This window comes from Saccostrea cucullata, unplaced genomic scaffold (assembly GCF_032062105.1).
Source record: "Saccostrea cucullata isolate Sc308-1 unplaced genomic scaffold, CSIRO_AGI_Scuc_v1 ctg725, whole genome shotgun sequence".
NCBI classification, from domain to species: Eukaryota; Metazoa; Mollusca; class Bivalvia; order Ostreida; family Ostreidae; genus Saccostrea; species Saccostrea cuccullata.
Genome location: NW_026918555.1, coordinates 10,489 through 144,156, shown reverse-complemented (window position 1 = coordinate 144,156; position 133,668 = coordinate 10,489). Strand labels below are relative to the sequence as shown.

The following is a 133,668-nucleotide window of genomic DNA, read 5'->3' as shown; positions in this document are numbered from 1 at the left end:
AAAAAAATTCAGGTAAACACACCTTGATGGTGTTTTTCTCGCTTCGGTGCCGCCACCCCGAGTCACGCCCCACCGCCACCCCGAATGCGCCGTTCTATCCGGTGTGCTTAGGATGCTTGATACAACACATCTTTTTCACATAATGGACCAAGTTACAGTTTTGGATGCAGGTGTATTACCAAGAAACTATAAGGCCCATCTGAATCAAATTTGCAAGGATGATGCATCAAGGGATGAATACTCTCAAACTTGCTTCAAATGCTAGATTCAAATAACAATTTCTGGATGGGTGACTAGTTTGAGGTTTTTGGATTGAATTCCTAAGTAACTGCAAGCCCTATCAGATCAAAATTGCATTAATGTTGCATCTTGGGATGTACACTATCTGGATTTTTAGCTCTTCTGAGCCAAAGGCTCAAAGAGCTAATGCTTTGGCCATTTGTGCGGTGTGCGTCGTGCGGTGTGCGGTGTGTGTTAACTTTTTAGAATATGGGCCATAACTCAAGAACCCCCTGGCCAATCAGTGTCAAATTTGTCACAGGGTATCCTTGGCCCAAGGGCTACCATTTATACTAAAACTAGGGGGTGGGACCTTAAAACAAGTGGAGATAATCAGGAAAATTAAATCAAAAGTACTGGTTGCTAAAAAATCTTTTTCTCCAGAACCACGAGGCAGATTTTCACCAAACTTACATACAAGGGTCGGGATATGTTGAAGATTAAAAATTGTTCAAGGCATGACCCTGGGGCAAAGGGCGTGGTCTCAAGGTCACTTCAAAGTTGACCAAAATTTACACTTAATATAAATGTTGATATTTTGCTTACTATAAAGACTAGGATCATCAAATCTTATAAATTGATGCATCTCAGGACTTCACATCATGTTAACACAAAAGTAGGTCACGGTGACCTACTTTTTAAATTTTACGGGCTTTTGTTTTTAAATTGATTTGGAGGCATACTTTGGACACTTTAAGGCCTATGATCATAAAACTTTGTCAGTTGGTGCACCTTGGGTCCTCAAACAACATTAATTTAAAAGTAGGTCATCGTGACCTACTTTTGAATTTTATGGCCAATCTTTTCTAAAATATTTAATCTCATTCTTTCTGACACCGAAAGGTTTAGAATCACCAAATCTTGTAAGTTGATGCATCTTGGGGCCTTAAAACATATTTATTAAAAAGTAGGTCATTGTGACCTACTTTTTGAACTTTGCAGGCATTTGTTTTCAAATTGTTTTAAAGGCATATTTTGAATACTATTAGACCTATGATCATCAAATTTTGTCAGTTGATGCATCTTTGGTCTTCAGAAAATGTCGACCAAAAAGTAGGTCACAGTGACCTACTTTTGACATTTTATGGCTAGATTGAAGTATTTCGGGTACTTATTGACTTAGAATCATCAAACTTTCTCATTTGAAGCATCTTGGGTTCTCAGAGATCATTGACCAAAAAGTAGGTCACAGTGACCTACTTTTGACATTTTATGGCTATATATAAGTGTCTCAGGTACTTATTGGTTTAGAATCATTTAACTTTGTCATTTGATGCATCTTTGGTTTTCGAAGCATGTTGACCTAAAAGTAGGTCACAGTGACCTAATTTTGAATATCTCAGGTACTGATTGGCTTAGAATCATCAAACTTTGTCAGTTGATGTATCTTTGGTTTTTAGAGATCACTGACCAAAAAGTAGGTCACGGTGACCTATTTTTGACATTTTATAGCTAGATTACTTATTGGCTTAGAATTATTAAACTTTGTCATTTGATGCATCTTTGGTTTTTGAAGCATGTCGACCAAAAAGTAGGTCACAGTGACCTACTTTTAAATATCTCAGGTACTGATTGGCTTAGAATCATCAAACTTTGTCAGTAGAAGCATCTTGGGTTTTTGGAGAATGTCGACCAAAAAGTAGGTCACACTTTTGACATTTTGTAGCTATTTTTTAGGTATCTTGGGTACTTATTGTTTTAGAACCATCAAACTTTGTCAATTGAAGCATCTTGGGTTTTCCAAGAATGATGATCGAAAAATAGGTCACAGTGACCTACTTGTGACATTTATGGCTATATTTAAGTATTCAAGGGTATTTATTGGCTTAGAATTGTCAAACTTTGTCAGTTGATGCACTTTGGGTTTTTGGAGAATGTTGACCAATAAGTAGGTCACTGTGACCCACTTTTGAATATCTAAAGTACTTATTGGCTTAGAATCATCAATATTTTTCAATTAATGCATCTTGTGTCCTCAGAAAATTTCTATCAAAAAGTAGGTCACCATGACCTACTTATAGTATTTTATAGTTACATTTAAATATCTTCAATCCTAACTGGCTAAGAATCATCAAACTTTGTCAGTTGATGCATCTTGGGTCTTAAGATAGATTGTATAATTTATCGGAAGAGCGATTCAAGGCCCTTGGGCCTCTTGTTAGTTTAATGTGGGACTTTGCCTTACTTAAAGACAAACATTCATTGAGGTGAGCTCTGTAGTTTTACTATTATAGGATGCTGACTTCAAGGAGCCTGTTAGAAAGTTCACTCAGGAAGAAATGATCAAACTAAAACTACAGTACTACAATGCAGATGTCCATAGGAGTGCCTTTGTTCTACCCCAGTTTGCCAGAAAGGTACAGTCCACTGAATCTGTACAACTGCAGTAAATTACCTGTATGATTTTAAAGAAACTGCATCAATTTATACTGAATAGCTGCAAGCCAAAAATATGTAACAGAATGCATTGTCTCTTTTTTCTTCCTTTTAGTAAATCTTACAAACATAATCCAGCTAACAAATCTGAGTTTCTGTTTTGTAGGTTTTAAAAGGAGAAAGTATAGAAAATGGACCAAGTAACAACCAGTAACCATGACATATATGAAAATAATAGATTCCATTACTCATGTCATAAAATTATATATTTGTAGATCTCAGGTAGAAAATAAATCTCAATGTACATAAATGCTAATGGTAATATTCATAGTTTATGGTGTCCAAGCAACATCATACTATCAGCAAACTGTGTAATGTGCCCAAGCATTCATTGAAATTAAGTTTTTATTATCAATAACAATGATATTCCAAAGTTATTGATACTATGTCATTGCCACTTTATCATTTGAAATTCAAATACATATCTGAAGAAAACAGAAAATTCTCATATTTTATTTTTTACAGGACATTTTATAAAGTCTGTAAGATGTTATGTTAAATATTGCTTTGTGTCAGGGATTACAGTTGTTTCCTGGTTTTCCAACTAGAGTACACCCCCCCCCTTCACAAAAAACCCCAAAAGCAGTATCAATAGAAAAGTTTAAACACCATAAAATGATGCAGAAAGTAATGGAAGCTTGAAACTCTAAAAAAAAATAATTGGTTACAGGAGAGGCCGATCTATTTGTGGTTGAAATCGAAAGTGAACATTGAGAGATGAGCCATTATTTTTAGCTCACCTGAGCCGAAGGCTCAAGTGAGCTTTTCTGATCACATTTTGTCCGTCGTCCGTCCGTCCGTCTGTCTGTCTAGCTGTCTGTCTGTCCGTCCGTCCGTCCGTCTGTAAACTTTTCACATTTTCGACTTCTTCTCAAGAACCGATGAGCCAATTTTAACCAAACTTGGTTCAAAGCATCCTTGGGTGAAGGGGAGTTTAAATTGTTAAAATGAAGGGCAAAGTCCCCTTACAAGGGGAGATAATCAAGAAAAGACAAAAATAGGGTGGGGTCATTAAAAAATCTTCTTCTCAAGAACCACTGGGCCAGGAAAGCTGAAACTTATGTGGAAGCATCTTGGGGTAGTGTAGATATTAAATTGTTAAAATCATGACCCCCGGAGGTAGGGCGGGGCCACAATAGGCAATCCAAGTTTTACATAGAAATATATAGAACAAATCTTTAAAAATCTTCTTCTCAAGAACCACTGGGCCAGGAAAGCTGTAACTTATGTGGAAGCATCCTTGGGTAGTGTAGATATTAAGTTGTTAAAATAGTGACCCCCGGGGGTAGGGTGGGGCCACAATAGGGAATCCAAGTTTTACATAGAAATATATAGAACAAATCTTTAAAAATCTTCTTCTCATGAACCACTGGGCCAGGAAAGCTGAAACTTATGTGGAAGCATCCTTGGGTAGTGTAGATATTAAATTGTTAAAATCATGACCCCAGGGGATAGGGCAGGGCCACAATAGGCAATCCAAGTTTAACATAGAAATATATAGAACAAATATTTAAAAATTTTCTTCTCAAGAACCACTGGGCCAGGAAAGCTGAAACTTATGTGGAAGCATCTTGGGGTAGTGTAGATTCTAAAGTTTTAAAATCATGACCCCTGGGGGTAGGGCGGGGCCACAATAGGCAATCCAAGTTTTACATAGAAATATATAGAACAAATCTTTAAAAATCTTCTTCTCAAGAACCACTGGGCCAGGAAAGCTGAAACTTATCATATATGGAAGCATCTTGGGGTAGTGTAGATTATAAAGTTTTAAAATCATTAAAGGGAAGGGGGTAGTGGGGCACGATAGGTATAGCAAGAGGGGGAATCTGGTAAAGAATTGCATCACCCAAATTACTCAGGTGAGTGATGTGGCCCATGGGCCTCTTGTTTATTAATTAGTTCAGTTAAATAATTCTCTGATGATTACAGGTATAAAATTATGGGAAAAATATTTTTTTAAACTTTCAACTTAGTCTTAATGGTATATCTGATTTTATTTTAATTTTCTGGATTTATAGTTTTTAATTTGTGAAATAATAAAAAAAAAGATTTACAACATGGGTGTGTGTAAGATATAAACACATATTTTTAGATTTTCAGGATACAAACATTACAATGTAAAAAAAAAAATAGTTTATTTCTTTGTTGTTTAAGGTCTCTCGAGAGAATTTTTCACTTATATAGAGACGTGACCACTTGCTGGTGGAGAGCTGCAAATATATTGATTTATACCTATACTCGGCAGTCAGGATCATTGAGCAGTGAGGGATCTTTTTCATGCCAACAATTAATACTGCGACACGGGACCTTGGCTTATATGGGTTCATCCGAAGGACCGGTCCCCAGGCCACGTCCTGCAGTGGACTTGAACCTGTGACGTGAGGATTAGCTCCTTACTCCGTGACTCTTGACTGAGCAGACGGTCTAACCACTGCACCATGCAAGCTACTAGTACAAATTGAACCGAGTGAAGAATAAGCAAACATTTTTTCATTGAAAATGCTACTGCTGCAAATGATCCGACGATACTTTATTGTGTTGTCCATTACCGCTGCAAAAATCATGATATTAAAATCCTCACAGGAGGCAATGCAAAGTTAATTCCTTGGTTCTCAGGCCTTTTTTCAAGAAATGATGAAGGAGGTGATTTGTTGTTTTTATTTTATTGATTTAGCAACAAAAAGAGTCAATAAGGCACCCTTGGAAGAGATGAGGGAGGGCCTGAAAACCAAAAAATTAATTTTTTATGGCCTGACACATTCTAGGTTATCAGCATGTGGAAATTCGTCAATTATCAGGATTATAACAATAAATTCCTATCATTTTTTACTGATGAATCAATTAGATTTATTAACGCACTAAAAGTACTTGCAGTTTTATGTCTTGAAAATTATCAGTTCACCAGAGCCAAAGGCTCAAGTGAGCTTTTCTGATCACATTTCGTCCGGCTGTCTGTCTGTCTAGCTGTCTGTCTGTCCGTCTGTAAACTTTTCACATTTTCGACTTCTTCTCAAGAACCACTGGACCAATTTCAACCAAACTTGCCACAAAGGGGTGAAGGGGATTCAAGTTTCTTCAAATGAAGGACCAAGCTCCATTCCAAGGGGAGATAATTAATAATTACTGAAAAATTATTGGCAATTTTCAAAAATCTTCTTCTCAAGAACCACTGGGCCAGGAAAGATGAAACTTATGTGGAAACATCCTCAGGTAGTGTAGATTCAAGTTTGTTCAATTCATGACCCCTGGTAGGGCGGGGCCACAATGGCTGATCAAAGTTATACATAGAAATATATAGGAAAATTATTTAAAATTCTTCTTCTCAAGAACAGGAAAGCCATAATTGATCATATTTATGTGGAAGCATCCTCATGTAGTGTAGATTCAATTTTCTTCAAATCATGACCCCTGGGGGTAGGGCGGGGCCACAGTGGGCGATCAATGTTTACATAGACATGTATAGGAAAATTCTTTAAAAGTCATCTTCTCAAGAATAGCAAAGCCATAATTGATCATATTCATATGGAAGCATCCTCAGGTTGTGTAGATTCAAGTTAAATAAAAAATTATGACCCCCGGGGGTAAGGCGGGGCCAAAATGGCCGATCAAAATTTTACATAGAAATATATAGAAATTTTTTTTATAAATCTTCTCAAGAACGATCATATTTTTATGGAAGCATTCTCAGGTAGTGGACATACAAATTTGTTCAAATCATGACCCCTGGGGGAAGGGCGGGGCCACAACATGGAATCCAAGTTTTAAATAGAAACATGTAGAAAAAATCTTTAAAAATCTTCTTTTCAAGAATAGCAAAGCCATGATTAGTCCTATTCATATGGAGGCATCCTCAGGTATAGCTGCAGAACTGTAGTTCTCTGCTTGAGAAAATTCGGACAGATAAAGCAAAGAACTATAGATCCATGCGTTGTAAAAACCTTCGATTTACGTGACGATTTTTATGTCACCTGGGTCACTCAGGTGACCTATTGCTATCCGTTTTCGTCCGTCGTCATGCGACGTCCGTCGTCCATCGTGTGTTAACATTTGAACATTCTCAGCTTCTTCTCTGAAACCACTGAACCAATTTCAACCAAATTTGGTATACAGCATCTATGGGTGAAGGGGAACAAAAATTGTGAATTTAATGGTCCCTGCCCCCCTGGGGCTTGAGGGATGGGGCCAAAACCCCTAAAATTAATGAAATCTTTAAAAATCTTCTTCTTTACTCCTGGACATCAAGCAGTCAAACTCTTTGCATGATTGTAATCCACATTGAGTCCTCTACCAAAATTGTGAAATTCATGGCCCTGGGGTCAGGGGTTCTAGTGCTAGGGTGGGACTAAATAAGTATATAGTGAAAATGCATTATTTCTTTGAAAATCTTCTTCTCTGCTCCTGGATTTTAAATAAACTAACTAAGTACATATTTATGATGAGTAAGAGTACCTCTACCAAAATTGTGAAGTTCATGGCCCCAGGGTCAGGGGTTCTGGTGTTAGGGTGGGGCTCTGTTGATTATATAGTGTGAAAATACATGAATTCTTTGAAAATCTTCTTCTCTGCTCCCAGGTATTAAATAAACTAACTAAGTGTATAGTGATGATGAGCAAGAGTGCCTCTACCAAAATTGTGAATTTTATGGCCCCAGGGTCAGGGGTTCTGGTGTTAGGGTGGGGCTCTATTGATTAAATAGTGATAAAATACATGTACATGAATTCTTTGAAAATCTTCTTCTCTGCTCCTAGGTAATAATTAAACTAACTTAGTGCATATTTATGATGAGCAAGAGTGCCTCTACCAAAATTTTGAATTTTATGGCCCCAGGGTCAGGGGGTTCTGGTGTTAGGGTGGGGCTCTATTGATTATATTGTGTGCAAATACTTCTCTGCTCCTAGGTATTAAATTAAGAAACTAAATGCACAGTTATGATGAGCAAGAGTGCCTCTACCAAAATTGTGAATTTTATGGCCCCAGGGTCAGGGGTTCTGGTGTAAGGGCGGGGGTCTATTGATTATATAGTGAAAATACATGAATTCTTTGAAAATCTTCTTCTCTGCTCTTAGGTATGAAATAAACTAACTAAGTTCATAGTGATGATGAGCAAGAGTGTCTCTACCAAAATTGTGAATTTTATGGCCCCAGGGTCAGGGGTTCTGGTGTTAGGGCGGGGCTCTATTGATTATATAGTGAAAATACATGAATTCTTTGAAAATCTTCTTCTCTGCTCTTAGGTATGAAATAAACTAACTAAGTTCATAGTGATGATGAGCAAGAGTGTCTCTACCAAAATTGTGAATTTTATGGCCCCAGGGTCAGGGTTTCTGGTGTTAGGGCGGGGCTCTATTGATTATATAGTGAAAATACATGAATTCTTTGAAAATCTTCTTCTCTGCTCCTAGGTAATAATTAAACTAACTTAGTGCATATTTATGATGAGCAAGAGTGCCTCTACCAAAATTTTGAATTTTATGGCCCCAGGGTCAGGGGTTCTGGTCTTAGGTCGGAGCTCTATTGAGCATATATTGAAAATGCATTAATTCTTTGAAAATCTTCTTCTCTGCTTCTGGGTATTAGATAAACTAACTAAGCACATTGTTATGATGAGCAAGAGTGCCTCTTCTAAAATTGTGAATTTTATGGCCCCAGGGTCAGGGGTTCTGGCATTAGGGTGGGGCTCTATTGATTATATAGTGAAAATGCATTATTCTTTGAAAATCTTCTTCTCTGCTTCTGGGTATCAAATAAACTAACTAAGCACATAGTTATGATGAGCAAGAGTGCCTTTTCAAAAATTGTGAATTTTATGGCCCCAGTGTCAGGGGTTCTGGTGTTAGGGTGGGGCTCTATTGATTATATAGTAAAAATACATTAATTCTTTGAAAATATTTTCCTTTGCTTCTGGGTTTTATGCCAATGATCCAAGTATATATATTTATGATAAAGAAAGGTGCATCTAGCAGAGTGGGTTTTTTTTATGCCCCCTGGGTCAGAAGGGGGGGGGGGGGGTTACATAGTCTGAAAATAAATTAATGCTTTGAAATCTGCTCTTTTGTATTAATCAACCATTTTATGATAAAATTTGCAAAATTTCGAAATATATGGCCCCTGGGTCAGTGGTTCCTTTGGGGTGAGGTGCACAACTGGGTATAAAGTGGAAGTGCATTTTCTCTTTGTTACTCTGGTCTACCTGTGGGTATTAAGTAAATAGAGTAAGCATGTTCAGTTAATAATTATGATAAGCAATGGTGCCTCTTTCAAAATTGTGAATTGTGAATTTCATGGCCTAAACACGAACCAAATTTAATTGTTTGAAAGTTGTAACACAATACTCAGGTGACCTATAAGGCCCGTGGGCCTCTTGTTAATAATAAACTGATTTATGCTTTTTATACCCCCCGCAAACGAAGTTTAGGGGGGGTATATTGGAATCACCATGTCCGTCTGTCCGTCTGTCTGTCCGTCTGTCTGCCTGTCTGTCTGTAGACGAGATTTTGTCCGGACCATTACTCAGAAACTATTGGAAGGATTTGTCTGAAAATTTGTACACATATTATTCACCATATGAAGTTGTGCACCTGATATTTTCATCTTGATTCGATTATTATTTTGAATTTTACAAGTGTTTTTTCATTTTTATTTTGTGGTTTTGTCCGGACCGTTTCTCAGAAACTATTGCAAGGATTAATCTGAAAATTTGTACACTTATTATTCACCAGATGAAGGTGTGTACCTGAAATTTTCAACTCTTTTTGTTAATTTTTTTGCATTTTACAGGTTTTATTTTTTATTTTAATTGACTTGTTCATTTTGGGCTCATGTATAAGGTTTGAGATATAGAATCTAGAATATCTGTTCAAAAATACTACAGCTTAAAACTACTCATAAAAACTTTAAAAAAAGAAACATCATCAAGTGTTAAAAACAGTTTTTACATTGCACAGAAGATAATGTAATTTCATTTGTCTCTTGGGAATAATGACTGGACATGCATCCAGTTAAAGATAAATTAATGAGTTTTGTGTTGGAAGTTGTTAAGGCATATCTCTTATCAAGCGTGTGTGTGTGTTATCTAATCTCCAGGGAATAAGGCACAAGAATTAAAGATCTCTCTTCTCTTATTCTCTTAATTGTAATTTATTGTCTGTCAAAGCACTTCATTACTGGATGACCAGCTCTTTATTTTCAAAATGCATTTCAATTTGATGTATCAAGATTAATTTGATTTTGTATTATGGTTTTTTTTAAACAATCAGTTTGCAGAGTGACACAACACATAATTGCAATATATTTTTTTTTATGCAGAAATAAAAAAAAAAATAAAATGAAAAAATAAAAAAAAAATGTTACAATGGAATTACAATGTATTAGTATTGATGTTTCATTTGGTTGCACTTTTGTTTCATTCATTAAGAAACATGATGAGCAATTATATTTCACTGCAAATTTTTGTAAGTAAATTGTGAACACCTCTAGGTCCATGAAGTATTTTTGAATTGGCACCTTCTCTGAAAACCCCAGCGGGGGGTATTTGTCCCTATTGGACAGTTCTAGTTTTCCCTAGCCACATTGCTCAGGTGAGCAATGTGGCCCATGGGCCTCTTGTTTTTTTATTCTTTTGCTTTGCTGAGTTATATCCCTCTTGGGAAATATTTCACTTATATGGATCGGCCACCACTATTTGCCTGTTTAGGGCTGCAAAGAACTGCAAACGATAGAATTGTTGTCCTGCCTACCTCTAATTCAGTTTTCAGTTTGGGATAGGAAAGATGAAACTCAAGTGGAAGCATCCTCAGGTAGTGTAGATTCTATTTTTTTCAAATCATGAACCCCTGGGGTAGGGCAAGGCCACAATGGCAGATCAAAGGTTTACATAGGTATATATTGGAAAAATCTTTTAAAATCTTCTTCTCCAGAACCACTGGGCCAGGAAAGACGAAACTCATGTGGAAGCATCCTCAGGTAGTGAAGATTTAGATTTGTTCAAATCATGACTTCTGGAGGTAGGGCGGGGCCACAATGGCTGATCAAGGTTTAACATAAGAATATTTAGGAAATTTTTTTTAAAAATCTTCTTCTCCAGAACTATTGGACCAGGAAAGATGAAACTCATGTAGAAGCATCCTCAGGTAGTGTAGATTCAGATTTATTCAAATCATGACCCCCTTGTGTAGGGCGGGGCCACAATGGCTGATCAAAGTTTTACATAGGAATACATAGGAAAATTCTTTTAAAAATCTTATCGAGATCAACAAAGCTATGATTGGTGATATTAATATTGAAACATCCTCAGTTGAAGTTAATTCAAGTTTGTTCATATCATGACCCCTGGGAGTAAGGTGGGGCCAAAATGGGCAATCAAATCTTTACATAGAAATATACAGGAAAAATCTTTAAAACTCTTCCTCTCAAGTATGGCAGTATGCATGTATACTTTATTGATATAGTGACATTCTCAAGTAATATAAAATCCCCCCCTGAAGAAGTAAACTTTTCAATTCTGAACTGATTTGTGTGTTTTAACTACCCCAGGTGAGCGATGTGAGGGGAGGGCATATGTTTAAAGACAAAAAAAAAAAACGACAAAAATGCTTATTTTTTCACCAATTTCTAAGCGGTTTACAACTAAAACAGTGTATTTTATTAATATATATGTGTTTAATTTATTGGCATAAAACATAAGAAAAGATATAAGGAACATTTAATAACATTCGATCCTATTTCAAAATATGCTTATGCTTGAAAATCCGATTTCAATGGAAAATATCGCCTCTCCCCTTTTTTTTTCAAGAGCTGGAATTAGGGACAATTTACTATTAAGCACTGATATTAAGTAAATTAATCAATTACCAAGGAACTGTTCTTTGTTTTAAACAAAGATTTTATGACCAAATTGCTATTAGTGTTGAATTAATTGGGTCCAAAATGTAGGCGGGAATCGAGAGTTAGCGTTCGTAGTTCTTTAAACCTTTACTCGGTAACGTTTTTCTGGCATGTAAAATATCAAAAGCCTGGAAAACGCCAGATATATCGGCCTAGGGGCCAGTGAGCAATGAGGGATCTTTTTCGTGCGATCATCAACAGTACCTATACGGTCTCATTCTGAAGGACCAGTTCCCACGTCCCACTAGTTAGTTGAATGATGGTAAAAATATTGTCCATAACTTTAATACTAATAAATCTTCACATCGCAGGTCCCATTTGTGTGCGTGATTGGTTCCGTGCTGTTATTTGAAGTCCATCCTTACGTCACGGATTCGACTCCCACTGCGGGATATGGAGATCAGCCATTAATTCAGACTGAGATCCCGTGTCGCAATAATTGCTAGCTAGAAAAATATCCCTCGCTGCTCAAAATTTTATTCTCGAAAGGGACTTTAAACAAAAATCATTCATGCCAATGTCTTTGAGTACTCACAGTACTTTGATTTAAAGAACGTTATGGTCCAGCTTTTCTGAGGTAATGTCTTTATAAAATGAGTATATTTAGTAACACGTATTTTAATATTTCAAAGTACGGTGTACAATTGCTGTCATAATAGTTTGTCCGTAAAATAGCAATTCGCAATATTATATAAGACAAATCAATACCTGTATATAGTGGTCAATCACAATTTTACGTAAAATTGTGATTGACCACTACATGTGTACAGGTATTGATTTGTCTTCTTCAAGTGTCGAATTATTTTGTTTTAATTCTAAACATCAGCAATTCTTTGAAGATATTGTGTGTATTGTAAATAATGTTCTTATACAGTATATTTGTATTTTACTACTATACCTATTAGTAAAGAATATTGGATAAATAATAGATGTGGAAAATTTTACGAAAAATCATCCGAGTAACCGGGTACTCGATCACAAGATTAAGCGAGTAACCGGTTACTAAAAATCTTTCGATTTGACAACACTAAATTATTTGGAAATCACCCCCCCCCCAACGCACACACATGCATACCAATACACCTACACTTCGTTCTCACGTCTTCACTACATATACATAAATACTATATACATGAATATATGATGTCAGGCATAGCTGCTCTCGTGCTGTGTGGATATCTTATAACAACAATGATTGGATTCCTTACTGTGGGTATGAAATTTTTATCACGGTTTCAGAAAGTTCTTTGTTTCCGACAGTATGGTCTCTTAAAATGCCATTTATTACAACCTTTTTCTCAATGACAATGCAATAAATGCAATAGTTTGCCTACTTAATTGAACTTCATGTTTTCTTCATATCATTTTTTTTTTTTTTTGCATAGATATATTTCGTATGTGCTGGAATTTCACTTAAATCCAACCGTCCGCTATCTATTTGTGCAAGTGAATTTATCATACAGAGAATGCACATGTGTACCTGTGTGTGTGTGTGAGAGAGAGAGAGAGAGAGAGAGAGAGAGAGAGAGAGAGAGAGAGAGAGAGAGAGAGAGAGAGATTACTCAAAATGTTCACCGATAATTTGATAACATAATTCATAATTTCATCTCAAACTATTGCTATCCGTTGTGTGTTAACTTTTGAACATTTTCAGCTTCTTCTCTGAAATCACTGAACCAGTTTCAACCAAATTTTGCATACAGCGTCTATGGGTGAAGGGGAACAAAAATTTTGAATTTCATGGTCCCCGCCCCCCTGGGGCCTGAGGGTTGGGGCTAAAACCACTAAAATTAATGAAATCTTTTAAAATCTTCTTTTTTACTCCTGGACATCAAGCAGTCAAACTGTTGGTATGAATGTAATGAGCATTGAGTCCTCTACTCAAATTGTGAAATTCACGGCCCCAGAGTCAGGGGTTCTAGTGCCAGGGCGGGGCTTTATAGATCATATAGTGAAAATGTATTTATTCTTTGAAAATCTTCTTCTCCGCTCCTGGGTATTAAATAAACTAACTAAGTACATAGTTATGATGAGCAAGAGTGCCTCTTTCAAACTTGTGAATTTTATGGCCCCAGGGTCAGGGTTTCTAGTGATAGGGCGGGGCTTTATTGATTATATAGTGAAAATGCATTATTTCTTTGAAAATCTTCTTCTCTGCTCCTGGATATTAAATAAACTAACTAAGTACATAGTTATGATGAGCAAGAGTGCCTCTTTCAAACTTGTGAATTTCATGGCCCCTGTGTCAGGGGTTTTGCCATTTGGTGTAAGGGAGGGGGACTCTTTTGATTATATTGTGAAAACAAATTAATTCTTTGAAAATCTTTTCCTTTGCTCCAAGGTATATTATGCCAATGATCTAAATATATATAATTATGATGGAAAGAACGTGCATCTAGCAAAATGGTTAATTTCATACCCCCTGGGTCAGGGGTATAGTGGGGGTGTACATAGTTTGAAAATAAATGAAATCTGCTCTTTGGTATTAAATAACCATTTATGATGAAATAAAATTTATGATAAAATTTCGAAAATTTTAAAATAAGTGGGGTGGGGTCACTGGGGTGCATAACTGGTTATAAAGTGGAAGTGCATTTTCTTTATTACTCTGATCTACCTCTGGTTATTATATAAGTAACTAGAGTAAGCATGCAATGTGTATAACTATGATAAGCAATGGCGCATCTTTCAAAATTGTGAGTTTCATGGCCTCTGGTTTAAAACACGAACCAAATTCAATTGTTCGAAAGTTGTTGCATGATACTCAGGTGACCTATAAGGCCCGTGGGCCTCTTGTTTTTTTTTTTTTAAAGGATTTCCTAAAATGGCAATCATATAAATGTCAATCTTGCAGATAAAAATGAATTTGAAGTTTCTCAAATACAAGTCAAACTCCAAAGTCTTGGTCCAAACTGCAAAGGTCAAAATTGTCAGTATCTAAAGGGTTTTTTTTTCACAAGGAATACACCTGTGAAATATGAAGGCCGTTGTACTAACTGTTCAGAAGTTATGGCCAAGGTTAAAGTTTCCTAAGGTCAAAAGGTCAAATATTTAAATACCCAATAACGCCCTTCATACAATGACTTTTCGGACATAGCCCCCCCCCCCCTTAATTGAGATGTTTTGTTGTGTAGAGAATACATATATGAAATATGAAAGCCCCAGCACCAACTATTCAAAAGTTATGTCCAAGGTGAAAAAAGAATGGTGATTTGTTTTAATTTGTAAAAGTGAGTCAAACTCCAAGGTCACGAGGTCAAATTTGGTGGTACCCCAAAAAGGTCTTGTCGCAAGGAATACACTTGTGAAATTTGACAACTAAATCTTCGATTATGGGGGCTTAAAAATAATTACCAAATATTACTTATCTATAGAAATGATATTTGGAGCCGGAACCTTTTAACTTGGGCTTAAATTCAGTTGCCACCTGCTAACTAAGTGGTAAGTTTCTGTTTTACGTTAAACTTGTCGTCTGCACTAGGCCTAGGCCAAAGTCAAATCATAGATCTTCCTTAAGGTATGAATTTTGTATAACATATTGCTTTCTTTCTTTTTTAACTAACTCAGCGATTTTGCCCTTGATTTGCGACGATGATATATAAAAGGAAGTAGATTGGCTAAGTTCCAAATCCACTGAACTAACCCCCCCCCCTTTTTTTTCAGTTTCTGACTGGTCATAATCGTTTCATATGCAAATTAGTATTCATTTCATTGAAGCAGGTGCATAGACTGAGATTTGAAGTTAATATTTTTTGTTATTTTATTGAAACTTCAAATTTTGGATGGGTATGATTGACACATCCTTGCACTTTCACAAATTTTAATTTTATTCTTAACACTTAGGAAAAGTGGCAATCTTAATTGTTGTGTATTAATGAAAAATATTAAAACTATAATCCAGAAAAATTATTATATTCAGAGTAGAAATGTTCGAAAGCAAAACCCCTTCACGAATCATTAGTATCGTTTATGTTCTTATTCGTTTCACTCAAACGAACATAAAACATATATGAAATAAACACAAACTCGTGAAATAGGATATGAAGCGCTCTGAAAGTGCAGTTTAATTATTTCACACAATACATATAATATCTCTTTGTCCTCATCAATGTCAGAATTCTACAAAATAGAAAATAAATATTTTCAACAAGGTATAACTCTAGTTTAACATTCAAAACTAAGCAATGGGCGGGTGGGTGGGACTAATAAGACTGCACGAAATAGAGCCTTCGAATGGCTTTCCCTATACAGAATTTCTTTCACGGTCAGTAATAGCCCGTGCTATGAATATTTATGTCACCTGACTAGGTGACCATTCTAACAGCCAATAGATGACAAGAATAAACAAACACAAACACGTGTTTGCGTAACATTAATAAATACGTTTATGTTCTTATTCGTTTCACTCAAACGAACATAAAACATTTATGAAATAAACACAAACTCGTGAAATAGGATATGAAGCGCTCTGAAAGTGCAGTTTAATTATTTCGAAGATAAAGAAGATTAGAACTGAAACGAATACCCTAAATGCCCAAATTCTTAGTAACTGAAAGTTTTTCAATCTGGTTTTCTTTAACATAACCATCTTTAGAATTTTCCGACCTCCACCGCCCATGCTTTTTAAACAGTCTGTCGCTAACACCTGCGGCGGCTGCGGAGGTAGCGCCACCTGATCTCAGACTATGGACACCAAATTTACACTTGTCTAAACCAATCTTTTCAAGTGAATCCAATATGATTTCTCTTGCTCTTGTATAAGAAATTGGACGATTATCCGATCTCAGTTTATAAGTTTGGGATTTTTTACAAAATGACAGAGATCTAAACAAGAACAGAGGAGAATGCATGTCAGCGTTTGACAATTTTAAAAACTTTTCCAACATATTTACAGGACAGGTATCACAAAATGTTCTAGCAATACAAACTTTATGACCAGTTTTATAAACATCTGTTTTACTTTTAACAATGTTAATTTCTACACAATTAGTCTGTATACAGATATCTGAGTAACGAATGTTAACTATTTCTGAAAATCTCAAAAATCCTGCAAAACCTAATAAGCACATACACAATGTTCTTAAATTGTATAAATTTCCATCCTCTCCAAATGTAGAAACCAGAGTTTTCAAATGTTCAGGCGTTATAGGCTCTTTTTTAATCACTGGTTTTGATGTCTCTCTAACTGCCCCTTCCTTAACATTTTTTACCAAAGCTGAGTCACAAGGATCTATATAACCTGCTAGGCTATGTGCCCAACTGATGGCATGTATAGCTGAATGTATTGTGCCAGACGATTTACATTGTTTTGCTAAATGTATAATATATAGTGCAACGTTGTTTTCCGAAGCAGGAAGTGATTGAATCCCAGGGTTAAAGCTGCTACGTCACTTACAAAAGGTATTAAAAGCGTACCTGTACTGTTTTGCTGTATTTTCGGCCTTAGATGTTACACAATATCTGGGTAGTTCAGAAGCAAGTTCCGCTAGACGATGATCCTGTAATCCACAATTAATTCCCGTCCATCTGCCCACTTTAAATATATCTGAAAAATGTGTTTATTAAAGCAAAAAATTAGCATCTTCTAACTTTAACATATTATATGGTGTATCAGGACCTTCATCATCTGCAATACACCCTCTCTGATGTACCAGGACCACTTGTCATCTGCAATACATCATCTATACCTTTGCCCAGCTCGGCAAAAATCTTGTTTAAAGTGTACCAGGGCCTAAACCATCTGCAATACACCATCATAAACTACAAATTTGTAGCGTCTAAACGTACCACAAGTATTCCAGAGCCAAAATATATAGAACCAAATAGACAGTTCTTGTTCTGACCTTGACTGATTATCTCACTTGTATCTTTAAACAGTAACACATCTTTCACATACGCCTTATAAGACAGTTCTAAATCGAATAACATTGGCCAAAAAACAGCTGAGGGCCAGTTAGGTACAATCAAAATACCATATGCTTTGCAATCTAATAAATGTTTTATAGTAGAAACTATCAAATGAATGGGAGGAACTAGCCAGTTGTTTTCGCCCACCCAATTCTGTGTAAAACAATCTACAGCCTCTGACTCAGGATTCCAAATTTTGAGTTGTATCTAACAAGTTTACGATTGTTAAAGTTTGCGAATCTATCTACAGAGAAAGGACCAAACATAGAACTAATAAATTCAAAAAATTCATTAGTAACTTCCCAATCATCGTGATCAATAATTTTACTGAAAAAATCTGCCTTTTCATTTTCTGATCTCGGAACCCATTGAACATCGAGGGAAATTTTGTTTTCGGCACACATTTTGAAAATATTATATGCTAAAACTTGTAAGTGATGCTTCATGCTACCAGAGTGTACTATTTTCGCACAACTTTGATTATCTGTAAACCACTTTACTGTCATATTTTGTAGTTCTTTCTTAAAAGAAGCCAGCGCCAATTCTATGGCCTTCAACTCTCTCCATGTAGAACTCATAGTTTTCTCATGTTCTTTCCACATCAAATGGAACACCTTAGAATTAACTTCAACAGTATATGCACTAGATGCTGAATTACTTGCATCTGAATAAATGATTACGTTTTTTCTTTTAACAGAATGTAAAAATCTTGTACTGTCACAACGCATACATTCTACCCAAAATTTTAGTTCTTCAAACACTTGATCTTTATGCTTGAAAAATAGCTTAGAATCCCATGATTCTTTCAAAGCAATTTCCATAGAAGAAAACCTTGTCATAATATTGCAAATGTTACCCATTACTGGAGTCATAGAAATGATCTTCCCCACTACTCTTGCAAGTTCCCTCGCTGTTACATCGGGAAAATGAGTGATAGTTTTCTGTAGACAACAGATAGCATCATCGATTCGTCTGTCCGGAACTGAAATAGAGAATAGATTTGAATTCCATGTTAAACCTAACCATTCAATGACTTGTGTTGGTATAAAATGTGATTTCTCAACATTAACCACCAGACCAACTTCTGACAACGTTTTCTGAATAAATTGAGAATCTAAAAGACATTGGTCCTCAGTAGAAGCGAACGCCAAACCATCATCTAAATATAATACAATCATAATGCCATTTTTTCTCAAGTATTTCACGATGGGTCTTAAGCATTTAGTAAAAATGAATGGAGCTGACGATAGACCAAAAGGGAGAACCGTATAGCAGTAATACTTGTTTTCCCACTGGAATCCTAAATAAGTTTGATAATTCTCAGCTATATCTATGTGATGATATCCTGATTTCAGATCAAATTTAATACAGTAAAAACCCTTTTCAAAATAATCTAATGCCGTCTTCCAGTCTTCAAATTTTATTTTATCATACTTGACATATTTATTTAGCCTACTTAGATCAAGGATCAATCTCTTTTTATTTTTGTTTTCGGCGACACTCAGTGGACTACACACAAATGGCTGAAAAGGAACTTCTAAAATACGTTTGTTTTCCATCAAATCTGAAATTTCTGAAGTAACAAATTCAAAATTGTTAATAGCAGACTTGTTATTTTGAAAACACATAGAAGGAGGATTTGAAACGAAAGGAATTTCATATCCAGATTCAATAACTTTCAAAATAAAAGGATTTGTGCCAATTTCTCTCCATTTACTAACATTTCTTTTCAAATTGTACTTTATCAATGACATTTGTTTTGAATTATTTTTCTGAAGGCATTTCACCTGGCCAGCAAGAGTAGAATAGCTTGTATAACCTGTATACTTATCATTGACTTTGTGACTTGTTTTTGGGGCAGTTGGTTTTCCAGTGTCCAGTGGAAAAACAGTTGAAGCATACGTCGCTGGGCTGTGGTTGACGCCTTGTGAGTTTGCCACGAAAGGGCTGCTGCTGATATGTATATGGCTGAGATGTAGCAGTAGAGGAAGAACCAGAAGTAAGCTGGGCTGCCGAGCCTGCCGCTGCTGACGCTGTAGAAGCTCTGTAGGAGCCATACGGGTGGAAACGCTTGTTCTGAGCTTGCCTTTGCTGCCTAAGGGCTCGGTTTTCAGCGCTTCCAATTTTCTTCTCATCGTCAGAGTTCTCTGGACTGATACTCGTTTACTGTCATCCACCCTGCAGGAGATGAATCCGCAATACGACTGTATTTCTGGCGCGTTTTCATTTTTTTCCCGCAATTCGCCTATTATTGACACTGATTCACTGTCTTTATTTTCAAAAGCTCTTATCTCTAGTTTTTTCTAGACCCTCAAGAATTTAAGCATTAAAATCGTACTGAGCGCGATTCCCTTCAGATTTAATCTTAAGAGTAGAGTTTTCTTTAAGTTTCTTAGCAATAGACTCCGACTGTTCTGCTTTAAGCTGACCTGAAAGGTTTTGAAACTGTGACTGCAAAACTCCTGTAACAAGCTTCACCACGTCCGAAATATCCAACGGAGGATTACTACCAGTAGTTTCCTTTGTAACTTTCTTATTATCATTAGTCTCTAGCAAAATTTCGTCTCCAGAATCGCCCATGACAGAATATGATGAATGACGAAAACGTGTAGACTGCACGAAATAGAGCCTTCGAATGGCTTTCCCTATACAGAATTTCTTTCACGGTCAGTAATAGCCCGTGCTATGAATATTTATGTCACCTGACTAGGTGACCATTCTAACAGCCAATAGATGACAAGAATAAACAAACACAAACACGTGTTTGCGTAACATTAATAAATACGTCAATCCGCGCTTAGTGTTGTGTACAGAGTTTAGCAAATTGAACACACTCGTGAAACGTATGTGCAATTTTTGCAATTGTTAAAAAGCCTGCTTACCACAACTGCATGGACTGACAATATACTGTGTTTATGTTTTGCTTTCGAGCATTTTTACTATGAGTTAAGAATTATTAGAATTTGTGAAAGTGCAAAGATGTGTCGATCAATCCAACCCATCCAAAAAATTGATGTTTCAATCTAACTTTTAGATGGAATCATCGTCTCAAGCCACTGTCCGGAGTCCGCATATATAGCTCTCTTCTAATGGAATGCTTCTTTACTAAAGAATGGGATGGGGCCCCGTGGGGATCCGGGTTAGAATAGGTCCTCAGTACCCCCTTGCTTGTCGTAAAAGGCGACTAAATGGGGCGGTCCTTCGGATGAGACCGCATAAACCGAGGCCCCGTGTCACAAAAGGTGTGGCACGATAAAGATCCCTTCCTGCTCAAAGGCCGTAAGTGCCGAGCATAGGCCTAAATTTGCAGCCCTTCACCGGCAATGGTGACGTCTCCATATAAGTGAAATATTCTGGAGAGGGACGTTAAACAGTATACAATCAATCATCTAATGGAATGGGAAAGATCGTATATTTTGGCCGTGGTTTGCGACGATGAGGTGGAATAAGATTTTTAATTAATCTTGTGAAATCGTGTGAAGTGCTAAATTGCAATGTACAAATCGTGATATTATACAGAAAATTTGAGAAAATATTAACTTCAAATCTGTTCTATGCATCTTTAAATTAATACCAGAACACAGACAACCTCCCAGCAGGCACACAACATTGAATAAACTTTGAATCAACGTTGTTTCTCTATGTTGATTCAACATTGCTTTTATGTTAGATTTTGAAAATTTGTATCAACGTTGAAGTCTTAACATTGAATCAACATTGAGAATCAACGATGATTATATGTTGAAAAACAATTGATTCAACATTTATTCAATTATTTGTTTTGGATGTCATATAGTAATAATATACTTACTTAAAGCTGACATGAATTCTTAAAAACGCAACATTTTCATCTATGTACGACTTGATTCATACAAACTATAGCCGTATTCCGCCATGTTTCTTTCAGATACCTTGTCTCATTGTAACGATGTATACCCCAATGCGCTCGTTACACTTGAATGATTTTTTGGATTGGGTATCGACTTGTGCACATCTCCGATGGTAAAGCATATGAGAACACATGAGGTGATCAAGACATTTCAAAAACAAAATAAACAACATAATAATCATATTTTTGAATGATTATTGATTTGAATCAAAAGAAAAAAATGCAAGTTTGGATGAGAAATTTAGATGCAAGCCTACGTATTTTTACAGTGCGCCAATTTATGCAGAATAAACTTGAAATAAAAAGCAGTAAAATTTGCAAACACATTTTGAAATTATATCATTTGAATGGAACAAAACAACCAACGCCTTTGATTTGCAGATCCTTATGCAGTTGATGCATATCGAGAAAACGCCACGAACGCTGTAAACGTACCCATACCTGGTAATAAGGTTACTGCATCGGTTCGAAGATGTGCACAAGTCAAGTGATATACACCCTGAATTCCATTTATTGAAATATGCATCACAAAAAAGAAATAAACTCCATAAAAGCTCAATAGTAAACACACTGTCATTACTCCGTACACACTAGCACGTCCATACACTTAGTCCGTGCTGATCAGATTTTGGTCAGGGAAAATATCAAAAGTGGAAAGATAAGTTATTTGGTATTTGCGCGGCTGAAAGGGGGGGGGGGGTATTATAACTGATGTTCATAAGCTCTAATTGTGAATTGTTTATCTACATGTAGTTCTAATATACATTTTATACAAAGTCATGTATATAGTCTGCAGTTGGTTTGCGTCGCAAAATTCATTTGTCAATTATAACTGATTATTAATGTTGTTACTAATCTCAAATCTAAACCAAGTAATTTGATGTACGGCAATAATTTACTTCAAATCTTACAAGCTAATTCAGAGAATTCGTGTCCCCCGCTTAGGGAAAAAGTCGGCTCCCCCTGACTGAATTTGTAGAATTATTAAATGTATACATGTATACTGAAGGAAATAAAATACATGTATGTCAATATTCATACAAAGATTTGATTGCTTATTCTTTATTATGTGTATAGAAGATTTTTTTATATGGAATATTTATCACACTGTAATGATGATTTTATAACCTCATAAATTTTTCATTTCACATGCTGAATACTATCATTTAGTAAAAAAAAAAGTATTTAAAAAAAAAAAAAAAATGAAAGGTTCGACCAAGATTCGATCCCGGGACCTCTCAAATTAAAGCGAGAGACATAACCACTAGACCACGGAGTCGCTTTAGTATATACAGAACTGAAGTTACATACATGTATATATTCATGTTTTCATGTTCGGTTTTCTCAAAATTTTACAAATCCATGGTGTTTGATTTATTTAGCCTTTATTAAACAGTTCTAATAGATGTAATAAGAACATAAAGTCCGCCGAGAACCTGTTTTATACGCAATAACTCTCCTCATGCCCCTGCGCTAAAAATAGCGCCATGTAATACTATAAATACTAATAAAACAAACGGGGCGGGGCACTTTGAGAGGGGCGAGAGACGTCCTAGGGAGTTTTGGTATAAAATTACATTGCATAAGCTCAAAATCTTCTTGAAATATCGCCTGGAAATGATAGTATTACATACAGACAGAATGTATAAATTTACGACCTTGAACTTTGACCTTTTGACCTCAAAATCAATAGGGGTCTTCATTAGGCCACAGGGAGTTGTTATATAAAATTTCATTGTAATAGCTCAAATGGTTCTCGAGATATCGTGTGGAAACGGAAGTGTTTTAACAGAGAGAATTTGCTTATTTATGACCTTGACCATTGACCATTTGACCTCAAAATCAATAGGGGTCTTCTTTAGTCCATAGGGAGTTGCTATGCTAAATTTCATTGCAAAAGCTCAAAGGGTTCTCGAGATATCGTGTGGAAACGAAAGCGTTACAGACAGACAGAAAGACGGACGGACGGACGGACGGACGGACAGACGGACGGACGGACAAACCCAAATTAATATCCCCCACTTTTCAAGCGGGGGACAAAAAGCAATTAACCAGAATACAAATTTCTATGTGTACATCTATACATTCTTTAACACATACACACACGGAGAAAGGCCATCCCCTGTTCAGATTGACATTTAGGTATTTGATTTTTTGGGACGGGGGGGGGGGGGATACAAAAATAATTGACATTACCGTTATTTTTAAAATTCTTGGAAGACAGACATTTCTGCCGAATTCAGTTTTGAGATTTTTTTTAAAATGTGTCACTTCGACCACAAAGTATGTGCATTTGAGGAATATAACTGTTTTATAATTATGTTGTTACAGGAAGTATTTCGAGATTTCAGTATCCCTGCCTGATAGTCTAGGTAAAAGGTATTTTTGTCCCCCGCTTGAAAAGTGGGGGATATTAATTTGGGTTTGTCCGTCCGTCCGTCCGTCCGTCTTTCTGTCTGTCTGTAACGCTTTCGTTTCCACACGATATCTCGAGAACCCTTTGAGCTTTTGCAATGAAATTTAGCATAGCAACTCCCTATGGACTAAAGAAGACCCCTATTGATTTTGAGGTCAAAAGGTCAAAGGTCAAGGTCATAAATAAGCAAATTCTCTCTGTTAAAACACTTTCGTTTCCACACGATATCTCTAGAACCATTTGAGCTATTGCAATGAAATTTTACATAACAACTCCCTGTGGCCTAAAGAAGACCCCTATTGATTTTGAGGTCAAAAGGTCAAAGTTCAAGGTCGTAAATTTATACATTCTGTCTGTGTGTAACACTATCATTTCCGGGCGATATTTCAAGAAGATTTTGAGCTTATGCAATGTAATTTTATAACAAAACTCCCTAGGACGTCTTTCGCCACTCTCAAAGTGCCCCGTCCCGTTTGTTTTATTAGTATTTATAGTATTACATGTCGCTATTTTTAGCGCAGGGGCATGAGGAGAGTTATTGCGTATAAAACAGGTTCTCGGCGGACTTTATGTTCTTATTACATCTATTAGAACTGTTTAATAAAGGCTAAATAAATCAAACACCATGGATTGTGTAAAATTTTGAGAATACCGAACATGAAAACATGAATATACACATGTATGTGACTTCAGTTCTGCATATACTTCACTCCGAGTACAGCGACTCCGTGGTCTAGTGGTTATGTTTCTCGCTTGAAATGTGAGAGGTCCCGGGATCGAATCTCGGATGAACCGTTCTTTTTTTTTTTTAAATACTTTTTTTTTTTTACTAAATGATAGTATTCAGCATGTGAAATGAAAAATTTATGAGGTTATAAAATCATCATTACAGTGTGATAAATATTCCATATGAAAAAATCTTCTATACACATAATAAAGAATAAGCAATCAAATCTTTATATGCATATTGACATACATGTATTTTATTTCCTTCAGTATACATGTATACATTTAATAATTCTACAAATTCAGTCAGGGGGAGCCGACTTTTTCCCTAAGTTGGGGACACGAATTCTCTGAATTAGCTTGTTTTTTATATACTAGTATATATAAATAATTTCTGTAGGTGAATTTGGGAGATAATTTTAAAAGCTAGGGTAGGGATACTTGACATTGGTTGAATACGGATAATTATTATTTATTCTTTTGTATATTGAACTCTCTCTCTCTCTCTCTCTTTTTCTGTCTGTAACCACCCGTTGGGGCAATGATAGGTATAAAATCCTACACACTTTGTGCTGTACCATTTATTATGCCTTAGGACAGATCAAGGATTTTTTTTTCAGGCGGGATGTCGAAACTTCATAAATTGAATAATGATTTTACTTTGGACAGGAAATTAACCCAAACGCCCAAATTGAAAGAGAAACTAGACGTACATGTATTATGAGCCAGGGTGTTGCTAAAACGCGGAACGGAAAACGGAACGGAAAGCGGAACGGAACGGAAAACGGAATATATTATTTTGGATTAAATCACTTAAAATACACAGATTTTATCATAAACGATATATCTTGTACACATTCAACCCCCACTATTAAATACAAGTTGATTTTGTCATGCTCAGTCTCTTACAAAAGTCGCTAACATAGCAGTCACATAGAATCGAATTTAAAAGAGAGAGAGAGAGGGGGGGGGGGTAAACGAACTTGAAAAGTATTTGACAAGCAAAAAATACAAAAAGAAGACAATTGTTTGATTCGGGAGGGGAGATAAAACACAAAAAGAAAACAATTGTTTGATTCGGGAGGGGGGATAACTTCCAACTCCCAACATCTTTCAGTACTATTTTTTTACACTAACTTACTACATTTATCATATTCACAAAAAAGGTGAGAATGTGAACTTGAACGAACATTTCCGTAGTAAAAAGGTTATGAACGGGGGGGGGGGGCAAATATTTGATATCTAAATGAACCATGGAAAGAGAAAAAAAAATGTTTAAAAAATTATTAATAGGGCAAACTTTTACGGCAAGCTCGAATCAACGTCTCTATACACTGGTTGTTAAAATTTTATTCAAAAATAGAGTACTTTTGTGGATAGACAAAGTTGTGGTAGATATAATGCAGACTGCAGAATCTTTGTATTCATTGAAATTAAATTTTGTTTGTATGCGGCACATCCTTTGCCCAAACACGAAAATCCTATTTCGTGTGTGTGGGGGGGGGGGGGGGGGATTTCTTTCAATAGCATTTTTTCCACGGAGGGTGTGTATGACTCACGAATATATAATAGTTTACAATTAATTTTTATTAGAAATGACTTTTACAACAATAATATTGCTCTTTTATCTGATTTATATTGAATCTATGTTATTTGTTTGACAAAAGATTTTCCGTTTTCCGTTCCGTTCCGTTTTCCGTTCCGCGTTTTAGCAACACCCTTATGAGCCATGAGCTCACTAAATGATACCCCCTGCCTCCCATATAGTTATAATGGCAAAGTCCATATTTCGCTAAACCCATACGTGTCGGATCAAAAAGTAAAATAGGAGGTGCATAATGGTAATATGTAATAAACTTAAGATTCTTTGAAAGTTTCATTAAATTTCTCTAAGTGGTATAAGAGGATTTGCGGATAAGAGATGGGTACCGCAAAGCGTAACAGACAGACGGACGGACATAACGATTACTATATAACCTTTCAGGCGGGGGATATAATAAACGTGAAATATACAATTACAGGAATGGGAACATTGGGAACTTTCTCGAATACCTTCTCAAACGTATGTGTCGAACTTGGACAACAGACAAGATAATTTTTAAAAAGCTAGTTTTAGGTAGAATGTGGAATTCTCACGAGGAGCTTAAACTCTCTTCCTATATGCTTTTTCTAATAATCATCAATTATTTATGTCTAGAAATTTAATTCACATTCAATTCTATTTTCATTATCATTGTACCAAAGATTATACCCCACGCGTGAGGTATAATGGTTTTGACCCGTCAGTCAGTCTTTTTTTTTTGGTCAGCGCAACTTCTCATAAACCACTGTACAGAGTTTTGTCGAACTTTGCAGATATTTATAGGAGACAATGTGTGTGTAGATTTGCACATCACCTGGAAATTCCGAATTCTTTATTTTTCGGGAATTTCCGCACTTTTACATTTAGATTTTGGCCATATCTTGAATATAGAGGTGAGCAGTTTGTCAGCGCAACTCCACATAAACCGCTGCACACAATTTCGTCAAACTTTGCAGATATTTAGGACACAGTATGTATAGATGTGCATATTACAAGGAAATTACGATTCCTTTTTTTTCTGGGAATTTCAGCACTTCGACTTGTGGGGGAGCGTGGGGTATGTGAACGTGCTCGCTTTTTCTTTCACAGTGCATAAAATTATAGATAACTTTAAATCAAATTATATTAGGTCTAATAAAGCCAATACACAGTATTTATTTAATAATAATTTATCATAAAGAAATCCAATCTGTTTCAGACGTTTTTCTTACATTATTTTTATGAGAGTGTTATGCATGTTTTATTACATCCCCCCCTCATATCACGATAAAATATCTTCAAAAGGTGAATGATTCGTAATAATGCCTGCTTTTTTTAAATGAAACTAATGAAGTTAAACCATGTACTTAATCGTAAATTTTATTTACAACATGTACAGACAAGAGTAATGTTTATTTTTGAAAAAATTACTTGCATTTTTTTTTTCAATCAACCCCACTGAGCTTTCAACCTTTGATATTTTCCCTGACCAAATAAAATGATCGGCATGGGCCACGTGTGTCCAAGCATCTTTTACTGTTGAGTTAGCAATGGATTACATGACTTCTGAGATGCATTTTTCAATAAAAGTAAAATAGGATAATTCTTTCGACATGTGCACATCCCTGATACGATAGCAGTAGTCAGGTAAATGTTTTTATCACTGCGTTTGACGCGTTTTCTCGACCTGCATGCGTGTTTGGTGTAGATGTATGTATTCCGTGTTAGTTTATTTTCTATATTGCTGCAAATGCATTCAAAAATAATTTAATTCTCGGTATAGTTCTATTTTTTGTTGAATGTTTACTTTTCAAACATGTATTTGGTCAGTTTATGGACTTCTAAAAACTCTGTTATCGGAGATGTGTACATGTCGACAGTCAAGCTAGAAAATCACTCAAGTGAAGCAATCGTACAAGGCTATATATAGCAGGTACAGGTGACCAAAAATTTTCAATTAAATATGGCGGAATCGAAGAAATATGGCGGACAAAGGCGTACAGGAATGTAGTAAGTCGTACAAAGATGAAAAATAATGGCTTTTTAAGAGTTCATGTCAGCTTTAGAACATAACCTACTTATTCAGCCAATCAAATGCTTCCATTTCTCGCGAAGAATTGATTCTTCATGGTGAAGAATTCTTCTATTTCTGAAAAATTCAACGTTATCTGATTGGTTCACTTGACAGTTATATGGGTGTGTCTTCATTGGTCTTTGTTCAGCACACAAAAAGAAACTATTCAAAACCCACGTGCTGTTTACAATGATATTTAAACTTTCTAGGCCTTGCTACACTTTTTTTCCCACTGTAATCTTTTGTCGCCTTTTTGAATATTATTTTTTTCACATTTTGGTACATTCAGAAAATACAACCATCGTCATGTATATCAGAGACGAACCTTGTCTTTGAAGACAGATTTAATCACAATTTTTATCTAATTTTTATTTGATATTAGACAGCGATACACTCCTGCTGACTAGGGCCTTGTCATCTTAACACAATCATTTTTTTTAAATATAGATATTTCGATTCTTGTTACATGGGTATTCATTAGTTCAGTAACTTAAATATTTTCACCATACCATTTCCCCCAGAAAATCAAGCTATTTCATTTAATCCCGTGCTAACCTGAATGGGTTGGGAGTCAATTCTAAAACCGCGTGTGTTCGATATTGGTTGCGTGCTCGATATGTACAACGATCGGTCAAGTTGAGCCTTATATATGACACAGTCGTGGGAGGAGTTTATATTTTAATCCATTCATTTGATTGGCTGAGGTTCTGTTCTAAGTCAGTAAGGTCATATGAAGAGAAATCTTCGTCACGAAGAATGGGCTCCGCTTCGCTCCGCCCATTCTTCATGACGAAGATATGAAGAGAAATCTTCGTCACGAAGAATGGGCTCCGCTTCGCTCCGCCCATTCTTCATGACGAAGATTTCTCTTCATATGATCTTACTATTACTTAAAATTTCAACCTTTTCATTGCACGGTTCCTAAGATGCCTTCGTAATTGTTGAAGGGATAGCGACTCTCTGATAAGACAGATAACTTTCAAAGTACTAAATAGTAATACTACTCACAGTTTTCTTACTCAGTTTTCTGAGACCTCTGAGTAGTCACTTTGATGAGATCAAACATAGGATGGAAACATTACTTTCTATTTCTTTTGCAAATTTCTTTGTAATTGTTTTATTATATTTAACAATAAAACATTTAAATCCAACATCAAATGCCTTATGAATTGAATAAGTTGTATCTTTTTAAATACTATTTTAAAAATGGTTTAATATTTCAAGTACTTAATACAGTATTTTAATTAGAATGACTTTTTTTTCACATGAAGAAATATTTAGAAGAAAGATAACTCCTCATCACAGATATATATTTTTTTTTCCTTACAACCACATACAACATTGTGATTTTCCGACTTAGGAAACATCGCTCCATGATGTTTTCTAACATGATTTAAATAGATATAATAGTAAGTATTATTTTCATCTGCACCTCATATATCATATTTAATGTTGTGGTAATAAATCGTTGCTCTTTCTATTCTCCGTGTTCAATTTCCTTATTTCATGATCTGCACATAAAAATCATTTCTGAAAAAATAAGCAGCGCTTTATACTTCAGACCATTTTCCATGTGGTTCTAATGTTATTGTTGTTTATGAAAATCAATATTACAAATTTAAAACTTTCTAAGGTGAAATTTATATGTATTGTAAACAGTAAGTTGCTATCAGCAAAGATCCGACGTTGAATCAATGTTGGCAATTCAACTCAATTTGAATTCAATGTTGATTCAACGTTAAATTTTCAACGTTGAAAAGTCAGCGTTGAATCAATATTGTATCTAGATTTATCAACGTCTAAACCCAACTTCAACTAATATTCAACGTTTAAACAACGTTGTGTGCCTGCTGGGCTGTTCCACTCGAGCTCCACTCTTGAAATAACTTTATTCTATAAATAATAATTCGATTCTAAATATTGTAATGGACTGGGGTATAGGGGTTACCTGAACTCAAATCACCATTTGATTCGAGGTCACCTGCGCATGGACCTAATAAGAAAAAAAAAACGAGCCCACAAGTAGGGACCCTAGTGAGTACTGTTAAGGTAGGAATCTTCCCTGATTTCTGACTAGATGAAACATTCATAGTATATTTGCTTATATGTCTTATATATTGAGGTGTAAGTAATTTAAAAGACCATATTTTTCTTTCCTCATCACAATTGTACCACTCATTGAAATGGTAAACTGCGTTTCAAAACCAGCAGGCCAGGGACTATATTTTTGGCGGAATGGTGGCGTATGAAAATATCTTCTTTTCTGCCTCTCAAGATTATTATAGAACAATGAATTTAGTTATAATTTTTACACAATCGAAGACTTGGAGAAATTTTCAAAGGTAAATTAAATTAATAATGAGGGACTAAACTTTCAAAATATATCAAATAAAAATGATTTTTCAAACAAACTAGAACTTTGTTAGCTTTTAAACGCTTCCTATCAAACAAAGTGCAGATTTGAGCCAAAATCCATAAAAAGTATTTTTTTCTCTCTTAGTAAACGATCAAAACTTTTTGTTTTTGTAACATTTTGTACACTTATAAGACTACTATATTATATGTGAAAATAAGAAAAAGTTAATAATAGGAAACATATGAAAATAACTAATATATCCTTAAAAAAATAAGAAAAACAGAGAAAATTCGGATTAGCCAATATCCAGTTAAGTTAAATTATTTATGTAAATTTGGTAATATGGTGCTATAGACACGATATAGTAATATGTTTTTATGCAAAAAGAATAATCTTTAAACTTTTGAAATAGAAGTAGGTATCACATGATTGGCAACAGTATTTTTTTATTCTTAATGTCAACAGGTCAAGGAAAAAGATAATTACCTTGACCTGACCTTGCCTCTAATATAAAACGGTCAAATTTAATTTCACTGATACTATCACTTACTGATATTGTCTTCTTGATTCTGTGAAAATTTCATTAATTTAAAAGTTTAAATATTAGAAATATATGAGAAGAATCCTAGCTACCTTAATGTTGATGTTTACATCTGTCATCTGTATGTAGGTATGTTCCAAATGTATAAGACTTCTGAGCTACAATAAAATGGTGAGTTTGGCCCATTGGATGTCCATCCTGGTGATTTATAAGACAGCTTTGTGTATTGAGCAACCATACAGACTTGTTGTGAATACCATGTGTTTGGAGATGAATAATCAAGATCGTCTGTCGTGTGGAAGCAATGGAGATTATCACTGCCTCCTTGATGAGCATTACTCTGATGAGTATGAAGTATGCAGGGGATGGAAGTGGATTCCAACAGGTGAGAGAATATTCTTGAGTGTCAATCAGTGAAAAGGTCTTAATTAAATTATTGAACAGCTGTTAAATGTCAGTAAGAGTAACTGTCTCCTGATCAGTTGACAGTGATACGGGTACTCACACAAACATGTATAATTTATTTTCAAACACTCTCTTTTTATACCTTAGTGTGTACTACAGTACACGATCAATATAAAGCTGCACTGTAGCAACCTCTAATGATATATCAACGCTTAATGTCATAAATTATTGCATTAATGATTGACCTTTTCAACCGCTAATGCAAAATCGCCACTCATTAGAGGTTGCTACATAGAATAGAATTTAGGACATTTCACTTTAAACACACACACAGACACATAAAATTAATATAATAAAATTCATGGATACTGGGATGGTTGCTAAAAGTACAGATACAATGTTTTGCGAAGGAATACTCCAATGTCTTTTAAAAATACATTTTTTTTAATTTGAAAATTGTAGGCAAATGCGCATATTTTAATACATATGGAAGAGGAAATGTAGATGAGAGAGATTGTAATTTCGCACCAGGATTGACATGTCCATCAGGACAGTACAAGTCAACAGATAGTACTCATTGTAAGTTCAGCATATATTATATTATGATGTATAAAAATATGTATTGTCGTTTTCAGCTCATCTGATTGAACGAGACTGAGTTCTGTCTGTGGTTGCCCGTCCACATACATTTTGTAGAAATTTCCATTTCGATCCTTTTTCCAAAACTACAGTTCAGACGTCATGCAGACTCGTCTCCAAGTATTCCTAGAAAAGAAGAACCAACTTTGAAAACAATTAGGGTCTCAGTAGGGGATGACCATTTGATTGCGAGGGGAAGGGGGCGGATGCTGGCAGATTTTGGAAATAATACGTTGTCTGTCGTTGAAAATGTTGAAAATCTGTCCTCGACTGGCAAAAAATGAATAATTTTTCCCTGACTAGTGCTATTAACTTTGGGCTTTGACGTTTTCCTTTTTAGCTCACCCGCGCTGAAGGCTCAAGTGAGCTTTTCTGATAAAAATTTTTCCGTTGTACTTTCACAATTTCATCTTCTCCAGAAACACTGCAAAAATTTCAACCAAACTTGGTACAGGGTATTCTTAGGTAACAGGGACACAAGTTTGTTCAAATGAAGAGTCCTCCTCCAAAGGGAGATAATTACGAAATAGCGAAAAATTAATGGCATCATTAAAAATTCTTCTTCTCAAGAACCAAAGGGACAGAAACGATGAAATTCATGTAGAATCATAGTCAGGCAGTGTAAATTTAAATTTGTGCAAACCATGACCCCCGTGGTGAGTTGGGCCACAATTGATGATCAAAATTTACAATGAAATATATATATAGGGAAAATCTTTAAAAAATCTTCTTCTAGAGAACAGCAAGGTAATGATTGGTCATTTTATGTAAAAGCATCCTCAGGTGGTGTAGATTCAAGTTTGTTCAAATCATTGCCTCCCAGGGGTAGAGTGGAACCACAAAGGACTATCAAAGTTGCACATAGGAATATATAGGAACATATAGGATGGACCACATCGCTCACCTGAGTAACTTTGACTATACTGTTCTTTACCAGATTCCCCCTTTTGTAATACCTATTGTGATTTTAAAAGATTTTTCCAATATATTTCATGATATCAAGAACTTTGACCCTTTGACCTTGACCATGGAGTTTGACCCACTTTTACTAAAAAATTCCAATTTTTAGCTCTACAAAAAAGAGCTTATGCGATAGTAATGCGTCCGGCGTCCGTCCGTCTGTCCGTCTGTCTGTCCGTCTGTCTGTAAACAATTTTTTAAAATGCTACTCCTCCTACAGTTTTGGTCTAATTTCAATATAACTTGGCACACAAGTAGACTACACTAAGATATATAATTCTGTGTATCAGTTTTTGATTTCGATGAACGGTGTTGCCGTGGTTACTAAAAATAGAAATTTCTGTGAAATTCTTTCAAAACGCTACTCCTCCTACAGTTTTGGTCTGATTTCAGTATAACTTGGCACACAAGTAGACTACACTAAGATACATAATTCTGTGTATCGGTTTTTGATTTTGATGAACGGTGTTGCCGTGGTTACTAAAAATAGAAATTTCTGTGAAATTCTTTCAAAATGCTACTCCTCCTACAGTTTTGGTTTGATTTCATTATAACTTGGCACACAAGTAGACTACACTAAGATACATAATTCTGTGTATTGGTTTTTCATTTCGATGAACGGTGTTGCCGTGGTTACTAAAAATAGAAATTTCTGTGAAATTCTTTCAAAATGCTACTCCTCCTACAGTTTTGGTCTGATTTCAGTATTACTTGGCAAACAAGTAGAATACACTAAGATACATAATTCTGTATATCGGTTTTTGATTTTGATGAACGGTGTTGCCGTGGTTACTAAAAATAGAAATTTCTGTGAAATTCTTTCAAAATGCTACTCCTCCTACAGTTTTGGTTTGATTCCATTATAACTTGGCACACAAGTAGAATACACTAAGATACATAATTCTGTGTATCGGTTTTTGATTTCGATGAACGGTGTTGCCGTGGTTACTAAAAATAGAAATATCTGTAAAATTGTTTCAAAATGCTACTCCTCCTACAGTTTTGGTCTGATTTCAGTATAACTTGGCACATAAGTAGAATACACTAAGATACATAATTCTGTGTATCGAATTTTAATTTTGATGAACGGTGTTGCCGTGGTTACTAAAAATAGAAATGTCTGTAAAATTGTTTCAAAATGCTACTCCTCCTACAGTTTTGGTCTGGTTTCAGTATAACTTGGCACACAAGTAGACTACACTAAGAACATAAAGAGACTTTATCAACGATCATTATTCTATTTAGTTTCAAATCCCAGCTGCTTAAGTACTTTTCTCTTCCTTTGCTATAAGTTCAAACCAGTAGAGCTTCAGTCTCGACAGAGACTTCTGGTTTTTACCTTGGCCCTAATTTTTAAACGATAGATACTAGGAATTTCGTAATTCAGGTATCAATTCTTTTTGGCAAGACCTTTCATTTGAAATGACCTTTGACCTTTTTACCTTGACCTTGGAGATTTTTGTACTTACGAAAAAACTTTTACCTTGGCCATAACTTTTGAACAGTAAGGGCCAGGGCTTTCATACTTCAAATGTGTAGTCCTTTTGAGAAGACCTTTCACTGGATATCAACAACTTTCACCCTTTGACCTTGACCTTGGAGTTTGACCTACTTTTTACAAACTTAAACCTTAGCCATAACTTTTGAAAACTAAGGGTTAGAGCTTTCATGTTTCACATATGTAATCCTGGTGACAAGACCTTTCATGGGATATCAAGAACCTTGATCTTTTGACCTTGGCCTCGGAGTTTGACCTAATTTTTACAAACTTTAACCTTGGTCATAACTTTTGAACGGTATAAGGACCAGCGCTTTCATACTTCCCATATATAATCTTTGAGACAAAGGCATTTCTTTAGAAACCAACAATCTTGACCCTTTGACCTTGATCCCGTAGTATGTCCTACCTTTAAAATGTTAACCTTGGTCATAACCCTTGAACAGGTGGTGCTAGGGTTTTATATTTCACACTTGCATTTCTTGTGAAAAGGTCTTACTTTAGGTATAAACATATTTGATCTGCATTTGAGAAAGGTTAACCTTCGCTATGTTGCCATACGGGGGCATCAGTGTTTCACAAACACATCTTGTTTGTCTGTAGAAGTAATAATTATTTAAAGCGCTTGCCAGCTCATCCTTTATTTATTCAATTTATTTTTAAATTTTAGATAGTGCTTGTTACGTAAAGAAAGAAACCACAACACAATTAAATACAAAGTATGATTTTTTAAAAAGCATAACAGGATCAGTTCATGATAATGTGTTTGAGTTTTACTTTTAATCTATTAATTTACCATAACAGAATTACTTACAATGCATGTGATTTAAAAATATATATATATTGACCATGTAAGATTGTTGAAATTTATTGAGTTACCCTAACACAATTACTCAATTTGTTTTCAGATGCATTTGTTAGTTACTTCAGACTGTAACTCCCCAGACAAAATAGTTTCTCAAGCTTAATTTTTCTCGAGAGGTACAATTCTTTAATGCACTTTCACATGCATGGCATCATTTTCAGAAACTACGGGAAGTGACAAACTCAGAATCAGTTAAAAGCAAATATATGCATGTATAATCCCAGAATATGGTGCATTTTCATATTTTGAGTTGTTCTATTTTTTTGTTTCTTAATTTAGAAAATTAAACTTGATGGACAGAAAAGAATAGCATATGAAAGTATAAAAGTAATTGAATTGAAAAACCACAAGAGAAAGGGCTCTGCATACATGTATCACTATGATTACATTGCTGTGATTAACTGATTATATCCATAAAAGTAATATATAATTACAAGAAAATAAACATTTTGACGGAGGAACGGCCAAAATAAAATAAAATTTATTTATAGACTACACATTATTAACTACCCATTATTAAATATCTTTCTTGCTTAAAAAACGTATTATTTTTAGTTCTACTGGTCAGAGACCAGGATAATCCAGAGAGTAATCTATGTAAAGGGAATCCAGAGAGTAAGTAAAGGAAATCCAGAGAGTATGTAAAGGGAATCTTGGGAGTATGTAAAGGGAATCCTGGGAGTATGTAAAGGAAATCCAGAGATTGTGTAAAGGGAATCCAATAGGTGTGTAAAGGAAATCCAGAGAGTATGTAAAGGGAATCCTGAGAGTAAGTAAAGGGAATCCAAAAAGTGTGTAAAGGAAATCCAGAGAGTATGTAAAGGAAATCCAGAGAGTATGTAAAGGGAATCCTGGGAGTATGTAAAGGAAATCCTGGGAGTATGTAAAGGGAATCCTGGGAGTATGTAAAGGAAATCCAGAGATTGTGTAAAGGGAATCCAAAAGGTGTGTAAAGGAAATCCAGAGAGTATGTAAAGGGAATCCTGGGAGTATGTAAAGGAAATCCAGAGATTGTGTAAAGGGAATCCAAAAGGTGTGTAAAGGAAATCCAGAGAGTATGTAAAGGGAATCCTGAGAGTAAGTAAAGGGAATCCAAAAGGTGTGTAAAGGAAATCCAGAGAGTATGTAAAGGAAATCCAGAGAGTATGTAAAGGAAATCCAGAGAGAATGTAAAAGGAATCCTGAGAGTAAGTAAAGGGAATCCAGAGGGTACAAGGGGTGATCAAAAAGTTTGCGAACTATATATCTACAAATAAGGCATCAGTTTTTTATTCCGATGAACGGTGTACAAATGTAATCATGGTTACTAAAAATAGAAATTTCTGTGAAAATCCTTTAAAATGCTACTCCTCCTACAGTTTTGGTCTGATTCCAATATAACTTGGCACACAAGTACATGAAACTAAGATACATAATATGGTGCATCGGTTTTTGATTTCAATGAACGGTGTTGCCGTGGTTACTAAAAATAGAAATTTCTGTTAAATTCCTGTTAAACACTACTCCTTCTACAATTTTGGTCTGATTTCAATACAACTTGGCACATAAGTAGACTACACTAAGATACATAGTATAGTATATTGGTTTTTGATTCGGATGAATGGTGTTGCCGTGGTTACTAAAATAGAAATTTCTGTGAAATTCCTTTAAAATGCTACTCTTTCAACAGTTTTTGTCTGATTTCAGTATTACTGGGCACACAAGTAGACTACACTAAGATACAGAATATTGTTCATCCGTTTTTGATTTCGATGAACGGTGTTGCCATGCTTTCTAAAAATAGAAATTTCTGTAAAATTCCTTTAAAACGCTACTCCTCCTACAGTCAGTTTTGGTCTGATTTCAATATAGCTTGGCACACAAGTACACTTCCCTAAGATACATAATATGGTGCATCTGTTTTTGATTTCAATGAATGGTGTTGCCGTGGTTATTAAAAATAGAAATTTCTGTGAAATACATGTACTTTCAAAATGCTACTCCAGATACAGTTTTAGTTTGATTATAATATAATTTGGCACACAAGTAGACTACACTGAGATACATAATTGTATTTATCGTTTTTTGATAAAAGATGTTGCCATGGTGACTAAAATTGAAAATTTCTGTGAAATTTTGTTAAAAACTACTCCTACAGTTGTAGTCTTTTTGCAATATTGCCACAAAAAGAGACTTAATCAAGGGTCATTATTCTATTTTTTGTATGTGTAAAGTTTTATGTCCCAAAAAATTTTAGGTGTTAAAAAAATATGTTTTTTTACACACACAATTTTTTTAAGCGATTCAAATGCCTGTAGTACAAACCAGTGGAGGTACAGTCTTTACAGGGATTTCTGGTTGGATTAATCTTTTTTTTTTTTTTTTTAGAAATATATCCCTTGATAAAGTTTGAGCTAATTAGAGAACTTGGAATACAATAAACCAAATGTAAACGACATCCATATCTAAAATGTGTACATTTTATCATGTTTATGAATATGTAATTTATCAAAATAACTAAAAATATTTCAGCATAAAAGGAGATGGTACTTCTGGTGGGGCAAGAGTCTGTTTAGCAAATAACCAGCAAAGGTTGGTGTCAAAATTTTATTTCAATTTTCAAAAGAGTACTGATTAAAAATTAACTTGTGCATTTATTATTAACATTATTAATTTGGGGCAAAAAGTGATTTAAATTAAAGGCTGAAGACGGTTTGCATTTAGGCATGTTCTTTTGTTAAATTTCAGGGAGATGCTCCTTCTGATGTTTTCATATATTTTCTTGCAACATTTTATTAACTGGTGATTCACAGAGAAATAAGAGCTACTGAAAGATGATGGGAAAAACAGTATTTCATTGCAGCATTTTTTTTAGTAATTCATTAAAGTTTGCAGCTACTTATATACTGAAAGGATAAAGAAACGCATATTAAACTTTTGAGTTAAATTAAAACATTTATTTCAAATATGTTTTCCAGCATTGTTATCATACATTTTAATTCATCTTTAATCAACAAGTTACCAAATTTTTGTGTGATTTTGACTGATAATTCCCGAGATATTGATATCAATATGTCGACACCCCCCAAAAATAAAACTAAAAAATCTCATAATCTCCCCTTTGCATCAAGAACAAACTTGATTTTCCTGTGCATTGAGTTCACCAGAGCATTTTTCTTTTTCATAGCATTATTATCCAACCCTTCCGACGGTAGTCTTAATGGCTGAGATTAGCTGTATTATTCCAAAGCCAACAAATCCCCCTGCCCAATCGAATCCCACGAATTTTTGATTTAGGATAGAATGTACAGAACCCAGCAGGTTTGGTACACGTGAATGTTTGTAAAAAAATCTCGACAATCACTAGCTACATTTTCCAGTGTAAACATGCTTAAAAAAATCACGCAAACGATGCGTACCTGCGCGTTTGAGAGTAAAACCGACGTAAAGTGGCCAAGCTCGCGGCCCAAATTAGAGTAGAGATTTTCTGTCAACTTAGGGTGAAATAAAATAAGTATGATTGTCTGCTGTATAAATATCAGTTTCAGTGATAATGCCTTGACAATAACCTAGGTGGCATGATGAAAAGCCCTATCTTGATATGACGTTGTTACGCGCCGTCACCGTCATGGTTGGTTAGAAACCTTTTAAGTGAACTCTTTGACAACCAAAAAAACTTTTATTTGGTTGAAAAGTTGAAAAGAATCTGTACAGCAGCATGTTTTTGCCTTTCTATTCACGTATGCAATATTGACTACAATATTACTAAACCCACAGTAGCTTCCGTCAGCCATACCATGATTGCAAGAAATTTATACTGACTGCAAATATGCAAAAACGATGTCTATAACTCTAATGCATTGTATGGCATACAAAATTTTATCACAAATTGAAAATAATCATCATCAACATACATGTTTTTGACTTTTCACCATTTCCCCGTGACACCATAGATTTCATGGTTGAGTAGTTTTGACCAGCAATTTTAGTGCAAAGTAACCAAAATACACATCTGACCAATTTTCATAATTTTCGGACACATAGTCAAAAAATTTCCCCATATTATGTTCTTATGCGTTTCTTTTTCCTTTCAGTATATGTTATGTCCGTGCTATCTGTATTAATGTAAATGTATCTACAAATTGAGTGCATACTATAAATACATAAAAGAAATTTGCACTGTTTTAATTTTTTTAGACTGAAAATGGTTAAGGCCTACAGCAACAGATTCAGACTCCAAGTTTAAGACATGATAAAACTGAACTTTTCAGATTTTATTTCATCAATTGCTATATCAATACATTGTGTGTTTTTCTATACTTAAACTGTTTCAATTTGTTACATTGCATTTTGTTTTCACTGTAAAAATCCTGAATATTACCTTTTTCTTTATAAATATAATAGCAACGATTTTGGAAATTTGTGTTGGTTTTTGGAGAAAGACCATCAACATTTTAATTGTAATATGTACATTATTTTAGATAAATATGTACAACATATACTAGGAAATTACCTAAGCATTTAGATTTCAAATTCAGACAAGTATGTACCCTGAAGGTATCAGGAATTGAATATGTAAACAGAATTTCTTGTTTATAGGTAGAACTGTAGAACAGGACATATCCTGTAGTAATTAATAAAAAACAGTTGTTTAATAAAATTCCAGTCCATTTTTTTCATTTTGTGTCCACATATTTACAACCTTTTTGACAACAATGGCATCACCTCTCATTTCATACAATGAACAAAAATTTATATTTATTAAAGCACTGAATTCATAATTCTGAGGTAATTCTTTTTTTTTTCTCTAAAGGGTTATGCCATTGTTTTCAGGCACCCAGAGAGCTCAGTTGTAGAGTTTAAGGGTTAGGGTTTTGGTGCCATGCTGTTGAGGTTGCAGGTATAAGACCTGTCAGGGACTAACCTATGTTGGTATGTAAGCAAACACATTTAGGAGGGGCCGGGAAAGTGGTGGTCAGATCAATTTTTCACCATTGAACCACAGGACTGATAGCTGAACTGGTGGAACACTTGTTTTTGGTCGGAAATATCTGACATTTTACTGGCTTTTTTAAAACACAATTTTGATATAAAACATCAGAATGCAGGCCTTTGCTGGGCCACTTTGAAAAGTGGAAATTTGCCATCTTCAAATGGAGGCAACGTTCTCGGGTTGATTTTCCAAACATGCGAATTGAATTTAATGTCCAACGCACATCTTAGCAACATTATATTGCTTTCATTATTTTCATGTACATGTATTATAAAGTCTTGTGAAAACATTTGATCAAATTGTCAAAGTAAGTTTTGATTTCAAGCAGTTTGAAATCTTGTAAGACCTGAATCAAAGTGTAGAGTGGTATTTTCTAAGTGAAATTTCAAAGCATAGTGCAATTGGTAAGTTGTGAGTTTGATATTTAATTTAAATTGCAAGTATCATGTTCATATGGTGGTATTCTTGCACATCTAATATCAAAATCACTTTAAAAACCCTTTGGCAAATGCCAGATATTTAGGAGTAATCTCTTGCATTGTACTACATCCAACTTTAGAAGTAAAACTTAGGTACCTGGTAGTGACTGCCAGAGCTTTCAATAAGAAGCAAAAGGAGGTGATAAATCAACAGTTCCAATGATTAGAATTTGTTTGCAAATTTGTTATTAGCAAATTAATGGAAATAAATTTTAATAGAACATCCTCTTAAAATAGACAATTTACCTCTTCTCTTCATTACTATTGTGCACTTCACACTGCCATTTAATTTTTTTTAAAAAGGTCTCAGGATATTCAAATATACCATTTATTCATTGATTCTTGCAAGAAATCTTTGTACCCTAAATGCATAATTACTTCATGATCATCATATTACAAGATTATTTTCAAAAGTGATGCATGAATGTTACTTGTATTTTTACAGAATGGCTTGTCTGTACATGTATTTGATATGAATATGTACGTTTCAAATTAAAGTCTCCTTTACTTTACGTGCTAGCACGTACACCATCATGTCTCTCATAAATGATAACAATCTGATCGTTTTCCAAATTTTCACTGTAATATCATAAACCTTAGATTCATTTTTTTGTCTTTGCTTTCTTCTTTTGCATCATTTGCTTTGATTTTCCATCACCACTTTTAAATTTTTTGAATTTGCCAGGTTTGAAGGTCTTTTTTCCATTGTCTTTTTTGTTATATTTATTAGTTCTCTTTTTCTGGTTCTCTTTTTTGACTGGTGACTCCTCCTCCTTCTTGTCTTCAGCTGGTTTGCTGTCCTTCTCTCCCTCCTTTTCTTTCTTGCCCTCATCAGAAATGTTCACAGACTCTGCCATCTCAGCTGCAACCCGAGTTTTCTCTTCCTCGCCTGTCATAAAAATCATTTGAAATTTCTTGAACTCTGATAATAATAATCATTTACTGGAAATATTTCTCAAGGGTTAATCTATCAAGAGAAACCATACTTGGAAAGGATTAGGAAAAAAACAAAGATGATATAATTTGAAGCTACTACAGTACTGTTAAATTCAATTTACCCCACCTCTGTTGATTTTTCCGTGAAATTCTGGCTTACGATTGGTTGAAGTCTGTCACGTGAAGGCGGTGGATTACTTATACACGGTCAGTTGTAAATCCATACCCTGTCAGTAAATCTATACCCGGTCGATGTATTACGTCACAAACAAAAACGTGACGTCATAATAGGCACAGTATAAGCGCGACGAAGCATTTAGCAGAGAAAACCATTTTATAAACTACATATGAAACTTAAATGTTTCATCGGTGGGGTAAATTCGTTACATAGTCTTTTAGTGACAGGGTATGGGATGATACCTGGTTAGTAAATTTCATACCTGACTCGGCTCCGCCTCGCCAGGTATGAAATTTACTAACCAGGTATCATCCCATACCCTGTCACTAAAAGACTATGTAACTAATAATACACTGTAGCATAATCTTACACCTGTAGCATGCCTGAGGTCTTTTGCCTAAACTCTTAAGAAATTCATACAAGAGTCTATACATTTGTAAAGATAATTTTTGTGTGAAACCTAAGAATTCTTCAGAGTTCTTATAAGGGAGAAATAAAAATTGCATCATTTTACTTTCTTTTGAATTAGAAAATAACACTACACTATTCAGTTTCTGTTACTGAGATGTAATTAAAGCTAAAAGTGTATGTATAAAATCTTTGACAATACCGATATTAACAACTGTATGAAGAAGAACCTTCCACATAGAAGTAAACTAGAAATCACCTGGAATTTTGTTTGAAAATTTCTTCAGTTTGGCAACAAAGAATCCATCCAGATTATGTGTGTGAGGATAAAACCGTCTTGTAAGTTTCATATTGGGGTGGAATCGGTGTTTCTCAAAGCTGATGATCCAAAAGAAAATTCAATAAATAAAAACATAGACATTGTGTTCTTAAACTCCAAATGCACCAGATTATGGAATTTTTCAAAACACAATGATAATAAAGAAATCTACAGGTACAGTACTACATGTAGCACTTACTTTACATATCCTTCTTTGCCAAAGTCTAGCCCTGTGGGAACTAATTTGACATTTCTTTTGCTTAGTGCATACTCTATCACAGATTCATTCTCATCAACCTGGAAAATAAATCATACACATACATAACTTATTACCATAACTTCTAGAGATCTTTTCATGATTTTAAGGGTTGTATACTCACAAGAATAGAACAGGTGGAGTACACAATGTATCCTCCAGTGTTAGACTTGGCATCACAGCAATCAATGGCAGCCAGTAATAATTCTCTCTGTAAATGGGAGCACCTCTGAATGTCTTTTTCATCCTGGAAATAAAATCATTGATATTTTGTTTAACCTATTTCAACATGGCTTGGATATGAAATAAAGTGCTGTTCGAGAAGATGACCTGACTGATGACCCCAACTGACCTTATTCATCTTGACCTCTGTATCCTTGGCAATGACCCCTGTCCCACTACATGGAGCATCCAACAAAACTCTGTCAAAACCATGCATAACCTGGACAAAATAATTTCATTTTGTAAACCGATTCAAAGAAAGTTCCATTAATACAAAATGATGCTGTGACAGAGCAACCTCTTACCGAGGGGAATTTCCTTCCATCGTAATGGCAAATGACAGTATTGGTGATACCCATTCTGTGGACATTGCCAACTATTGCCTTTGCTCTGTCTTTGTTGGCATCATTGGCAAACACCACCCCTGTATTCTTCATTAAAGCAGCTGGAATTTAGAAATAAATACCAACCACTACAGTGATTTTATTCTTTAAAGCTCTGTATGGCATATGTCTGAGCTAAGAATAATACGGTAATACCAGATTGACTGGAAATACATGATAATCTTTTAATACTGAAATAGTGAGATTTCACATACCAATATGAGTTGTCTTTCCTCCTGGAGCTGAGGACATGTCCAGAACTCGCTCGTTCTCCTGGGGGGCCAGGGCCATGACAGGTAGGTAACTAGATCCTCCTTGTATGATGTAATGGCCAGCCAGATACTCAGGTGTGGCACCTAGGAAAATATCAGGTCACAAATACTATAAAGCTAAATCTGTGTTGTTTTTTTTATTTTATGAAACATACAATTTTCCAAGTTTTTCTTGTTACATCATACCTAGGGGCACCTGTGAGTCATACACAACTAGTCCAACTTTTGACCACTTTCCAATGGGATCCAAATTCACTCCTCTGTTGATCAAAGCCTTTTTTAAATGTAAAAAAGTGTCATTATTACAATTTCTACAATACCACAAAAATTTTTTCTATAAAAAAAACATACACACGTAGATCTACTTGTACTAATGTATTAAAAATTTAGTACAAGCTTCTTTTCAATTCAAGGTATTAGACATACTTTTTTCCTGATTGTGTAAAACTAGACAATTTTAAAGTATGTACTGGTAGGTGGAAATCTTATACCCCATTCATACGACGAAAATTTGTTTATGTGTGCAAATTTACATATAAGTTAATCTACACACGTAAGTAAAAGTTAATTTGCTATGCGTTCAGGCCAGATTTATGTACTGTTAGTAAATCCTTATATTTTCATATTAAAATAAGGAGATGGACAGATTCAAAATTGTGAATTTTTATAGATAAAGTGTATTTTCTTACTGTTTGGGTAAAAACCTAACTTTTGAATGTTCCTTAAAGACTATGTTTGAAAAGGGAAAATAATGTTTTAAGGACAAAGAATGGTATAAGAATTTTCACACAAAGAAAAAATATTATTAAAATTTTTATTTACTGTAAGAGCAGTAGGATGTAAAAAAAGGATGACTGTTGCCATCTACTGATTGACGTATCCAGCAGAAATAAGACGATTTGGAATCTTTTTGGTGTTGGGAAATCTACAGTACATCAAGTGTGTGAGGCCATTATAAAATATCCTCTTTAATATGATACAGGAAGGATATGGAGATAACGAACAATATTCAATATCAAAGTCCATAAAACAATACAAAATAGGAGCAGAGCAAACACGGACTTCCAAAACATCAGAGGTGGGATCAGGTGCCACGGAGGAGTGAGCATCCCCTGCCAACATGTCACACCTGCCGTGTGCTCATTGTCATGATCGGGAAATAACGGAAAAATCCATCAATTCAGTGAACATGTATACACAATTGACTAACAATTAGTGTGAAAAAGCTCAGTCATGTAAGTCCATGTAAAATTAATTACTTGGTTCTCAGGCCTTTTTTCAAGAAATATGATGAGGGAGGGAGGCATTTTTTTCTTTTTTATTGCCCTCATAACATGATGAGGCAGCTTTTTACATTGTACAAAACCTCAAAAAATGATGAGGGAGGTGATTTGGTGTTTATATTTTATTGATTTAGCTATAAAAAGGGTCAATGAGGCACCCTTGGAAGAGATAAGGGAGGGCCTGAGAACCAAGAAATTAATTTTTTTTTTTGCCTAATTATGTATTTTCAAGGAGAATGAAAAAGATGAAGAAGACCAAAAGTGATCTATCTCAAAAATTCTTTGAACAATAAAACTATGTGAAAAAGAAATTAACATGAACCTCTGGACATTATGGTGTTATGTGCCAAAGAGGATACATACTAATTCTTATTTTCAACGAGCTTATTGAAATTCCTGTAACATTGACTTATATATGAGTAGCTCGTCTCGATTAAAGAAGGGTAGAAGAAAGTTATCAAGAGCTAAACGGTAATTGGGCTTGTACAAATGATGGAATGCATGTTCCCATCATGGATTCGGAGCATTCCAAAGGAGACAACTTGTATAGTAAGGGCACTACTTATTGATCCTACAGGGCACTTATTAGCGACCACAACTATTATCTTTAAAGATATATACAAAAGTTTGCTAGAAAGGGTGCAAGATGCCCTCATTTTTGCAAATTCGAAAATTTATCACGAGGAGATATATATTACCGTATAAGTGGAATTTTAGCGAGACGCAAATTTAGCGATTTCTACCTAAAATCTGGTATTTTATTTTTAGCGAGAAGTAATTTTAGCGATTTTGAAATGCTTACTAAAGAAGTTATTGCAAATAATATGCAGTTAATTTTTAGCGATATTCAATTTTAGCGATGTCAGCACCCTCGCTAATAATGCCAAAATTAAATCCTCGCTAAAAATTCTACTTATACGGTATAATGGCTCATTGTTTGAGTTTTCCTTTTTGCCACCAAGTTTACCAACTAATATTTTACGTACCAATGCATACACAATCGAAACAACACTTAGAATGTAGATTTATGCAATAAACAAAACAAAATACATACATAAGTTCATTTGCTGCGTGTTCATACGACAAAATTTACACACATGAACTAAAAATTTGCTACAAAAGGTATGCAAAAGTTAATTTGCACCTAGTCTTGACCAGGTGTAAATTTACTCCACTGTGCAGAATTTGCATATGAGTAAATCCGTTCATACGACAAAAATTGCACACGTGAGTAAATTTACTTATGTGTAAAATATACTGAGGTATGTAAAACATGTCGTATGAATGGGGTATTAGTTAAAACAATACCTGTGCTAGGTCCCGTCTCCTGGTTTTCAGTGTATTTGTACGAATTGTCACAGGTCTTTGTACTTCATTGGCTTCCAAAAATTCTGAGATCTGAAACACATCAATGACAACTTCTTTCTTAATTTTAATCCAGATTTAATTAAAAAGAAATTTTACACTGAGTTCAATTCTATGACATTTTTAATTTATTTGATCGACCCTTACTTCCTTTAAAATTCTATTTTACCTCATGAGGAAACAGCTGTAGTAGTTTCTCCATAAGGAATTCATTGTAGCTATAATAAGCACACAGATCCTTGACAAGTTGATCCAAGTATTCCTGCCTGCTTCTGTAGCAAATAAAAACAAAAACTATTTTAATCTCTGATACATGCACATGCACTGCTACTTCCTTGTATTTACATGTACATATATAAGAAAACCCCAAATAGCAGAAACAGGAAGAAATTTTCTGAATGCATCTCTAGAAAGAAAGGGTATGTTGTGTCTTGAAAAAAATGTTTTACATTTGTATTGTTAATGAAGTAAGAAGTTTCATCTTTTAATTAGCCAAGGATTTGTGAAAAAAAAATGATATTGCATATTTTTACACTACATACATATATCTAAAATACCAAAAATACTGGTCCACAGTTTTTTTTTTAAGAAAAAAAGATGTATACTATAGTATACTTAACAACCTATAAAGCTAGAACTGTACTAACAGAACTGAAACATACCGGTACTTCTAGGGTGACTATAAAATACAGTTGTATATACGTTAAAATAACCTGTAGTACCTTTCTTAAACTACTGAAGAAAATCATCCTTAAATTTCAATGCCTGCTTCTTGCTAAAGAGTAAGTTAAAGTTGTTACACCTCTGGTCACATGCACACTGAGTATGAAAAATATGACCATCCACAGTCCAACGTAAAATTTCATGGTCCGGTTATTGAATGAACATTTATTTCTAAGTCATAAGATGCTGACATTGTCCAAATAATTAAGTCATAGAATCATGACCAAATCCTAGATTTATATGAACGTGTGAGCAAAGTATCATTATCTCTTATGCTCTTCCATTCAAAGATTTATCTTTTTTTTTAATTTGACATAACAGATACCTTCAGAATTTGACATTTTTGAACTCTGTGACCTTGACATTGATTAAATGACCTTTTTAGCTCACCTGAGCTGATAGCTAAAGTGAGCTTTTCTGATCACATTTTGTCTGTGCAGTAGTCCATCTGCCTGTAGACTTTAAACATTTTTGACTTCTTCTCCAGAACCACTGGGCCAATTTCAACCAAACTTGCACATAGCATCATTTGGTGAAGGGATTTCAAGTTTGTTCATATGAAGGGCCCCGTTTTCTTTCAAAGGGAGATAATCAAGAAATAGTAAAACTTAGGTTGCATGTTTGAAAAATCTTTTTCTCAAGAACCACAGGGCCAAGAAGGATGAAATTAATGTGGAAGCATCCTCAGGTAGTGTACATGTAGATTCAAAATTTGATCAAATGATAAAGCCAAGGGGTAGGGTGGGGCCACAATGGATGATCAAAGTTTTGCATAGGATTAAATAGGAAAAATCTTTAAAAATCTTCTTTTCAAGAACAACAAAGCCTTGAGTGGTGACTGATATTTATATGGAATCATCCTCAGGTAGTGTAGATTCAAGTTTGTTCAAATCCTGACCCCCCAGGGGTTGGTGTGGGACCACAATAGACGATCAAAGTTTAAATAGGAATAAATAGGAAAAATTTTTGAAAATCTTCTTAAGAACAAAGACATGCTTGCTCATATTTATATGGAAGCTTCCTCAGATAGAGTAGATTTAAGTTTGTTTAAATCATGACCACCGGGGGTAGGGTGGGCCCAAGATGAAAGTTCAAACTCATAGGGAAAAATTCCACAGCAAGTCATTGAAATATGAAAGCATCCTTAGTAAGTGTAGATTCAAGTTAATTCAAATCATAACCCACCCATCCCCTTCCCCCTTTTAGGGGCAGGTCAGCACTACATGTATTTGAAGCTTTCCAAAAATGGACTGATTTTTGGTTTTTATCTTAGCACAGTGCTCAGGTGAGCGATGTGGCCCATGGGCCTCTTGTTTCAGGGTCGTATCATATCTAATGGTAATAATAAACCTTAAGGACTTATATTCTGAAGTTATTTCAAAACCTGGGTACATAGTGCAGTGTTAAAAATAATTTAAAGTAACATGGAAAGATATAGAACTAGATAGACATGTGATCCAGGATCCCCCTATCATCATTTGTTGGGGGATACTGATCATTAACAGCAACTGAAAATACTTCACTACAATCTCCGTCACTGAATACTTACCTGTCTGACTCTCTTCTACTCTTAAAGTCCCCCAGTACGTATTGAACCTCTTTAATTCTCTGCTGAATCAGCTGCAGGTCTGGCATTTGCTGGCGTAAACATGTTAAGGACAGAGAGCATATAAATGTACTGTTTCCAATTTTCCAATTAAATTACCATTTTTTTTCTTCCATGTCAGAATGAACCTTTTCTGTGTAATGGAAGGTTGAAATTCTCTTTATAAGACCAATAACTTATATATAGACTCTTCTTTATAAAACAATTCTGTACATCATTTTGTACTACACATTAATTGAAATCCTTATTGATCCAAGAAATACATATCACTGAGAACAGAAAAGGATATTTTCTTTTTCGATTTCCTGTCCACTGGGCAGAGTATACTTCTCCATTTCTGATATGTTGGTCTGAAGTTCTGCTTCTGCCAGTTTTCTGTTCAGTAAATTAGTAGTTCATAGATGTTAAAGTCATATTAAGTATATGATATACAATTATAATTAATCATAATTTTCTACATCACACTTTAAAACATCAAAATAATACTTAAGAAATAACATCAATTGTAGGGTTTCATTGGGGTATGACATGAAGTCGGTCATGTGATCAAATTCTATAACACAGGAAGGGCGTTATATAAATTTAAAATACTTCACAAGAAATATCAAACATTTCATTACAATCCGCATTGTAACCAAATCCTCTCTGTGTAGAAACCTTACCTCTCTTTCTCCTGCTTTTTATTTAACTTCTTTGCAGCTTTTTCTATGGGTAACATCTAAAAAATATATAAATCATTAATGTTCTCTATATTTTTTTTTTCAATAAAACTACAAGTATGAACAAATTAATGGTGAATATAAAACCCAAATGAGTATATAAATTTTCATCAATTCTGCTTCTGTATGTTTTCTTACCACTAAAAACAAAATTTTGAATTTAAAGTGTTAACTTAGAAATTGCCATAAGATATGCAAGTTTCCAAAATAGTAAGCCATTACGGAGAAATTTGTGAACATGTCAAATATAAAGTAAAGGATGATTACCCCTTCATCACTTTCATCTCCCCCCTCCTCCTCTTCATCACTATCATCACTATCAAATTCATCAGCCATATCATCATCACTTTCTTCTTCTCCTTCAGATTCACTGTCTTCAGCATCCTGTTGTAATGATGCACAGACACATAAAAATTAAAAGTTTCACTCAAATCATTAAAGAATTAGCACAAGAATTGGATGATATCAGGTTAAAAAGCTCCTCACATGTTCAATTTGTTCAATTATACTCTGCTTTTCCTTGTTTTGAGATTCATAATTAGTCATGAAAACGTACCTTATTCCGATTGGAAGGTTTTAACCATAGTTTATTATCATCAGTGTATCCTTCGATATCTTCATCATCAGATTCTTCATCTTCACTGACTTGTTCTTCTTCATCTTCACTCTCATCATCATCATCTTCCATGTCATCTTCATCAGCTTCATTTAAAAAAAAAACATTTTTTAGCAATGCACATAAAAATTGAATCCAATAATTCACTCTCAGACTGGGTGGCTGGTGAAATGTTTAACTTAATTTTGTAAAAATGCAAAACATATATTCTTTTTATTTTGCAAAAAATACTATAAAATAATTAGTATTTTTTGTTTTCTGGAATATGCTCTGTTCTGTTTACACATTTTAATTATTTTTATAATATGGCTTTAACATTTTCACTGTTAAGAATGATTTAAAAAATAAGTTTGGACTTAAGTCTATCTTTACAAAAAATGTTTGTTCTCAACATTAAATATATACATAATGATGATATATAATCACTTGAAATCCATCACTCTCTGTGAATTTAAAAAAGTCCCTATGTATTGTCCAGACGTAAAAGTAAAGTGTAGTCAAAACATGCTATATTTTAAAATACTAAATCTGAATCTCTAACCACTGTCCTCCTCCTCGTCCTCCTCTTCCTCTTCCTCATCCGATTCCTCTGTCACCAGCTTCCTCTTTCTTCCATCAGTATTTTGGCTGCTCTTATTGTCTTTGTTTGGAACTGACTGCTTTTTCTGTAATTCATTTTTGAGTTGCTTTTGGGCCTTCAGTTTCAGGAAACTTTCTTCTTTTTCTCTTTTTCTTGTAAGCAGTTCTTGCTTCTTTAAGTCCCGTTTTTTCAATCTAAAATTACACGAATAGATATTAGAATTTTACTCTAATTTTTGCATCTACTTTTTAAACATTGATATTGTGTACCCTCATGGAATACCTGTTACAGATTTGGTGCCACTGACCATCCCTGGACTTGCATGTGAAAGTCCTGCTAGGGGCAAATAAGAAGTTTCATTGTGTTCTCAAGGACAAAAACAATTTAAGAAGGAGGGAGGAATGGTTTGGGTCATGGATATCAGCCTGGGTAGCTCAGTTAGTAGAGTACCTGACTGTATTAATGCAGGGGTCCTGGGTTCGATTCCCGTTCCAGTCATATACAGTCATGTACTTCATCCTTTCCTGATATACCGGGGTAAATTTGAATCTGTGTTTGAGAATCTTTCTTTATAAATGTGACTAATCTTACATCATGCCTTTTTGTGCAAATAATTTTTTTCCAAGTACATGTATTTCAAAACAAAGGAGAAAAGAGTAGTACTTGGAGTTTGGGGGGGGGGTGTAGTTGTAGTTGTTGACTTCTAAAGCTTCATACCTATGTCTTTTCATACCAACTTAACACAAAACCAAGTTTTCAATGAAGGTCTGCAATTGGTTTAGTATATGAATTTTAATTACTCTGCAAATTTCAGGAAGAAAGGTCAAGACTCCCCCTCCAGATCTGTGCATTAAATCAGACCAAAATTGTATGAGGAGTATTTTTCTTTACAGGCAGACAAAGACCAGTACCTTACTTTTGCATAAGCTGTTCTGGACTCACCAGTAAAAATAAACAGCAACAAATTATACAGCTTACCTTTTCTTCTGTCTACTGCTTAATTTTTTTGTTTCTGTAGAGTCTGCAAATGAAATAACAATATAACTTTACAATTTCTATATCTTAATAATTAAATACATGTATAGGTGTGAAGTAGGCATTCTTTTTTAGATACAATATTTTGTGAGGCAATGTTTAATATTATAGATTCTTTTTTGAAAAAAGAATGGAAACCTTTGGCTTGCAATAATTAAAACTGAAAAAGTAACAAAGAAGCAGCTGAAGACCTGAAATTTAGGAGGAAGTTTTATTAAAAATTATATACACACAAAGGTTTTTATACTGGTTAAGGAATGTATTTTTGTCATAATTATAAATCAACTTTGGTGATCCAAATTTAAAAAAAAATGAAAAATGAAAAAAAAAAAAAAAAACATTAGGTATAAAAAAAGAGACAAAAAACATTTATCAACCTGCACTTATAATACAGGCAATGAGCAATGGGAATAACTTTCCATGTCTCATCATACTTCTGTAGATAAGTGTCTAAATATCTCATAAAGGAGAAAAAAATTCTCAGCATAAACAAAATTATTGCTATTTAAAGTCATGGCAGTAATTGAAAAGTCAGTTGAATCTAATATCACTTAGTATCATTCAATATGGTTACTAAAAAAAATTAATAGTTCAGATTTAAATTTATTAATATTTAAGATAATCATATATGTTCTTCAAGGCTTATAATACTTGGATAACTCAATTGGCTTGGAACTATTGAACATATAGCAGTCTGTCAAAAATGTTGACATGCACAGAAGATGTCTTTTTTAAATATGGGTTCAGAGGTTATCTCATTAAAATTGTCGATTAAAATAAACAAGTTTGCATGTTTGGTTAGGGCTAGTGATTTTATGGTCAGGGGCTAATTAAAATATCAAAAGTAGTCTGATTGGTCTAGTACAAGTTATTAAAGTTGAGTCAAACCCTGTTACATCCAGTGATGTTAAATATCCAAGGTTTTTTTTTCAACCTCACACAGAGAGGCCTAAGATGATGTGATTGGCATATTCCTTACAACAGTCAGGGGCATAACTTAAACAAGTTATTTTCAAAAATAACTCAAATGAGTTATTTTTTTGTCTCAATGAGTTACTTCTCTTTGCTAAAACCTACTTTTTCCCAACCTTAATAACTCAAACACGTTATGTTTCCAAAATAGCTTCAATAAATAAATAACTTATTTAAGTTATTTTGTGTTATTCCTCCCTAAATTCACACCCCATGCACCAAAGGTTTTTGCTCGTGAACCAAGACGAAAACAAATGTTTGACTAAATATAAACCTTGCTCAATGCAGAAAAAGTGTTCAAAGTCTTGGGAAAAGTGGGTAATTTTTTTTATTTAATGATTAAATTTGGACATAAAAAATACACCATGTGGATAAAACCACAAAATAAGGAGTAAAATGCTGTTTATCACTACCTCCTCACCAGTACTCCATTGGAGTCGTTGAACTCCATCTAGTATTACATAATGGAACCCCAAAATGCAATGCAAATTGGCAGGAAACACGAAATTTCCAAGAAATCAATGTCCAAGTAGGATATAAAAATAACTTATTTAAGTTATTTTTCAAAAAAAAATTTGTGTGTGTGAAATAATGTAAAATAACTCATTTGAGTTATTTTTGAAAATAACTTGTTTGAGTTATGCCCCTGACTGTACAATGATAGGAGTGCAACAATTTGATATTTGGATCCCCAGACATCTTTGCTAGCCACAGTTTTCTGAAGAGCTACTCTCCTAGGACAACAGTGTAAAAAAATTTGTTTTTTTCTCTCAAGTTGTGATTGGAGTTGATTGACATTGTCTGACCAATCAGCAATAATTGTTTTTCGTAAATGGGTTCAGGATATATCTTGACTCTTTAATCTTAGGAGATGAGAAGCACACGTAAACAATGATCCATAAGCATGATAAGATAAGTTAGATACCATATGCCATTCTTTGAAAAGCTATATGGTGCCATCCAATATCTTAATTTCCCTCCATATTTATAGACAGGTTTTTAAATAATTTATCTGTATACTGTAGAAGTACTTTTTTCTGCGTGGTATTAATTTACGCTATGTACGCGGTCACAAATATTCTGGGGTAATTTGTCCAAGGGTACTTAATATAAATGTAAGGCATATAGTGACAATCTAGAAAAAATCCACATAATTTTCTTTCCACGGATTAAACAGAAATTGAAATTCGGCGGAACTATGACCCCACGAAAAAAGTACTCTACAGTATTTTACACACCTCCCTAACCTTTATAGTCATTTTTCAAGCGATAAACTCGGTTGAATTAGAATTTTCAGCATTTTCCCAGACAATTCAAATCAAGCCAGTTTATCCCCTGTAGAGGCAATATAAAGGGTTAAAACATACAAATTGGTTTAAGAATGTGTCTGGAATTTGGGAATGAAGCACATTTTGTGCATTATGGGATCAGTAGTAACGTGGTGAAAGAGTAATATATAAATTAAACCATAAAGCTACAATTCTGCAGCTATATTGTCATCTTCACTAGCCAAGGGTTTCCAGTCCGATACCTATTCTACAACCCTTGGCGGATTTGGCTGAAAATTTTAAAACTTGCGCAAACGAATTTGATTGGCTGCGAAGTTGTAGAGTAAGTATCGGATCGGAAACAATTGGCTAGCGAAGATGCTAGCTATATTGTCAGCAGCTATATTGTATCAGTGTTTTGATTATTTTTGTCAATGATGCAATCTGTGCATACGGTTGGAATTGTGATCATATGAAACAATCCCTTATTTTGTCAGGACCATACGCCAAGGGTTTATGAGGAGGTAGTGACCATTGGTTAGCAAAAATGCTTTGGAAAACGGAAAAAAAAATCAGTATTTGATTCTTTTTAATGTTTTTGTTAATTAAGACAAAAAGAACATTTTTACCTAAAATATTTATCAAAATTACAAGGTCTGTCTATGTTTCAGATCTATATTTAAAGTAAATCTCAGTACTGTAGAGAATTATAGCACATACCTTCTAATAGACCCTTAAAAGTAGGTGGCTGCTGTTTTCGGGCTTTTCTGCCTGGTCCAGATTTTACTACCTGTGTTGGATCTCTTTTTCTGCCCATTTTTGGATTCAAGTGTACAAAATAATTATAAAAATCACAGGATTATCTAAAAATATTCACCACGTGCATTCAGAAAATGTTATTAACACATGTAGGAAGTCCTCTCTGGCATGTATAAAAGAAAACCAATGCAAACACATATCCGGAAAACAGTTCTTTTTTGTTTTTAACTGTTTCGTTTCAAGCAAACTTTCATGCCTGTTCAGTGTTTTTGTTGAAACAATAAGACAGGAATTTGGAAATAGGAATGTGTTCCAAAGAAGTACGGAACATGGAAAAATACAGAATGTAGGAGAAAATCGCCCCCCTCCTCCATTTATTGATTTAAAATAGAAAATACCACGGAAAGGGACTGAAAATACTGAAGACTTTTAGCCCTAACGAAGTGAAACCGAAATCCAGCTTCTTCTATTATCATTTTATCATATCTGAACAGTGACGTGACGGTGTGCTTCATCTCGACACCTGTAAAACTGTTGAACTGTTGAAAGCGAAAGTAGGCAGATTGGTTTTTCCCTCCTAAACTGGCGAAAGCAAAAGCGGGTGCCGAGGGTGGAATCGCAATTGCTGATGACTTACATTTACAATTTATTGTTATATATTGAAAATGAAATGGGTAGGTTGCTTTTGCGATAAATTACTTTTTTGAAAAGCGTTTGTTAGTCTAAACCAGAGACATATAAAAGCTGCCTCTGGCTAAACAAAGAAAAATGTTTTTTCTGGGCACGCTTGATTTGTCTTCTACAATACCCGTTGTACGCTTTTTAATTACCAAATGCATACGCCTTCGGTGTACACCATCAACACCATGGGCGTGCTTTATTTGTCTACACCATACACCTGAGGTCTGTTCTATACACCTGATACACAGCAAGCGCTCGCAAACATAATGGGCCAAAATTCCTTATAACAAGAATAGATATGGGTTACCCCATATATCCAAAGATATTCGACTTTTAGATTTCATATGTTTAACAGTGTTTATAATGACGTTAATAAAAAAAAAACTGCACTGTCTAATTATGGAACTGTTGTAAATTTCGTGAGTCCATAGCATTACGGTCACCCAGTCTCCTAACAAACAGTACACATAGGCCTACATGTACCTGTGTCCGCAAGACCAACATTAGCCTTGGTCTACACACGTGCGATGGAGCTGTCAAATGCATCCAGCGAGCTCGGAGAAACACGTTTTGTTTAATGCTGAGAAGTTACGATGGCAGACAAAACTTTTCTTTTCTTAATTAGATCATATGAATACGAATTCTGATGTATAAAAATTATACAATCCCTGTTGAACTATATATATATAAAATGGCCGGGTTAGGAAAATTCTAAACTGAAAACCTTTTTTGTTTTGAAAATAACTTAAATATACTAATGAATTCGTCGCAGAAATTACTTACATTATTCAAGTTCTATATAAAATGGTATGCTGAACTTCAACACGAACCTGAATCTCCAACCCAGTTCTCGTTTTGCCACACATACCCTACAGTTTACAAAGTGTACACACGAGCAGAATCCAGCCAGGGATTAAAAATTCCGTCATTTAATAATACATACACACAGAATGATAATTTTTTTTCTTTAAGAAGAAATTGTATGATAATTAACGGACTATGAACATGTACTTAATACAATTGTTGATATAGTATTATCAATTCATCGGTGAAAAGATATGAATCGAAGAATGACCTAAATATTCTCTGTTATCAAACATGTAAAAAAAAAAAAGGCTGAGGAGGGAGCGAGCGTAGGAATATTGATATTTTTTATTTGCATTTCGGGGGGAAAGTGACTTTCTAATAATATTTTAACGTTATTTTTGATTTCTTTAACGTATGACATACACAACTTTACTCTTATCATGAACAATAATGTTGTATCTACTTATCATGATGGAACTATTTTGGTCGGACCAATTTGTGTGAGCCGCCGCTGAATACAGTAATATATCTTGCATAAATAGTATGCACTGATCGAATATATTAAAAATTTGGCGGGCACTTGTGAATGTTCACTCTGTTGAACAGGCCTTTGGTGTACATTTTTTTATAATATTGGGTGAACTTGATTAGTACATCACCAATTCTCTCTTCTCGTAAACTCGAGTTATCGTTCTTAACACGAGTTATCTTTCCTAAGAGCAGATATTGTAAAATTTCCGGTAATGAGGTAAAAGAATGTTATAAATGACAATGTGTCTAAATGTTGTTTTTTTAATTCAGCTTTCTGTTCCAAGTGTTTGAAGGTCATCCCTCGGAAAATGTAATGAAATGTAATGATAAATATTTAGGTTTGACCGAACGAATTAAGTATCAGACATGTAGTCGAAGCGTCGCTCTTCAAAGGAAAGAAGGGGGTGGGTGGGAAAATATTAAAAAGGCAAATAAAAAAGACAAGCAAATAAAATTAAAATGATTTTTAAAAATAGTTTAGGGAAAACTGAACATGCTGAAAACTATCAAAAAACGAAGAACATATTTCAACCCGGGGGGGGGGGGGGGGGGGGTCGAGGTGGTTTTCTAGCTGTTCTCAATCGTTTTCCGTAAAAGAAAATCCAGTACAATACCATACTGCAACAATAGTGCGGAGGGGAAGGAGGACCTGCAAACCTGCCTATGAATGAGAACTTCGATACTTGATAAGCAGCAAATGACCAGTCATTCCTGGAGGGGGGGGGGGGGCACTATGGACTTGCATATTGGATATGGAAACGATAAAGATATAGCTTCTCCTTGATATGTAATAGTGTTGGTAAATTTTTTGATTTTTAAACAGTATTCCTGTTGACATGCACATAAATGCATGATATGAGAATAAAGTACAGGGAATCATTTATGTCGGAATGTTAGTAATTTTCATTTCGTAGTCAAACTTGAATGAACAGGATCATAATAAGTAATTGACATGCCGGTATTGAAAATATTTTTTTACACTCAAACAAGGTATGACATGACCATATTTTAGAATATTGTTTTATGTAATTTGCTGGAAAAATCCTTTGGTCTAGAAAATTTTTCTAAACAACCATGGAGATTTTTAAAGTCATTTTTTCAAAATTGGTCTGGCCCATTTTCTCTTTAGCTATACCCAATCCCTCCTTGCTTCATCAAATAGATATATATATACTTGTATATATGTATATGTGCCTCTTGAACCATAAATTGAACTGGCTCTAGCTTATGATTAATGTTCTACCTTAATGAATTAGTTGTTACTGTGCCTATTTCATGAGGTGTGGTAGGGGTCTGGTTCCGACTTTTATTTTTATAAGAGAACTATTCGTCGGAACCGGGAAGGGGGGGGGGGGGGGGGTAGGTTCGAACTACACTACCCAAAAATTTTCTTCCAGACACCACCACTTTCCCCATTTTTAACCTATACTAAGACGTATCTGTGGAAAGTGGGGGGGGGGGGGGGGGGCTAAACCTAAAAAGCAAGGTTTAATGTATATACTAAGTATATATTTGGAAAAAAAGTGGGGGGGCTAAGCCTCCCCTAGCCCCCCCCCCCCCCCCCCCCCCCCTCCCCCGGTTCCGACGCCTATGGTATAAGCCAATTTAATTGCAGGGATGCTTGCTTTTAAAATTGACATTTCCTTTCTTTTACGTAATCAGTTTCCTATTAAGCGAAGACTAATCTTTTATGCGAAGAATATTGTGGAAATTAGATGCCTTAATTATTCAACATAATTCACAGAGATATATTCCAACACTCTCATATCTCACATTTTATTTCCAATATCGTCATTTTTTTCTTGCCAAAACTTGGCCAATGTGGTATATGCATTTAGATTGTAAAATTTTGTGTTTCGGTCAAATCTTAAAATTTAATAAATTGTATCAGATCAAACATTTTTCCAGAGACGAACTTCAGACTCGCTAGTTTAACTTAATTCCTTAAAAAATGAACATTTTAGACCAGTTTTAGTCACCCGCAACGTTTGCTCTGAAACCGGAAGTTTTGTGATACCTGCTATAAGGAACAGATAACTCTTGCTAAGAATGATAACTCAACGTTACGGGAGGAGAGAATATGGTGGAGAACGATACAATATATATGCATTATGAGTATGACCTACCGGCACTTCGAAGAAGGAAGGGCATACTGATTTGCTGCTGTCTGTCTGTCTGTCAGTCCACCATAGCTGCAGAACTGTAGCTCTCCAAAAAAAATATTATATTGACATGGGCGAGCTTCAGAGCCACCCACTGAAAAAACTGTATATTTATTGCACACAAAAAAAGTGAGCTGTTTCTCGATTTATTTCTCCATGGCATGCATGTTCTTAAACCTGTCATCTCAAAATTTTACTAACCGTGCATTCTTGACATATTCTTTCACTGTTCCCACCACAAAACCTTCCATATAATTTTTGTTAATAGCCCCCTCCCCCCCCCCCCCCCCCCCCCCCCCCCCCCCCCCCAGGTGTTTTACAAAAGAACTTACGACTAAGACCAAAAACTTCAGATCATTGTAAACTTTTGCAAAATTAATAATTTTCTTTGAAATTGTTTTTGTAAAAATATCTTACCACATTCCTTAAAAAAGGTAAATTAATTTTCGATATAATGTTCATTAAAAAGTTATATGAAGAATTGAATTTGGTCTTAAGTCATTAGTCCTTTTGTAGAATGACCCACACTTGCTCTGAAATTGAGATCTTGGAAAATTTCATCTATTTAAACTGCCATTTTGGTTTCCAAGATAATAATTTGGTCCAATACACTTCTTGCAAATGTAAACTACAATTCTTTTATAGAGGAGTATTAGGTTTTTTTTTAAATCTAGCTTCTTTGCAATTGAGGTAAAAATTTGGAATATTTAATCCAGAACCAAGCGAGTGCAACTCTTTGTGCGCAATAAATAAACAATTTTTTTCAATGTGTGACACTGTAGCTCTCCGGTCTGTCAATTAATTAATTTTTTCGGAGAGCTACAGTTCTGCAGCTAAGTCCACCATCACTTTCCTTTCATTGACCTACATTGTATATGCCATAGGTCCATGTTGATATGAAATTATGTATACAGATTTATCATAAAAATATCTAGGTCAAGTTTTGTTTTTGGTACAATCATATTATTTTTGACAGAGTTATGCCGCTTAGACTGAGAAAAATTCAAATAATTTGCTGTTTCTGTTCATTTTCTTCACAGAGGTTGCACATATTGAAATGAAATTTTGTATACAGATATATCATAAGAACATTTAGGTCAAGTTTTGTTTTTAGGTACGATCAGGCCCTTTTGGACAGAGTTATGCCCCTTTGACTTAGAAGAATTCCAATTAGTTGGGGGAGGGGGACTGTGCATAAGTGTTTTCAAATATCTCTTGTTAAGAAATGATTTTATGTAATCTTAAGAATAAGAAATCATATTCAAGCTGTTTTTTGTTTGTACCGGTATGCGATGATATTTAAATTATTCTGTAACGATCTTATTTAATTTAGTCAATACCGGTACTTTAGTAAAGGAATAAATCTTAGGATTATCTTAAGATTTCTTAGGACATCTCAGGAATATTCTGCAAGGGTAATCAGGTCGAGACCACTAGATTTTCTGACATCCACATAAATTTGCATGTTAATTAGCTACAGTAAAACTCATTTAGTACGAACACGGATATAGCGAATTCACGGATATAACGAAGTCTTAACAATTCTTTGTAAAATTTTACGGTTATAACGAACATTGATAAAGCGAATTTATGGATATAGCCAACTGATCTTGAGTCCCTTAGACATTAAAAATAATGTAATTTAAATCTTATAACAAATTTTCCAAGATCTCAAAATTTTATACTTTGAACATACATGTATTTTATTTTCATTAAGTATTTGTATACAAAATTCAATTTATATATTAAATCGTCACTTATTTCAAGTATGTTTTGTAAAAATTGCTTCCCTAGTATATTTGGTAGAAATTGTTGAAGGAAAACATGCATAATGAGAATTCGCTATATATATAATTATAGTTATACGAATTTTGTTATACGGATATAGCGAATTAAATCCACAGGTCCCAAGGACTTCGCTGTAACTGAGTTTTACTGTATCTGTTTACTTTACCTACAGTTGAATGAGCCACAATGAATTGTGGGCTACTACAAGAACCCAGCTGTGTTGAAAATAAAGAGCAACTTGAATTGTTCTTAGGGAACTTGTTTTCGATTTTTAGCTCTACTGGTCAGAGACCAGAAGAGCTTATGCGATAGTAATGCGTCCGGCGTCCGTCCGTCTGTCTGTCCGTCTGTCTGTAAACAATTTTTCAAAATGCTACTCCTCCTACAGTTTTGGTCTAATTTCAATATAACTTGGCACATGAGTAGACTACACTAAGATACATAAATCTGTGTATCGGTTTTTGATTTCGATGAACGGTGTTGCCGTGGTTACTAAAAATAGAAATTTCTGTGAAATTCTTTCAAAATGCTACTCCTCCTACAGTTTTGGTCTGATTTCAGTATAACTTGGCACACAAGTAGAATACACTAAGATACATAATTCTGTATATCGGTTTTTGATTTCGATGAACGGTGTTGCCGTGTTTACTAAAAATAGAAATTTCTGTGAAATTCTTTCAAAATGCTACTCCTCCTACAGTTTTGGTCTGATTTCAGTATAACTTGGCACACAAGTAGAATACACTAAGATACATAATTCTGTGTATCGGTTTTTGATTTCGATGAACGGTGTTGCCGTGGTTACTAAAAATAGAAATTTCTGTGAAATTGTTTCAAAATGCTACTCCTCCTACAGTTTTGGTCTGATTTCAGTATAACTTGGCACACAAGTAGAATACACTAAGATACATAATTCTGTATATCGAATTTTAATTTTGATGAACTGTGTTGCCGTGGTTACTAAAAATAGGAATGTCTGTAAAATTGCTTCAAAATGCTACTACTCCTACAGTTTTGGTCTGATTTCAATATAACTTGGCACACAAGTAGACTACACTAAGAACATAAAGAGACTTTATCAACGATCATTATTCTATTTATTGCTGTTGTAAAGTTTCAAATCCCAGCTGCTTAAGTACTTTTCTATTCCTAGTTCAAACCAGTAGAGCTTCAGTCTCGACAGAGACTTCTGGTTTCTTGAGATCTGGGAAAGAAATATTTAAAATTATGTATAATCTTTTGTTTCTATGCTCACATTTACAAAATTTGCATATGAAGCCTTATATCAACTTATAATACATCGGCCTAACCCCATTGTTCAAAGAGACATAGGTGCTTTTGAGTCAATAAAACATTGAGCTTTCCACGTGATATAGGTGTACATAGTTTTAACAGGTAGTATATAGGTCCTTGGTTTTAGACAACAGGAGAAAGTGTGCAATTATTATTTAACGCCTCATTATTAACAGAAAGTGTTTTATGGACATGCAAATGTCAAAGCATTTGTATGGTATTAGAAGCCACTATTAATCATCTAAAACAACTCCAATATTAAATGTGAGCATGGAGCAATGCCTTTAGAATATAATCTTTCAATTTTGGTCTTATAAAGTGATCAAGAAGCTCTACAGTTTTTCCGGTGACAAGTTAAATATTGTGCAGTACACTGACAAAAACCACGTTCTGCCATTGAATTGTAAACACATAGTAGACTGTCATGCTTTGGGACTCATTCACTTGATTGGAGAATGAGTGTGACATTTAAGACATCATCACGTGTTGAAAATTGCCTTCCATATAAGGTAGTGGTCTTGACCTGTTAATGCATTTTATATTTTTTTCACTTTAAAAAAATATTCAGACACACACTAGAAAGATACAAAACAAATGGTAACCATGTACACTGCATCTCGTAAAATGGGCTTGATTATACATTGCCACTTTTTACAAGGACCTGTACATCGAGTTAAGCTTAATCAAGCTTGCCCATTATGGCTGCTGCAGTGCATTAAAAAAATGTTGAGACTGTAAAACTGCAGAGTTTTCTTCTGTATTTGATCATGTTGATATTAGAGTCAAGTATTTGATAAAATGATTGTGATTATGTGTTTAGTGATTTAACTCCCTGTTCTATACATTTTATTGAAAAATGAAACACTTGGTATTTTGTAAAAATAATAAAAAAAATAAGCAAGTTTGACTAATTCATCATTTACCGGAAATAATTTTAAGTATGGCTAGATTTTTAGTTATATAGGTTATACATGGGTGGCTATAAAATTCTTTGCCTTTTCATAAAATATTTTGTTTTTAAATGAATTTAAGAAATTGTTCACAATCCTAGCAAATAGCTGGATGAAATTAATTTTAATCTCCATATTGAATATGCTGCACCTCTCCCAATTTCACTTGATCGAAAAGTGCATTTTTATTGTAAATTGTCTACACTAGGTGTACTCTTATGTAGACAAATCAATTTGCTCTCTGTGTATGTCTTATTACACTCATTATAATAAAATCAAAAGTTGCTGAAATTGGCACTCTTTGAAAATGTTATTTTACATACTGTATAAAGAGATTTAAATTGACAAACGATTGAAGGGCATTATTCAATCATTTTTGAAGGTAGATGTCACCTTACATGCACATCGGAAGAAAAAATATGTAGATATTGATTGGAATCAAGTGTGGATCAATTAAGGCATCCCCTGAAATATGAGATGGAAACTTTTGTATATATACCTTAAACACATGCTCAGTCTTTTTATTTACAGTAAATATAACTTTCAAACATGTCGATTTTAGTGACTTTTGATTTTTATGCCCCGTTCACACAGAGAGTTTAATTTGCAGTAAATTAATGCAAAGTAAACTAATGCAAAGTAAAATAATGCAAATTAAATTGCATTCACTCAACAGCTAAAGCGAATTAAAATTTTGTCTCTACAATATGGCTATTCAGTAAGGCTATTATGATGTCATTTGTAATTCACGTCGTGTGTTGAGCAGATCCATCTGACAAAATATATACAATTTACCGTGGGTAGTGATTAATAATTTTCCTTTATATTTCAACCAAAAATAGCACAGATATATAAATCTAACTACTGACTTGTGGCCTCTGACTTAATTAGGGTTTTATGCATGCGTCAAAATTTAATTCGAACTAGCTTTGCTTAGCGTTCACACAGAGCTAATGAGAAGTAATTTAATGCGCAGTAAACTAATTAGAAATAAACTAATTAGCATTAATTCTCGGTGTGAACGCCAAGCAAAGCCAATTCGCAGTAACTTTACATTTAATTCGAATGAAACTCTCCATGTGAACTGGGCATTATTTTCTCGAGTGTAATCAGACACACCAATAAAAACAAATCATACTCAAAATACATACACTAATATATTATGTCTTTAATATTTTAAAATGGTCCTGTCACTAGATTTCTTGTCTTATATAAAAGGTATTGCATCACAAATACCGACCTGTATAGTGTTCGCATCAAGTTGCAATTATTCATGTTTATGGGTCCATTACCGAGTCCATAATGCAAATTTTTACGCACAGATGATAAATATATTAGATAAAACTATATTTTTAAACATTTCAGGATATTCATCATTTTTTTTTAAAATCCATAATGCTTCAAAAATCCATAACGATGCCTTGACTGTGACCTGTTTTACTGTGAATTATGAAATAAAACTGACCGTGATGGATGTAACCATTAACCAATGCATACTTGATCTCACTGCACTGATAATTCAAACACAATGTCACTGAAGTCACTGACGTTATTCTGCAGCATAAAGAGAAACGGATGATTGGATTAAGCATTGTCATAATAAATACATGTACATGTTGGCGAAATCTTTAAACTCTTAATTTTCAATAATGTTGAAACAAAAAACAATTTTAAAATAAAAATTACACAAGAGCTGTTGATTTTAACAACATTAAGCATGTCATTTGAGTCATGTGACATGTGTCTTGTCTCCCCTCAAAGTGAGCTAATTTAAGGCCTGTGTTCATAGTACAAGTTTGAAGACACACAAATGATGACTTTTAAAAAAACATTTGCTAGAAACACTTAATTTTCTATTACAATACATGTACCACATAATTACATGTATTTATGTACATATTTCATTTTTTGCTCTGGAAATATAATGTTAGATCTTTTTTTTCTTGATAACAGAAGGAAGCTTTTACACAACAGAAAAATACCAGTATGCTAATCTGGTTTTGGATGATACTGCTGGTGTTACGTGAAGGGTTTGGTATAGACCAGCCATACAAAGTAGTGAACGATACCACCACATGTCAGGAGATCATCAAAGTAACAGGTTACCAGACTCGTCTACCATGCACTGGGAAAGATGTGAGATATCACTGTCTTCTGGATGGGAATAAGACTGTGGAGTATGAAGTATGCAGAGAGTGGAAGTGGATTCCAAAAGGTAGAAATGATTTTGATGTTTTTTGTCTTAGGGACGTACATCATATTCACCCCATATCTTATACATGTACGACTTTTTAAATTTTAATTCCCAACTTTAATAACTTGCTGAGTATTCTTATATGAAAAATAGTGATACATGCTGCTGCATGCCTATGTACATGTATAATTTTCATGCTGTTAATAAGATATTTCAGCCATAAGATTTACAAGTAAAACTGTTGTTAGAAGTAAGCATACAAGGTATGCCTACTTCTTACTACTTATTTTTAGCTTACCTGAACTGAAAGCTCAAGTGAGCTTTTCTGATCACCTGTTGTCCGTCGTCCAACTGTTTAGCTGGCTGTCTGTCCGTCTATAAATTTTTCAAATTTTCAACTTCTTCTCAAGAACCACTGGGCCAATTTTAACCAAACTTGGTACTAAGTATTTTTGGGTAATGGGGAGTTTCACTTCTTAAAATGAAGGCCCAAGTCTCCTTACAAGTGGAGATAATCAAGAAAATACTAAAATAGGGTGGGGTCATTAAAAAATCTTCTTCTTAAGAACCATTGGGCCAGAAAAGCTTAAACTTATGTGGTAGCATTCTGGGGTAGTCATGGTAGTGTAGATACTAATTTGTAAAAATCATGACCCCCGGGGGTAGGGCGGGGCTACAATAGGGAATCCATGTTTTACTTTGAAATATATATCTCAAAATCTTTAGAAATCTTCTTCTCAAGAACCCCTTGGCCAGTAAAGCTGAAACTTATGTGGAAATATCCTGGGGTAGTGTAGATTCTAAAATGTTAAAATCATTACCCCAGGGGGAGAGGAGTATATGACCACAATAGGTATTAAAAGGAGGAAGTTCTGGTAAGAAAAAACGGCATCTTGAAAATTAATCATGTGAGGGATGTGGCCCATGGACCTCTTGTTTTAAATTCTTAGATTTCATTTATTTATCAATTCAAGTATATTTGTCTATATAGATCGTATTTAAATTTGTAGGCAAATGTGCATACTTCAATACATATGGAAGTGGAAATGTGGATGAGACAGACTGTGAATCCACCCCTGGTCTATCTTGTGCTGTCAAGGAATACAACTCGGCAGATAATACCCAATGTTGGTTTACTTTCTTCTCCTTAGAAGCTTAGGGGTGTAATGATATGGTTAAAGACATTAATGTAGTATATCGCATAGATGAAAACAATGCAATCAACACATTAATCAAGCATGGTGTTTGAGCTTGCAATACCTGATTATGATTACTGTTTATCTAAGTTTCTATCTTTTGAAGCATGCGTTATTTTAATATGAATTAAATGCATAAACACTCCATTTCCATCTAAGGATGCACACTACAGGGCTTGCTTGGGATGCTGAATCTGACCTACATTTTCTGGTTGAGTGAACAGGTTAAAGTTTTTGGTGCAGATTTCATTTCCAAGTAACTATAAGCCCTATGTTGGCCAAACTAGCATGGATTATACATATAAGGATGTATGTACTACCAGGCTTGCTTCGGATGCTGTATCTGACCTACATTTTCCAGTTGAGTGAATAGGTTAAAGTTCATTTCCAAGTAACTATGTTAACTTGCGTGGATGATACATATAAGGATGCATACTACTGGGCTTGCTTCGGATGCTGAATCTGACCTATTTTTTGTTGATGAGTGAAAATGTTAGTTTTTGATGCATGTTTCATTTCCAATTAACTATGAGCCCTATAATGAGCAAACTTGCATGGATGATACATCTTAGGATGCACACTAATGGACTTGCTTTGGATGCTGAATTGGACATACATTTTCAGATAATAGACCAGGTAAAAGTTATGGGTGCAGGTCTATTACCAAAAACTATAAGGCTTATATAACATTGTATAAACCAAACTTGCACAAATGTTGCATCAAGAGATGAAAACTCTCAAATTTGCAGAACTAGTTTAAATTTTTAGCTCACCTGAGCCGAAGGCTCAAGTGAGCTTTTCTGATCACATTTTGTCCGTCGTCCCTCCGTCCGTCCGTCTGTAAACTTTGCACATTTTGACTTCTTCTCAAGAACCACTGGGCCAATTTCGACCATACTTGGTACAAAGCATCCTTGGGTGAAGGGGAATTTAAATTGTTAGAATGAAGGGACATATCCCCTCGCAAGGGGAGATAATCAAGAAAAGACAAAAATAGGGTTGGGTCATTAAAAAATCTTCTTCTCAAGAACCACATGGCCAGTAAAGCTGAAACTTATGTGAAAGCATCCTGGGGTAGTGTAGATTCTAAATTGTTCAAATCATGACCCCCGGGGATAGGGCGGGGCCACAATGGGGAATCAAAGTTTTACATAGAAATATAAAGGAAAAATCTTTGAAAATCTTCTTCTCAGGAACCACTGGGCCAGAAAAGCTGAATCTTATGTGGAAGCATCCTTGGGTAGTGTAGATTCTAAATTGTTCAAATCATGACCCCCAGGGGTAGGGCGGGGCCACAATGGGGAATCAATGTTTTACATAGAAATATGTAAGAAAAATCTTTGAAAATCTTCTTCTCAAGAACCACTAAGCCAGAGAAGCTGAAACTTATTTGGAAGCATCCTGGGGTAGTGTAGATTCTTTATTGTTCAAATCATGACCCCCGGGGGTTGGGCGGGGCCACAATGTGGAATCAATGTTTTACATAGAAATATAAAGGAAAAATCTTTTAAAATCTTCTTTTCAAGAACCACTGGGTCAAAAAAGCTGAAACGTATGTGGAAGCATTCTAGGGTAGAGTAGATTCTAAATTGTTCAAATCATGACCTCCGGGGATAGGGCGGGGCCACAATGGGGAATCAAAGTTTTACATAGAAATATAAAGGAAAAATCTTTGAAAATCTTCTCAAGAACCACTGAGCCAGAGAAGCTGAAACTTATTTGGAAGCATCCTGGGGTAGTGTAGATTCTAAATTGTTATAATTGTGAAAAAATCTGAAAATCAAAGCTGAAACTTACATGGAAGCATACTGGGGTAGTGTAAATTTCAAATTGTTTAAATTATGATCAGTGGGGTAGGTTGGGGTCAAAGCTTCTCAGGTGAGCGATGTGGCCCATGAGCCTCTTGTTTATGTAGTTCTATTTCAAAATCAGATTAAAATTGCTTAAATATTTTCATTTTTGGAATGTACACTTCTTGTTGGTTAATTGTGTGACTTTGCCTTACTTAAAGACAACATTCGTTGAGGTGAGCTCTGTAATCTCTCATTACCTATGTTTCCTATTGCAGATGCTGCCTGTTATGTGAAGAAAGAAATGACAACCGTACCAATCTTAGAAACAAGGTAATGTTAATTAAACTTGAGCCTAAATCTGTGTCACTAATATTGAATGATAATAAAATAATTACTTGTGATTTTGGTGTTGCAGCTTAACAATTCATATTGGGCTAGCAGGCCAACAGTGAAATTGTTAGATGGATGTAATAACATTTCTTTAGTTGGACTTTTTATTTGTAATAAATATATAGAAAGATATTAACAATGTCCATTATTAAGTGAGAGACACAACAAATTTTAAGCATCCTGGAGTGGTGCAGATTCTAAATTTTTCTAATCATGGCCTTTGGGGGTAGGATTGGGTCACAATAGGAAATCAAAGTTTTACTTTGATATACATTGGCAAAATCTTGAAAGAACTTTTCTTGAGAGAACCAGAGGGCCAGAAAAGCTGAAATGTGGAAGTATCCTTAGATAGTGTAGATTCTACATTTTTAGCTCACCTCAACGAAGTTGGGGGGAGCTTATGTGATACCCTCGGTGTCGGTGTCGGCGTCGGCGTCCCAGGTTAAGGTTAAGTTTTTTGGAGCAGACTTCTGTGTCCTATACTGATTAGACATGCATGGAAGATGGTTTTAGTGTGTTTTATTGTACCAGACAAAGTTTCATATGCTGCAATTTCAGCAAAGGAATTACCAGGTTAATGTTTTTGGAGCAGGTTAACATTTTTGGTGCAGTTTTTGGTGTGGGTTTCATTTCCAAGTAACTATAAGCCCTATGTTGACCAAACTTGCATGGATGATACATCTAAGGATGCATACTACCGACTTGCTTCAGATGCTGAATCTGACCTACATTTTCCGGTTGAATGAACAGGTTAAAATTTTTGGTGTAGGTTTCATTTCCAAGTAACAATAAGCCCTATGTTGACCAAACTTGCATGGATGATACATCTAAGGATGCATACTACCGGGCTTGCTTCGGATGCTGAATCTGACCTACATTTTCCGGTTGAGTGAACAGGTTAATGTTTTTGGTGTAGGTTTCATTTCCAAGTAACTATAAGCCCTATGTTGACCAAACTTGCATGGATGATACATCTAAGGATGCATACTACCGGGCTTGCTTCGGATGCTGAATCTGACCTACATTTTCCAGTTGAGTGAACAGGTTAAAGTTTTTGGTGCAGGTTTCACTTCCAAGTAACTATAAGCCCTATGTTGACCAAACTTGCATGGATGATACATCTAAGGATGCATACTACCGGGCTTGCTTAGGATGCTGAATCTGACCTACATTTTCCAGTTGAGCGAACAGGTTAATGTTTTTGGTGCAGGTTTCATTTGCAAGTAACTTTAAGCCCTATGTTGACCAAACTTGCATGGATGATACATCTAAGGATGCACACTACTGGGCTTGCTTGGGATGCTGAATCTGACCTACATTTTCCGGTTGAGTGAATAGTTAAAAGTTTTTGGTGCAGGTTTCATTTCCAAGGAACTATGAGTTCTTTAATGACCAATCTTGCATAGATGATACATCTAAGGATGCATACTTCCAGGCTTGCTGGGGAAACTGAATGTGACCTACTTTTTGTGGATGAGTGAAAATGTTAGTTTTGATGCATGTTTCATTTCCAATAAACTATGAGCCCTATAATGAGCAAACTTGCATGGATGATACATCTAAGGATGCACACTAATGGACTTGCTTCGGATGCTGAATTGGACATACTTTTTTTAGATAATAGACAAGGTAAAAGTTATGGTTGCAGGTCTATTACCAAAAACTATAAGGCTTATATAACATTGTATAAACCAAACTTGCACAAATGCTGCATCAAGAGATGAAAACTCTCAAATTTGCTTCAGATGCTGGATTTTCATTACATTTTCATGAAGAAGAAGTAGTTTAAATTTTTTATGTAGGTTTATTTCAAAGTATCAGATCAAAATTGCTTTTAGAAATATTTTCATTTTTGGAATGTATACTTTTTGTTGGTTAATTGTGTGACTTTGCCTTACTTAAAGACAACATTCGTTGAGGTGAGCTCTGTAATCTCTGATTACCTATGTTTCAAAAATGGTCTCAGGGGTATAGTGGGACCACAGTAGCAAATCCAAGTTTTACTTTGAAATATAGTAAGAAAATCTCAAGAACCACTGGGCTAGAAAAGCTGAAAATTGGGGAAAGCATCCCATTGTAGTGTATTCTTAGTTATTCACATCATGGCTTGGGGGAAGGATGGGGCCATAAAAAGTTTTACAAAGTTAAGATCTTTTGACGAACAGCAGGGCCAAAGTAATTCAGGTAAACATTGTGGCCCATGGGCCTGTTATTTCCATATATTTTGTATTTTTATCATGAACTTGCCTGTATCTGATCAGCATTCCTTTAGAATGTAAACTGTGTTTCACTTTTACATTGATTGTTGAGATATATGGTGAGATGGCTGTATTTAACTGAAAATTGTTTTTTTTTCAGTTCGAGGGTTGTTGATTCGTCTACTGGAGAGAATTCATCACTGGGACAAACCCCACCAACCAATTCAAACCAGGATGAACAAAGTCATCCTGGGAGGTGAGTTTTATTCAGAGATAAAAATAGTATAAATTTAAAGTTCTTGGGCATAAAAAGCAATCTTGAAACAATGTATCAGTACACAGATGATTGAAAATATGGTACATGTTGTTAAACATCATTGACAATCCTCCTTTATATTTATCTTTAAAGAATGAGTCACAGTGGACTTAGCACATGTTTTGGATCTTTTCACAATTCCTCTACCAAGCTATAAATAAAGTGAATCCCACAAAATATTTTACAAACAATAGAAAGAGCTATGTCTGCATGATTATATTAGGTAGAAAGTTTGTACAAAGTGATTCCAATAGTTGCTATGAATCAAATTAAAACAATGATACAGTAGTGTTACTGTCTGGAATTTGACATGTACCCGAAGTGATTTTTAGGTCACATAATCAATATTAATAGGAGGCAGGGCTATCAATCAGCATCATTGTCAACATTTCTTTCTCCCCTTCTCAATCTCTCTATAAATTTGAATATGTGTAAAGTATATTACATTGATCTCAATATGAAATTGAAAAAAAGTATGAGGATGTGATTTTGATCAAGGTCAGGTTGAAGGAGTTTTCACAAGTACACTCGCAGGTGAACACTACATGATCAATTGAAACACTCAGTAGGTCAAACAAAGTCAAATCAAATTTTAACATTCTTACTGATTACAAAAACTGTACTTTAATCTTAGACCTTTTCTCAAATACCATGGTAGATTACATGTACTAACTGAAGGAGGGACTAGATGAGGATTAGTTGGATACAGGATTATGATCACATCCATCAGAATGCATGAATGCCTGATTAGACACCCTATACATAAAAGGGTTTTTATCACATATCTAAATTTCTTTTTTACAGATCAGCCTGATTTTTATAGTCTGATCAGAGATAACATTGAGAATTTCCAGGGTGAATTTGTGTTAATGGGAGGAGTTAAAAAATAACATTAATTTATATCCTTGAGGCATTTAATTATTGTTTAATTAAAAATAATTTTGAAAAGTGATCTTATTAAGCTGATAAAATGTCAGTGATATAGGGTCCTTGAAGTAAAAATCTCCACTTATAAGATAATGGTCACATGGTACTGAATTGTTAGGTCTCAATGGTAAATTAGAACTTATGAACCATCAGGGTTCTCCACAAAAGGTCCAACCATGGTGGCACATCATGGATAAACCAGTTGAGTCATTGTCAAAATTGCAGCTGCCACGATTTAATAATTATAGCATTTTAGTATTGACACCTACTTTTTCGATGACTTGAGTAGTTTAAAATTGTGTTTATACTACCACTGCCATGAACCTCCGAGTCCTCAAGAGAAAGCGGACTGTGCTAAGCAAACAGCCAAACACTGTTGTTATTCAGCAACTATGCTTTGAAGCATGACAATGGAGAGGCAATCATCTTATGATCAATATCTTGAGAAGTCAGTACAATGATTTAGCCATCTGAGGAGTACATTATTCACCGAGCCCGAAGGACAAATGTTAATTCATGTATTGTACTTTGAAAGTCGCTAAATTATTTTCTGACTAAAAAATCAGCAAAAATTGTTTTATTACATGTAATATGATTAAATGATGTAGTAGTATTTTTTATCTGAGATAATGTGTTAGATTACCGGTACTACATGTACTAATATCATGTTTATTTTTGCATAAAATGGATGAACAGGGTGTGTGATGATACAATGTGAGGATTCTGCATTATTTAATTAATACATATGCTCAAAGCTTTCCTATTTTAAGTTGTTGAGAAATGTTAAAAAACAACCCCCCTCCATATTTTAGGTAGTTAAAAGCAGAAAGAATGAGTGGACTTATTATTATTATTATTATTTTTTTTTTTTTTGATAAGAGGCAGGATTATGATCCTGATTATATGTTGATCATTATTCAAGAAATCTTCGGGCAACATGTCTTTGATATTCGTTTGGTTTTACTCAAAAGAGTGGTTTAAATTTATATACTGTAAATCACTTTTTATACGCGAGAACTTTATTTACGCGTAATTTCGCGAGACTCTCGACTCGCGAAAATAAAGTTCTTGTGAATAAAATGTTTCAAATTAGAAAGGTTGCCTTACCATTGCCTTACGATACCCGGATATGGGTTTGGCAAATAAACTAAAACTGAGAAGGCAGAAGAAATATTTCCGGTTTGCAGAGTCAACATTTGTGTTAAAAATTTGATTTTAAAATAACGTGCAGTTACATATTATAAAAATATAATATAATCACATAAAATTAATAAGTATGGTTATCACTTTACATAATAAAAGTCTTTCAAAATTATTTAGCTGTTAAAACATAAACACATCGAAAATGGACGTCTCTAGAAAATTTAAAATGTTTCTGAAATAAAAGACTATCCCAGTCAGATTAATTTTTCACGTACGTGGGTATCAATCCAAAATTGAAGCCTTTCGCCAACCAGCTTTAATAACATCAGATGTTTGTTTTTCTACTGATTTTGTTAGCCATCGGGCATGAAGGGGTTTTACTCTTGATAGCCGCAAGTCAATGTTAATATCACGAGGAGATGACCCGTCAATCAGTTGTGCTGCGCATTCCTCAGCATACCAGTCTTCAAAACAGGATTTCATAGCGTGTTTAAAAACACCATTCGGGGCCAAATCTAACGGTTGTAACTGATCAGTACAACACGCGGGAACATACACGCACTGAATTCTTTTGCTTTTGAGTAGTTCTCTTAGTTCTTCTCCTCGGTGTGCCTTATACACGTCAAATATACAGAGAGCCCTCTGCCTGACTGGCAAGTCCATTTCTTCTTTTATGTTCTCAATGTAAGGAACAATGACTCTCTCCACGTAACTAGATTTATAAAATAAAAAAGAATCTTTTAAAATTGGTAGTGTAATTGCCGATCAAGAGCCCCCACCCCCCTTTTTATATGAAACATCAAATATTTCTTCTTCTTCTTCTTCTTCTTCTTCTTCTTCCGGTAGGGAGTTGAACTCTATACAGAGTGTTAATAACTCCAGCTCGGTTAAAAGCAGGAGGCTTCCTCACTAAAAATGGTTAAAACTATATACAATGTGGCTGTCTTGTCTACCAGGGTTGCAGCTGGGTCCAGGGGACGCTGTTTAGTCCAGTCCTGAACTCCTGTATAGTAGGGGCTGCTGTAATTTCCTCTGGTAGGCAGTTCCAGTCTCTCACCGACCGTGGGAAGAATGAATTCTTGTAGACCTCCTTGGTGGCACGAGGCTGTCTGTATCTATGGCTACCTCTAGTTCTTCTGTCCCCGGGTGTATAATACTTGTCTGGGTTGATGTCCACCAGGCGATTCCTTATTTTATAGCATAGGACTAGTCGATGTGTTGTTCTCCTATGCTGGAGTGAGTCCCACTCTAGTTGTTCAAGTAAAGATGTTACGCACCCGGGGGAGGTATCCGTGTACTGATTAAAGACGAACCTGGCCGCTCTACGTTGTACTTGCTCTAGATCCTTTGTTAAGTTGGTCTGGTAGGGATCCCATACTGGTGACGCATATTCGATCGATGGTCTGATCATGGTACAGTATGCTGTTGCTTTAACTGTTGGTGTGCACTGGCCAAGGTTTCGTCTCAGGAAGCCCAGAGTTCTTGTAGCTTTTCCTATCTTAGTGTGTATATGGTTGTTCCACTGTAGGTCTTGGGAGATGGTAACACCAAGATACTTCCCACTCTCCACCACTTCCAGCTGATGTCCATGCAGGGTGTATGATGTTTGCAGTGGTTGTCTTTTGTTGGAGATCCGAATGACTGTGCACTTTTCAGGATGGAAGCACATCTACCACTTCTTTTCCCTTCCTTCTAAGGCTGTGAGATCTTTCTGTAATTTGTCTGCATCTCTCTGGTTTCGGATCTGTCGATATACAAGACAGTCATCCGCAAACAGTCTGGCGTCTGATTTGGTGCACTCAGGAAGGTCATTTATGTAGGTTAGGAAAAGGAGTGGTCCCAAGACAGTTCCTTGTGGCACTCCGGAAAGGACATCCAACGGTGAAGATGTATGCCCATCCAGTACCAATGATTGGGTTCTCCGACTTAGGAAGTCCCTTATCCAGCCTAGAGTGGTGCCTGACACTCCGTAGTGCTCCAATTTCAGTAGGAGACGTTGGTTGAGGACTTTGTCAAAAGCCTTTGAAAAGTCCAGAAGTATCACATCTGTCTGGTATCCCTGGTCCATGTTTTTGGCTAACTGGTCTAGTGTTATAACAAGTTGTGTCTCACATGATCGTCGGGCTCGAAAACCATGTTGCTCATCACAGAGGATGTTGTTCCGATCGAAGTGGTCCATAACTGTGCTGTGTACAACATGTTCCAGGAGTTTGCAGGCTATGGATGTTAGAGAGACTGGCCTGTAGTTTGATGGTTGATGTTTCTCCCCTTTCTTATATATAGGGACGATGTTTGCTCTACGCCATTCATCTGGTATCTGACCGTGATCTAAGGAAAGCTGGAACATCCTTGTCAGATATGGGGCTATGGACTCTGCACTTTGCTTCAGGATGAACGCTGGAATCTCATCGGGTCCAGTAGCTTTGTATGGGCGTAGTCCCTGTAGTAGTTTCAATATTCCCCTCTCGTTAATGGTTATGCTGTCCATAGTAGGGAAGGGGCTAGGTCCTAGATCGGGTAGAGTACTCAAGTCCTCTTGCGTGTATACAGAGTGGAACTGCTCATTCAGAATCGAGGCTTTACTGGCAGTATCGCTATGGAGGAAACCGTCTTTGGACTTCAGTGTCACAATCTGGGATGAGTCCTGCTTCCTGTTTTTAATATAAGTCCAAAACCTTTTAGGATTGGTACGCAGGTCATCGCTGACGACATCCTCCAAGTAAGCTGTGTGTGCCCTCCTGGATTCTCTCTGTAGTTGCCCTTTGAGTGCCTTGTATCGCTTGTTGTCTTTTGAATCTTTACTGCGCTTAGCACGTTTGTAGGCTTTCTGTTTCCTGTTGCTTAGGCGTCATAACTCAGAGGTCATCCATGGGTGGGTATGTTTAGCCAGAGTACGTCGAGATGGTACATGATGTTTTACAGCTCCTAATATAAGATCCTTAATGTACCCCCACATGCTGTTGACATCTTCAAAGTCGGTATGTGTGAAGGTATCTAATTGACTCTCGAGCTCGTCTCTAATGCCGTTGGTATTGGCTTTCTTCCACAGATAGATGGTTCTGCTTTTTGGCCGTGGTCGAGATATGTGTGTTGTGAAGTCTAGGAGTACCACATCGTGATCACTGTTACCAAGTGGTGGGATGGTCTTGCATCGACTAAGTTGCCCGGGATGGGATGTGCATCCCCTTCGCGGTCTCTACGTATTACATCATACCCAAGTTCAGGAGGGAATACCTCAGATGTACATATCTTATCACTCAGCCAAGTCTCAGTCCCAAGGATAACATCAGGTTTCGTTGATTCAATCATGACTTGGAGATCGTTGTGTTTGTTTTTGACACTCTGGAAGTTGGTAACAAGAATACGTAGGTTCTGCCGTGTGTTCCCTCGTTGTTGTTGTTTTGGCTGCTTTGTTGGTGGTTGGGGGGATGATGTTGCCATCGGTTCCCCGATGCTGGTATCTGATAAGCTGCTGTAGTTTGGATCTGCATTGCTAGCATCTCCTGTAGACAAAGCTGAAAAGGTGTTGCTATCAGCAGAGTCAATTAAATCAAACAATACAGTAGAGTGATTCGGGGCATTACAAACTACACAGTACCATGAGACAGACTTATTGGATAGGAATAAATATTCCTCTCAATCTACCCATGTGCAGGGCGCATGGTACCAATGATTGCATTCATCACATGCAATGGCTCTTTGTCCCCAGTCGCACGGTTTATCGCATATAGGACACATATAGCTTGAGTTAGAGGGGCTGGGGTTTGTTTCTACTCCTCCAATCACTAATAACATAGATAGAAAGTCTGAGGTATTACAAACCACACATGGCTGGAATTTCCTCTGTCGCGATGTGTTTATATGCCAATAGTAAATACAGGTGTTTGCACAGATCTGACTGGACTGTTGGAGGGAGAATGAAAATTCCTTAGACACATAGATGTTTTGTGTCTTGCGTGGGTAATGTATAGTTTTACTTACCACAAAAGTCGTAAAACATATAGTAAACAAAAGGTGTTTCATTGTGGTTAGTCTACATTTGCCGCTCAACCGGAAGTAGAAATATTCTATTGTCAATAATCAGCTTAGCTGTAAAAAAGCCCAAAATTGGTGGATCCATGATTTCCCATGACGATGGAGTGAAGAAAGTTAATATTAGGAAGTCCCAATTGGTCCTCACAAATTCAGGCCTGTGGGATCAGTCAAAAAATGTGAAATTTTATAAAATTTCAAGAGAGCTGAGAAGAAGCGTCCTGTTTTACCGAGCATGCGCCTTTGATGTCTTGAGATAGGTACAGTTTTGAATGATAACTTTTATCTGTTAATATCGATTATTTTATCGATTGAATAAGGCCCAAGTTTACGGCAATGATTATTAGTACCGGTAATTAAGGCCAATATGATCCTTAGATGTGTACGATTGTAACTATAACATAATTATTCCTATTGTGAATCATTAGCTTTGTAGATAATTAAATGTATTATCAGTTTGTTTAAAAAGTCTTACAGTTCCATTGTGTGTGCATTTGACCAGAGTGTCTCCGAGTGGTAAATGTCCCAGTCTTTTGGAAAATTGTACACTGGGTGACACTGTTCTGTCTTTCCTTGATACAAGAGTTGGGGTGGAAGTACATGCCCTGACATTGTACACCCTAATAACACAGTCATTTGATGTTTGTCATCCATGGCTTTAATTGGAACCTGTTCCGAACCTTCTTCTGCCATTGTCCAGTCGCCAACAGGCACAAAATTAGAACCTGTTTGATCCCAATTTATCACTAGAGCTTCCGGGATATTAAATTCTTTACGAGCATCTCCAATTCTAGCAAGAAATTTTGTCTTGATTTCGTCAAAGTCTGACGGTAGAGATTTAACACCTTTTGTGCCTTTAGTTTAACATAACCAAGTCGCTTCATAATTGAAGAGGCCCATGCTTTAGAAAGTTCAACTGGCCCCCCATGTTCTTGTAATAAAGTTTTATCTTTTGCGAGAAGAATTCCTTTGGCTGCTGCGACCACAATTTTCTTATTTACCACACCACCCGTTTCTCGTAGATTTCTGATGTAATCGCAGACATCGGAGTCGTAATGGCCCAGTTTTAGTGGACGTCCCCGTGGTGATTTAGGAAGCTTGCTTCCAAGTTCTGCTCCAAATTTTTTGAATTTTAAGTAGGATGTTTTCATTCCACGAACGGTACTTTCATTGATTGACTTCGATAGAACTTAATTTGGCAGCAGCAGTATTTCCATTTTCGATTGCATAACGCGCTATATTCATACGTTGTTCTGGGGAATATTCAGAATAATTACCCCGTTTTCTTTTCCTACTGCTTGGTGGAGATACACTTCCAATTTCCTCATCTGCTAAACGTTCGGCGATTGAACGTTTTGGGGTAGTAAAGAATTGCGTTATACTAGGTGTACTCATTTCTGCCGACTAATCTGACATCTGAATATGGTTTCATTTTAATAAAGAATAGACAAAAGGGACTCAGTCACACATGAATAGATTCACCTTACACCAAATGGTGAATAGTTCTTACTCTCTCTCTCTCTCTTTCTCTCTCTCTCTCGAATATTGTAAACAAAAAACACGGGGAAGTAACTCTTATAGCAAAAAGTCCAACTATGGAGAATCTCTCTCTCCCTTTCTCTCTCTCTCTCTCTCTCGCATACTTGTACAAAAAAAATAAGAACCAGATTGAAATAAGCAATTTCAGCTTTTTACAATGCTTATAATATTTAAAGAAGATTTCTTTGATATTTCAGTATTTAAACACAAGACAAACAAGTCATATAAGTATAAATTATATTTATTCAACAATATACGATAAACACGGGAAGTAACTCTTATATGCAAAATAGCCCAAACTACGAAAAATTCTTGGTCAGTGATTCGCGAAAGTTATGTTTCGCGAATAAATACACTAATCTTTACACAAGAAAATAAGGTGTCGCGAAAATTTAGTGATCTACAGTAAGTCAATGAAATTTGACAGTTATATCTAACATGGATTTTTTGAAAATCAAGGTTTAAGTAGTTCACTGATTATAGATTTTCTCTCCTTATAAACAACTAAATGGGGGGGGGAGGGGTTAACTTTAGGAATTTCATGTACAAAAACCACTCAAAACTCACATTTTGTCCAAAATGTGCATACATGCAGTAAATATAGTCGTGTACTAAATATACAAAAATAACAAAAATTAAACGACAGGAAATTTTTGGAGTATGTGTGTTGTACATCCTTAAGAAATAAAGTCCACGTTTTTGTGAATGTTGCAGAATAACCTCCAAGGTTGAGAAATGTTGTTTGAAATATAAAAGCGTTAGTTGAGGCTTTTATATTTCAAACAACATTTAGAGACTGAGGAGGTTATCCTGCATCATTCACAAAAACAAGGACTTTATATTTCTATTCTACTAACAGTTCTAAAATACGTCTGATCATTCCTTAGAGAAACAAATAAGTTCACTATGTTGGGATTAAGTGTTCCATTTAGCACCATAGGGTAGATTTGTTTGTTTACTTATGCATGTAATGCAGATGATTTGAGCTTTCACTGCATTAAAATTAGCCTTTTATTAAATATAAAGCTGTTTGTTACACATATTAATTTATTTTTATGATTTACAATAACAAACTCAGTTTCCTATTTTAACACTTAAACACTTCAATCACAGCTATAAATGGTGCAAGGAAGCCAGTGGAACATCCCCACTTTGCATTTAGCATGTCCACAGCATTTCCTTGATTTTGACAATAATCATAGAAGAATAAACTATAATCAATTTTTTTTTATTTTTGGCAAATATTTTATACAGGGTTATTGAACATACATTGGTGAATATATATGGCACAAGTTGACTCTAAAAATGCATGAGCTTGCTATTGCCAATATTCACCAATAAATATTAAGTTCAATGACTCCTTTAATTGTTACTAAGTTTCAATAAAACATCTCCATTGTAATTAAATAACTCAAAAAGAATTTTTCAGTTCGAGTATTTAAACAAACACCTATCATGTAATGTTTTTTTTGATCATGAATGTCATTATTTTTAAGGTACCCAACCTATATATAAGGACCAAATTTTCTTAACTTGAAAATCAATTGTATATATAAAAATACTAGATATTATTTCAAAGCATTTTAGAGTATAAAAGGATTTACTTATAGAATTTTAAAAATTCATTGCATAAGCATTAATTAATCTTTGAAAATTACAATGAAGTCTCGATAGAGTAAATTTTTATACGCCCGTCTTAAGACGGGACGTATTATGTTATAGGCTTCATGTCCGTCTGTCTGTCCGTCTGTCCGTCTGTCCGTCCGTCCGTCTGTTAGCTTTTGTCGTGTCCGGCTCATAACTTGAATACTATAAGGCCTAGAGTTATCAAACTTTGTCAGCTGATACATCTTGGGTAGAAGGTGTGTCGCGCACAAAAAGTAGGTCGCTCTGACCTATGATTAAAAAGTTATAGCCAAATATGGAAAAATCCTGTCCGGTCCATAACTAGAAAACTATTAGACTTAGAATCATCAAACTTGGCCACTTCATGCATCTTAGGTAGAGGGTGTGTCGCGACCTATTTCAAGGTCACTGTGACCTTTAATTTAAGTGAAATTTAAAAAAAAAATGTCTTGTTTTCTCTTCATTTACACACTCCAAAAAATGTAAAAGTATTGCACTATTCTTATTAGAAAAATGTTAAATCAAGAAAATACTTATTTTTTTAAGCATATACTTGACAGCAATCTATAACAAATGTAATGTATGTTAAAGAAATTCCACCACTCCCATGAGTTTAATTATCAAGCACTGGTCAAGAAGAATTTTGATAACAGAAAATTGCATGTCAAATTAGAGAAATTAATGAGTTTAGTGTGAGGGAGAGCATCGATGCTATCTATATCCCTTGAGTATTGGGTCAATTGGGTAATCCTGTTGGATTAAAAATAGCTCTTGTTGGCTAGCATAAGTTTTAAAATGAATTTGATGAGAAGTAAATAAAACTAATTTGATTTTGCATAATAAACTATTTTGATATTACATAATATTATGAACTTTAAAAAAATAATTTTATGGGGGTGGGGTGGAATCAGCATGTCCATATGAATTGCATATTAAAACCTGTCTGCCATTAAATCTAACAAAAAAATCATTGAGGTTTTATATGTTTTAAAAATGCTTTATGGTAGATAGTGCAGATCCAATAATCTCTTGGGAGTAATGAGTAGACAAGCATCCAGTTAAAGATTAATTAATGTGTTCAGTGTAGCAAGGCTATAGTTGTCTCAATCATTTCTTCAGAGCATTATCTTAATTAACTGACAGTGCATCCTTTCGGAATTAGACAGAAGAACTGTTGGTCAGTTTATATTTGATGGCCAGCCTTTTATTTTCAAAATTAATTAGGTATAGATTAAGTTGTTAAGACTAATTTGATATTGTTTAATATGATAGGCATTTGGCAAGGTCTAACACAACCAGTATAGAAATCTATGAATGATGCAGTATATGTTATAATTAATGCCTACACCACAGGAGATGGATAAACACATTTTTTAAGGAGTCGAAAAATCATGGAAATCTTAAAATCAAGGTTGACATGATTTTCTTGCACTTTTAATTGTTTAAGATAATTGTAATTTTTTGACGGGCGTATCATGCTGTGGCGTGGCACTTTATTGAAACTGAAAAATTCAATACTTTGACTATCAATAAATGCTGTGATGGAAGTGTGGGTATTCCTCAATGATAGAACAAGGTCATAGATAAAGACATTTTACACACTTGCATACTGATACTAAAACAAGAAAATTATTTCTATATATACTGGTACTGAGTATTCAGCCCATAACATTCTGTTAGGATTTAGTTCCATTGAATCTGAGGCTATGAAAATATGGTTTGGGTACCTTAATTTAAAAAAAAATAAATAAAAAAAACCCTAGATCATACTTTTAACTTAATTGTAACATTTTGATATTGATATTCTTTTATTAAATTGTTATTAAGTCTGTTTAAAAAAATATTAAATTAATTAAATTTTGTTTGTAATTTATGTAAATCCTTTTTTGTCCACTAAAAATCTAAGAAAGCATCATCCTTAAGCAATTTTTCTCTAAAATTAGAAATTTACAAATTCTTTTCTTTTTCAGTGATATAGGAATAACATTTGGTGTACTTTTACCAATAATCTTTATGGCTGCTGCAGTTTTATTATTCAAATTTGGAAATTTATTGGAACATTGCAGAACAGGTATCTTTTTTTTCCAGCTTTACGAACTGGAAGCTCAAGGTTTATATTCTGATTAAATTTTGTGTGACATTTGTTTATCCATCCTTCTTTTCAGTACTGTAAAAGTGGTTATTTACACTGGTTGTTGAGTACGCGTTTGTGACTGTCAAACATTACGCGTGGGTATAATATACGCGGTCGCACGAGTTACCGAGAAAAATTTACGCGGTCAGCCATATCGTAACTAACATCAGGTCGTTACCCTTTAAAAATGATAAGAAAAAAATTAAAAACAATTACAAACAAACTAAACAAATCAATTAGATAATAATTAAAACTGTAGGATTGGTAAATATACTGTCGATGTATATATGCAGTCAAAAGCGGTGATGTGTGAACAACTGGTGTATGATTTAATATAATTATTAACACAAGCTCTAACTTCAAAGTGAAATCTACTTACCTGTATCTGCATGTCGAATAGGTATGATCGTAGTGACTGTGAGTTTATTTAAACATTTTTGACTAATCATTTGAAATTAAGAAAGCTATAAACAATGAAAAACGAATATACAAAGGAAATGAAAATGAGTATCAATGTTATGAAGCTTTAATTGCGTGACGTTGCTTGCGTTTTTCATTGCACAAGTAACTTAATAAACAGTAATGTTTTCATCACAGTTTGTGACATATTTATTTATTTTCATGCGTTCAATTCCACAATAAATGTATGTTTTGATCAACCCGTCTAAGAGTATGAGTAATAATCTAGAATTATTCCAGAAGATTAAAATTTTGTGACCATACGCGCGGGGGTATTTTACGCGGTTTTAAGTATACCGCGTAAGTAGTGTAAATTTCCCCCACGCGTAAATAACCACTTTTACAGTATACAGAGCATTTAGCTCAGTTGAAAGAAACTACATGCATACAACAAAATCCACACACTGATCCAAAAAGATTTAAGCTACTGTGGAATGATTTTCATTTGTGGGGGTCAATGTTTGTTGGTAAGCAAAATTTTGTAGGTTCGTGGGCACATAATTTTGTGGGTAACTCATATATACAGAAGGCTCAATAAATAAATTTGTTGAAAAAATAAATGTTCCTGGGGATGTAAATTTGTGGATAAGGGTTACCCACAAAATCCACGAACATCGGTACCCCACAAACATTAATGACTCGGTCATAAAAATTAAATGTTGCAGACTGATTTTCACATTTTCATCTTCTTCTCAAGAACCACAGGGCTGGTTTCACCAAAACCAATGGTACAGAGTATCCCTGGGTAAAGGGAATTCAAACTTCTTCAAATAAAGGGCCATGCCCTCTTCCAAGGGGAGATAATAACAAATTAGTGAAAAATTAATGGCATCATTTAAAAATCTTATTCTCAAGAACCACTGGGCCAGGAAACTCATGTGGAATCATCCCTTAGGTAGTGTAGATTCAAGTCTGTTCAAATCATAACCCCAGGGTATAGGGCGGAGCCACAATGGCCGATCAAAGTTTTGCATATACTGATAGGAATATATAAGAGAAATCTTCAAAAATCTCGAGAAAAGTAAATCTATTATTGGTCATATTTATATAAAAGTATATGAATGAAAATGTGCAATGACATTAACAACATTTATTTGCTTTATCTATAATAGAAGAACAATGATAATCGGAACTGAAAATTTCAGATTTTATTCATTTCTTATATCTCTTGGAAACCCTCAATCTCTTGTGGCCCTTTGAACTTTGAGAAATTGAGATTCACATGTATTTACAAAATCTACATTGTTAGTATTTGTTGAAATTGTCAACATCACAATGATGACCATGTTGTCAAAGTATCCACACTTCTGTGCTGCTAAACCTGGAGAGACTGACTCTCTGTCAACAGTAAAGGAAAGGGAACAATACAATGCTGATATGGTTACCCACCATCTTTTCATCAATCTTGTATACTTTTCCTGAAAGATGAATGCAAAAATCTCTCACTCCTACAGTTTGATAATTTTTCTGCTAAAACTTTTTTAGAATCACATGTTCTATTTCATAGGGAGCAGAGAAAATATAGACATTGAAGGTCATCCATGTGTGAATGAAAAACTTTTGGAAAATAATGAAGAAGGGGAGAAAAAAGATGAGAATGAAAGGAATGGTATGTCATGTTCATGAGGATTTTTTTTTACCTCAGCTGTTTAAAATCAAAAGAGCTTTTGGCAAATTGAAACCAAATTGGCAGAATATCTAGCTTTATGTCTGTTTCTTTGTAAAGGATTTTTTCAAGCTGCTACTCACTATCCAATTGTTTTAAATGCATGTTTTGGATATTTTAAAACCTATGATCTTACCAGTACATGATCTTAAAACTTCAGATGATATCAACCAAAGCTAAGGTCACAATGACCTACCTTTGGAATTATTTAGATATTTCAGATAAATATTGGTATCGAATCTTCAAACTTGTCAATTCTTGCATCTGTGGTTCTCTGAGTCTCTGCATTTTTCAACTCTGAGTGTTTGCAACACTAGGAAAAGTATCAAAAAATAATTACAAATTAACCATTCCCTACCTTTTTCCCCTTGACACAATGCCACTTGATTACAATTACTTGGCCAGACTAACTATGTCTACAGTGAAGGTAAGGGACTGACACAATGCAGCTGATATCATGGTTACCCACCATCTTTGCATCTTTTTTTTCTTCTAAGAGATGCATGTACACTCCCCATTGTGGAACACCCTCAGTGATGCAAATTGTAAGTTACTCTTTAATTAAATCATTAATGTCATGTCCTAATTTTGTAGAGAGCACAGGGAATATACCGCCAACTGAGGAGGATAAGCTTTTGGAGTGTAATGAAGAAGAGAAGAAACAGAATGTAGAGAATAAAAGGAAAGGTATGTATTGTTATAATGATAAAGAAATCATTTGCTCAGTTAGTCAAAATTAATTTTAAAAATAGGATTTAGAATGGTAAGAGCAAAATGGCTGTATACGAGGGCTGTTCAATAAATAATGTCCTCGGTGCTTTTCAAGGATTTAGCCTTAATGATTTTTCTTAAATATTCTCTTTTAATTGAAACACATATCTGTAACATTTTTATCAAATTTCTGATTGTTTTTAAGACACATTTTTGAGTATTGCCCCTCGTATACTGGAATATGGCAGATCCTATCATTTACTTGACTTGTTTCTTCTTTCTGAAAGGTGTTTTTCAAGTTTGGAAAGTGAAACAAATCAAAGGGTAAAAGATCTTGTGAATATTGTTGGTTTGACAAAACCTTAACTTCCTTTTTATTCCCAAAACTACTTAACTTTCAAGGCCTGTGGGTTTGGACGCTGTCATGACAAAATTTAATGTAGTGGATTCCTGACAAACCTTGGGTGTTTTTGTCAAGTGCATCTTATTGCAAATTTGCTTTGAGGGTTCAAAGCAATGGAATCAAGTTTCACTATCTGTTTGAAGTTCAGACAAACGTGGATAACTTCCATTTTTGATTTTTTAAAGTAATTGTTTAGATATTCTTACACACTGTTGTTTTCACTCATTTTCCCAAAAATAGGGTGACTATAGAGTACTTAGCTTTTTTACTGTCAAATGTTTCTTTAAAACATTGTAAATTACTGCCAAAATGATGCCTATAAATTTTGCTATGTGTCTTAAATTCAATCAAACATCATTAGTGATTATTTGTTGAATTTTCGCAAACATTACATTGGTTGTTGTAATTATTTGCCGCCAAGGATGGTACCCATTTTTGATGCCCATTATATCATTTTGTTGATTTAAATCCATTTGCTCATGTATCTATAAAACAGACATTAGTTGCTGAAAATTTCACATATTTCAGGGAATATTTCTTTGGGATTCTTAACGAGTTTTACAGCAGCTTTCATGAAGCGTTTATTTTCAGTCTAGTTTACTGATTCTTTACCATTTATTTTTAACGCAGTGTCTCGAATAGCCCTTGTTTTCCAGTTCTCACAATGAAACTGTGATGAAAGGTGGTCAAATAAATTGTAATCAATTCAGTAATGATTCAATCATGAGAGAAAGTCAAGCCTAATGTCATATGATTTCTATATCATATGTCATAGAGCTCAGGATATTATTTGTTCAACAGCCCTTGTATGTCTGTTTCTTCACAAAGCTGTTTTTCAAACTGTTGCTCCTAAAATTTTGAACTAGTAGACCAAATATACAATGAATCTTTTTCTAACATATTGAAATTCATGGCCCCAGGGTCAGGGATTCTGGAGATAGGGTGGGACTCTATTGATCATATAGGGGAATTGCTTTAGAATTCTCTCCCCCTGTTTAGTAATCAAAGAAACTGCGCATGGTAATAATAAGCAAAGTTGTTTTTTCCAAAATTTTGAATATCATGGCCTCCCATGTTAAGGCATAAAGTTAAAATGCATTATTTATTTTAAAAACTTATTCACTGTTCCTGGGTATTTGGCAGACACATATAATATTGATGAGCAAGAAAGTGTCTTTGTATGAAATGAAATTCATGACCCCTGGTTAAAGAGTTCACCTGTAGGGGCAGGGATCTATCAATTATACACAATTTAGTAAAAATGCAGTATTTCTTTAAAATTCTTTTTCTCTGCCCATGAGTATTTGGCAAATATATTAAGCTTATGCGTATGATGTGCAAGGGTGCCTCATCCAAAGTAATGAGTTTCTTAGCCCCTGGGATAATGGTTTCTTGTACTTGGATGGTTTGATTAAATAATACAAAACAAAGAAACATTTCTCTGTCCTTTAGTATTTGGAAAACATTCTTTTCACTTGGCAATGATGAACAAGGGTAAGTCTTCCAAAAGGTTGAAATTTAATTATTACCTCAGAGACAGCAGTTCTGTGAAAGGACAGGGCTCTATTAAGGAATCACTGTCTAGTTAGTATAGTATGCCAGGCATCAACGATAGTGGGAAACATGGGGTAATTTGCATAATGGGCGAAGCTTGCTATGCATAAATTATCCCATGTTTCCCACTATCATTGATGTCCCTGGCATACTGATACTATACTAACTAGACAGTAATTCCTTATATTTCCATTTCACTGTGAAATAAAATTGAAGATTTAATTTTTTTTATAATGTAGCCATAGATTTTAATTACAAGAGGACTTCCATGCCAATTACAATAGACCTCGGCAACTGACGTCAAACACAAAGGCAGCTGCATGAGATTTACATGTATATTTGGTCTCATTAGCGTCAAACACAGAGACAGATGTGCACGAGATTTGCATGCATATTAGGTCTCTTTAGCTCCTGACCTATCGACCTGCCTAATTTACATTCCGGTAGAAATATCAAGAAATCAACTAAGCTAACTTTCAAAGAGTTATCACAGAGAAAAAAAAGAGGGAGGGGGGGTTTATATTCTATGGACATATCTTCTGAAGTTTTTTTTATCTTATCTTTAAATTACTTAAACCTATAATATACAACTCCATGTTTCTATAATGGGAGAAACCGGTTCCATAACCTGTGCATGTTTCCTCAATTTGACCTAAATATTTTTTTTTGAATTTTCAAGAGATACTTGGCAAGATTCATGTCTTTTGAAAATCAAAAAAGTTAAATGAAAGTTTTAGAACTGGTTACTTACTTGCACTGGCTATTGCATCCTATATATTTATTTACTCCAGAGGACAAAACATCAACAAAGCCTCCTGAAATAGTTGATTCACACAGTGGTTCAAGTATTCCTAATTCGGAGAAGGCATTGACACAGATGTCTAAAAATCAAAGGAATGAATGCAGTGACACAGGGTCAACTCCAGTGAATGGATCTTCAGAAATCACTGCACAAGCAGATGGTAAGTAAATTAGAACTGCTGTATTTATATCAATTAATAGAAGCATGATGCACTAATGTGCAATATTCACTTTGTTGGCATGGCCAGGTGTGTTATAGGACCAAAGACATCCCAAATTATGAATTCAATGCTTGAAAATAGAACCTTGATATAATATGTTCATGATTTTAAAAATTCATTGCAATGAATTACATGTAGTGTTCATTAGTTTGAGAAGAATGTAATTAGGGCCCCGCAAGGATTTGCGGGTGCCCTATTGTAATCACTCTGTCCGTCCGTCTGTCTAGCTGTCTGTCTGTCTGTCTGTCTGTCCGTCTGTCACTCTTCCGTCCACAAATTTTCTGTTTTTTTCTAATAACTTTTTTTATGGTTGCCCAATCAAGTTCAAATTTGGTATGGTAGTTCAGTATGCAGAAATACATATTTTGATGCTAAGTTTGGTCCTCTATGTCTTCTGGTTTGGAGCTGGGGTGGTGGGGTAGATTCCTTAACTATGCATAAGAATGAATGGGCAACTTTTTTTATGGTTGCCCAATCAAGTTCAAATTTGGTATGGTAGTTCAGAAGGCAGAAATACATATTTTGATGCTAAGTTTGGTTCTCTATGTCCCCTGGTTTGGAGCTGGGGTGGTGGGGTAGATTCCTTAACTTTATATACAAAAGCATTGTCAAAGAGAGATAACTGCTGAAGATGTTCCCATTGTAAACTGAATGCTGCTATGAGTCCCTTGGGATTAATTAGCTCTCCTCCTGAAGAAAATCCAGTGAGAGCATTATCTTTATCTGTCAAATTGAGATGAATTACCACCTCTGTTTGCAAATGAAGTTTGTTTTTAAGTTAAGTCAATTTGGAATGCTATGAACACTCTGAAATGTGGATTTAAATATAAATTTTAATAATTTATTTTTTTTAATAGTTATGATTTCATTGAATTCTAATAAGTAAACAAGAAATTTTTTGATTTACTTTTTTCACTTTATGTTAATTCAAGAATATTATTAATTTTTAGGATAGTGGTATAAAAACCCATTCAAACATTAATACTGAAAAAGTTCTTATTGTAAATTTTGAAGAAGAAAATGATGAGAGAGGTACAATTAATCCCTTGGGATTAATTATCTAGCCTGCTGCAGAAAATTTAGTAGGCTTTTCTTTATCTGTCACTTTAAAATTAATGAAAACCTTTGTTTGCAACTGCTGTTTGTTTGAAGTTAAGGTCAAGCCTTCATGATATTTGCATTCATTGAAGGCTGGCATGTTATATAACACAAGCTTCATAATTGTTTAAATACACATTCAATGTTAAGTTGTTCTTTACTGCCTAATGTACAAGGATATTATTTTCAGGTTTTTGAATATTCAGGAATTATCTTGAAATTTTAAGAATACAGTTGCTGTTGCTTATTCTTCGTACATTTTTTAATCATTCCGTAAGCTGCACCCTATTTATTCTACCCCATGGCGGGGCCCTTGCTGACTGGTCAGTTTTCTAGTTGTGTGAAATTAACAATAAAATTGAATGACACACAGATAAGTATTTGATATAGATTCTGAAGGTATTTGAGTATCATTCATTTAGTGAAGTTGTTATTTAATAATTAATTAAAGTTATTAATTTTTAAGGTATTTTTTTAAAAATGTCATTTGAAATGACCTTGAGCAAATTATAAAGATTCTGTTTTCACCATCTTTGATTTCTTTGATATATTTTTTTTTTTTGAAAAATAATATTAGAAATTATGTCTTAATTTTCAAGAAAACTAAACATTTTCCTGATAAAACAAAGAAAATTAATTTTAATAAATGCTTTTGTTATTGAGTATCAGTATAGATGTACTTTATTAATACCGGAGAAATCCTTTTGGCTTAGATGATATACAGGGGAGAAAGGAGGTATCCATTGATATTGGAGAAAGTGAACTGTCATCTATTACACAAGGCAATGTGGAAAAAGCAAAAAATGAAAGTACTGAAAAGGATGAGAATCAAAGTAATAAAACAGGTAATAAAGATAGAGATGTAAAACTGCATGCAATTGACAATAGGGAAGGTAGTTTAATCCCTGAGCAAGTGATTTCTACATCAAATCAAACTCCAAAGAGTGATATAAATCAGGAAGACAGTAGGGACTTACAGGATGACAACAAAATGTCTGACTGTTCCACTGGTGGCTCTGGTAAAGAACAAGGTGATTCTTCTGAGCCTAAACCTGATGAAAAGGGCAGTAAAAAAGTAACTACTGCAGAGGATACTGGAGAAACTAGTTACAGTATTCAAAACAACCATGAAAATAAAAACAGTGTAGACCCTTCTAATAACTTGACAGAAGCAAGTGTTGATCAGGATGGGAATTTAGATGCATGTAAACCTAACCCTGACAGTATTGTAGAAACAGGTTAGATATTTTATTGAATTGAAATTTTTGTCATGTGTTTTTACAATTGCTTCATATTTGTAATATTCTAATTAGTTTTATTTGCAGAAGTTGAAATAGGTGTTTAAAGACAGCTTATAAATAATTTTAAAAATAGAGTATTTCATATATTTTAATATTTTGATGTTTTTCAAAGAAATACATCAAATACATGTGATATTAAGGTGCCCATTTTTCTGTATGTGTGTAAATAATTTTTCAAAATACAACTACAGTGGAGCCTCATTTATCTGGATGCTTTGGTTCCCAGTCAATTTGTCCGGATATGTGAAGCATTCGGATACCTGAATTGCCTTGATTTTTAATTATTTGGCCTCACAGAACATTGGCAGTAGTACAAAATGTTGCTTAAATCTGTGAATATGTTTTAATGTTTAAATACTTTAATAATGTAAGTACAGTTGATTCTCCATAAACAGCCACCTTTTGTAATTTAGAAATCATGGCAGTATAACGAATTTGATGAAGAATTGAATTGAATTCTTCATCTTTTAGGAAACAAGAAATGGAGTTACCTTTCTTAGAAATGCCATTTTGTAATTACATGTACATGTATATAAAAAACATACCGGTATTTCTAATTCTGAAAATACTTCAAGTAATTTTTTTCATGTTCAATTTTGCTAAAACAAAATGTGCTGTTATGAAATACCAGGTAAAGACATGTACATGTGAATGCATGTAAATCTGCACATCTGATATTAAAAAAAAATAACATGCTGGGTTGATCGTCAAATGATGATTTTAGCAGAGCTGACATCAAATGGATCACCTCGCCCTTTTCCGTCGCACGCTAGAAAAGGGCGAGGTGATCCGATTGAGCTGACATGCCAATTAAAAATTCCAGTCCATATAAATATAAATAGTATAATAATTAATTTTTGTGGTGAAAAAAGACTTTCCAGATAGCGAAAGCGGAATTCTGGTTAAATAAATGAGACAAAATAACGTTAAAAAATTCTGTTCCCATGAAAGATCGTCTAGAAACTGTAGTATCTGGATATCTGAAGGTCCACTCTACTCCTACTTACTGTGTAGGTTTGATTTAAAAATATCCTGGCACACATGTAGACTACAATATATGATACATAATTCTTTTTATCAGTTTTTTTTTTTTGGATGAACAGTGTTGCCATTGCTACTAAAAATAGAAATGTTTGTGAAATACTTCAAAATTGCTACTCCTTTTACTGTTATAGTCTGATTTTTGTATAGCTTGACATGCTAGTAGACTACTCTTAGATACAAGTTGCGTTTATTTTTATGCCCCGCCATGAATATGGCCGGGGCATATAGTGTTTTATAGGGATGTGCGATTTTATCGGTATACCGGTATATCGCAATTTTTTGTTGCATGATATGTATCGTGAAACGGAGATCTAAATACCGGTTTTTAGGTACATATTATAAAGTCCAGAAATTATTCATTTATTTGTTCAATCTTTCAAATTACAATTGCAGAAAGTATTAAAAAAATGTTGTTAAAAGTGAAAAGAACTACATCTTACCGTCCAAACATAATTGATTTTATATATTCATAAAAATTTCAAGAATGCAAAATTTTGTTTTTATAGCATATTTTTTAGAAAAATAATGACTTTTCATATAAAATCATTGTAAAAACTGCTTTTAAAAATATCAAGATATTATCGTGATATTGTGGGAAAAAAATCGTGATATATCGCGATACGAAATTTTTGGCGATACCCATCCCTAGTGTTTTTCATGTCCGTCTTCCGCCTTCTGTCCTTCTGTCTGTCCTTCGCGTTTAGCTCTGTTCAAAGCTAAGTTTCAAAGAAACTATACAAGATATTTTCATCAAACTTCATATGCTGATAGATATTGATGAGAGCTATGCAACTGCATCAACATATTTTGACCTTGGCCTCACTTTTCTTAGATTAGCGTTTAGCTCAGTTTTAAACATACCATTCAAGATGGTGTTATCAAACTTCACATGTTGATACAAACTTCCACGGATAATACATCTAGGGATACACACTACCAGACTTGGTTTGGATGCTGAATCTGACCTACATTTTCCAGATAAGTGACCAGATTAAAGTTTTTGGAGCAGGTCCATTCCTAAGGAACTGTAAGCCCTACTTGGACCAAACTTGCATGGATGATGCATCTAAGGACGGACACTACCAGACTTGCTTCGGATGCTGGATGTGACTTACATTTTCCAGATGAGTGACCAGGTTAAAGTTTTTAGGGCAGGTCCATTTCCAAGGAACTATAAGCCCTACCCAAACCAAACTTGCACGGATGATGCATCTACAGATGAACACTACCAGACTTGCTTAGGATGCTGGATCTGACCTACATTTTCATTCTCAAGTAACTATAAGCCCTACCTGAACCAAACTTGCATGGGTAATGCATCTAGGGATGGACACTACCAGATTTGCTTCGGATGCTGCATCTGACCTACATTTTTATTCCCTTGTAACTATAAGCCCTGCCTGAACCAAACTTGCATGGATGATGCATCTAGGGATGGACACTACCAGACTTGCTTCGGATGCTGGATCTGACCTACATTTTTATTCCCTCGGAACCATAGGCCCTGCGTGAACCAAACTGATAAAATTTTATACATAGACAAATTTTCATGTTGCTTTACTAATATATCCTCAGGGGGGGCATTCATGTTCTATGGACATATTTCTAGTTTTTATTAATTTTGATGAGTAATGTTGCCATGTTCATGAAAAATTGTTTTTCTGATGACTTCTCCTACAGTTTTTGTCTGAGTGCAATAAATCTTATCGCAAAAGGGACTAATTTCCAATGATTATACCGGAATTGTCCGGTAATGCTATTTTTTGCCGTTGGCAAATTTCAAGTTCAAGTGCCTCTTTTCTTTTCCTTTGTATTGAGTCTTATCAGACTGGTTGAAAAAAAGTAGAACCTAGTACATGCATGGGAGACATCATCTTTACTAGCCAAGGATTTTAGGTCTGCAGCGCGCTGCATACCGAAAACTTTTTGCTAGTGATGATGGGGTGACATTAGAAATAAAAAACTCTGGACATTCCTCATGATAAAAATGACAGAATAAAATTAATAAATGTACATTAGTCATTGTTTCTCCACATTGTATCTTTAACCATATCAAATTTTTAGATCAGCAGTGAATATATTATTTATTATAAATTGTAAATGAATGTAGGTATAAACTTTCAGAAATGTGCAGTAATTATAGTTTCCTTTGTTTGATAATTTTTATTTTTATTTTAAGACAAGAAGGGGGAAATATCTTTAGAGAAAGAAGATGCCGGAGGAGTGTTTGATGAGACACTGGACTCTATAAAAAGAAAAGATGGTAATTCGTGTATGACTCAATTTCTAACTCACCTGAGCTGAAAGCTTAAATGAGATTTTCTGATCTGACATTTTGTCTGTAGTCTGTCTGTTTGTATGTAAACTTTAACATTTAAACTTATTCTTATCAAGATCACTGTCAGAAAAAAGTCCACAATTTCTCTATGGTCTATATATAACTTTCTCATGGAGAATAATGGGATCTTGGGAGTTTCCACAACAAACAGATTACTTATTTAACCACTCAATATGCTTCATTTAAGCAACGAATCATTATTTTTTGAAAGATATTTTCTCCATTTGCAACGGTGTGTGCAAAAGAATTGAATAATTAACACACATTATCTTGTATCTTTACATGCAAAATACATGTGTAATGTAGAAATTGTATATTGGCAAGTCTTTTTAATGAACCTAGCTTTTTGTTCATAGAAAAATTCTTTAAAAATCTTCCTCACAAGAACAGCAAAGTCATAGGTAGCCTTTATATAGAAGCATCCTTAGGAAGTAGGATACATACGTTTCATTGTGAAAATTTCAACTCATTATTTACTGACACTTTTTTTAGGTCACCTGAGTCACTCAAGTGACCTATTGCCATCCATGTTGTCCGTCAGTGTCCGTCGTTCGTCGTCCATTGTCCATCGTGTGTTAACATTTGAACATTTTCAGCTTCTTCTCTGAAACCGCTAAACCAATTTCAATTAAATTTTGTATACAGCATCAGTGGGTGAAGGGGAACAAAAATTGTAAATTTCATGGTCCCTGCCCCCCTTGGGCCTGAGGGGTGGGGCCAAAACCACTAAAATTAATGCAATCTTTAAAAATCTTCTTCTTTACTCCTGGACTTTAAGCAGTCAAACTGTTTGCATGATTGCAATCAGCAATGAGTACTCTACTAAAATTGTGAAATTCATGGCCCTGGGGTCAGGGGTTCTAGTGCTAGGGCAGGCTAAATAAGTAGGTAGTAAAAATCCATTATTTCTTGGAAAATCTTCTTCTCTGCTCCTGAGTATTAAATAAACCAAATAAGAACATAGTTATGATGAACAAGAGTGTCTCTACCAAAATTGTGAATTTTACGGCCCCAGGTTCAGGGGTTCTGGTGTTAGGGTGGGGCTCTATTGATTATATAGTGAAAATACATGAATTCTTTGAAAATCTTCTTCTCTGCTCCTGGGTATTGAATAAACTAACTAAGTACATAGTTATGATGAGCAAGAGTGCCTCTACCAAAATTGTGAATTTTATGGCCCAAGGGTCAGGGGTTCTTGTTTTAGGGCGGGGTTCTAATGATTATATAGTGAAATGCATGACTTCTTTGAACATCTTATCCTTTGCTCCTGGTTAATATGCTAATGATCTAATTACATATTTAAGGCCAGGATTTATTTTATTTTCAGTTTTACAAACCCTCCGCTCAAGGTTTTGAATTTTCAGAAAAAAAATAAGAAAAATTTCTTTCTGATGTCAAATTTGAGTCGAGATCGAGATTTCAAATTTACAAAATCGCACTTGCTGTTTTACGATGAAACTGCGGTAAATAAAGCTAGATCTGAGAAGATAGATTGGTTTAGTGTAAAATTCATTGATAAGAGTGCCATTCAAGAGATTTAACCGAGCCTGTTCCTGTGACGTCAGTAGCTAGTGGGGAGATAACCTCAAAGGAAGAAAAAGATCAGGAACCAAAAGTAAAGTCTACCACCAAGCCAAAACCCATGTCCGAAAAACCAAAACCCTTGGAGAAATCTCAAAGCAAAGAGTCAACATCAGTCGTAAAATCAAGACCTTCATCTGTGGTAAAGTTGCAACCCTTGAAAACAACATTTACACAGTCAACAGAGAGGAAAATAGGAGTTTCATCAAATAAGCGATCCTTGACCATAACTGTTGACAGTCCAAGGACAAAGGCAACTTTACCTGAGACAACAGAATATTGTATACTGTCATCATGTGGATCTATGGACAGGAGAGCATGGAGACATGCCCTAGCAAAGCACCTGCCAGCTGTGTTCAAGGACGCGACTGGTGTGGAGCATTTGCCTGGTGCCGTCCAAGCACTAAGATGGTTGGTTCATATGGCCTATGGACAAGATGCCTCACTATGGGATGCGGTACACATAGTGAATCAGTCAGGTTTAATTCCAGAGTCTGCAAACCTAAATCCATTGCATCATAAAGTATTTACAGAAGCATGCAAGTTGTTGCAGATTTCAGAGCCCAGTCATTTCACCTTGCGACCCATCAACTCTCCTGCTGTGTTGCTGTTCTGGAGGTGCATCATGGTGATTCTGAATAGCTGTAGTCCTGATCAACAGCAGCAGTTTTACCATTTTCAGCCTTTAGAAGACCCCAGCCAGGAAGACAAGATGGTTGAGGAAGCATCGGATTCTGAACTGCCGTCAGACTTGGAGGAATTTATTCTAGTGGATGAAGCTGATTCAGAGCAAGATGAAACTACAGTACTGGCCAATATGTTATTGCCCCAGGTATTTGATGCCCATTTCCACCTAGACCGTTCACTTAGGGCAGTCTGGGGGAGGTCTGGAGGACGTACTGTAGAGGAATTATTGCAATGCAGCTTCTCCAGTGATGTTTCCTATAAACCAGCCACTAAAGTAGACGTTGTTGGGGGAATTATCATATATAGTGAGCCCAAGTCCTATCCAGAGGTAAACTTCACCTTACAAGGTCCCTGGAAAGTGGCTATTGGAGTCCATCCCAAACATTATGATTCCCTCACCGTCGAAAAAACAATGATGATGCAACAACTTCTAGACCATCCTAAAGTAGTGGCATTGGGGGAATGCAGCCTGGACAGAACCATTGCTCCTTCACAGTTGTGTAAACAAGAAGAGGTGGTTGTTAGGCTTCTAAAGTTATCAAAAGTCGAGCAGCCCCTTTTTCTCCACCTCAGAGGACCAACGCCCTTTTCCAAGGGGAGATAATTATGAATAAGTGAAAAATTATTGGCATTTTTAAAAAATCTTCTTCTCAAGAACCACTGGGCCAGGAAAGATGAAACTCATGTGGAATCATCCTCAGGTAGTGTAGATTCAAGTTTGTTCAAATCATGACCCCCAGGGGTTGGGCGGGGCCACAATGGCCGACCAAAGTTTTACATAGAAATATATAGGAAAATTCTTGAAAAATCTTCTTCTCAAGAAATACAAAGTCATGATTGGTCATATTTATATGGAAGCATTCTCAGGTAGTGTAGATACAAGTTTGTTCAAATCATGACCCCCGGGGTAGGGCAGGGCCACAATGGCCAACCAAAGTTTTACATAGAAATATATAGGAAAATTCTTGAAAAATCTTCTTCTCAAGAAATACAAAGCCATGATTGGTCATATTTATATGGAAGCATCATCAGGTAGTGTAGATTCAAATTTGTTCAAATCATGACCCCTAGGGGTAGGGCAGGGCCACAATGGCCGACCAAAGTTTTACATAGAAATATATAGAAAAATTCTTTAAAAATCTTCTTCTCAAGAATAACAAAGCCATAATTCATCATATTTATATGGAAGCATCCCCAGGTAGTGTAGATTCAAGTTTGTTCAAATCATGACCCCCGAGGGTAGGGCGGGGCCACAATGGCCGACCAAAGTTTTACATAGAAATATATAGGAAAATTCTTTAAACATCTTCTTCTCAAGAATGACAAAGCCATGATTGGTCATATTTATAAGGAAGCATCCCCAGGTAGTGTAGATTCAAGTTTGTTCAAATCATGACCCCAAGGGGTAGGGCGGGGCCACAATGGCCGACCAAAGTTTTACATAGAAATATATAGAAAAATTCTTTAAAAATCATCTTCTCAAGAAATATATAGAAAAATTCTTTAAAAATCATCTTCTCAAGAATAGTAAAGCCATGATTGGTCATGGGACTTCTTTTGGATTAAAACTTATCAATGATAAACCCATTTTCTACTTTTTTCTAGCCACAGTGCTCAGGTGAGCGATGTGGCTCATGTGCCTTTTGTTGTTTGTATAATTGTTTTAATAATTGTGACCATTATAGTAGTCAATAGGTATTGTTTATAAAGTAATATTTTGTATATTGAAAATTTTAAAAAAAAATTATAAAATAACTCAAACACAGAACTGTTCATCCATAAGGACGTTCCAATTGGAACGGGGAGGGGTGTAGTACGAATGAAATTTTGTACAAGCTACTAAGGGGTTTCCCCGATTCTATAATTAGATTAACAGAGACTTTCTTCCCGCCAGCCCTTGCAGCACTGCAGAACTTTAATATTTGTATTTTGATATATTTGTACTTTAATATTGTTGTACCTGTGCTTACAGAATACATTATAAAATAAGTAAAGGTGTATTTTTTCTATAACTGCCCGTGGTAGCTATTGCATATTGCCAGCAACATTGTTTAGGTCTCTGTTATAGCTTACAGTCTAAGCATCATTCTGCAGAAAAGGGATGCTTATGCATCAGATGTAATGAATAAAACTATGGGAGAAGTTAAGTCCATTTGAAGAAGAAATAAACAATAACCTGAAGAAATAAAAAAAAATTCAACTATTAAAAGGCAAGAATATACAAATATATACAGGCATGTAGTATCATTTGTATCAGCCAGAAAAAATTATTTCACACTTAATTGAAAAAATGTTCACCCTACCCCCTAATACTCCTTGTCTGTTTTATGATTGGAATTATAATTTTAGGCATCAAGTAAATTTTAGAACAATGTCTACACATTCACCTAACACATATTAAAAAAAATGAAGATATATTGAAAGACTTTTAGGCCATAATAAATAAATTGCTAGATTCTCATCCGAATTTTTTTAAAAATCGAGGCGGGCGGGCGGCTTTTATTTTATATTTTTTATTTTTTCAATTTTGCAGATTTTTTATTGACCTGGTCAACCGGTGTAATTTTATCTACAATACCCGAATAAAAGTCTTAGTAAAGGTTCAATTATCTCTTACTTCACATCATCACCAATCTTTTTCAACCAATGACCTTTCAATGTTAAAAATATATACGCATGTATTACAGCAATTACAACCTTTTCAGCTGTCAAAATCATGTCGACTTTTGCAGGATTTGAAACGAAAGTAGAATGGTAGATGAATACCGATTCCGATCAGAATTAAGACGAAGAAAAACAGAAATAAAAAAAATCGAGGCATGGTATAAAATCGGGGCGGCGGGGATGAGAATCTAGGAATATTTTTATTATGGCCTTAAAGAATTGATTTTTTAAAATATATTTTGATCAACATCACAAAATTTATATAACTGGCACAAACTGGAAGATGATGAAATAAGCAATTAAATGTTCTACTTTCCTGTTTGTAAGCATTATGTGTCCAGTGGTAAGGAGCCTATTAGGATAGCATAAAAAAAGAATGTACAAATGTTAATAATTGATTTATCAATTTTTTTTTAATTTCCTTCTCCTTCAGGACTTTTTTGTTCTCTTGTTCATAACTAAACCTAAACATAAGAAAAAATGCTGGCCTTATAATGAAGAAAGGGGCCTCTTTCAAAATAGATAATTTCAGGGCCGCTGGGTCAGGGGTACCAGGGGGGTACTTTGACTAAAAATAAATTAATGCTTTGAAATTTGCCGTTTGATAAGCAATGGTGCCTCTTTCAAAATTTGTGAATTTCATGGCTTTTGGATTAAAACACGAACCAAATACAATCGCTGGAAAGTTGTTACATGATACTCAGGTGACCTATAAGGCCCGTTGGCCTCTTGTTTAGCTCACCTGAGCTGAAAGCTCAAGTGAGCTTTTCTGATCACATTTTGTCCGGCGTCTGTCCGTCTGTCTAGCTGTCTGTCTGTAAACTTTTCACATTTTTGACTACTGCTTAAGAACCGCTAGCCCAATTTCAGCCAAACTTGCCACAAAGTATCCTTAGGTAAAGGAGATTCAAGTTTGTACTAATGAAGGGTCACACCCTCATTCATAGGGAGATAATTGGGAATTAATGAAAATTTGGTGGCATATTTTAAAAATCTTCTTCTCAAGAACCACTGTGCCAGGAAAGATGAAACTAAAAAGGAAACATCCTCAGGTAGTGTAGATTCAAGTTTGTTCAAATCATAACCCCCGGGGGTAGGGCGGGGCCAAAATGGCTGACCAAAGTTTTACATAGAAATATATAGGAAAATTCTTTAAAAATCTTCTTCCAAGCATGCTCAGGTAGTGTAGATTCAAGTTTGTTCAAATCATGACCCCAGGGGGTAGGGTAGGGCCAAAAAGGCCGACCAAAGTTTTACACAGAAATATATAGGAAAATTCTTTAAACATCTTCTCAAGAATGAAAAAGCCATAATTCATCATATTTATATGGAAGCATGCTCAGGTAGTGTAGATTCAAATTTGTTCAAATCATGACCCCCGGGGGTAGGGCGGGGCCACAATGGCCGACCAAAGTTTCACATAGAAATATATAGGAAAATTCTTTAAGAATCTTCTTCCCAAGAATGACAAAGCCATAATTCATCATATTTATATAGAAGCATGCTCAGGTAGTGTAGATTCAAGTTTGTTCAAATCATGACCCACAGGGGTAGGGCGGGGCCAAAATGGCCGACCAAAGTTTTACATAGAAATATATTGGAAAATTCTTTAAACATCATTTTCTCAAGAATGACAAAGCCAAAATTCATCATATTTATATGGAAGCATGCTCAAGTAGTGTAGATTCAGGTTTGTTCAAATCATGACCCCAAGGGGTAGGGCGGGGCCAAATTGGCCGACTTAAGTTTTTAAAAGATATATATAGGAAAATTCTTTAAAAATCATTTTCTAAAAAACAGCAAATCCATGATTGGTCATGGGACTACTTTTGGATTTAAACTTTACAATAAAAAGCTATTTTCTACTTTTTCCTACCCTTAGTGCTTAGGTGAGCGATGTGGCCCATGGGCCTCTTGTTTAAATTGAAGGTGATCATTATTGCTTTATTTTATTAGTACACTGTAAGACTTGCTGATTACAAGTCTTAGTGCTACATATCAATTCAGCAGCAGTGCAACTGAACATAAGTTTTATTCATTATGATTCATTATAAGATCATCTACGCTAGCAAAGGGTTTCTGATGCGCTACTCTCCTCATAAACCCTTGGCCTACATCCAGAGTTCTGATTGGATTTCAGTACACACCTGTCGACCAATCATCAATTGTTTTTTTTTTAATAAAAATGTTTGCGTTCGGGATACTTCTTGACTTTTTAATCTCAGAATTGAAAAATGCAAGTAAACAACGATCCGTAAGATAACATGCAATTCTATGAATAGCTATGGTGTCATCCAATATCTTCTAAATATGTGATTAAGAATCTATATGGAAGCTTCCGATTTGTACTATAAGTAATAAATAAATATTACTCAATTATTGCTTCTACCCGGTAAATTATTCTTGAAAAATCTTTAATTTAATTTTTTTTAAACATGCGTCTTTATTTCTGTCGATGAGGCAATCTGTGCGTACCTGATAGATTCAATATCACGTGACGAAAATAATCCTGATTTTTAACTTCACCATATGCCAACGGTTTATGAGGAGAGTAGCATATCAAAAACCCTTGGTTAGCAAAGATGTTATAAGATATTTCCAGCCAGCAGTACCACAAGCAAATGTCTTTCAAAGCTCTGTTAGTTATGTAAAGACTATGTGTTTTATCCATGAACAATGCCTGGTTTGAAAACTCAATTTACTCCTATTTTTGATCAATAATATCAAAATTTCAATTTATTGTTTAAAATGAGTTCGATCATGGACCTTTGTTGTCCTAAATTGTAAAATAGAGCAGTATTTTGCCATATTTAAACCAATCTGATTAAAATCAGATCCTTCGATCCACTCACATAGATTGCTTCACAAGGATCTGAAGAAACAATGTTTAGCATTATCTCCTGGTGACCTTTCTAAAAAGAATATTCATTATAATTTTGACCAATCAGAGAACTCGTACTTAAAGGCCGAGGTTTTCAACTGGTCGGTTTTCCTCAGGCAAGTTTGGTGTGGGGTGGAGCTTAATTGTAGCAGCTGAGAAGCCCTGAGGGAACTACTATATACACAGGATGTTACCTGAGTGTATTACCTGTATTCGTTTTCCTTATGGCATTGTAAAACAAAGTCGTTTTTTTTTATCTGTAACTTAATTGAAATGCATGAAATAAAGCATGTTTTTGTTGTGGACAGAATCCTTCTCAAAATATATATCTTTTTAAATTAATATTTTTAATAATTTGACAGTTTCAATATTATAATACTATGTGTTTGTTAATCAAAATATACAGTTTTGTAATATTCAGTAAGCTATCCTCACTATATAGTATATAGATGAATAATAGATAATTGAAATATTAGTCCACCCGAAAAATATTGAACATCAATTTTTTTAAGCTTACCTGAGCCAAAGGCTCAAGTGAGCTTTTCTGATCCAAATTTGTCCTTTGTCTGTTGTTGTCTCCCCTTGACTGATTTTAAGCATGTCCATTCCACAGGAACTATAAGCCTTACCTGGACCAAACTTGCATGGATGATGCATCTAGGAAAGGACACTATCAGACTTACTTCAGATGCTGGATCTGACCTACATTTTCATTCCCAAGTAACTATAAGCCCTAGCTAAACCAAACTTGCATGGATGATGTATCTAGGGATGGACACTATCAGACTTGCTTTGAATGCTCGATATGACTTATATTTTCCATACAAGAGACCAGGTTAAAGTTTTGGGAACAGATCAATCGGAATGAACTTGAAGTATTTGATATCTGCAGTTTTAACATTTATGAGTATTTGTTTACACAATACATGTTTTTCACACTACACGCGTAGAAATGCGTATATGCCATGTAAGGGGTTAAACACAACTTGCAAGAATGTTGTTGGGATGAATACTAAAAATTAAGAAAATATGATGACTGTGAGATTTGCATTACTTAAACTGATAACATTTGTCGAGGTAAGCTTCGTAATCTTTGATTACCTATGTTTTTATGTCAATTTAGCATGAAATTTTTATTCAAAGACACTGTAAATTTTTATACGCCCGTCTTAAGACGGGACGTATTATGTTATAGGCTTTGTGTCCGTCCGTCTGTCTGTTAGCTTTTTTGTTTCCGGCTCATAACTTTAATACTACTAGGCGTAGGATTATCAAACTTTGTCATCTGATGCATCTTGGGTAGAAGGTGTGTCGCGCACAAAAAGTAGGTCGCTCTGACCTTTAATTAAGAAGTTATAGCCAAATATGGAAAAATCCTTTCCGGCCCATAACTAGAAAACCATAAGACCTACAATCATCAAACTTGGCCAGTTTATGCATCTTAAGTAGAAGATGTGTTGCGACCGATTTCAAGGTCACTGTGACCTTTAATTTAAGTGATTTTTAACAAAAAAATGTGTCTTTTTACTATTCATTTACACATCCCAAATAATGTAAGAGTCTTGCACTGTTCTTATTAAAAAAGTGTTAAATCAAGAAAATACTTATTTTTTCTAAGCATATACTTGACAGCAATCTATAACAAATATAATGTATGTCAGAGAAATCCTGCCTCTCCCATGAGTGTAATTATCAAGCACTGGTCAAGAAGAATTTTGATAACAGAAAATTGCATGTCAAATTAGAGAGAAATTAATAGATTTTGAGTGCAGGAGCCAACTGACAGAGCATTGCTGTTTTCTATATCCCTTGAGTATTGGGCAAATGGGTAAGCCTGTTTGATCAAAAATAGCTTTTGTTAACTAGCTTAAGTTTTAAAATGAATTTGATGAAAAGTAATTAAAACTAATTTGATTTGCATAATAGACTAATCTGATATTATGTAATATTATTAATTTAAAAGCTAATTTTATGGGGTGGGATGGAATCAAGCATGTCCATATGAATTACATATTAAAACCTGTCAGACATTAAATCTCAACCAAAAAAAAATCTTTCAGTATTTTATGTTTTTATAAAAAAATTATAGTAGATAGTGCAAACCCATTCATCTCTTGGTAGTAAAGAGTAGACAAGCATTCAGTTAAAGATTAATTAATGAGTTTAATGTTGGAAGGCTAGCTGTCTCAGTCGCTCTGATTAAGCTGTACCCTTTGGGGATTAGACAGAGGAACTGTTGGTCATTTGATGGCCAGCCTTTTCTTTTCAAAATTAATTTGGTATAGATTAAGTTGTTAGACTAATTTGATGATGGGCATTTGACAAGGTCTAACACAACCAGCACAGAAATCTATCAGTGATGTAATATTTATTGTAATTGATGCCTACATCACAGGGGATGGATAAATATTTTAAGGAATGGAAAAATCATCAAAATCCTAGAATCAAGGTTGATGTGATTTTCTTGCACCTAAACTGTTCAAGAAAATTGTGTAATTTTTTGACGGGCGTATCATGCTGTAGCACGGCACTTTATTTAGTTGCATTTTAATCGATACAAGATATGCTATTTTACCTTTGATTTTTGCATTTTGTGTGAAAAGTGAGAGCAAGAAGTCATATGAACATGTTTTCTTGGTTTTTTTTTTGGGGGGGGGGGGGATAAATAAAAGTCAAATGTGTACACATTTTCATGAGCTTATAATACATTGAATTTCTCAATATAGATCGAGGTAAAGTCATATTGAAATATGAATTACATAGTCAAGTTTTCACATTTCTTATAGTTTTTAGCTCACCTTAGCCGAAGGCTCAAGTGAGCTTTTCTGATCAAAATTTGTCCGTCGTCTGTCGTTGTCGTTGTTGGCGTTGTCGTTGTCGTAATGTTTTCACATTTTCATCTTCTTCTCAAGAACTACTGGGCCAATTTCAACCAAACTTGGCACAAAGTATCCTTGGGTGAAGGGGATTCAAGATTGTTCAAATGAAGGGCCACGCCCTCTTCCAAGGGGAGATAATTATGAATTAGTGAAAAATTAATAGCATTTTTAGGTCACCTGAGTAAACTCAGGTGACCTATTGCTATCTGTTTTCGTCCGTCGTCGTGCGTTAACATTTGAACATTTTCAGCTTCTTCTTTGCAACCACTGAACCAATTTCAACCAAATTTGGCATAAAGCATCTATGGGTGAAGGGGAACAAAAATTGTGAATTTCATGATCCCTGCCCCCCTGGGGCCTGTTGGGTGCGGCCAAAACCACTAAAATTAGTGCAATCTTTAAAAATCTTCTTCTTTACTCCTGGACATCAAGCAGTCAAACTGTTTGCATGATTGTAATCAGCAATGAGTCCTCTACCAAAATTGTGAAATTCATGGCCCTGGAGTCAGGGGTTCTAGTGCTAGGGCGGGGCTAAATAAGTAGGTAGTGAAAATGCATTATTTCTTTGAAAATCTTCTTCTCTGCTCCTGGGTACTAAATAAACTAACTAATTACATAGTTAAGATGAGCAAGAGTGCCTCTACCAAAATTTTGAATTTTATAGCCCCAGGGTCAGGGGTTCTGGTGTTAGGGCGGGACTCTATTGGTTATATAGTGAAAATACATGAATTCTTTGAAAATTTTCTTCTCTGCTCCTGGGTATTAAATAAACTAACTAAGTGCATAGTTATGATGAGCAAGAGTGCTTCTACCAAAATTGTGAATTTTATGGCCCCAGGGTCAGGGGTTCTGGTGTTAGGGCGGGGCTCTATAGATTATATAGTGAAAATACCTGAATTCTTGAAAATCTTCCTCTTGCTACTAGGAAATAAATAAACTAACTAAGTGTATAGTTATGATGAGCAAGAGTGCTTCTACCAAAATAATGAATTTTATGGCCCCAGGGTCAGGGGTTCTGGTGTTAGGGTGGGACTGTATTGATTATACAGTGAAAATACATTATTATGTTCCCCAAACGGAGTTTGGGAACATATTGTTTTTACTCGGTTTCTTATTATGTTCCCCAAACGGAGTTTGGGAACATATTGTTTTTACTCGGTTTCTTATTAAGGTCTTCCGACTTCCTTCGGAAGACCTTATTGTTTTCCTTCTGTTTTTTATTAAGGTCTTCCGACTTCCTTCGGAAGACCTTATTGTTTTCCTTCTGTTTTTAAGGTCTTCCGTCTTCACGGAAGACCTTATAGTGATTCTATTGTTTCTTATTAAGGTCTTCCGTTTCCAACGGAAGACCTTATTGTTTTCGTTCGGTTTCTTTTTCCCTATTATTATTATTATTATTTTTTTTCTTACCGATTTTTGTGCACGCCAGTTCTCGGAAACGGCTCGGTCGATTTTCACGAAACTTTCAGATCTGATAGATATTGGTCTGAACCTTATTGGAAATTTTTTATAAGTACGTCGTCACTTCCGGTCGTGAGATATGGACGATTTACTGATTTTAAGAGGGTCAGCTTGTCCGGGCAATCACTAAAAAACGAATGAAGATATTGACTTGAGATTTTCAGTGAAGGTAGAGGAAGGTTTGGTGAATTGCTTTTTTGAGTCTATATCTTTCCAGCGCTAAAGGCGTTGAAGCTCGCCTGAGCTCGTTATAATTATTATTTTTCTGACCATCAAATTTTGTGCACGTGATTTCTCGAAGACTACTGGATGGATTTTTATGAAATTTGCAGAAACAATGTGTTGCTATCTGAAGATATTATATCTGGAGATTTTTTTTGGAAATTCCTTTCTGGTGCCTAGTTACGGACAATTTTCTGATTTTAAATTGACATTTTGTTCGCATATAATCTAAAGATCGGTAAAAGATATCACTGTGAAACTTTCAGGGATTATAGATCTTGATAAGTACTATCCAAGACGTGATCTTTTGTACGTCGTCTCTACTTCCTGTCGTAACGGCATGCAAAGAAAAAAAGTCAATTTTTAAAACTTTTTTGTTTTTCAATATTTTCAAATCATATTTGTATGGTTGATAGAAACATTTCTCATTAGGCTGAATATATAATTTGTTTGTAAATTGATGAATTCGAACTCGAGATATTAACATTCAAAAGTCTGAAGCGGGATCTTAATGGCGGTGGTCTCTGTCAATTCCGACATTTCGCAATAGGGGTTTACAGAAGCAGCCGAGCGTTTTCTTGAACGAAAGTAACATAAGGAGCAATGAAATGTGTAGGGATACTTGGATTGTCACGTCGTAGGTTCGTTGCAATTCGGTGTCAAACTACATTTATTATCCAAGGTCTACTTACAAGTCTTCTTTAATTGGTTTTGGTTGTTTCTCAAAGTAGAAATAGAAAAGAATTAATGTGCAAATGAAGTACAATATCTATATCTTTTGTTTTGCATCACGGTAACACGCTTAAATCATACTTATAATAAATAGTTTTTCAAGAATGTAGTAAGTAAAAAACGTGACCACTCTTTTCTAATGCACACTTGTGTCATATTAAATCAATAGAAAGGACAACTGTTACAATAAGAAAATATTTTATTTTTAAAGATAACAATTTTTCAAAGACCGTTTAAGTTTAAGTATATAAACATTTTATTTTCTCAATGCAAGTTTTTGAACATAATGCAATCTTATTTCTTGACCCTCGTAGGGCGATCGAGGCATTTTTTTTCGGTTAAACATACCACCTTTTTCATGAAAGTGTAAGCAATCGTAATAGTCAACTTTCGTGATTGAAAATTGAAAAATTAACCATTCATAGCTGTTTCACTGCTTTAGTGTTATTTGCCTATATACGATTGATTGATTGTATACTGTTTAACGTCCCTCTCCAGAATATTTCACTGATATGGAGACGGCACCATTGCCGGTGAAGGGCTGCAAATTTGGGCCTATGCTCGGCACTTAGGGCCATTGAGCAGGGAGGGATCTTTATCCTGCCACACCTGCTGTGACACGGGGCCTCGGTCTATACCGTCTCATTCGAAGGACCATGAACATTCCAAGAGAAATTTGCTAAGATTTACTCGTTGCGTTTGGCGCGAAATTATGAAAAGTGACCCTTCTTTCATAATTCCAAGACAGATTAACTGTTGCAGAATTATATGTAAATACAAGTGAAGTAAAAGTAGTTGTTCAAATAGCGTAATCGATAAGCGTATTGGATTTTCAAGCTAGTGACCCGTTTCAATTACCAGTGTGTCCAAAATATTGATTTAATCCAAAATAATGTTTAATCCATTTTCAGCTCGATTTTATGGGTTATTTTTCGGAATCGGACGGAAGACCTACTCGTTGCTCGCAACGAGATCGTTTCTATTATTATTATTCTTTTTTTTTTAGACAAAATTTTGTGCAGGCGATTTCTCGTAAACTATTCGGTGGAATTCAATGAAAATTTCAGGAATAATAGGCCACTATATGAATTTTATATAAAATTCCGTTTGTTGGAAAATTCGCTACCAGTGCTAAGTTATGGGCAATTTCCTGATTTTAAAATGCAATTTTGTCTTCGAATGTTCTCGAAAACGGCTCAAGATATTAACTGGAGACTTGTTAGAGATAATAGACCATGAGTTAAAGATGTGCAATTTTGCCTTCGTTTGCGTCGTCAGTACTTCCGGTCGCTACAGGAAGTGATTTCAAAATGTGCACTTTTTCAACTTTTTCTGTTTTTCAATATTTTTCTTTTATATAATTAATGTTAATGGAGACCCTTCTGTAAAGGCCTAATAGTTAATTTATTTTAGAATTGATCAATCCACACATTAGATATTCGCATTCAAAAATCTGAAGCGTGTCCAAGATGGCGGGGCGTCTCCGTGAACTCCGCCATTAAGCTAGTCGGGTTCTAGAAGGTCAGCTGAGTGTTTAGATGAACGAAGCTTCTGCCAAAAAGATTTATGAAATGTAAAGGATTCTTTGGTTTGCCTCGTCGCAATTACGATGCATTGAGTATAGTTTAAATATGAGGTTTCCTCAAACGTCTATTGAAATTGTTTTTGTTTGCATCTCAAAGTAGAATACAACATGACTTCAAGTGGAAATACGACGAATTCAACTTTTGGTTTTGCACAAGGGAAAACTTATCCTAAACCATGGTTATAAGAAATAGCTTTTCAAGAAACGTGCCTTCTTCATATTCACTATGTTTCTGAATTTACTTGACTTCTGTTTATTTTTCCACGCAGGCTTGTGACATATTAAATGAATAGAAAAGACAAAATTAAGAAAAACATTTTTTTAAAAAGATTGTTTATTAAAGTTTATATAAATATTATTGTAATAAATGCAAGTTATTGAACATAATAGTATCAGATTTCTAGACCGTCGGAGGGCTAGTGATTTTTTTCAGTGAAACATTCCAGTCTTTTCACGAACGTGTAACTCATCTCTACTTGGGGTAAACAGGATACAAAATTTATGGGAAATCTTACTGAATTCACTGCTTTAGTGTCAGTTGGCCGTATACGATATTATATTTGTAATAAATATACTTTCTTACGCTCGAAATTCCGGATATAAGAACATAAATTTCTAATTTTCAATGAAGTTATCACATCCATTCAATAGATCAAACATTTCAAAGGAATAGAGTTAAGAACTACCTGTGACGTTTGGCACGAAATAATGTATCGTGATCCGACTTAAGTAGTAGACAAATGGCGACAATAGTGCAGAAATATATAACATTGGCTTGCCTGTATATGGAGTTGCATGGAATAAAAAGTTGAATGCATATCGAAAAAAGGAAAGAAAACAGTATCATCTATTCATCAATAATAGAATATCCATCCTAACAATTACTGTTAAAAACTCAAGTAACAAATTCCGATGTGATCATCTTGATGAAAGTTTGGCAAGCTAGCTCTCATTTTATAATTCAAAAACCAAAAAAATTTAAAGTATGTTGGAATCAAAAAAAGCAATCTCGCGATATTCGAATGTTAAATTTAAAGCGGGTTCCCAGAGTTGTAATGGGTATCGCAATGGCTTTTCACGCTGGCGACCCGGGTTCGATCCCCCGTGTTTCCGATATCTAAAATCACTTTTTTTTCAGTTTGATTCTACATGTACGTTTTTTTTTCTCTGAATCGGACGGAAGACCTCTCGTTGCTCGCAACGAGTTTCTTTTCTAGTTTATTATTATTATTATTCCACTTTTCATAGTACAGGTCATATCTCAGCTGTGCGTGGACGAATTTGAACAATTTTTTCAGGGATGATGCATCTTGTTTATATCTCCAGGGGTGTCCCTCACTTTTTTGAAATTTTTCCCCGTTCGCGATTTTTGGGGAAATTTGTATTTTTTAAATGGAATTTTGTCGCAAAAAATTCTCGAGAACGACAAAAGATATGAAGCTGAAACTTGCTGAGGTGATAGAACATTGTTTGTAGATGTGTTGATCGACCTTCATTTTTCGTCGTTTTGACTTCCGGTCGCAAACGGAAGTAAATTCAAAAAATCGAATTTTTCAACTTTTTTGTTTTTCAATATTTTTCTTTAGTATTCATAGGGTTGATAGAGTATCTTTTAAGAATTCTAAATATATTTTCGTTATTTTCATCCGTGCATTTGTTACAAAGATATGACTGATCTAAATTTTGGCACACTGGCGGGGGTTCGAATCCCGCTGTGGGCGTTGCAAAAATTTTTCTTTGTTTCTGTTTTTTTCTCAGTTGCATACGACTTTTCTCCCTTTTTTAACATGTATGGAAGATTTTGCCGATTTTTAAAATCTATATTTTAATATATTTCGTAGAATAACTGTAATACTCATAATCTATGTCGAAAGACTGCTGTAAATAAACGTAAACGAAGGAAATGCATTCTGAAATCAATTCCATGGATGACGCTGCATAGAACTCTAACGAAAAGTCGGTCGGAAGACCGCTTGTTGCTCTAGCAACAAGAACGCATCTAGTTATTATTATTATTCCACTTTTCATAGTACAGGTCATATCTCAGCTGTGCGTGGACAAATTTCAACGATTTTTTCAGGGATGATTCATCTTGTCAATATCTCCAGGGGTGTCCCTCATTTTTTTGAAATTTTCTCCGTTCGCGATTTTTGGGGAAATTTGTATTTTTTAAATGGAATTTTGTCGCAAAAAATTCTCGAGAACGGCAAAAGATATTAAACTGAAACTTGCTGAGGTGTTAGAACATCGATTGTAGATGTGTTGATCGACCTTCATTTTTCGTCGTTTTGACTTCCGATCGCAAACGGAAGTGAATTCAAAAAGTCCAAATTTTCAACTTTTTTGTTTTTCAATATTTTTCTTTGGAAATCACAGGGTTGATAGAGTATCTTTTAAGAACTCTAAATATGTTTTCAACATTTTCATGCGTGCATTTGTTACAAAGATATGACCGATCCAAACTTTGTCTCACTGTCGGGGGTTCGAATCCCGCTGGGGGCGTTGCAAAATTTTTTTCTTTGTTTCTGTCTTTTTTCAGTTGCATATGACTTTTCTTTCTTTTTTATAATGTATGGAAGATTTTGTCGATTTTTAAAAGCTATATTTTGAGATATTTTGTGGAATAACTGTAATAATCACGATCTATGTTGAGAGACTGCGGTCAATGAAAGTAAACGATAAAAATACATTCTGAGATCTATTTCATGGCCTGACGGAGCAGAGATTTCTAACGAAAAGTCGGGCGGAAGACCTGCTTGTTGCCCTAGCAACAAGAACGCATCTAGTTATTATTATAATTTTTTTCTTATTTGTTTTCCGGTACTTTTTTGTCCGCGAGTGTTCTCAGAAACTGTTCACCCAACTGAGCAAAAACCTTTTTAGGGTTAATAGGTGTGTAGTGTAGGTGTGTGGAACGAAGGTCATTTTGCGCGCATACGCCTGCACGTGCGTGCGCGTGAAATGAGTGAATTGACTGATATACTTAATATAGCTATAACTTTTACATTTTTTGATGAAATGCTTTGAATCTCATTACATAAGGATATATTAATAGGGTTAATAATATGACATTGTCAAATTAGCACGAACTCACGCGCATGCACGTGCGCCTTGCTCTGATTGGCTGAAACAAAAATCTCAATATCTCTTTCGTTTTCTGACAAAATGCTTTGAAATTTTTAACATTGTCATGAATTGGGATATCCTAAAATATAATATGGAAAAAATTTCACGAAATCACGTGCATGCACGTGCGCTGTAATCTGATTGGCTGAAACTTTTAATGGCTATATCTCTTTTGTTTTTTGACGAAATGCTTTGAAATTTAAAACATATTCATGCATTGGGATATCCTACAATATGATTTAGAAAAAAATCATGAAATCATGCGCATGCACGTGTGCTGCAATCTGATTGGCCGAAACTTGAAATGGCTATAATTCCCTTGGTTTTTCAACCAAACAGGATGGGATTTAGAATATAGATAGATATAAGGGCCTCCTAAAAGATTGTATGTCATCATGCACGTGCACGCACGTGCGTGCATTTGGACCGAGTAAAATTAAAAATACACTTGAATGAGTGATTTTTAATACTTTTGGACTAAATGGTTTAATATATAGTATATTTAAATATATAGAAAATTGTAGATGCAATGTTAAAATTTGAATATAATTGGTATCCCTCTGGGAAAACCTTGTTAAAGGCAAAAATGCACAGATGTTGTCTTATTTAATAGGGCCTAAATTGAATATGGCACCAAAAGGGAGTTGGGGAGCGTTTGGGGAACATCTGTAACGGTTCCCGTTACAATTAGCACTAGTTTCTTTGAAAATCTTCTCCTCTGCTCCTAGGAAATAAATAAACTAACTAAGTAAAAAGTTATGATGAGCAAGAATGCCTCTTCCATAATTGTGAATTTTATAGCCCCAGGGTCAGGGGTTCTGGTGTTAGGGCGGGGCTCTATTGATTATATAGTGAAAATACATTAAATCTTTGAAAATTTTCTTCTCTGCTCCAGGGTATTAAGCAGATGAACTACCAATATAGTTATGATGGACAAGGGCCCATATCTTCCACAATTGTGAATTTCAAGGCCCCAGGGTCAGGGGAACCATAGAGGTGGGGGTTGTATATATATATATACTGAAAATGAATGAATGGTTTGAAATATAGGCTCCTTGGTATTAATTAAATATCAAGGCCTAAGGATCAGGGGTTCATGTATGGTAGGGGCACTACTGATTATTGCTGAATATTACTGATTAGTTGAAATGCATTTTGTGTTCCCTCACCCTGCGTATGGGTATTAAGTAAACAAACTAAGCAACTGCTAAGTGTATTGTTATGATGATCAATGGTGCCTCTTTCAAAATTTTGAATGCCATAGCATCTGGCTTAAATCATGAATCAAATTCAATCACTGGAAAATTGTTGCATAATGCTCAGGTGACCTATAAGGCCCATGGGCCTCTTGTTAAAAAATCTTCTTCTCAAGAACCACTGGGCCAGGAAAGATGAAACTCATGTGGAATCATCCTCAGGTAGTGTAGATTCAAATTTGTTCAAATTATGACCCCCGGGGCTAGGGTGGGGCCAAAATGGCCGACTGAAGTTTAACATAGGAATATATAGGAAAAATATTTAAAAATCTTCTTCTCCAGAACCACTGGGCTAGGAAAGATGAAACTCATGTGGAATGATCCTCAGGTAGTGTAGATTCAAGTTTGTTCAAATTATGACCCCCGGGGCTAGGGTGGGGCCAAAATCGCCGATCCAAGTTTTACATAGGGATATATAGGGAAACCTTTAAAAATTTTCTTTTCAAGTACTTCAAAGCTATGATTAGTGATATTTATATGGAATCATCTTCAGGTAGTGTAGATTCTAGTTTGTTCAAATGATGAATGCCTGGGGGGGGGGGGGGTAAATTAAAGCCCGATATGCTAAGGTGAGCGCTGTGGCCCCTGGGCCTCTTGTTTAGAATTTAGTTCAAAGGGCAGATCACTCTAACTGCAGAAAAATACCTTAGAATCAGAACTCTTTAGTGTGCAGTGTAGAGAGGTTTCTTAAAAATATATGGCGGAGTTTAACCGACCGTGACATTCAAAGAGAGGTCTCGTGGACACATGTAGAACACAGTCGAGGTTGTTTTGTCTGAGGTGGTCACGGAGCCTTTAGCACCCCCCCCCCCCCTTTGAAGTCACCAAGAAATGGTAAAATATTGATGACTTAGCGAAATTAAACAATCAACAGTTATGTTCTCTCATAAGCTGTATTCCTGAAGCTATCACTGTCTCTGCTAAAATGTTGAAGACATATTCTGCAAATATGTTTGAATGATAAATAAAAAAGAAAAGATTTTCAAAAAAAGAGAAAAAGGGTTCTTTTAGCCGAAATTTTAGACACTTTTAGCTCACCTGAGCCGAAGGCTCAAGCGAGCTTTTCTGATCACATTTTGTCTGTCGTCCGTCTGTCCGTCTAGCTGTCCATCCGTCCATCTGTAAACTTTTACATTTTCGACTTCTTCTCAAGAACCACTGAGCCAATTTTTACCAAACTTGGTACAAAGTATTCTTGGGTGAAGGGGAATTTAAATTGTTAAAATGAAGGGACATATCCCCTCGCAAGGGGAGATAATCAAGAAAAGACAAAAATAGGGTTGGGTCATTAAAAAATCTTCTCAAGAACCACTGGGCCAGAGAAGCTGAAACTTATATGAAATCATCCTGGGGTAGTATAGATTCTAAATTGTTCAAATCATGACTCCCGGGGGTTGGGCGGGGCCACAATGTGGAATCAATGTTTTACATAGAAATATATAGGAAAAATCTTTGAAAAACTTCTTCTCAAGAACCACTGGGCCAGAAAAGCTGAAACTTATGTGGAAGCATCCTTGGGTAGTGTAGATTCTAAATTGTTCAAATCATGACCCCCAGGGATAGGGTTAGGGTCATGACTCCCGGGGGTTGGGCGGGGCCACAATGTGGAATCAATGTTTTACATAGAAATATATAGGAAAAATCTTTGAAAATCTTCTTCTCAAGAACCACTGGGTCAAAAAGGCTGAAACGTATGTGGAAGCATTTTGGGGTAGTGAAGATTCTAAATTGTTCAAATCATGACCCCCGGGGATAGGGCGGGGCCACAATGTGGAATCAATGTTTTACATAGAAATATATATAAAAAATCTGAAAATCAAAGCTGAAACTTATATGGAAGCATACTGGGGTAGTGTAGATTTCAAATTGTTTAAATTATGATCAGTGGGGTAGGGTGGGGTCACAATATGTATTACAAGGGGGAAATCTGGTAAAGAACAGAATGGCCAAAGCTTCTCAGGTGAGCGATGTGGCCCATGGGCCTCTTGTTATCATTTCATTATTTATAAATTCATAATTAAATTTGATTTTATGCACAAGATGAATGTGAAAGTAATTAATGACGCATAATTAGATACGATAGACAATCCCTTGTTTATACATGGCATTATATCTGGTGTGTGAAATGTGTTTCCCTATAATTTGATTTATTTACAAATTGTTCATGTTTGTCGTGTCGATGTGGAATTATTATAAATTCCCGAATTCTGATACTTTACAATTCTGTTGTGTTGGGAATGAACGTTAGGAAGATGCATATACTTTCAACATATGGAAAAATATAAAGCAAATTGAACGCCCTTTTGTGTGCAGATCCTGAAATGTACTGAGCTCCACGGGTATTTGTTGTCCCGAGTGCATTAATCTTGGTGCCCAAATTCTTACTTGGCTAGTGATACCTTTAGAAAATGTGTATCCAGATGAAAGTTAACTCGGCAACATACGCCATCCCATTGTTTTAATTTTTTTAGGTGATTACACCTCCTATACCCGATTTCGCGGATTCAACGATACCTTAATATCAAAAATTATATGCGATTTCACGGATAATACCCGATTTCGAGTATTCTCTCCGACCTGTTAAAAATTGGAGCTTACCTGGGGGGTCAACTTTCAATTTGCTACCGACTGCTATGTACGAGGGCCGTTAAAAAATTACGTGGACTTGTTGCACAGAAGAAATTTTTGACGACATAATCAGGCAAAATTTCACAAATAATATAAAAAAATCTTTACTTATATGGCCTTCAAAATTTCATATCAAAATGTTGTAAATTGGTATTAATTTTGAGTGATTTTTCAGGACATACCATTACCATACGCAGCAAAATCTTCGACGTCACAAGCATTATAAAAAATATGTGATTGAGCTTTCATTTTCTCAACATTTTCCCTTGAGTACCTGTATAGTTTGAGTTACCTTATCACATCAAAGCATCAAAACACCATTTCTTGGCAAGCCAAAAATCTATTAAACAAGTAAAGAATATTCTTTTTTTTTTGTTTTAAAGCCAAAAACTACTTATGAGATATAGTGTGATATTGGTGACTCTCAATCACGTTCTTTACAGTCCCGAGCATTACACATATTTTAAAAAAGTGTGGTGCGCCGTCAATTCAAGAGATGTCATTTTCACAGTCGTTTTCACGGGAATTGCTTCAAAGAAAAATCCGTACATTTCTGTTAGTACTTCAAATAAAACGTCCGAAATCTAAATACATAATAATAGAACAATTTAAAGGTACATTTGAGAAAATTGTTGAAAAATATCGCGAATTTTAGAAAATCAATGAGTTAAATTTTTGAACCTGCATGCTTTCGCTTAAATTTTTTTGTCGTGCGCCATACCTCTCCATCAACGATATCAACATACCGATAATTTTAGTAGATTTTTTTTTTAAATACAGAAATTTTTCCCAAAATTTATTGGAATCTTTACGATACATATTTCTGTGAAATTTTATAACTATTTGACGTCTGTAAGAGTAAATAATAGCACAGTCCGCGTAATTTTTGAACGGCCCTCGTACAATGTTTAAGAAAAAAGATTTAGGATGAGAGACCTTCTACTCGTCTTCTCCTTGTTCTCAGTGAGGTTAAATTAGTACATGTAAATTAAAAAAGTTTTTCGAAAGATATAATTATTACAAATTGATTCTCTCCATTACTAAAATGTAAGTCTAGAATTTTTTGTTTATACATATTTTTTCAAAGTGCATTAAATGCCTCCATGGTAAAATATATTTATGTACACTCTTAACGCACTTTGAAAATATTTTTCAAAGTGCATTGAGTGTGTCCAAAATTTAACGCACTTTGAAAATTTTTTCAAAGTGCGTTGATTTTGTCCCAATTTTAACGCACTTTGAAAAAAGATTTCAAAAAGCGTTGCCACAGAGGCATTTTGGGGTGTGAGAGTATGATTACCAAAACTTAGGTCACTGTGACCTACTTTTGAATTCTCATGGCTTTATCTTCATATTTCATATAATAAGAGGCTTAGAATCATCACACTTTGTCAGTTTATTATCCTGGGTGTTGGAGTTTTTTAACCAAAATATAGGTCATAATGACATACTTTTGGAATTTCAAGGCTTTATTTATATATACAGGATACTTAGAGGCTTCACAGAGAAGTGATAGATTGTGCAATTAATCAGAAGAACAATTCAAGGCCCTTAGGCCTCTTGATTAAATGATTTCATTTATATGAAAAAAATTATATGTAAGTGTAAGAGTTTCTTACATTGTAGATGAAGAGGAAGGTGGTTCCCAGGATTTACATGATTTTCTGGAAGAAGTATCTACAAGACTAGCAAAGAAAATGCTTTATCAAGTTTTAAAATCCCATGTGACAGACCTACAGAGTTACCTTACTGATGAATCAAAAATATCTAAAGTCAAGGAATTGTTACCAACAGAGTATCAATCATCTGTCAGTATTGATTCAATTAAAAAATCTATTCCTGTAATGTATGCGATATTGCAGTTGTCACTTGACAAGGGACATCAACCCAAGTCTGGTTGGGGTCAAGAGATCAAGGACAGAGACACTGGGGTTGGAGATGATGTAGAGAGATTGTATCGAGTTCATGAACTGTATAGAGAAATTGCAAATCCAGCACAAGTATCTATAGATGGATATACAAGATTATTTAAAGTGCTCTTTAAAGCTGTTGATAGATTAGATGTAAAAGGACAGTGTAAAGAAGATTACCAGGAATTTGTCAAAAAATGGGAAAATCTGCAAAGGAATCAGTGGTATAAGGATAATCTGAAAGCACTACAAAGCATCTTCAAGAAATGGTCTCCTGGTAGTACTAATTAAATATATTTTTTAAATTTTTAATTTAGTTGACAGTGTAAAATATGTTTGCAGAGCACCCAACTCTGACAATTTTTGTGGGAGGTTGCGAAAGGCATCTAAAATATATCTGATGATTTCTTTCATATTTATGCCCCCCTTCGAAGAAGGGAGGGCATATTGCTTTGCTGCTGTCTGTCAGTCGGTCGGTCCATTTAGTTTCCGTTCATTTTCTTCATAATTAACCGTTGCACATGCGGAAATGAAATTTGGTATACATGTATATCACATAAATATCTAGGTCAAGTTCTGTTTTGACAGCGTTATGCCCCATGCAATTAGAAAAATTCCTATTTGCAGTTTCATTTTTGTTGGAGAGGTTGCACATATTGAAATGGAATTTAGTATACAGATTAGTTAGATGAATATCTAGGTCAAGTTCTGTTTTGGGTACGATCACACCATAATTGACAGAGTTATGCTCCATGGATTTAGAAAAATTCCAATTTAGAAAAATTCCAATTACTTGCAGTTTCTGATCATTTTCTTTTGACAGGTTGCACATATTGAAATGGAATTTAATATACAGATTAGTCAGATGAATATCTAGGTCAAGCTCTGTTTTGGGTACGACCGCACCATAATTCACAGAGTTATGCCCTTTTGGACTTAGAAAAATTTCAATTTGTGGGGGAGGGGGGCGTAAGTGTTTTACAAACATCTCTTGTTATTTATAATTTTTCAAGAGAAGTTATTTCCATTTGCTACCTTGCAATTCACTTCTGATAATTCCAGTATTAGCTATTGAGATTATTTGTTCAATATTTCATAGTACTTTTAATTGCTGAACATGTAAAATGTTGTTTCTTTGTATATTCATGTGTATATTTAAAAAAAAGAAGTTTGTAGTAATATAATTTTTTTAATTTGTCATGAAGTAGTGGACATTTATACTAATCCCAGGTTTACTTTAAAAAAAGGTTTAGTTGCCCTTTTCCTCCAACTGACTATCAATAAACTGTCTCTTTTTTTTTTTTTTTTTACCTTTCAGGCATACTTGTTAAGGTTTCGTCAAAGGTCAACATGTCTAAAAAATTATTTTTACAATTGCTCCAAAACTATGTGTGTTATGAAGTCAAAACGTTTACATTTTGTAAATATATCACTGATTAATAGATAGAAGAAAGATTTACTTGATATCAAATATTTTTAAAAAGATATTTTTTGAGAAAAATTGTATCAGAAAATGTGCATATTTTAAAAAAATGCACCTGCTTTATTCTGTGTTTTTTGTGAAAACCAACATTGTAGAAATAATATATGTTTATCATTGAAGGGCAAGTTGGACGTGAATGGTCTCTGAAAGGCTGTTATTGAAAACATGACATGTATAAAGACAAGACCCCTATAGAATCCGCCATTTGTAGTGTACTTTCACTTTCAAGTCTTAACATTTGGACAAAATAAACAGGGAAAACAACTTTCCAGAGGCTATCCAAGTCCAACTTGCCCTTCATTGATAAACATATTTTGTTTCTGCAATGATTGTTTTCACTAAAAGCACGGAATTAATTAGGTGAATTTTTTTGAAAATATATGCATTAAGATTTTTTCTCAATTAATATTATTCCAAGTATTTTTTTTTTTTATCAAGTGATACTTTCTATCTGTTAATCAATAAATAATTTATAAACTGTAAAAGTTTTAACTTTATACCTTACATAGTTTTGGGGCTATTGTAAAAATAATTTTTTGGTCATGTTGACCTTTGACGAAACCTTAACTCTACCGATTTAGGCGGGAGTCTACCGCTTTTTCACTCCATCTCCCGCCTACCGATTTAATTCAGAAATCTACCGCTTTTCTACAAAAGTTGCCTCTAAAGTATTTTTGGTTTGCTTGGGTATCCATTTTTAAAGCCACTTTTATAAAATCTCGTTAGATATCGCGTGATTTGACTCAGAAGCATACGAACGCTTTTTTTTGTATCGATGTGTACATAGATTTCAAACACGAATTAGACAACGACAACAAATTTAGTCAACATCACTGCCATGAAAAAGGAGATACAGCTTTTTATAATTAGATGAAAACGTTCAAGGCATCGTCTATAAAAGCACAGGAGCTCACAATTTTATCAATAAAGTCAATAGAAATCACTCGATTGACAAAGCTATGTGGCACATCTGTACTTTCGTTTTCGATCATCTGATTTATATAACGAAAGATAGGAACTTGTCTGTTTTGTTTAACAACTGAATGAACATTCAGAATTACAATGAAGCGCATTGAAGTGGTAAAATTTTCCATTTGGACGAAACGTTCTGAGTCATGTTTTGAACGTGAATAATAACATAACGACACGCCCATTTCTTTAGAAACGAGAAAGGAATATTCTTCGTAATGTTTCAGGACACTACACTTTCCGCGACAAGCAACATGAGTTATGTATAGAGTTCCCACTTATGTAAACATGGTAAAACACGCATTGCAACGAATTTGTACATACATGTAATTACGATTTTATCATGTTTATTGGAGTTCGCATATATATAGCACATGTATCAGTCGAACACATGCTTACTCCGAGTTTATGTAGACCGTCAATTTCATTGGCTATTATATTTACGAAATACCTGTTCTACAGGTATTTGATTGAATCATTTGACCGATTTTTCTTTTCTAAAGAAATGGGCATGTCTTAAGATACTATCATTCCAATAACAGCGTGTCACTTTGCTTGATCGACCGTGGTAAAAATTTCACAAATTGATTACCATATCATTCATCGATTGGATGTGTGATTTGAATGAAATCAATACTACTTTGCATATAAAAAACAGAATCCAACAATACGCCGATAACACTGACCAATCGTATTTAATGATCGTTTTCCAGCGTAGCATTTGTATTCACCGGCAACACGTGGTCACTCAAAGCCCGTTTACTTTCTAGAAAAAAGCACGTGTCATATTTCTTGTAACTTGACCGAATGGAGTTAACTTTGATACGAATGAGAATATTTAAAGCATGAAATAAGTAAAGCTATACTTTGAAACTATTATAATGTACAATCATATTGTATATATAGCGATCAAGTCTGTCATTATAAGGATTAAAACTTGCTTTGCCTGTCCACATGTGATTATTGTTTACTGCATTCTCCTGAACAATCATTCAATACGATTGGTCAGTATTATGAATGGTATTGCTGGGTTCTGTATTTCACATGTTTCATATGCAAAGTAGTATTGCTTTCATTGAAATCAAACATCCAATCGATGAGTAATATGGTAATCAACATGTGAAACTTCACCACGCTCGGTTAAGCAAAGTGACACGCTGTTATTGGAATGATAGTACTAGCTCAAAACGTTCCATCCAAGTAGAAAATTTTACCACTTCAATGCGCTTCATTGTATTGCTTCTAGCTATATTGGCAAAGATCACTCTTCAAAAGGCTAAGTTAAACAGCCAATCCAAGCAAAATGATGAGCATGAAAAATATTTGAATTTGTACAATTTATGTCAAACTTAAGGTGTTTCTGTCTTCTTCTTTGCAGTTGATATTCAAGATTAATTATTGTAGGTTTCATTTATTTTAAAGCTACATACATGTATATATTACATGAAATATGTCGGTAATCCAAGCATAAAACAACGCACGCACAATGCTACCGCTTTTGAGGTCTGAATCTCCCTATTTTTCATCACAATAGGTTAACATGTATGTTTCAGGACTCCATTTCTTTGCCTTTTTTTTTTAGTTTTATTCCTCTTATTCCATCAAGAAATATTTTAAAATTTTATGGAAAAAGATTTTCCAACCTACCTACCAACCCAGTAATTTACCCTTAGACAGTCTGAGTTGGGAGAGGGCAAGGAAACATATAAAATATGGCCCAGAAATAATCTTTGCTTTGATTTGCATGTATTACGGTGGTTTGCTAGTGAAAAAAAAATTGTATATTCCTTTTCCAAATGATGTTTTAACATTGACAATGAATTTAAAATTGATTGATGTTATGGACATGCACAACAAATGTTCTGTTAATATTTTTTTCCCTATGTATTAGTGTATTTTTCTCAGTTTAATCAAGATCATGATTTCTAGATTAAAAATTGTATTACCAAGGTGTTAAAAATTGAGAAAAAATGAAAGTGATATAGTACTATATTTAAATAATACCTTGAGTACTTGTTTAAATAAAAGGTTAATTCTACGTTATTTTTTAAGGATTTTTCAGGTGGAACACACATTTTTTGGGGGGATGGGGTGGGGTGGGGGTTCCACAAGCACCTGCGACATAACCCTGGTTGTTGTTATTTATTTCTGGAAAATTAGAGAAGTGCAGTATCATTGAAATTATAAGACTTGCTTTAATGTAGGAGACAGGAAATAATACATTAAAACTCGGTTAGTACGAACGCGGATATTGCAAATTCATGGATATAGCGAAGTTATCATGGATTCCCAACTACACAAATTTAGCGAATTCCTTATATGGATATAGCGAATTACAGATATAGCAAAGTAATTTTCCAGGTCCCAGTGACTTCTTTATAACAGAGTTTTACAGTAATGGTCAAATCTATGTTGTGTGTGTCCTAAATGATCCTTGTCATTATGATTTATTACCAAGTACTTTTAAATGTCTTGTAAAATTTCCTATTTATGAAATGACATTTATCCATATAAGAGATTTACTTTTTAAGATGTATCTTTTTAAAGAACTATGCTTAATGTTTTCAATAACAAGTTTTATGTTTAGTTTGGATTTTAAGTTGAGTGTAAGTTTTGCTGTATAGTGTATTTTCTTATCCTATTTAATCAAGCTTATTTTTAAAATAATTATATTCATGTAAATATATTTTAAATTGTGAGGCAGCTTTTTAGAATGTTTTAATAAAGTAAAGATTTTGTACGTTGTTTTCAACTGCATTGATCCATTTGATTTAAGTATTTTGTTTTAATCATAGCTGTGTGTTAGTTTTGTGTTACTATTGTGTTACTGTTAAAATACCAAAATGGCAGTATGAATAAAATAAAAAATACTTCCTTTCTTTGTATCTGCGGAAATTAACCTGCATCTGGTAAAATGAGTTTTGTAATTTTTCTGCAATATTTAATGACAAAGAAGGAAAGCCCATTAATCATGTAAAGAAAGTTACGTAAGTAACAAAAAAAGTAATCTTAAGACAAAGGAGAAAATTTTCAGAATATATAAATATTGAAGAAAATGTCCATCTTTCATTTCGTAATAAATAAATATAGAAAATTGTACAATTTACTTCACTCTTAATTAAGAATATAGGCTGTTCAAAGTTAATTCTACGTTTAACGTCACATCTAAAGTTTAAAACCTACGAGGGAGAGAGGAAAAAAATAAACAAACAAAATTTTCAAACAATTGTGAATTTATTCAAATTAACCTATTCATTACATAAAAAAACATTACAATTAAGTAATAAGAGCATTTAATTGATATGACACCTTAGATTAATTTCCCTAGCAGAGTTTTTCCTTATTATGTAAATCAGTTTGAGTCCTATTGTTAGCAAACAATGTAGTCTAAGACTGAATGTGCAGGAAAGTGGCTTTTAACTAGGCCTCAGTTGTCCTTTGGATTTATAATGCCACACGTTCATGGTACCCTGGAGGCAAATGCTTCTTCTTGTGGGAATAGTTGATCAATATCTACAATTAAAATTATTGATGACAGTATTTAAAACTGTTCATGTTGAAATATCTCTAATTGAATTATGTCTTTTTTTTTTAGTACTAGATCTATTAGCGTTAAGTTTTGAAAGTGTGAATACTAATATCTGGGCCATACTGACACTGTTAGATTATCTTTAATACCTTGAATTCCTCACTAAAGAGAGGATTCTTCACATCTTGGAATACCCCAACTTCTTTCCTTCCTCTCCTTCACTTGAAAGGCCCTATCTTCAGTAAGCTTCTCCCTGCTCAAATGGTTATGACAAGTATTATCTTTTCCAAAAAATGTAGCTATTTGTAGGTACATGAATTATGAAGAAATCAATTACTTTACTCATTACTGTTCCTTTCGATTTTTACAGAAATATTTTTAATATGAAACATATTAAATAAGATTTGAAAGATGCTTTTCACTGTATATAAATCTTGGTTTTTGACACACTTTCCACTCTGTAAAAAAGTTTTTTTCGATTCTCTCCAAAATACAATGAAAAGTTCAGCCAATAAAATCACGAACTGAGAGTCTGTCACTGTCAGCTTGAACATGTGATTCGAAGACTGACCAAAAAAAATCAACAAACTAGACTTTGTCATTAACTTCTATTTTTTACTTACATTTATGGTCCCAAACTCTTTAATTCACTAGTTTTTTTTAATAAGACACCAACTGTCTTTATCAAAGCACATTTTCTGTCACTACGGGAAGCAGAATTCAGTCGCTAATTGTAGAACCAAACCGGAACAGACATACGGAATTCCGAATTGTTTGTTTTTTTCAAAGACGAATTTCTCATAAACCTACGCGCGCGGGTTACGTTAAACGTAGTTTTAATTTTAAACAGCCTAAGTACGGATCAGACGGGGTCCAATATTGGGAGGTAAGCATTTCCGCCATATTGGCATATAAAATTCAGCTAGTTAATGCTTCTTTTAATGGAAACGTCGGATGATCATAATCTGAGCCTTCATAAACTTTTTCACAATATAAAAGCCCACAACCCAACCCCGCTGTGTAGAAGGATCTTATAGTACATATTATTTAAATTGTATTCCATATGACCCCCCCCCCCCCCCAAGAACTATCGTTTTATTAGCTCACCTGAGTAACTCAGGTGGGTGACCTATTGCTATCCATTTTCGTCCGTCGTCGTCCATCGTGTGTTAACATTTGAACATTTTCAGCTTCTTCTCTGAAACCATTGAACCAATTTTAACCAAATTTGGTATGCAGCATCTATGGGTGAAGAGGAACAAAAATTGTGAATTTCATGGTCCCTGACCCCCTGGGGCCTGAGGGATGGGGCCAAAACCACTAAAATTATTGAAATCTTTAAAAATCTTCTTTACTCCTGGAAATCAAGCAGGCAAACTGTTGGCATGAATGTAATAAGCATTGAGTCCTCTACCAAAATTGTGAAATTCATGGCCCAGGATCAGGGGTTCTAGTGCTAGGGCGGGGGTATATAGATTATATAGTGAAAATGCATTATTTCTTTGAAAATCTTCTCTGCTCCTGGGAATTAAATAAACTAACTAAGTACATAGTTATGATTAGCAAGAGTGTCTCTCCCAGATTCGTGAGATTTTATGGCCCAAGGGTCAGGGGTTCTTGTTTTGATTGACTCTGAGGTTGGTTTGGAGCATACTTGAAAAATCTTGAGTTTGTACTCCGTTGGAGTTTGAGTATGAGTATAATGATCTTTTATAACCTTGACTTTGGAGTACGAGTATGAATTTGGAGTACGGAGTTTGAGTTTGAGTACGAATTTGAACTCCAAAAAGTTTTATAACCTTGGGGCCTGATGTTCGGGCGGGGCTCTATTGATTATATAGTGAAAATGCATTTATTCTTTGAAAATCTTCTTTTCTGCTTCTGGGTATCAAAATAAATTAACTAAGCACATAAATATGGTGAGCAAGAGTGCCTTTCCCAAAATTGTGAATTTTATGGCCCCAGGTTCAGGGGTCTGGTGTTAGGGCGGGGCTCTATTGATTATATAGTGAAAATGCATTAATTATTTGAAAATATTCTTCTCTGCTTCTGAGTATTAAATAAACTAACTAAGCACATAGTTATGATGAGCAAGACTGCCTCTTCCAAAATTGTGAATTTTATGGCCTCAGGGTCAAGGGTTCTGGTGTTAGGACGGGGCTGTATTGATTATATAGTAAAAATACATTTATTCTTTGAAAATATTTCCTTTGCTTCTGAGTTTTATGCCAATGATCCAAGTATATATATTTATGATGAAGAAAGATGCTTCTAGCAAAGTGGTTTTTTAATGCCCCTAAGGTCGGGGGGGGGGGGGGTTACATAGTCTGAAAATAAATTAATGCTTTGAAATCTGCTCTTTGGTATTAATCAACATGATAAAATTTGAAAAATTTTGAAATATGTGGTCAGTGGTTCCTTTGAGGTAAGGTGCACAACTGGGTATAAAGTGGAAGTGAATTTTCTCTTTGTTACTCTGCTCTACCTCTGGGTATTAAGTAAATAGAGTAAGTATGCTAAGTTAATTAAAGAGGCTGGGTGGTCGTGGCCATTTTTAGACTATTTTGATCTTTTTTTTTATGAGAAGAGCTCCATATAAAGATATAATAAAATGATCAAATTTTAAAAATTAAATTATATGAAATTTTTCTTTACCAAATGATAGTTGATAGCTTAGGATTTCATATTCCAAAATTTAAGTTTTATCTGGTGGTTAATAAAAAACAATTTGTTGAACCCTAGCCTCCTTATTAATTATGATGAGCAATGGTGCCGCTTTCAAAATTGTGAATTTCATGGCCTCTGACTGGTTTAAAACACGAACCAAATTTTATTGTTTGAAAGTTGTTTCACAATACTCAGGTAACCTATAAAGCCCGTGGGCCGCTTGTTTTAGAAACCATACCCATGGGATGAATTTATAAAGGAAGACGAGAAAATTATACTTGGGTCCGGGTTTATCTTTGGAAACCCACGGGTGATCTCGTATTTACTTATCACGTGATAAGTAAAGAGATCACCCGTGGGTTTCCGACGATGTCAGATCAGGGGTAAGAGTCCTGTACACGCACCCCTACGATTGAGAGAAAGTCATCTGAAGAAATCTCTTTACACTGCACACAAGATTTGATTGTGTGGTATTTTATGCAGATTAGTCTGCCTCTAGATCCGAATCTACAGATAATACTATAATTTGATATCAATTAAAAATTCTGATCCCCGGATGTAGGGAGACATCACAGTAGTCGATTTTTATGTATTTTATACCAAGGGATACAATTAGAAAAAAATCTTTCAAACTTTTAATTCTTCTCATTGGTTGTTCGTATTTATTTGGAAACTTCCTCTGGCAGTGTTAATCAGATTTGTTCAAGTCGTCACACCGCACACCGGGTGTTAAAATGGTGCCACAATGTGTGATCAAAGATTCACATAGGAAGAAGAGTCACAATTGGTGGCCAAAGTTCTACTTAAGAATAGAAGATAAATGTATCGAGGAAAAAACTTGAAGAATTCTACATATATAAGCTATAATTAGGAAGCATCCTTAGGTAGTATAATTTAAGTTTTAAAAAACATGACCATGCCCTCCCTTTCCCCTGATCAGTTATATTTCACTTTGAAAATGACAAATATATCCTTTTTTAGCTCACCTGAGCCGAAGGCTCAAGTGAGCTTTTTTGATCACATTTTGTCCGGCGTCCGTCTGTCTGTCTGTCCGTCTGTCTGTCTGTAAACTTTTCACATTTTCGACTTCTTCTCAAGAACCCCTGGGCCAATTTCAACCAAACTTGCCACAAAGCATCCTTGGGTGAAGGGGATTCAAGTTTGTTCAAATGAAGGGCCACGCCCTCATTCAAGGGGAGATAATTGGGAATTAATGAAAATTTGGTCGTATGCTTTAAAAATCTTCTTCTCAAGAACCACTGTGCCAGGAAAGATGAAACTTATGGGGAAACATCCTCAGGTAGTGTAGATTCAAGTTTGTTCAAATCATGACCCCCGGGGGTAGGGCGGGGCCAAAATGGCCGACCAAAGTTTTACATAGAAATGTATAGGAAAATTCTTTAAAAATCTTCTTCTCAAGAATGACAAAGCCATAATTCATCATATTTATAGGGAAACATCCTCAGGTAGTGCAGATTCAAGTTTGTTCAAATCATGACCCCCGGGGGTAGGGCGGGGCCAAAATGGCCGACCAAAGTTTTACATAGAAATATATAGGAACATTCTTTAAAAATCTTCTTCTCAAGAATGACAAAGCCATAATTCATCATATTTATATGGAAGCATCCTCAGGTAGTGTAGATTCAAGTTTGTTCAAATCATGACCCCTCGGGGGTAGGGCGGGGCCAAAATGGCCGACCAAAGTTTTTCATAGAAATATATAGGAAAAATTCTTTAAAAACCTTCTTCTCAAGAATAGCCAAGCCATAATTGATCATATTCATATGGAAGCATCCTCAGGTAGTGTAGATTCAAATTTGTTCAAATCATGACCCCCGGGGGTAGGACGGGGCCACAATGGCCGACCAAAGTGCTACATATGAATATATAGGAAAATTCTTTAAAAATCTTCCTCTCATGAACAGCCAAGCCATAATTGATCATATTCATATGGAAGCATCCTCAGGTAGTGTAGATTCAAGTTTGTTCAAATCATAACCCCCGGGGGTAGGGCGGGGCCACAATGGCCGACCAAAGTTTTACATAGAAATATATAGGAAAATTCTTTAAAAATTTTCTTCTCAAGAAAAGCGAAGCCATACTTGATCATATTTATGTGGAAGCATCCTCAGGTAGTGTAGATTCAAGTTTGTTCAAATCATAACCCCCGGGGGTAGGGCGGGGCCACAATGGCCGACCAAAGTTTTACATAGAAAATTATAGGAAAATTCTTTAAAAATTTTCTTCTCAAGAAAAGCGAAGCCATACTTGATCATATTTATGTGGAATCACCCTCAGGTAGTGTAGATTCAAGTTTGTTCAAATCATGACCCCCGGGTGAAGGGCGGGGCCACAATGGCCGACCAAAGTGTTACATAGAAATAAATAGGAAAATCTTCTTCTCAAGAATAGCCAAGCCATGATTGATCATATTTATAGGGAAGCATCCTCAGGTAGTGTAAATTCAAGTTTGTTCAAATCATGACCCGGGGGGGGGGTAGGGCGGGGCCACAATGGCCGACCAACGGTGCTCAAGTGAGCGATGTGGCCCATGGGCCTCTTGTCAAGTGCTAAGATAAGCCGTGTGGCTCATAGGTGTCTTGTTTTAGTTCTTAGAGCAGATCACTGAAGATACATTGTACCTCCATTGATAAAATAAAACAATAAATTAAACGTTGAGTCATCTTCGCTAGCCAAGGGTTTCTGATACGCTACTCTGTTCATGAGGAGAGTAGCGTATCAGAAACTCTTGGCTAGCGAAGATGACGTTGAGTATGCAAAATATCATAATAATTAAAGTTGCTAGAGGACCGTAAGAAGGAATTTTCCTCCTTACCGAAAAATTCCACTCTCATTTTTATCTGAGACAGAAAGATAAATAGTTCTGACAAAGTGTCAAGGTTTTCTTATTTTCACGTTTGGTCCATCATCTGGTGTAATCTTCAACGGTATTTATAATATTTATAAAATTATGATACCAGTTGAAGGAACGGGGTTGCCTTATAGTTTGGCCCTTTGAAATAAGAGAGTACGGGAAACTACTCTTTCCAGATTTATATCCCTTTTCTCCATCATCGAAGGTTGAGACAAAATTCTTTCTTGATGTCTCGATGAAGTTAACTTCGATTCAATTGCGCCAAACTTAGAAGAAATTTTTTGTACTTCTTACGAGGTTCGGTTCTAGAGAGTTTTGAATTTTCTTCCCTAAGCTTATATTTTTTTTCGAGCTGAGAGTGATTTTCCTCCCAAACTTCATTGAGTTAATCCTATATCATCATCCTCATCACTGACTTCATACATGATGTCTTTTTCCTAGATGTATTTTCTTCCATTCCAGGCAACCTTTTTTGGATACGACGCTGTAAATCAAAAGAGTTGGCATACATGGCGCCCGATTGGTATTTCTCGTGAAAATGCATAATTCTCGAATTAAGCTGCGATGATCAAGGATAAGATTTAAGATTATCAGCAGCTTCCATTGGTTTTCTTTAATAATACACCGTATTCTTTTCATGAAAATTCCGCATTGCTTACTGATGAGCCATCTCGATCGCTTTGATCGTCAATGTGAAGAATTCGACGGATAAGCTGGAAACGTCTTTAGTGTTTGAGGTTCTGCGGTCAAATGATATCAAAAGAAGTCTCGCGCTCTTACATGTATATATGGTTAAAATATGTCCGTCTTCAATCGCCTTGATTCCGGATTCATTTGCTTTAATTCTAGTACTAATGCCCCGTATTGGATTGATACAACTCTTCCATAAACGTCTAGAAGCTTTTTAGTATTTCCTGGGTACATCTTTCGTGCCAATATTCCGATCTGTTCTCGATCTCTGGGATTTTTAAAGCAATATGAGCTGCATTTTTTTAGAATTTTATTTTGCTGGTAAAATGTGTTATTATGATTCATCTGTATGTAATCTACACCCTTATGATCAATAAGACCAAAATGAAGTTTAAAATTTTTCAGAAGAAATCTTCCTGTACGATCGAATATATAGTATTATATAAGAAATCATTATTGTACAGGATAACAATAATGTAATTTTTATTCAATTGAAGCTTATAAGTAGTTCTTCCATTGCAAATATGAACAACAGAAGTTCCTAAATGTTCTATTATTCTGTCATTGAAATAGTTAGTTACAAATTTGCAACAAAATTTTCCAATGTCAAACATGCAGCTCATATTGCTTTAAACATACCTATGCACTGACTATTTTAACTCATTGTTCGATTTTCTTTTCCTTTGTTGATCAAATTCCGCATGATACAGATCACGCTTAAGTTGCGATGATGAGCACTATCTGTAAACATTTCACAGATCTACTTGTCCTGGACTGCATCTTTCATTATGTCGTCAATGATCAAAATGGTTCTTTCCCCGGGGTTGATCACTTTATCGGATTTGACATCTCTGTAATGCCTCGTATAAATATTATGCCACAAATCCAGTACTTAAGTTCATCGTAAAGTCGCTTATAAATCCACATTTTGTCTGGTACTGCACTTATGAGCTGTTGACTGTGAATAAATTATTTATTCCTTGATCCATGTGGATTTTCCCGACATTGTCGGTCCTGCAACGATCATCGTGAAGGGGTGGATAAATTGAAACTTCGTATCTTCTGGAGACTTTGTTGAAACAGGCAAATCTTGGGAGGAGGTTAGTCTAATCGCAACTTCTCGGGCCTTTCCGACTAGCGGAAAAACGACCTCGAATGTATATGGTAGCCGCCATGCCAACCCTCCTTTTTCATGATCTTGGAAATAAATGCATGGAGACCTTTTATCTGTGGAAAATGGAGTTTAACTGTATTTAATGTAATGATATTACCTAAAATATACCATAGAAGGGACTTCTAACTCCGTCTATCCTATATTTGAATAAACAGGAAATGTATAAATTTTTAACATCCGGTGATGTTAATACATTCGAGGTTGTTTTTTCGACCTCTTACGAAAAGACCCGAGATGATGCGATTGGAGGTGAGTTCTGAGAAGGAGGAGGTACGTTTTAAGAGGAGGCGGAATTCCTGAAGATTTGTGTCTAGTTTCGTGTTTTCAATGATTCAAGTTCGGGAACGACGTCATTTTTTATTTCAGATCCTCGAGTTTTCAGTGCTCTATACTCCACTGGACGAAGACAATCCCTTTTTCGTTGCCAAGAGCATTTCGTAATTTGGTGGTTGTCAGTACTGTCTTATGCCCACGCACGTATGTCTTTTTGAACTGAACAGAAAATGTTGGAGCCCATATGATAGTGCAGAAGTTTCTCATTGTTTAAAGCTGTATCCATCATATCAAGTGCAAATGTTCTGAAAAGCAGCAATTTTAAATAAAAATCTGTGTTTTCCATCCTTTAACCATTCAGCGATATTTTCACAATTTTTCATATTCCAGCGGGTTACATGTTGGACTTTGGAGCATACCTTGTTGATTTAAATGATCGTCGCACATAAAAACGAGCGATTCAAGTTCCAGAAGGACTTTTCTATATCAGCAACACAATTTTTCATTGTTCTGTACTCCAACGTTCGTAGGCACAGTCTTATTTTTGTTGGCACGTGTATATCAGTATTTGATTGTTGTACAGGGATTGTCTTTTTTGAACTGAGCAGAAAATGTTGCAGCCCATATCTTAGCATAGATATTCGTTATTGTAAAAAGCTGTATTCATCATGTTGAGAGCCAGTGTGAATGTTTTGTAAACCCCCAGTTTTAAACTTATTCCCTTTTTGGTTGCATACTGACCCATTTCCCATTCGCGAAGGTTTATTCTGTATTCATTGTCTTGTTGTCACCGTAAATGCTTCAGAGTAAATAACAAAATACAAAAAAAAAAATCTTTACGGATATCGAAGTGAAATAGCTTCATATCCAAGTCATAATGTACATGTATTCATCTTGCTAGACCGGAATTGATGGGTTGACCGTCATCATTTCATCCGGAAATGTAAACAGGGCGTGTTAATTCTGACTTGTGCAATATTTTGTTCACGGATGTGATGGTTTTCCGGTCTAAGTACATGAATTTTCATTGATATTACGTGATATAAGTTTTAAATATTTCTTGAGCATAAATCAATCATTGGGGATACCCTTTCGATTCGTATCTAATAAACGACATCTGTCTACAGCCAACATCATCCACTCTCCTTTCCGGTCCTCGTAAGGAATGTTACTGAATAATTACCACCTGATAAAAGTACATTGCTCAAATTGAAATGAGTACAGCTTTTAATAACAAGAACACATTACATCACGACAATTGCACGCCACATAATTATTAATGACAAAAACACATCACATGTGATAAAAACACATTATACAAAAATTAGAGGATAAAAAAGCAAATCACCAAATGACAAAAGTACATTACATATTGAAAAGAGCAAATCACTAAATGAAAAACGTACATAACATATTAAAAAGAGCACATCATTCAATAATAAAAGCACATATCACATCACGACAAATGCACACCACATAATGATTAAATCACTTAACATAAATGATAAAGGGACTAAACATCACGACAAATGCACATCAAACAAGCTAATTCAGAGAATTTGTGTCCCCCGCTTAGGGAAAAAGTAAACAATGCAGAGTTCGGGGGTGGGGGGAGTCGGATATCCCCCTGACTGAATTTGTAGAATTATTAAATGTATACATGTATAAATATACTGAAGCAAATAAAATATGGCAATATGGATTATGTGTATAGAAGATTCTACAATGGTCTAACGGTCTTAAATTTCATTTTGCTATTTGTGGACGAATGTCACTAATACTCTAGTTTACGACATGTTTAATTAAGCATATTTTAGATCTACATGTATATTGGCGAGATCTCGAGCATTGCACATAATTTAAGAAAAGTGTGGTGCGCCGTCAATTCAGGACACGTCATTTTCACAGTCGTTTTCACGGAAATCGCATCAGAGAAAAATCACTCTATTTCTGTTAGTACTTCAAATATCACACCAGAAATCTAAATACATAATAATAGAACAATTTAAAGATACATTTGAAAAAATTGTCGAAAAATATCGCGAATTATAGAAAACCAATGCGTTAAATTTTGGATTCCGCATGCTTTTGCTTCAATTTTTATGTCGTGCTCCGTACCTCTCCATCAGCGATATCAAAATACCGATAATTTTAGTAGAATTTTTTTAAAATACAGAAATTTTGCCCAAAATTTATTGGAATCTTTAAGATACATATTTCTGTGAAATTTCATAACTATATGACGTCTGTAAGAGTAAATAATAGCACAGTCCGCGTAATTTTTGAACGGCCCTCTTAATTACATGTATATATT

The 133,668-nt window shown here is 34.9% G+C and overlaps 3 protein-coding genes and 1 long non-coding RNA gene across 10 annotated transcripts; 3 read left to right on the top strand and 1 right to left on the bottom strand.

Moving 5' to 3' along the window:
* Positions 1-2,505: 2,505 nt before the first annotated feature.
* Positions 2,506-2,890, top strand: LOC134267775 (uncharacterized). Its single transcript, XR_009992227.1, has 2 exons — positions 2,506-2,636; positions 2,822-2,890. It is a non-coding gene; the product is annotated as an uncharacterized LOC134267775 (long non-coding RNA).
* A 9,848-nt stretch (positions 2,891-12,738) lies between these two features.
* LOC134267816 (uncharacterized) lies at positions 12,739-40,088 on the top strand. 4 transcript variants are annotated; one of them, XR_009992234.1, is made up of 7 exons: positions 15,056-15,115; positions 31,198-31,453; positions 31,936-32,052; positions 35,241-35,289; positions 37,947-38,006; positions 38,163-38,288; positions 39,612-40,088. XR_009992234.1 is itself a non-coding variant. In XM_062750038.1 (6 exons), exons 2-6 carry the CDS (start codon positions 31,237-31,239, stop codon positions 38,218-38,220), a joined length of 501 nt encoding a protein of 166 aa, XP_062606022.1. In that variant the 5' UTR covers positions 12,739-12,811; positions 31,198-31,236; the 3' UTR covers positions 38,221-39,162. The 4 variants fall into 4 exon arrangements, 3 of the variants coding, with proteins under 3 accessions (XP_062606022.1, XP_062606032.1, XP_062606014.1); XM_062750038.1 differs by lacking the exons at positions 15,056-15,115; positions 39,612-40,088 and adding an exon at positions 12,739-12,811 and having other exon boundaries at positions 38,163-39,162; XM_062750048.1 differs by lacking the exon at positions 38,163-38,288.
* A 1,112-nt stretch (positions 40,089-41,200) lies between these two features.
* Positions 41,201-55,137, bottom strand: LOC134267841 (uncharacterized). The gene is made up of 18 exons (XM_062750057.1): positions 54,748-55,137; positions 51,731-51,773; positions 50,714-50,946; positions 50,113-50,258; positions 49,824-49,940; positions 49,500-49,555; positions 49,127-49,212; positions 48,781-48,874; positions 46,678-46,780; positions 46,452-46,541; positions 44,047-44,134; positions 43,804-43,944; positions 43,511-43,650; positions 43,336-43,425; positions 43,108-43,230; positions 42,927-43,024; positions 42,668-42,786; positions 41,201-41,775 (listed from the first exon to the last, which is right to left on the bottom strand). Exons 1-18 carry the CDS (start codon positions 54,842-54,844, stop codon positions 41,489-41,491), a joined length of 2,151 nt encoding a protein of 716 aa, XP_062606041.1. The 5' UTR covers positions 54,845-55,137; the 3' UTR covers positions 41,201-41,488.
* LOC134267782 (uncharacterized) lies at positions 46,860-117,990 on the top strand. Of its 4 annotated transcripts, none has more exons than XM_062750002.1 (12): positions 46,860-46,927; positions 64,952-65,213; positions 66,203-66,319; positions 68,457-68,511; positions 70,930-71,025; positions 82,323-82,423; positions 84,453-84,554; positions 85,206-85,298; positions 88,071-88,241; positions 90,113-90,637; positions 93,924-94,007; positions 117,411-117,990. In XM_062750002.1, exons 2-12 carry the CDS (start codon positions 64,985-64,987, stop codon positions 117,983-117,985), a joined length of 2,148 nt encoding a protein of 715 aa, XP_062605986.1. In that variant the 5' UTR covers positions 46,860-46,927; positions 64,952-64,984; the 3' UTR covers positions 117,986-117,990. The 4 variants fall into 4 exon arrangements, with proteins under 4 accessions (XP_062605986.1, XP_062605984.1, XP_062605977.1 ...); XM_062750000.1 differs by lacking the exon at positions 46,860-46,927 and adding an exon at positions 55,325-55,460 and having other exon boundaries at positions 70,936-71,025; XM_062749993.1 differs by lacking the exon at positions 46,860-46,927 and adding an exon at positions 55,325-55,460.
* The last annotated feature ends 15,678 nt before the right edge of the window (positions 117,991-133,668 follow it).

What these genes read in the sequence shown, in the direction of transcription:
- LOC134267782 (XM_062749993.1), top strand. An exon ending in GTACCAATCTTAGAAACAAG is followed by an intron (nt 68,512 to 70,929) that starts GTAATGTTAATT and finishes TTTTTTTTTCAG; the next exon opens with TTCGAGGGTTGTTGATTCGT. An exon ending in CTCTATAAAAAGAAAAGATG is followed by an intron (nt 94,008 to 117,410) that starts GTAATTCGTGTA and finishes CTTACATTGTAG; the next exon opens with ATGAAGAGGAAGGTGGTTCC.
- LOC134267841 (XM_062750057.1), bottom strand. Translation starts at nt 54,844, where the DNA reads ATGGGCAGAAAAAGAGATCCAACACAGGTAGTAAAATCTGGACCAGGC. An exon ending in TGACTCACAGGTGCCCCTAG is followed by an intron (nt 43,945 to 44,046) that starts GTATGATGTAAC and finishes ATATTTTCCTAG; the next exon opens with GTGCCACACCTGAGTATCTG. An exon ending in AGGAAAGACAACTCATATTG is followed by an intron (nt 43,651 to 43,803) that starts GTATGTGAAATC and finishes TCTAAATTCCAG; the next exon opens with CTGCTTTAATGAAGAATACA.
- LOC134267816 (XM_062750038.1), top strand. Translation starts at nt 31,237, where the DNA reads ATGGTGAGTTTGGCCCATTGGATGTCCATCCTGGTGATTTATAAGACA. An exon ending in GTCAACAGATAGTACTCATT is followed by an intron (nt 32,053 to 35,240) that starts GTAAGTTCAGCA and finishes TTTAAATTTTAG; the next exon opens with ATAGTGCTTGTTACGTAAAG. An exon ending in TTAGCAAATAACCAGCAAAG is followed by an intron (nt 38,007 to 38,162) that starts GTTGGTGTCAAA and finishes GTTAAATTTCAG; the next exon opens with GGAGATGCTCCTTCTGATGT.